Genomic DNA, 114,492 nt, shown 5'->3' with positions numbered 1-114,492 from the left:
TATATCTTCTTCTTGGACTGAACCCTTGATCATTATGTTGTGTCCTTCCTTGTGTCTTTTAAGAATTTTTATTTTAAAGTCTATTTTGTCTACGCATTGCTACTCCAGCTTTCTTTTGATTTCCATTTGAATGTAATATCTTTTTCCATTCCCTCACTTTTAGTATGTATGTGTCCCTAGGCCTGAAGTGGGTCTCTTGTAGACAGCATATATACAGGTCTTGTTTTTGTACCCATTCAGCCAGTCTATATCTTTTGGTTGGAACATTTAATCCATTTACATTTAAGGTAATTATCTATATGTATGTTCCTATTGCCATTTTCTTGTTTTGGATTTATTTTTTTAGGTCTTTTTTCTTCCCTTCCTCCTGTTCTCCTCTCTTTTGGCTTGATGAGTATCTTTAGTGTTGTGTTTGGATTGCTTTTTCTTTTGTGTGTGTGTATCTATTGTAGTTTTTTAGTTTGCAGTTCCCATGAGGTTTTGATATAGCAGTCTATATATATATACAAGGTTGTTTTAAGTTGCTGGTCTCTTAATTTCAAATGCAATTCCCATTTCTCACATTTGTACTCTCCTCTTCTCATGGCTGCTGGTTTTGATATCATATTTGTGTGTGGATGATTTCCTACTTGACGTATTTTATTTTTTGATAGTATTATAAACTGAATTCTTTTTAATTTCCTTTGAGTTATTGATAGTGTACAGAAGTAAAATTGATTTCTGTGTGTTGATTTTGTCACCTGCAACTTTACTGAATTGATTAGTTCTAAGGGTGTTTGTGTGTAGATTCTTTAGGGTGTTATAGATATAAGATCACGTCATTTCCAAGTAAAGATAGTTTTACTTCCTTTCCAGTTTAGGTGTCTTTTATTTCTTTTTCTTGCCTACTTGCTCTGGCTAGAAATTCCAGTATACTGAATAGAAATTCCTGATCTTAAATAGAAGGGGGAAAAATGCAGTCAGTCTTGTCTTTGCCCGATCCAAGGGGGAAAGTTTTCTGTTTTATAACCATCGAGAATGATGCAAGCTGTGTTTCTCATATATGGCCTTTGTTGAGAAAGTTCCATTCCATTCCTAGTTTGAGTGTTTTTATCATGAAAGGGTGTTGGATTTTTCCAAATGTTCTTTTTTTTCCTGCATCAATTGAGATGATCATGTGGTTTTTCCACCTTCATTCTATTAATGTGGTATATTACCTTGATTTTTATATTGAACCACCTTTGCATTCCTGAGGTAAATCCCACTTGATACTGGCATATAATCCTTCTAGTTAGCTGCTGAGTTTTGTTTATTATTATTTTGTTAAGAATTTTTTGCATATGTTTTGATAAGGGATGTTGTAGTTTTATTTTCTTGTAGAGTCTGTGTCTAGTTCAGTATCAGGGTAATGCTAGACTTACAGAATGAGTTAGGAAGTGTTCCCACCACTTCAGTTTTTTTGGAAAGAGTTTGAGAAGGATTGTTGTTAATTCCCCTTTAAATACATGGTTAAATTAATCAGCAAGGCCATTTGATCCTAGGCTTTTCTTTGCTGGGAGTTTTTTGATTAGTGATTCAATCTCCTGACTTGTTGTAGGTCTATTCAGATTTTCTATTTCTTCTTGAGTCACTTTTGTTAGTCACTTTTGTTTGTATTTCTAGGAATTTGCCCATTTCATCTAAGTTATCCTATTTGTTGACATGCAGTTCATAGTGGTCTTTGATGATCCTTTGTATTTCTGTGAAGTTGGTAGTTGTATATTTTGAGGGGTCATTCTCAGTGTCCTAGATCACCTAACCAATTTGATTTCAAGGGTCCCAGAAAGAACAGTCATATGCGATGAGTTTCCACTTTGGGTGTGCCTCTTGGCCCTTCAGCCCCATCTTCATCAGCCTCAGGACAAAGGTGGCAGTGCCACCCCCAGGCTGAGTCATGGGAGCTGCATGAGTCTGATGACAAGAACTGAATCAGGCTTTACTGAGCGCTCAGCATGAAGCAGGTTCAGGTGAGGGCTTTCCAAGCACTGGAAAAGTAAGGCACCCCTTACTCTTCACAATAGCCCTGGCACCTGCCACCCATTACTATTCCCATTTCACCAATGAGAAGACAGCCTCAGAGACATGAGGTACTTGCTCAAGATCAGATAACCAATATGAACCTATTTGACATCAGGTCTGCCTGTCTGTGCATATTTCGACAACTATGCTATGCAGCCTCCTCCCTTCCCGAGGGACAACACCCTAGAATGGGGCAAAGGCTAGAGAATTTAAGCTCCAGCCTGTCCCTCCCTCCCTCCCTAAAGGTTTGACAGAGTGGAGCCTCCCCAGGTACCTCTAGCGGAGGAGAACCTCCATCTGTTACTACACAAAGCAGCAAATACCCCTCTACCCAGTCCCCAGTACCAGTGAAGAAGGGAAGTGCAGAATAGCATGAGGAGTACGAGCCAGCAGAGGATGTATGTGTACTTAGCTACTCATATTTGTAAAAAAAAAAAACTTCTGGAAAGATCCACAGAAACTGGTGGTAGTGGTTTCCCCTGAAGAGGTGAGAGGGGGGTGGGTTAGAGGTGAGGGTTGGGGGTGGGGTGAGCTGTTTAGAGGGAGACTTAGATCTCACTGTAGGCAGTGTTTGCTTTATCTTTGTGGATATATATACACACACATACACACACACACATACATACATACATACATACTTTTAAATGTCCAGCCTGGAGAGGGACAGGGTCAGGCTCAGTGAGTTCTCCCCACTTTGCCTCATGACAGGAGGCAGGACTACCCAGGGGGCTTAAGGCGGTGGAGTCTCACAGACCAAGGACTCGCAGCTCTGTGACCCTGGCAGAATCACTTAACCTCTCTGAATCTCAGACTCCTCATCTACATAATGGGAATGATGACAATCCCTACCTCAGAGTTGTGGCAAGGATGAAGAGAGACAGCACTTGACAAGCAGAAGGCCTTCCCGACAGTGAGAAATAGTTTTTATTATTCATGTCATTGAATTCTTTATGATATCATCACCTCAACACCATTAACTACCAGCCCAGTCTTTCCCGGGGAGGCTCAGGCCGACTCTAGCCCGTCAGAGCCTGGGATGACAGTGTCCCCTGGTGGACATGTTGTGAACTGCACCAGATAAGTCTGACCCATTGGAAAAAGAACATCAGTTAAAATTCAGCTTTATTTTTCCCTTTTACCCATCAATATTTCAGCATGTACGACTTAAGAGCAATGACATACTCTAACAGAACAGTAATCAAAATCACGTAACTTAACATTGATAAAGTACTATTACCCAGTGTACACAGTCCATATTCACATTTTGCCGGTTGTCAATATGGTGCTCTTTATAGTAACTCTTTCCTGGTCTAGGACCCCTCCAGGATCATAAGTGACATTTGATTGCCAGGTCTCTTCAGTATCCTTTAATCTTGAACCATTTCTCCGCCTTTCTTTATCCTCCATGACCCTGACAATTTTAGAATTCAGGCCAGTTATTTTGCATAATGTCCCTCAACGTGGATGTGCCAGTGTTTCTCCTTGGGTAGATTCATGTTGATGTGTTTGTCAGGAATTTCACAGGCGTTAGGCTGTGTCCTTCTCAGGCAAGCAATGTCGGTTTGTCCCAACACTGGTGTTCACTCTAACTCCCCCATTTGTGAGCATGTGGGAGCTGAGTCACCTATAGTCACACAGCGAGTCGGAATCCTCAGCTCAGAGGCTTGACAAGTGCTCAGGGTACCTGCAGCAAGGCAAGAACTTCCCCCCAACAGCCAGGGCCTCCTCAGGCCCCACACTTTGGGTGCCTGTGGGCTGGGGGAACAGCAGGGCTGCTTTCACGGTAGCATCCCACAACAGTCCAGCTGCCTGGACCCCCTTTCTGCTTCACCCATTTCTAATTACTTTCAAGACTTTTTCATTCCACAACTGATACATGCATTTTCATTGTGTTTAGTAAAGTATTTCAGCCAAAGCTAAAGTCCCCTTTGAAATCTTCTCCCCTTTCCCTGCGCCCTCTTCCAGAACTAACCAGTTAACAGTTTGGCGTGAGAGAGAGAGAGATAGCTACATTGCCAGGAAAAAAAATGCAGAATAGCATAAGCAGTACGAGCCAGCAGAGTATGTATGTGTACTTAGTTAGGGAGCATTCTCTTTCCACAAATGGTCACACTTAGGTCAGTCTCAAAGATATTTCCTGGTGGGACCTGGAGACTGAGCTGATTATTCTCTCCTCCATCGTCATGTTTCAGCATGTGGCCACACGAGTGGCTACTTAGCTGATCCCCTCTAGATGGACATCTAAGTTGTTTCTTGGGCTTTGCTATGACGGAACACACTGCCCTGTGCACCTGACCCAGGGCTTCTCTGAGGGAAATGCCCACTTCCAGGATCCAGCACTGCTCCTGGGGCACCATGTCCCCTGAGTGGTCTCCTCACTTAGGGGGTGAGGAGGGTTCGATGTGTCTTTGTTCACTCAACCTATTAGAATTGCAGGACTCTTGGGACCTCTGAGAGCACCTGGGCTGGGCTTTCATAGTGTGTTTCAAGGATTTCTAGAGTTCCAAGATAGTATGGTGACAGAGAGCAGTTGAACTGATGACAGTCCAGATACTCACCCCAAATCCAACCAGAAACACCCTTCCTGCCTCTACCTGGTTTTAATTAAGTTTCTCTTTAAAAAACAAAAGGCTGTTTTAAAATTCAAAAATCTCTGATGTAGCCTGACCACCTACCCAGCACCGAAGCGCACCTGTATCATGCAGATCCACTGCTCCCATTAATGCAGCCTCCACCCATGTTCTTGTTGCCCCACGACCCATACCAAGCTCCCAGCTGACAAACCCCAAACAGGTGTCTGCAAGTGCTGCCCTTGTACCATTGGGGTTGGTGTTTTGATGTGCTCCCAGCTGTGTCCCAGCATGCCCCAGGGCAGCCGTCCACAATTCTGTGGAGTTTCTCTGGCTCATCCTTTGTGGCCTGATTCAGTGTTCCCACACTTTCCTGTGCGGCAGGGAGTTTGTTTAAAAGCCACATTTCTGGGTCTCCCTGCCAGAGGTTCTGACTGAGTGGACGGGACTGGGGGAGCCTGGGAATGTGCATTTCGTAAAGTTCCACAGAGGCTCCTGCCTCTCTGCTCCCTGCCTCTGCCCCTCCCCCGCAAATCTCAAACTCAACCAGGCTGGGAGGGCTAGGAAGTCATTGGTTTTTACCCAAAGTTTTCATTCCTCGGGCAGTGGGACTGAATTAATTAGAACCCGTAGAAGCCCTCTATCTGAGCCAGGGTTTCCCAGAGTGCTGGAGAGGTTGTTAAAATGCAGGTGCTCGGGCCGCACCCCACATCTGCCAGAGAGGAATCTCTAGGGGCACAGCCGGAGAATCTGCATTTTAAGCAAGTTCGCCAGAGTAGCCACTGAGTCCAACTCCTTCCACACCCCTAAGGGATGAGGGAAACCGAGGATCAAAGCATAAGAGTGACTTGGCCCGGTCACTTCACACACTGATAGCAGAACTAATTCTAGACTGAGGCTCTTCTCAGTGCAGTGCTCCAGCCCCAGCACTTCTCAACCATCTAGCGTGGCTGAGGGCTCTTTGTCACCTGAGACACCCCACTGGCTGTCCTGGGACAGGCCTCTGCTATCTAGAAAAGCTTCAGTTTACAATCCATTGAACTGATCTTTCACAGTCGCCTTGTGTGTACGGGGGTGGCCAGACTGGCCGTGCATGTGAACATCCTTCTTTCCACCCTCCCCTGCGGGCCTTGCAAAAACGTCAGACAGACGGACAGACAGGACCAATGTGTACAAACAGAACCCCACTTTATTAGCAGTTAGTTCAAGATTGTACATTAATGGAGGGAAGGTTCCCACTTTTAACACAACCCAAAACGGCTGGTTTGAGAGCCCTGACCAGGTGAGCGGGGTAGCGCCCCCCTCTCTACTCCTCTCCGCACTCCCACGAGGGAAGGAAACCTCTGCCTGCTCCCCTAATGTGCCCCGCACCCTCTCCAGTCAGCCCTCTCCTCTCCCCAGGAAATGACATGAATTTCATGCACAAATTACAAAAGGAGCCCTCTTGCTGATAACAAAAGCTAGCACAGTCATAGAAAACCCTCTCGGCCCTCATTCTCCTCAAGGGCCACAGAGAGGAAGGAGAGAGGGAGGGGTGAACTTATTAGGATAAAACACAGCCAGAGTCCCCCCATAGGCCCTTGACATTGACCCCACACAAAGCCCATGCCTCTCCCTTGTGGGAACTAAAAAATGTCTCTGGCTGTCTGAGCTGGCGAGGGAAAGCCTCTGGGGGCAGGCAGCCCTGGGGACCCAGCAGTGCCTCGTGGGCAGCGGTGCGGGGGGCCTGGGACCTCCGTCCTCACTTCAACTACAGCAGACCTGCTTCCTTCTTTGAGGTCTGAAAATCCATGCTGTAGGCCCATCTGCTCATTCTAGATGGGGAAATTGAGTCCCTGGGAGGAAAACTGTCACTCAGCTACTCAGTGTACTCAACTGGGACAAAATTTCACATCTCCTGCCTCCAGCCCAGTGCTCTTCTCTGCAACCGCAGTTTGGGCGGGGCAGCGCCCCCCGCGGAGCCCTTCGTTGGTGCATCCCAGGGGCTGGCTCTGCTCCAGTGCACACAGACCATGGGCCTCCAGGAAATGAAAACCCAGAGACCACAAAACAGAGAGAAAGAGAGATGCTCTTTGGTGCCCTGTGCTCCATCACCAGGAGCAAAGGGGGCAGCACAGGATCTTCTGAGTCCGGATGTCTCATTCCCGACAGGCCCACACTGCGTGGTCCAGCCTCTTCTTTCTAGACCCTCCCAGGCGCGGCTGTGATGCCTCCTCCCTTGCCCTCTCCAGCTCTGGCAGGCCCCTCTGCTGACTTGGCACTTGGTACAGGTGACAGCAGAGGGGCATCTTAGGATGGACTGAAGTTTTCAAGTCAGCACAAAAGGTACCAATCCCCATAGCCTAAATCACCCTTGCCAATACAGGGGTTAGAGGAACTTGTTCTGTGACACCGTGAAGAAACAGACAAATCCAGCATGTGGGACTTCTATAGGACAGCAGCCTGCTAGCCTCCGAAATAATGTCACTCAAACAACCAGAGTGAGCAGAAGGGAAAGTTTACTGACTTGAAAGAGATTTTAGGAAACACAGTTCGATGCAACATGTGTACCTTAACTAGTTCCCGATTCCAAAACCAGGTGTAAGTTATTTGGGAGAACTGTGAATATGGGCTGATTAGCAGATGTTGCTGGGAAATACTGTTGTGATACTGGGTGTGATACTGGGCCAATTGTAGGAGAATGTCCTAGCTCTTAGGAGATGCAGGCTGAAGCATTTGGGGTGGAGTCTCCTTCTGTTCGCAACTTTTAAACTAGTTCAGAGAAAATATGCTTGTACGGAAGGAAAGATTAAAATGTGGCAAAACGCTAATTTTAAGTCTGAATGGTGGGCAGTGGGAGCTCATGATAAAATATTTGGTACAACACTTACTTATTTACTTGCTCTTTCTCCTAACAAACCTGTGGGGACGGCTCGATGTTGGGACCAGCAATCTCTGCGAGTCAACCTAGTAGTATTCTTCTACTGGGAACAGACCACTGCTCCCTCAGCTGGGCCCCAGAGGCACCGGCTGCTCCTACGTAGGGGCTCGAAAGAGACCAGTCTTTAAACCTCAGACTCCTTCTCCAGGTGCAAGATGCCCGCACTGTGGGTAGCTCTAGAGCCCCGAGTGACGGAGGCAGCTGCACATCCCACCTGCACCGAGCTTGAGGCACAGGTGTGTGGAGGAGATGGCAGAAGGGATGGTAGAGGTTTTTTTCTTGTTTTTGGCCAGTGACTTAGTAAACATGGAAGATGCTGAGGATACTGCACCCACTGACCTCTGGTTTTCTCCTCTCGTGGTGGTGGTGGGGAATCTGTGTGCTCAGCAGCTGAGAGAACCTAGAGGGACTTCTCTCCTCTCCCCAGTACCTACCGGTCCTGGAAGTGGGTTCTCGAGAGAGATTCGTTAGTGGGAAGGGAAAAAGTAGCAGTGACAAGACAGACTGAGAACATGTGACAGGTCAAGTCCCCAGCCTCCCAGAAGGGCCTGGACAAGTCTCCAGCACTTCCTCTGCTACCACAGGGCCTCAAACCTGCCTGTTTCTTCCTCAGGCCAGAGGACGAGGGGAGCGGACCTGCCCGCCCCACGAGGACAGGCTCTGGGCAGCCTGCCCAGGTGTCCAGGCCCAGAGGGAAGATCTCAGATGGTGGGAGCTGTGACATCCTCACGGGTCATGCAGCAGAGCCCCGCGCTGACAGACGGGAAGTGAGGCCCAGGTTTTGCACTATGGAAGCTGCTGCCCGCTCTGGGAGTCTGGTTCCTGGTGCAGGTAAGTCTTCACAAGCGTACACGCAGACATGCCACCCTGTCCTCAGACACTCTGCTTCTCATCCCCTGCAGGGTTAGCAGCAACCAGGGTTCCCGGGTTCTAAGGCCCCAATGAGAAGCATGATGGAAACGCTTCACTCGGGAGGCAGTAGAGCCAGATGCAGCTGGCCCCGTAGGACATTCCACTTCTCCATCCCAGTGGAGACCCTGGGAACTAAGATCCAGGCTCCCAGGCTGGGAAAGAACCTTTTGAGGTGGGGAGAGCACGACAGGGATGCAAATGCAGATCTGGAACTGAGAAGGCTCAAAGGCACCCTGGCTGGGAAGGAGTGGTTTGTCCCCATATCCTGGAATGACCAAGGGCGTGACTAAAGGAGGGACAGCAACCTGGCACAGAGTAGGGTCCCAAGGACGGGCTCAGAGGCAGTGTGGCACTGGAAGAAGAGCACTGGGCGCGGCATTGGGAGCCTCGAGTTCAATTCTTGGCCCTGCTCTCAATCGGTTCTGTGACATCAGCCCCGGAGGCCACCTCCCATTTCTGGACCTGTGTCCACACCCATTGAAGGACCCTTCAGCCCCAACATGGTAGAGTCTTCTGAACAAGACAAGGCTCTCCAGAAAGGATTTCCCAGGTGTCAGTTCAAAGCTGAACTGGCAGTGGGAGGGGCTGGGGAAAGGCACCCCAGCCTTAGTCACTTCACATTGTTAAAAGATGGGGGCGGGAGGGGTGGGTAGGAGCAGGCCCCAACCAGAAAATAGCCCAGAGACCCCCCCCCTTGTCGGCAGGGGGCCTGGAGACAGTTCTGTGGCTCCCAGGGCAGCTCCCAACCTAGCACCATGTGAGGGGAAGGGGAACAGGCCAGCCTTTAAGCCCCGGGGTCTCCTACCCCAGCCTGGCTGTTTCCTTTGGCCAAAAGTGCCCCAGGGTCACCGCGCTTCATGAAGCCAGATCTCCTGGAAAGAGTAGGTCTTCCTTATGCATCCCGCCACCTGTTCACCTGGGGCAGCCCCGGGGCGGCCATGGCACTTGTCCTCTCCCAGGGCACTTCCATGCTGTGTCCTTGAGGCCTCCGCACATGAACACGCCCCCCCCCTTCCATCCCATTCTCTAGCACTGAGATACGACGCCCTTTGGGACTGGGGCCTGCCACCATTTTGTACGACTGAATTAAAAACAAACCCAACCAAAAAAAATATAATATATATATATATATATATATATATATATACACACATGTTATATATATATATGTAACACAGTGCGACCCCAGCACCCAGGGTATAAACTCTGGCACCAAGAAAAAAAAATATTAAAATACTTTAGCTTCTTAGTATTTGGGAGGTTAAGGGGCTCTCTAGAAACCCTTGGCCACAGGCAGCTGGCGCAGAGCAGGGATGGCAGTCTCATCAAGTCTGCCCAGCATCTGCCAGGGGCCAAGGCCAGGGGGGCTTAGGGACAACATATGTACACTGGGACATGTATACGGCCGACTCCACGACCGCCTCAGTCCTTTACCACAGGAAACACCACACATGTCGCATCCCAGGGGGAAGGACGGGGTAGGGTTGAGGCCTGGGTCTCTGGGTCCAAAAGCATGGCAGTGCCCCAGGGCCCTGAAGGAGGCCTTTGGGACCGGGTGGGTACTGTAGGGACCAGCGATTCTCTCTCTAAAGAGGGAAGGTGAGATGGGAAGGTATGAAGCAGAATGGGTGTGGAGGTCCAGCGTTCTCTCGAGCTGGACACGCTCACACCCAGCCTAGGGACCACCTCTGGGTTCCCAGCTGACCCCTCTGAAGAGCCTGGCTTGAACCATCACGGAAACGTCCAATCTCTCTCCCCGGTTTGGCAAAAGCCCCAGCTGGGCTCTTCTCCTCGTTGTCTGGAGGACAGGGAAAATACTACTGAGTGGACACCCTACTGGAGCAGGGAGTGATGGGATGGAGAGGGTAGGGTGGGTGGAACACAGGGACGGAAAACAGAGTCCTGTGGACTGCTTCCTACCAGCTTGTGGTCTTCCACCAACAGGAAGTGGCCTCCCCATGAAAAACTATGAGCAGAATGGACCCTGGTTGGCGAAGGAGGTCCTAGAGGCCACCAACCCAGCACTGGACGCTCTGAGGTGCGTGTGGACCTGCCTGGGCTCTTCTCCTGGCCCTACCTGGGCTGCAGCAGAGTATTGCTTGTAAGTACTTGGCCAGCCCGGGCCCAGCTCCCCACTCTGCAGGTCAGTCTGGCTCAGCGTGTGGCGGGACGTCCCTGCCGTCACATTCAGTCTGGCTGTGGTGGCCGTGGCTACCTGGTGTTCTGGAGCTCCTCCCGTAGCCAGGTGGGCAGTGTCTGGCCCATCTTGTACAGCAGCTTGGAAAGCTCGATGTTGTGGTCCCGGTAATAGTCCTTCAGGAAGGCACGGGACTGTAACAGGAAGGAAAGCTCAGATCTTGGTCATGTGCTGACTCAAGAGTGACCCCCCCCTCTTCTTTAAAAACCACCATTCTGTTGGCATCATCCCACACTCCCATTATTTATTCACAATCTTCTTCAAAATCACAACCTTCAAAAGAAAACTCATATAGTAGGAGCACCAAAATACAGCACACAAGGTCAAAATTCTTGTGATTGACAGGGAGAAGAGAGAGAATTAAAACCAGGGGCAAACAAGAAAAGGGAAACATAGTATTTTGTTGAGGATTTTTGCATCTATGTTCACTAGTGATACTGGCCTGTAATTTCCTTTTTTTGTGGTATCTTTGTCTGGTTTTGGTATCAGAGTGATGGTGGCCTCGTAGAATGAGTTTGGGAGTGTTCCTTCCTGTGTAATTTTTGGGAAGAGTTTCAGAAGGATAGGTGTTAACTCTTCTCTAAATGTTTGATAGAATTCACCTGTGAAGACATCTGGTCATGGACTTTGGTTGGGAGTTTTTTAATCACTGTTTCAATTTCAGTACTTGTGATTGGTATGTTCATATTTTCTATTCCTTTCTGGTTCAGTCTTGGAAGATTGTACCTTGCTAAGAATTTGTCCGTTTTTTCTAGGTTGTCCATTTTATTGGCATATAGGTGCTTGTCATAGTCTCTTAGGATCCTTTGTATTTCTGTGGTGTCAGTTGTTACGTCTCCTTTTTCATTTCTAATTTCATTGATTTGAGTCCTCTCTTTTTTAAAAAAACTTTTATTTTTGGCTGTGTTGGGTCTTCGTTGCTGTGCGTGGGGCTGTCTCTAGTTGCGGCGAGCCGGGGCTACTCTTCATGGTGTTGCGCAGGCTTCTCACTGCGGTGGCTTCTCTTGTTGCGGAGCACTAGCTCTAGGTGCCTGGGCTTCAGTAGTTGCAGAGCACAGGCTTCGTTGGTCCGCAGCATGTGGGATCTTCCCGGACCAGGGCTTGAACCCATGTCCCCTGCATTGGCAGGTGGATTCTTAACCACTGCGCCACCAGGGAAGCCCTCCTTTTTTTCTTGGTGAGTCTAGCTAAAGGTTTATCAATTTTGTGTATCTTCTCAAAGAACCAGCTTTTAGTTTTATTGATCTTTGCTATTGTTTTCATCTCTATTTCTGCTCTGATCTTTATCCTCAACAAAATACTAGCAAACTGAATCCAACAATACATTTAAAGGAGCATGATCAAGTGGGATTTATCCCAGGGATGCAAGGATTTTTCAATATCTGCAAATCAATCAATGTGATACACCATATTAACAACTTGAAGAATAAAAACCATATGATCATCTCAATAGATGCAGAAAAAGCTTTTGACAAAATGCAACACCCATTTATGATTAAAAACTCTCCAGAAAGTAGGCATAGAAGGAACCTACCTTAACATAATAAAGTCCATATATGAAAAACCTACAGCTAACATCATTCTCAATGGTGAAAAGCTGAAAGCATTTCCTCTAAGATCAGGAACAAGACAGTGATGTCCACTCTCACCATTTTTATTCAACATAGTTTTTAGAAGTCCTAGCCACGGCAATTAGAGAAAAAGAAGAAATAAAAGGAATCCAAATTGGAAAAGAAGAAGTAAAACTGTCACTGTTTGCAGATGACATGATACTATACACAGAAAATGCTAAAGATGCTACCAGAAAACTACTAGACCTCATCAATGAATTCGATAAAGTTGCAGGATACAAAATTAATACACAGAAATCTCTTGCATTCCTATACACTAACAAACAATGAAAGATCAGAAAGAGAAATTAAGGAAACAATCCCATTTACCATCGCATCAAAAAGAATGAAATACCTAGATGTAAGGCCGGATACTATAAAACTCTTAGAGGAAAACATAGGCAGAACACTCTCTGACATAAATCGCGGCAAGATCTTTTTTGACCCACCTCCTAGAGTAATGAAGATAAAACCAAAAATAAACAAATGGGAACTAATTAAAAGCTTTTGCACAGCAAATGAAACCATGAACAAAACAAAAAGACAACCCTCAGAATGGGAGAAAATATTTGCAAATGAAGCAACCAACAAAGGATTAATCTCCAAAATATATAAACAGCCCATGCGGCTCAATATCAAAACAACCCAATCAAAAACTGGGCAGAAGCCATAAATAGACGTTTCTCCAAAGAAGACATACAGATGGCCAGAGGCACATGAAAAGATGCTCAACATTGCTAATTATTAGAGAAATGCAAATCAAAACTACAATGAGACAGCCCCTCACACCAGTCAAAATGGCCATCATTAAAATATCTACAAATGACAAATGCTGGAGAGGGTGTGGAGAAAAGGGAACCTTCCTACACTGTTGGTGGGAATATAAATTGGTGCAGCCACTACGGAGAACAGTATGGAAGTTCCTTAAAAAACTAAAACTAGATCTATACAATATGATCCAACAATCCCCTCCTGGGCATATATCCAGAAAAGACAAAAACTCTAATTTGAAAAGATACATGCACCCCAATTTAATAGCAGCACTATTTACAATAGTCAAGATGTGGAAGCAACCTAAGTGTCCATCAACAGATGAACGGATAAAGAAGATGTGGTGTATATATATATATATATATATATATATATACACACACACACACACTATAAAATACTCAGCCATTAAAAAGAATGAAATATTGCCATTTGCAGCAATGTGGATGGACCTAGAGAATATCATACTAAGTGAAGTAAGTCAGACAGAAAGACAAATACCGTATGATATCACTTATATGTGGAATCTAAAGAATAAATCTATTTACAAAACAGACTCAGAAAACAAACTTATGGTTACCAAAGGGGAAAGGGAAGGGGGAGGGACAAATTAGGAGTATGGGATTAACAGGTATACTGCTATATATAAAACAGATAAGCAACAAGAATTTACTGTATACCACAGGGAACAAGAAACTACCACAATATTATAAATCAACTATACTTCAGTTTTTAAAAAATTATCAAGGGGTAATGGAAAAAAAAGGGAAATGTAACCAGAGTCACAGTGTGTGCCCTTTCCCCTATATCCTTATACATGCCATCCCCTCCTACAAGAATGCCTTATCCTTCCATGCCATAGGTCCAAATACCACCCCATCCTTCCAGACCCAACTCGAGAGACACCCCCCCACCTCATCTGAGAAGCCTTCTTACCCATCCAACTTCAAGTGGCATGTCCTTGTTCTGAAGTCTCACAGCACTTGTTCATACCTAACTACACAAAACACTTCCTCCCTTGTATTCTACTTATTGGCACATGTGACTCATTTCCCTCCTAGACTAGGAGCTCCTTGAAGGCAAAGAGCAGGTCTGATTCATTCTCAAAGCCCCATTGCATTCAGCCCTTGTAGAAGAAATACTCATTTGACTAAATCAATTCTGATCCACTATATCCCCTAGCCCACATTTCCTCCTGTTAAGAACACCACCCAAGAAATGCCAAGACCATTGAGTGCTGGGTGTCAGGTAAAGAGAAGACTCCCTCCAGTACAGGGACCCCCAACATTTATTCCCCTGCCGCAGGCAGCAGGTCTGCTACTTACATCCAAGTCCATCTCTGGGTATTTCCGGCCCTTGCTTTTGCCTAGACACTTGGTTTTTCCTCCTTCGAGCAGCTGGCACCAAAATCCTTTCTTTGGATCAAACCTGTGAAGGTGGGGAAAGCCTGTGGGTGGGAGCTGGCCCGGCCGAGCCCAGCCCCTTCCCACTTCAGGCAATGTTCACAGACCTCAGGAATGGCAGAGCCTCCTAGAAAATCACAGGATCCACTCCCATAGGCAAACTCTGGTCTGTGGGACTGATACTTGCATCTGTTTGCCCAAGCTCTGGCTCTGGGCTCCACTAAACACACCTGCCCCCTCTTCTCAGCAGAAGGCAGGCTGCACGCTCTGAGATCTCTCTTCTCCTGACTGGGCAGGCTCAGTTGCTGCAGCAAGTCCCTAACATGAACACTTCCCATCCTTCCTTATTCTGGGGGTCCTCTTAGCACTCTCCAGCTCAGGGGTGAGAACCCAGTAGGGGGAAAAAAGTTTAGTGGAGGTTCTTTTGCTTTTTAATAAATTCAATCTTTATCAAGAAATGCTGTATCTGCCATAAAAAGAGACGAAATTGAGCTGAGGTGGATAGACCTAGAGTCTGTCATACAGAGTGAAGTAAGTCAGAAAGAGAGAGACAAATACCGTATGCTAACACATATATATGGAATTTAAGAAAAAAATAATGTCATGAAAAACCTAGGGGTGAAACAGGAATAAAGACACAGACTTACTAGAGAATGGACTTGAGGCTATGGGGAGGGGGAAGGGTAAACGGTGACAAAGCAATAAAGAGGCATGGACATGTATACACTACCAAACGTAAGGTAGATAGCTAGTGGGAAGCAGCTGCATAGCACAGGGAGATCAGCTCGGTGCTGTGTGACCGCCTGGAGGGGTGGGATAGGGAGGGTGGGAGGGAGGGTGACGCAAGCGGGAAGAGATATGGGAACATATGTATATATATAACTGATTCATTTTGTTGTGAAGCTGAAACTAACATACCATTGTAAAGCAATTATGCTCCAATAAAGATGTTTAAAAACAATAAAAAAAAAAAAAAAGAAATGCTGTATCTACAGTTGCCTTTAAGCATGTGCATCACTGGAAAGTTGTGGTTTTTTTCTAATGAATTTCAGAAATGATAGAGCAAGACTGCCTTCAGAATTGAAGTCATGCTGGACCTTCAAAGGTATTTTGGGGAGAGGAGATCTGATGCTGTCATGGGGAGGAGAGGCATAATGGCATCAGAATTCAGTCCCAGATCAGGAACCATTAGGAGGTTCTTGGGCATGAGGACAGAAGGAAAACACAGTTCACATTTGGCAGGAGAGGGAGATAGGGATTTTTGAATGGGTCCCAGGGTAGGCACATGTGATGGTAATGGTGGTGATGATGATGATGAGAGTAGCTATCATTTACTGAGATTAGTACATCCCGGGCACTGAGCCAAGAGCCCCACCCACATGCTTTCATTCAAGACAGTGACCCTCCGGAGGTGGGAATTATTACCTTTATCCCCAACTTACGGAGAAGGAAAGTGAGGCTTGAAGGAACTACGACACATGTCCGAGGCCCACAGTTAACGAAGAGGTCTGGGATCCTAACCCAGGCATCTCTACTGCCACAGCCATACCCGCAGCTGCTGCTCCTTTCTACCCTCAAAGGGAAGGACTGACTACCGTTTTCCACCTTCCGTTTTCAACTTCCAAAGTAAGGAGAAGGGAATATTCTTGCTGAAGGGCTTTCCTAAGAAGGTAGCTGGGGAAGGTGACTGTTTCTCCTTCTCTTGAGACTCCCTCATTCAGATGAGTGTGTCACCTGTCTGTGATATACCCTAGGAGACAGCCTCTCCCCAGCCCTGAGCCCCCTCAACACAGGCTGGCACTTATCCATCTTGGGACAGCGTTCTCAGTGCACTTGCACTGGGTTTTGAGTGATGGGAATGATTAGTCAATGACAATATTTATAGTATCTTTTTCCTTAAATTATATTGAAGTCATAATCTAATGATAAGAAACCCTTGTGGGAACTGGAATTGCTCATTGCTGGTCTAACTTACTTAGGCAAAACACTGAAAATGTTCAGCCCAGAGTGAAAAGAACACCCCAGGTGTAGGACTGACCAGAGTAGAACAGAGTCATCACCTCCCTTTTTCCTGAGTCAATATCTTTATTAATATGACTCAAGTCACGTTAACTTTCCTGCTAGACTGCCATCAGGGACATGCGTACTTCCTCACATTTGCTGACTAATCTGTGTTTTTCTCCTAATCATTCAAGCCTTTGGCTTTTGGGCCCAGGTGCCTGCTCAGGACATCCCCCCGTTGAAAGGCCAGGGTAACACTCACGCCAAGGTTTTGTGGTAGTCAATGGTGTTCGTCACCCCAAGGAACTTTTGCACTGTGTCCATCACTTTGGCAGGTTCCGTTCGCAGCAGTTTGCCATCCAAGACCAGAATCTGGAAAAAAAGCAAAAGGAGAGTGTGATCTGAACCTGTTTTCACTCCAGTGGCAAACAGGCCCCCAGTCTTCTGGGTCAGCAGCCATGGTTATAAATTGGGGACCCCACACTCTGTAGACTGCTTCTTCCTCCACCTGTGGACGGGAGGTGCCCCCATGCCTCAGTCCTGGGCAGTCTAACTAACTCCCTGCTTTCTGCCAGCTTCCTCTGACCAATGCCATCCTCTCCTAGGGTTTAGGCTATCGGCAAAACCCTGCCTGCCCCTCATATCCCTATGACACCCCCTCTCTGCCTCTCTCCAAGTTTTTGGACCACATGTCACTCTCCTGCCTAAATCCTCCAAGGGTTTCCCTAAAATGCCTCAGCAATCTGGCCCCATCTACCTCTGCAACCAGGCTCTCCCTCCGTCACACACGCCTGTCTCCCTCACTCCCAGGGGCCTATCCCAGAGCTTTTTGGGTCCCCTTAGGGATAAAGAGCCTGTTGTGATGGGACAAGGGCTTGGGATAAACAAGACTGAAACCTTTGAAGGCCCCAAAGATCTAACTCTCCAATGACACCATGTCTGGCCCTGTAACTGGTAAAAGAGATTTTGAGGCGCTCTGCTAACCGCCCAGAGCCAGGGCCGTGATTGCCCTCCCGAGGGTCAGGGACAGGCAGCTACCTGGTTGGCGTGAAAGGCGCTGAGCCAGCGCTCAATGTGGGTGGCATACCAGCCGGGGACCAGGCAGCGGTTCTGGAGGGCGCGCAGTTTCAAGGATGCATCGGGCGCAGCTGTGATCACCTCGTGAAAGGTGTACTTCAGGGCTACTGGGTCATCATGGGCTCGCTGGTGCTGCAGACAAGGGGAGAGAGAGGGTCAGCATGTCACGTGGAGGGACCAAGGGAAGAGGCTTTTGTGGGACAGAAACCAGGAGGCAGCCAGAAGACCCTGAGCTGGAACCAGGAGCCCTGGGTTCAAGTTCTGGTTCTACCTGTCATTACCCTGTGACTTCAGGGAAGTCATAGCCCCTGGGAGCCCTAGTTTCCCCATCTTTGAGAGATGGGAGTTGGACTAGATCAGAGCTTCCAAATGCTGGTTGCTTCACACCACCTCTGTGATTTCTGCCATATCCATAAACCACCTGTACGTGACAAGTCAACGTAAGTTTCTTTGCATTGAATCATCTTTCTTATTCACGTAAATGTATTTCAAAATAAAACTCAATACTGTCTCCATAAATAGAAAATTAGAATCAGTTGTCATATATAAAGGTAATCATTCATAAATACAATAAAAATAAAGCAATGTTCTGAAACACCAGGCAGATACAAATGTCTGCTACAGGTCCTGATACAGTCATGAGGGTGGGGCCCCTGTGATGGGATTGGTGCCCTTGTAAGAAGAGGCACCAAAGTTTGCTTGCTTGCTCTGCCATGTGAGGACACAGAAGGTGGCTGTCTAAAAGCCAGAAAGAGAGCTCTCACCAGGAACCAAATCGACTGTCACCTTGATCTTGGATTTAGACTTCTAGGCTCCAGGACCGTGAGAAAAAAATTCTGTTGTTTAATCCACCCAACCTATAATATTTTGCTATGGCAACCCAAGCAGTCTAAGACAGAAGGATTGGGAAAGAATTGGAAAGGGGAAAACACCAGGTTTGAACCACCTAAAATAATGCCACGGGCAGTCGGCATCTGCATAATTCCCAAGTCCAGAGATCAGGAACCTGTCCACCAGGGGTAACCCTCAAGAGCCCCTACACCTCCACTGAGGATCACAGAGCTCTGGTGGGGGAGGTGCAATAATGGTGCATAACAGCTCCCCCTCCTGACCTCCCCTCTGAGGCAGGCCACTGTCCTACCTCTCCCTCCAGCACCTTCCTGGATCCTCCTGGTAGGAATTAGTCCCCCTTCTCCTTATCCCACCTCGACCATGGACAGAAGAAAGAACAGGGTCTTAGACCTCGAGGAGCTGGGTTCAAAATGGCAGCACATGAACTTGAGCTAGTCACCTGGCTTGCTGAACCTTGGTCTTCTCATCTATGCGAGGGGACATGCACAAAGCCCTCTGCCCTCTAGAAAACTGCCGTGACGTTCCAATGAGGTGAAGAGGTAGAGCAGGAGCATTAGAACAGAATGGGGACGGACTTCAGCCAGGGCCACTTTCCCTCTACAGCCTTCTCCTTCCTCTTTCCTTCCCCCGATAAGAGCAGACAGCCAATCTCTGCTCATTGCCAGGAGGTGGGGAACACTCGGCAGAGCAGAAAAGAGAAGTGGCCTTTATTCCCCCAAAGACAAAGCCCAGAGGGAAGGAGAATACTGAGGTATAGACAGAAAGTCCTAGAGAAGCAAGTGGAGGAGAGAGATTGCCCACCAGACGAGGAGGGTCCCCAGGCTTGGGGAGTGAGAAGAGAGAGAGAGGTCTGTGGGAACAGGGAGCAAAGAGGGTCTGCACCTGCCTCCTACCAGCCTGTGGCCACAATGAGGCCCCAGAGAGGAGGCTCAGAGGGTGGCCAGACCTAGAGGGGCCTTCCTTTATCGGCTCTAGACGAGGAAGCCCCACACCCTGGCACTGTGGCATAATCCTAGGAAGACTGGCAGGCAGGGGAGGAAAACCCCCAAACGGCCAGAGCCTAAGCTTTCCTGTAAGCCCAGTGGAATGATGTTCAGAAAAAATTAAGTCAGGTCATTGAAATTAAAGAAAATTCTAGTTCTTACATAGTCAAGTAGGAACTAGGAGTCACACTCGCTAGCACAAACCGCATTCCACGTAACTTCCTTACCTGATCGAGCATTTGCATTCTCCACTAAGAATGGCAGGTCCTGTGTCTTGTCCTTCTCTGATGTCCCACCCCCCTTCCACCCCGTGCCCAGCAAGGAGGCCACAGTTAGTATGAGCCCAGATCACTGTTCACCGAATCTAGGCTTCATCAAGATGGAATCAGCCTCCACCTCTTGTTGGTGTCAGAGTCAGAGGCAGGTCCCCAGACGAAGCTGGGAGGGTGAGCAGGTAACTCGGCTGGTATTCAACATGGATTTCTGCCTGGCTTCTCCTCCGGGCTAGAAGTGCAGTGGAGGCGGGACCATTCTTACCCACCACGGCATTCCAGGAGCCTACTGAGGGCTGGCACAAAGGAGGCGCAAAATAAATATTTGCTGAGGGACTTCCCTGGTGGCCCAGGGGTTAAGAATCCGCCTGCCAGTGCAGGGGACACGGGTTCGAGCCCTGGTCCAGGAAGATCCCACATGCCGCGGAGCAACTAAGCCCGTGCGACACAACTACTGAGCCTGTGCTCTAGACCCCGTGAGCCACAACTACTGAAGCCCAAGCGCCTAGAGCCCGTGCTCCGCAACGAGAGAAGCCACTGCAATGAGAAGCCCATGCACCACAATGAAGACCCAACACAGCCAAAAATAAATAAATAAAATTTAAATAAATAAAATTTAAATAAATAAATAAATTTTAAATAAATATTTGCTGGTATTTATTGGTGGCTGAGCGGTAGACAGAGCCCGTACCCCCACCCAGGGCCCCACCCCGGCTCACCTGGTACCAGGAATAGGCTCGGTCTGCTGGGTTGATGAGGATGGTCAAGACCTTGGCCTTGGGTAACAGGGCAGCCGCCCGCCGGGGAGCCACTTCCGAATCAAAGTAGTTGGCGCTTTTCTCAAAGTAGAAGTCAGAGGTGGTGTTGGAGGGGATAGGGAAGAACTCCATGTACCTAGAGGAAGCCCAGAGAGCAGGGCTCGCAGGCAAGACCCAGGATGAAGGGGCCTGAGGGATGCAGCTGGGAGGGCCGCGGTGGCTGGGGGTGGAACTTGAGAAAGCAAGCAGGCACATGGCTCTCAGTCAAACAAGGACTCACTTCTGGCAGGGGTCCTAGACGGAGTGGTCACTTGGCAGTCTCCCTTTTATGAATTCATTCCTTTTTCGGGGAGACTCTGGGGTCAGGAGGATGTGAAGACTTGTGGGTGTGGTATGGGTGGCAGGGTATGGGAAGAGGGCTGCATCTTTCCATCCTAAATGGGATGGTCCCAGAGTGAAACTGGCAGGGCCCTAACTCTCACTGCCGCTAGGGGGCAAGCGGGGATGCCTCTGAGCTGGGGACGCCAGCACTGAGGGGAGGGACGCCCTCTGCTGCCTCCAGACTGACCTCTGATGGTGCTTTCTAAGCTGCTACTGTGGACCAGGAGACAAGGCGGGGACGGGGTTCACCTCCTGCCACCCATACCCCCTCCCCGGCCTCATACGGGTGAACCTGATAGCTTCCCAGATGAACCTCCCACATTACACCCAGAGTGACTGTCCACACCAGTCCTTTGAGATCACCTGTAGGTTGAGGGGCCCTCAGAAAACTAACTGAACACTCCAGACCCTCCCAGGAGCACCTACTGAGGCAAAATAGAGGTACAACTTCAGGGGTTTGAGGGAGCCAAACCCCACAAAGCCTACCCCAGTTAAGGACGTAGGATCCCTACTCTATCCTGTGAGATAGGGTTTCTCTTAGGTGGTCCCAGGGACCCCTTTATCAGAAATCAGAATCACCTGGGGGCTTGTGAGATTTCTGCACCCCTACAAACAAAATCAAAATCTTGAGAATGGAGCCGAGAAACTGCTAGCTCTCTCACATTTCTGAATTTTCTCTACAAAATAGCATTTTTACGTCCACGATCCATCGTTTGTTATATCTAAATGGAGAAAGCTCTGAGAAAGAAGCTTTTTTCCTAAGTTTGTAGCAAAGACATTTGGCAGCAAAACCGGACTTATGAATCTTACTTGGCATAAATATTGACATACTTTGCTACAGATATATTAATGTATTTGCTAATGGGCATTGCCCCAGACCTTGGTGAAGGTGCTGTTAAATATACTGTGTCTCTCTAAATCCGGAAAGAGATGACTTTCAATAATGCATCTGGCTACAGTGGGTTTTAGATAAGAGATTGTGGCAATATTGGAGCGAGAAATAGACAGGTAGATTGACAGACAGATGATTGGTTAATTGAAAGACAGCTAGAAAGAGACGGATGGAAATACACACAGAAAAATATCACAACACAAACAGAAGAATGCCCATGATCTCTCTACTCAGGTAAACCACTGACATAAAAATAATAAACAAGAGTAATACATGTGTTACAACCGCTGGTGACAGGTTCTGGTGAGAATCTGCAATTTCAACCACCTCCCCAGGAGACTCCCTGAAGGCTAGAAAGCCACCTCGGAAGGGCTCACAAGAACACCTCCTGCTCCACAGTCAGCCATCCACAGTGGGAAGGGCCAGCCTTCGGGTCAGAACCCTTGGATTTCAGCCCCAGCTCTCGGGACCTCGGGCATGTTCCTCTTCTCCTCTGGGACTCAGGGTGTTTCTGTGCAGGCAAGGGAGGGGCTGGACTTTGATTTCTAGTATTCTCAGAGCCCAGGCAATAATGTAAAGGGGCAAAGGGCTTCCTCATCAACTATCCCATCTGTGACCAGGCTCCAGCATCATGACTCAAGGGTCACCGTGTTTTGTCCCTGTTTACAGGAACTAGCTGTGTGTAAGCGAGCGCCAGCTGCTTCCTGCTGTGGCCACAGCAGACCTCCTCCTGGGCAAACTCCATGGTGACCATCCCATCCCCCTGTTGACAGAAAGGCCCACTCACCAGTCGATGCCTTTGTGATAGTTGTGGCCATTAAAAAACTGGATCTCCTCAAAGGTCTCAGAGCTGGGGTAGTTGCTGCTGAGGTCGGGGTGCATGCCCAGGAACAGGTAGAGGGCCGTGGTGCCTGCGGGGAGGGAAGGTAGGTGAGACCTGGGCCCAGCACGCCAACACAAAGATGGAGTCTGAAATTCTGGGTTCTGGTCCTGGCTCTCCATTACTCACTGGGAGATACTGGAAAAGTCCCTTCCCTTCTCTGGGTTTAGTTTCCTCATCTCTACCATGAAGGAATCATACTAAACTCAGGATGGACAAATACATGGCTTGAACGTGGGCACGCCAACGCCTGCATCCACTGCAGACATCACTAAACCATCACAGCATTCTTCATCACTAAACAAAGACTTGGCCTCAGAATCCTCTCACCACTGTACTCCAGCAGTCATGTCCACTGGATTACTGTCTCCTCATAATCCAGGAATTAGACGGTTTCTGCTGGTCCCTCTGGCTCTGGGCCTCTGTGCTCTCTGGCACTTGGGAGGAACTCAAGGACAAGGGAGTTCCAGACTCTCCAGTGTGCTGATATGAAATTCTTGAAGGGCTAAGAAATCTGGCTCAGATGCCTCCTCTTTGGGTACCCTTCCTTCACTCATACTCCCTCCCCTAATTGACAGTACAGGACCGACCCCCTCCTTTAGAGAGTTCATTCCTTTCCTACATGTGAGTCTACAGTTAATATGCTATAATGAGAGGTTCCAGAAGAGATGGAGACTACAGAGTTTGGTGATCAAGAGTATAAGTTTTGGGGTCACAGAGACCAGGGTTCCAGACCTGGATCTGCCATTTCCTAACTAAATGTGTTAGGGAAATCACTTAACTTCTCTGAGCCTTGAGTGTTTTGTCTGTAACATGGGAGTACCCGTCCATGCCATATAGTGCACATGGTAAATACTTAGCAACCATCTCTTCTCTGCTCCCTCCTGTACCTCTGGCAGACGTGACTAATTGATCACAGTCTTCTTTGCTCTGAACCAGTTTTGCCTGGCACTGCTCCAACATGCAGAGTAGCCGATCTGGGCTTCTCTGATTTTACTCTGAGACTCCCAGCAGGACACAGGGAGAGCTCCCTGAGGCTGTGGTTCAGGACAGATAGGAGAATCCAATGCCCATCCTCTATCCTCTTCCCACCTCCACACTGATGGGCAATTCATGTTCACCCCAGCTTCACTCTCACTTCCTGGGAAAGAGGGGGCAGATTACTGGGGAGTGAGACTAGGGCATGGTGGCCCCCAGAATCCTGTGGCTGAGAGAGCAGGCACTGGGGGAGGCTGGTCAAGAATGGAGAGACCTGCCTGTTTTCTGGGGGCCAATGATGAGGAGCTTTGGGAAGCGGTCACACGTCTTCTCCTTGGACCAGATGTCTTTATGGCGTTTGTCTTCACAGGGATCCTAAAACAACAGGGGAAGAGATGTCAGGGGTGCCCAAGAATGGACACTGGACTCCCACTGCACATGGATATGTGGCTCTTACAGCCCTGAATGACAAGTGTAACTGCATGTGCCCTTGTCACATCCCCATCTCGGGACACTGAACGGCTGGCAGGCAGCGACCATTTCTAGTCAGTCTCACGCTCCCAGACATAGCCTAGTAAAATGCTCAGCACAACACTTGGCTCACGAGCTCCTATTGTTGAATTTAAAAGTTCAGCAAGAGGTCAGCGAACTTTCTCTATAAAGTTTAGTAAATCTTTTGAAATGTTTAGTAAATATTGTATTTTAGGCTTGGGTACTATCCGGTCTGTTGCAACTACTCAGCTCTGCTGTTGTAGCTTGAAAGCAGCCACAGATGGTACGTACAAGAATGAGTGTGGCCATGTTCCAATAAAACTTTCTTTACAAAAACAGACTGCAGGCCAGACTGGCTCACAAGCCATGGTTTGTGGACCCCTGAGACCATCAATTCCAGCTTCTGCTTCCAGTTTTTTACAGCGCCCTGGGGCAACTTCCCCAAGAACTGTCCCCCAAGCCGTCTGATCAGTCCCCTTTCCCATGCTCAGAGCCTGCTGGAGTGAGAAGGTACATGCCAGGCAGGGCAGCTGCTTTCCACACTTGTGTACACTGTGTTCACCTACAGTTCTGTGGTGCTGTTTTTCAGAGGTGAGTATGCATGCACACAGGTCTGCATGGAAGGTCTAGTGTGCACAAGAACAAGCAAGCATGCCCACGCTGGTGAGCAAGTGTGCCCCTGAGTTTACACTTGAGAGAGCATGAGGGCCTGAGGACTGAGTCCCTGAGACCATACCTGGAATGCATGCCCGTGGGTGGTAGGCCTTCCATCCCTGCAATGAGGCACCCAGGCCACCCATCCCACCCACCTGCCAGAGCGGGTCCTTCTCCTCAGAGAAGATCTGGAAGTACTTCTGGGCCAGCTGCACCGGGGGCAGTGTCTGCAGCCGGAGGTTGGTCCAAGAGTGCAGGAAACGCACCAGGTGCTTGAAGGTGTACAGGCCCAGGCGGTCGTTCCCGTAGTTGGACAGGTGCGTCATGAAGATGCTAATCTGCTCCGGGGAGGGAAGATGCGAGGCGGGGCCAGTCAGCCTCTGAGCCCCTTTCACTACCTTCACCCCCACTTCTGACCCTCTGGTCTTGCTTGAGCTTGTAGGGCCGCGCTCAATGACCAGTCCAAGGTTCACCGGGGCCATCAATAAACTCACCGTGTGAGCTTGGGCTAGGTACAGCCAGGTGAATCTGGTCTGACACCTGAAGGGGGAAGCTGACCTCCTGTGCAGTCATATGGGTGCTCTTTTCTACTTTTTTGGCAGGAGGGTGAGGGGGTGCATGGAAGATAAGGGGTACACGGTTACCCCATAAAGCTGATAACACCACCACTTGATATCTATCTAATATTATTAAAGCATGGATGATTATTTCCATTTTACAGATAAGGAAAGAGAGACCCAGAAAGTTCAGCTGAACTTTCAGCTGAGCTATATATATAGTGCATTTTAAACTATCTATCTATGTAGATATGTAGTTTGATATATAGCTTAACAGATTCAGTTTACTATGTATATTTATACAATATTTATATATTTATACACAAACACAGAGATTGGAAAAAGAACAGACAAAAATGCCAACACTAATGGACTTCCCTGGTGGTGCAGACTAATAAGAACCTGCTGTATAAAAAAAAATCAATTAATTAAATTCAAAAATTAAAAAAAAAAAATAACAAGTTAAAAAAAAAGGGGGGCTTCCCTGGTGGCACAGTGGTTCAGAGTCCGCCTGCCGATGCAGGGGACACAGGTTCGATCCCTGGTCCGGGAAGATCCCACATGCCGCGGAGCAACTAAGCCCGTGTGCCACAACTACCGAACCTGCGCTCTAGAGCCCGTGAGCCACAACTACTGAGCCTGCATGCTGCAACTACTGAAGCCCGTGTGCCTAGAGCCCGTGCTCCGCAACGAAGAGTAGCCCCCGCTCACTGCAATCAGAGAAAACCTGTGTGCAACAACGAAGACCCAACGCAGCCAAAAATAAATAAACAAATAAATAAATGTATTTTTTAAAAAGTGCCAACACTATTGTATGGAAGTGCAAGATTATAAAAGGGACAAAAAGACTGCTCAGATTCTCCACCAAGGTCATGCAGAGGAGCGGGGACACAGCCAGGGCTAGAGTGCAGGTTTCCCAACTCCTGGCTGCACACTTGCTCCTGCCCCTCCCCCCAGGCCAGGGAAGGCCTGCCTCGGCTGCAGCCGACTGTCCGACTGTCCGGCAGCCCCTCCTCACCGCCAGCCAAGGGCTGTGGAGCACTCACAGGGTTGAGGAGCACTGTAAGGAAGAGCTCGCCCCCGTTGATGATCTTGTCCAGCTCGCTGGAGCCGCCTGGGTACTCGTTGTAGAAGATCGTGTGTGTGAAGAGGCCGCAGGTCTGCCGCGGGAGGACCTGAGGATGGGGCGGGAGAGAGGAGCTATGGCTTCTCCAGGCACGGATGGTGACGAGCAGGGTCACCAGAAAGGGGACCTCAGAAAGGCAGCCTCTTGTGTGACCACACACACCCCAACCCTTGGGGGTCTTCTCCACCAAAGACCTGCAGCCTGTGACACTCCCCCACGTAAGCCCAGGGGCCCTTGCCATTTTACATATGTAAACACTTTTCATATTTCTCTGTACAAAATGAGCAGACTCCAAAGTAACAGGGACAGGCAAGTGAGAATGTTTCTGGAAACTTGGACTGTGCGCCCAGCGAGGGTCCCTGCCCCTCTCTAGAGCAGCTCTCCCAGGCACACTCGGTGACTTCTCTCCTGGCTTTACAACCTGCCTCGTAGCACTCTTGGTTGTACATTAGTTTAGCTGTTTAGTATGCGATCCAGGAGGGCAGAGAACTCACCCGTCTCGTCACCGCCTCATCCCCAGAGTCAGTAGGAACGCCTGGGAGGTCAGAGGATAGATGGATGCAGGCATGAATCTGGCCTTCCCATGACTGCCCATCTGGACTGATGAGAACCGTCTAGCCACTCCAGTGGCTGAGGCCAAAAACCTGGAGTCATCCTTGCCTTACCTCTCTCTCCCATACTCTATATCCAAGTCATCAGCAATTCCTGTTGGCTGTAACTTCTAAGTATGTCCAGAATGTGATCACGATCCAGCATTGCACCCTGGTCCAAGCCACTATGCCTCAATGGGAAGACTGCAGCAGCCTCCTAACTGGTCTCCCTGCTCCCCACTTGGCCCCCTACAGGCTTTGCAACTCATAGCAGCCAGAATGATGGAAATCCTCTTAAAATATGAGTTAGATCATAAGAGCACTCCATTCAAAACCCTCCCATCACAGACTAAAAGCTAAAGTCCATCCAGTGGCCTTATGTTGCCCTGCATGATCTGGTCCATCAATCACCCCTCTGACCTCATCTCCTACCACCTCCTCCCAATTTGCTCCCTTCCAGCCATACTTGTCTCTTAGTTGGTCCTCAAAACCACGCAGCACAAGCCTGCCTCAGGGCCTTTGCACTTGTTTTCTCTGCCACGCATGCTCTTCCTCATGTAGCAGCATGGCTCATTCCCAGGAAGGCTCTCCCTAACCATCCTGTTTAAGCTTCTCCTCTCCTCAGTACTCCCTGTCTCCATTCCCTGTTTGATTTTTCTCCACAGCATTTATGCCATCTGACCATTGCATACTTTACACAGTTATGAATGCACTGTCTCCTGCCACTAGAATGTCAGGTCTACAAAGGTGAGGACTTTTGATTTTGTGCACTTCAGTATTCCCAGTGTGTAGAAAAGCGACAAACACACATTTTACATAAGCCAACAAACGGATGAGACAGAGGCCTTTCCAGGGCCTCACTAGAGGCCCATTAAAGAATGCTCATCTCCTGATCCCCTGTCACAAAAGCATAGGAGTAGCTCACGAAAGAGGCAGACTGGTAGTCCTCCTTCCCTGGGATAGAGAGCCTCAGGTGACAGAGGGGACAGTACAAAGTGGCCTGAAACCCCTAACCAGCTCCCCAGACTCATGCTTCCCAGGATAGCATGTGCATACCCGCCTCCCAGGCTCTGGGCCACACTCACCATGATGCCGTTGTGGATGAAGCCGCGGCGGTAGCGGGCTGGCTTCAGGTGGGGGTACTCCTCCGTGCTGGTCACGCGGATGTTCCACACCTGCTTCCAGGCCTCGTACAGCTGCACGTGCACAGGGTACACGCCCGAGTGGTGGGGCGCCACTGCGTACCCCATGTCTGTGGGAATGCCGTGCTCCTGGGGAGAGGAGGGCCAGGGCAGGGTGAGCAGAGGATTTCTTCCCCTCTGGGCTTTATCTCCCCTTTGCAGAGAAAAATCAGAGGCTAGAACGGCAGAGCAGCGGGTCTGAGCCCTTGAGGTGCAGATGGGGAAGCTGAGGCTCAGGGCCCAGAGTCTCGGAAAGAGGCACCAGCCGAGCCGGGACTCCAGTTCGGCCCAGCATTCACTTCCTCCAGCACCAGGAGTGAGGAACAAGGACGGGTGCTGTTCCTGCCTCTCTTGGCCTCTGACTGGCTGGTGGCTCAGGCTGAGCCAGCAAGCAGGCTTCATCCCCTCCTTGCTGGGCATCTCCTCCAGCCTTCTGGGGTACCCACTCTAGCCTGAAGATGAGAGCTTGGGCTCAGGAAGCAAACAGGCCTGGGTTTAAGTCCTGCACGGACCTCTTATTAGCTGGTATGGCCTCCCAGAGCTCCAGTTTCTTGTTTAAAATGAGGCTATTGAGATACCAGCCTCTTGGGATCCCTGTGAGGCTTCAACGAGACAGCAGCTATAAAGATGTTAATAAACAGCTGTCAGACGAACTGCAGAAGCAGCACAAGGCCAGTAGTTCTGACCCCCAGCCCCGCCCCGAGCCCTCCCGGCTCTGCCCTGTAGGGAATCTTACTCACGACAGCGAACTTCTTGTTCAGGGCCATCTGCTCAGCCAGTACGGACTGGTTGTGGAAAAGGTGCGGCTGCATGTGGCTCCACATGTGGGGGAACCACCAAAACTCCTTCACGTACGACAGCAGCAGGTCGTCCCCCGCGTCCTCAGCATCAGTACCTACAGCCCGAGCACAGGCAGCTCAGCCTGGCCCACCTGCCATGAGGCCCGGTGATGGGTGTGCACGGCCACAGCCCACCTGAGAGCTGCTTAGAGCGGTTCCGTGAGCTACAGTGTGGGGCAGATAGAGCCCCAGTCCAGGGCCCTGGATTTGAGTATGGCCTTGACTCAGTGGGTGACTTTGGCTAAGTACTCCCCATCTCTGGCCCTTGGGGCCTGTCTATGCAATATGCAGTTCAGAGGCAATGATTCTAATGGTTTCTTCTAGCTCTGACTTGCCTGCTGTGATCCTATTCCTATTTTTCTACTGGGTCATTTGTCTTTTACTTATTGACTTGTAGATGCTCTTTGTATATGTACAAGATGTTTAACCCTGTCTTGTGTATATCACTACAACTACATTTGATACGCTAAGGGTTAAGAATATAAAAATACACACAGACAACCAAGTGTTGCTCTTATTTGGCTTTGGAGCTATGCTGCAGACTTTCCTCCCAGAACTGCAGACTAATAGGGTTTGCCTAGAACTCAAGAGAGGCTGTCCTCACTGTGGCCCACGCAAAAGGCAGCTCGAGGGAATGCTCACTACAGATGACTACTCAGAGGCTGTTCCCTTCTGCCCAGTCCCAAGGGGCAGCTTGTGAGGACCTTGGGAAAGCCCCCAAGAGGAGGGCAAGTATGAACCAGGCAACCCTGAGCCTTCAACCTCAACCCTTAAGGCTCAAAAATAAAAAATAAACTCATTCCAGATGAAGGAACAAGATAAAAACCCACAAGAACAATTAAATGAAATGAAGACAGGCAACCTACCTGAAGAAGAATTTAGAGTAATGATAGTAAAGATGATCCAAGATCTCGGAAAAAGAATAGAAGCACAGATTGTGAAGATACACAAGATGTTTAACAAAGAGCTAGAGATTTAAAGAACAAGCAGAGATGAAGAATACAATAACTGGAATGAAAAATACACTAGAAGGAATCAACAGCAGAATAACTGAAGCAGAAGAATGAATCAGTGAGCTGGAAGACAGAATGGTGGAAATCACTGCCACAGAAAAGAATAAAGAAAAAAGAATGAAAAGAAATGAGGACAGTCTCAGAGACTTCTGGAACAACATTAAATGCACCAACATTTGCATTATAGGGGTCCCAGAAGGAGAAGAGAGAGAGAAAGGGCCTGAGGAAATATATGAAGATATTATAGCAGAAAACTTCCCTAACAGGAGAAGGAAACAGTCACTCAAGTCCAGGAAATGCAGAGTCCAATACAAGATAAACCCAAGGAGGAGCATGCCGAGACACATATTAATCAAACTGACAAAAATTAAAGACAAAGAAAAATTACTAAAAGCAACAAATAACATACAAGGGAATCCCCAAAAGGTCATCAGCTGATTTTTCAGCAGAAACTCTGCAGGCCAGAAGGGAGTGGCACGATATATTTAAAGTGATAAAAGGGAAAAACCTACAACCAAGAATACCCAGCAAGGCTCTCGTTCAGATTTGATGGAGAAATCAAAGCTTTACAGACAAGTAAAAGCAAAGTGAATTCAGCACCACCAAACCAGCCTTAGAACAAATCCTAAAGGAACTTCTCTAGGCAGAAAAGAAAAGGCCACAACTAGAATCAAGAGAATTACAAATAGGAAAGCTCACCAGTAAAGGCAACATAATGTAAAGGTAGGAAATCATCCACACACAAATATATCAAAACCAGCAATCATGAGAAGAGAGTACAAATGCAGGATATTGGAAATGCACTGGAAATTAAGAGACCAGCAACTTAAAACAATCTTGTACATATATAGTCTGCTATATCAAAACCTCATGGGAACTGCAAACCAAAAGTCTACAACAGACACACACACAAAAAAAGAAAAAGCAATCCAAACACAACACTAAAGATAGACATCAAATCACAAGAGAAGAGGACAAAAGAGGAAGGGAAGAAAAAAGACCTCCCAAAACAAGTCCAAAACAATTAACAAAATGGCAATAGGAACATACATTTCAATAATTACCTTAAATTAAATGGATTAAATGCTTCAACCAAAGGACATGGGCTCGCTGAATGGATACAAAAACAAGACCCATATATATGTTGTCTACAAGAGACCCACTTCAGACACAGGGACACAGACAGACTGAAAGTGAGGGGACAGAAAAAGATACTCCATGCAAATGAAAATCAAAAGAAAGCTGGAGTAGCAATACTCATATCAAACAAAATAGACTTTAAAATAAAGACTCTTACAAGAGACAAGGAAGGACACTACATAATGATCAAGGGATCAATCCAAGAAGAAGATACAACAATTGTAAATATATATGCACCCAACATAGGAGCACCTCAATACATAAGGCAAATGCTAACAGCCATAAAAGGGGAAATGAACAGTAACACAATAATAGTAGGGGACTTTACAACCCACACCAATGGACAGATGATCCAGACAGAAAATCTACAAGGAAACACAAGCCTTAGACCAGATGAACTTAACTGATATTTATAGGACATTCCATCTGAAAGCAGCAGAATACACTTTCTTCTCAAGTGCACATGGAACATTCTCCAGGATAGATCACATGTTGGGCCACAGATCAAGCCTTGGTAAATTTAAGAAAATTGAAATCACATCAAGCATCTTTTCTGACCACAACACTATGAGAGTAGAAATTCATAACAGGAAAAAAAACTTTAAAAAACACAAACACATGGAGGCTAAACAATATGTTACTAAACAACCAACGGATCTCTGAAGAAGTCAAAGAGGAAATCAAAAAATACCTAGAGACAAGTGACAATGAAAATACAACAGTCCAAAACCTATGGGATGCAGCAAAAGCTGTTCTAAGAGGGACGTTTTCAGCAATACAATCTTACCTCGGGAAACAAGAAAAATCTCTGAATAAAGGTTATTCAGAGATTAATAGGCTAATAAACAACCTAACCTTACACCTAGGGCAACTAGAGAAAGAAGAACAAAGAAAACCCAAAATTAGTAGAAGAAAAGAAACCATAAAGATCAGAGCAGAAATAAATGAAATAGAGACAAAGAAAACAATAGAAAAGATCAATGAAACTAAAAGCTGGTTCTTTAAAAAGATAAACAAAATTGATAAACATTTTGCCATACTCATCAGGAAAAAAAGGGAGAATTCAAATCAATAAAATTAGAAATGAAAAAGGAGAAGTTACAGTGGACACGACAGAAATACAAAGGATCATTGACAATGCTACAGGTAACTATGGGCCAATAAAATGGACAACCTAGAAGAAATGGAAAAATTCTTAAAAAGCTACAACTTTCCAAGACTGAACCAGGAAGAAATAGAAAATATGAACATACCAATCACAAGTACTGAAATTGAAACAGTGATTAAAAAACTCCCAACCAAAGTCCATGACCAGATGGCTTCACAGGTGAATTCTATCAAACATTTAGAGAAGAGTTAACACCTATCCTTCTGAAACTCTTCCAAAAAATTACACAGGAAGGAATACTCCCAAGCTCATTCTATGAGGTCACCATCACCCTGATACCAACACCTGGCAAAGATACCACAAAAAAAGAAAATTAAAGGCCAATATCACTGATGAACATAGATGCAAAAATACTCAACAGAATACTAGCAAATCGAATCTGGCAACAGATTAAAAGGATCACACACCATGATCAAGGGGATTTATCCCAAGGATGCAAGGATTCTTCAGTATCTGCAAATCAATCAGTGTGATACACCACATTAATAAACTGAAGAATAAACTGAAAATCATACGATCATCTCAATAGATGCAGAAAAAGCTTTTGACAAAATTCAACACCTATTTATGATAAAAACTCTCAAGAAAGTAGGCATAGAGGGAACTTACCCCAACATAATAAAGGCCATATACGACAAACCCACAGCTAACATCATTCTCAATGGTGGAAAGCTGAAAGCATTCCCTGTAAGATCAGGAACAAGGCAAGGATGTCCACCATCACCACTTTTATTCAACATGCTTTTGAAGTCCTAGCTATGGCAATCAGAGAAGAAAAAGAAATAAAAGGAATCCAAATTGGAAAAGAAGAAGTAAACCTGTCACTGTTTGAAGATGACATTATACTATACATAGAATATCCTAAAGATGATACAAGAAAACTACTAGAGCTCATCAATGAATTTGGTAAAGTTGCAGGATACAAAATGAATACAGAGAAATCTCTTACATTACTACACACTAACAACAAAAGATGAGAAAGAGAAATTAATGGGACTTCCCTGGCAGTGCAGTGGTTAAGACTCCATGCTTCCAATGCAGGGGGCACAGGTTCGATCACTGGTCGGGGAACTAAGATCCCACATGCCGCATGGCGCGGCCAAAAAGAAAGAGATATTAAGGAAACAATCCCATTTACCATTGCATCAAAAAGAATAAAATACCTAGGAATAAAAGTACCTAACGAGGCAAAAGACCTGTACTCTGAAAACTATAAGATGCTGATGAAAGAAACTGAAAATGACACAAACAGATGGAAAGATATACCATGTTCTTGGATTGGAAGAATCAATATTGTCAAAAGGACTATACTACCCAAGGCAATCTACAGATTCAATGCAATCCCTATCAAACTACCAATGGCATTTTTCACAGAACTACAACAAAAATATTTTAAAATTTGTATGGAAAAACAGAAGACCCTAAATAGCCAAAGCAATCCTCAGAAAGAAAAACGGAGCTGGAGGCATCAAGCTCCCTGACTTCAGGCTATACTACAAAGCTACAGTAATCAAAACAGTATGCTACTGGTGCAAAAACAGAAATATAGATCAATGGAACAGGACAGAAAGCCCAGAAGTAAACTCATGCACCTATGGTCAATTAATCTATAACAAAAGAGACAAGAATATACAATGGAGAAAAGACAGTCTCTTCGATAAGTGGTGCTGGGAAAACTGGACAGCTACATGTTAAAGAATGAAATTAGAACATTCCTTAACACCATACACAAAAATAAACTCAAAATGGATCAAATAATGTAAGGCCAGACACTATAGAACTCTTAGAGGAAAACAAAGGCAGAACACTCTTTGACATAAATCACAGCAATATCTTTTCTGATCCACCTCCTAGAGTAATGAAAATAAAAACAAAAATAAACAAATGTGACCTAATTAAACTTAAAAGCTCTGCACAGCAAAAGAAACCATAAACAAAATGAAAAGAAAACCCACAGAATGGGAGAAAATATTTGCAAAGGAAGTGATTGACAAGGGTTAATCTCCAAAATATACAAAACAGCTCAGGCAGCTCTATGTCAAAAAAACAAACCACTCAATCAAAAAATGGACAGAGGGCTTCCCTGGTGGCACAGTGGTTAAGAGTCTGCCTGCCGATGCAGGGGACGCGGGTTCATGTCCCGGTCCGGGAAGATACCACATGCCGCGGAGCGGCTGGGCCCGTAAGCCATGGCCGCTGAGCCTGCGCGTCCAGAGCCTGTGCTCCGCTACGGGAGAGGCCACAACAGTGAGAGGCCCGTGTACCGGAAAAAAAAAAAAAAGGGCAGAAGATTTAAATAGACATTTTTCCAAAGAAGATATACAGAAAGCCAAAAAGCACTTGAAAAGATGCTCAACATCACTAATTAGTGGAGAAATGCAAATCAAAACTACAATGAGGTATCACCTCACACTGGTCAATATGGCTATCATCAAAAAGTCTACAAACAGGGACTTCCCTGGGGGTCCAGTGGTTAAGACTCCGTGCTTCCAATGCAGGGGATGTGGATTCAATCTCTGATCAGGGAACTAAGGTCCCACATGCCACGCAGTGCAACCAAAAAAAGTCTACAAATAATAAATGCTGGAGAGGGTGCAGAGAAAAGGGAACCCTCCTGTACTGTTGGTGGGAATGTAAATTAGTACAACCACTATGGAAATCAGTATGTAGGTTCCTTAAAAAACTAAAAATAGAACTACCATATGATCCAGCAATCCCAGTCCTGGGCATATATCCAGAGAAAACCATAATTTGAAAAGATACACGCACCCCAATGTTCGCTGCAGCACTATTTACAATAGCCAAGACACGGAAGCCACCTAAATGTCCATCAACAGACAAATGGATTAAAAAGATGTGGTACATATATACAATGGAATATTACACAGCCATAAAAAAGAATGAAATAATGCCATTTGCAGCAACATGGATGGACCTAGAGATTATCATACTAACTAAGCCATACAGAGAAAGGCAAATATCATATCACTCATATGTGGAAGCTAATTTTTTAAAAAATGATACAAATGAACTTATTTACAAAACAGAAACAGACTTACAGATATCAAAAATGGTTACCTTACTTATGGTTACCTAAGGGGAAACATGGTGGGGAAGGATAAATCAGGAGCTTGGGATTAACATACACTACCATGTATAAAATAGATAACCAACAAGGACCTACTGAATAGCACAGGGAACTATACTCAATAGTCTGTGATGAGGGAATTCCCTGGTGGTGCAGTGTTTAGGACTCCACACTTTCACTGCTGAGGGCCTGGGTTCAATCCCTGGTCAGGGAACTAAGATCCCACAAGCCAGGCAGCACAGCCAAAAAACAAAAAAAATTCTGTGATAACCTATGTGAAGAAAGAATCTAAAAAAGAATAAATATATGTATAACTGAATGACTCTGCTGTACACCTGAAACTAACACAACACTGTAAATTAACTATACTCCAATAAAATTAAGAAAAAAGAAAAACTCGTGACAGTGCTCATCTCTGGGGTGGGTACAGTTATAGGGCATTTTCATTTTCTCTGCTACATATTTCTGTAAAATTCTTAAAATTCAACTAATTCCTTTCTAAGGCTGAAGTAGTACAAAGAATATTAAAAGGTGGTGGTGAGAGGGAGACAGGAGGGAGAGGATGCCCACCCCCCGAACAGCAGAGCCTGAGGCCCAGGGACAGATGAGTGGGGGCCGTCGTGTGTTACCGCTGTCTCCAAATGCCCTCTGCCTGGGGCTGCGACTGCTCTGTGGGCTGTCTGGCTCTGGGAGAGGCCACAGAGGTCAAATGTGGCCCTAAGTGGGCCCATCCGCCCACCTGCTGACCCCATGGCATAGCACTCCGAGGGTCTGGATGTTGAGGGCCCCTGGAAGTTGCTAGTGGGGGCAGAGCCAGGCCCACTTACCTGTGTGGAAGAATTTCCCTGAGTAGCCCAGGTTGAAAGTGAAGTTTGGGATGTGTGTCCGTAGTTCGTTCTGCGTATCAAATAGGGCCTAGGATAGGCAGAGTGGGGAGAAAGGGGTGAGGGGAAGCCAGAAGTTCCCTGCTCCTCCCAGAAGGGTTCAGCTCCTGCAGGACCAACTATAAAGTTGGCAGGGCCCATATAAAAATGAAAATAGGGACCCTTGCTCAAAGATTGTTGAAAATGTCAAGAAGGAAATAGCAGAGCATTATCTTGAATATGGGCCCCTTCCAAGCATGGGGCCCTGTGTGACTATACAGGTCCCATACCCACGAAGCCAGCCCTGTGCTGCCACCTCCACCAGGCCTCTGGCAAGACAAGACATAGACTCTAGCCTGGTTCTGCCATGCCCTTGAGAAAGCTATGCAAATTCTCCAGGCCCCAGTTTCCCCAGGTGTGAAATAGGGATAATAATAGCTCCCTTATGGGGCTCCTGGGAGGATTAAATGAGATACTACATGTAAAACAGCCTGGCATTTTGGTAAGTGATGAAAAACAGTGCCATTATCATGTCTGTGGTCACTGCCACTGTGAGCCTCACGTCTTCATCTGTCAAATGTGGGGGATTTCACCTCGTTGGTGACTGCAAGGCTGATGTCAAAGGACCACGACTTTTCCAGAGACGTACTGTGTGCCCAGCAATGCAGTGTTTCCAGGCACAGCTCACCCACTGCTTTGCAAGTCAATGAAGGGATGCTGACACTTGTGAAACAAACATACAGTTGTCCTCTGGAGTCAGGACTCAAAAAAATCCCTACCAGGTATGATGCACAAGCCTGCTAGGAAACCTGTAAGAAGAGCCCGCTATCAGAACACTTTGCAAACAAAAAGTCCTGGCCCTCCTTGGGGCCACCACCGGCATCTTACCAAGGCCATGCACTACCTGGTGGACGCCCATGCTCTAGCTGTGTGGCCTTGGGCCAGTTACTTCACCTCTCTGAGTCTTAGTGTCTGTAAAATGGGCTTTAAAACAATACCCACCTCACAGAGCTGCTGTGAGGATCAGATGATGCAACGCACAGAAAGGGCTGAGCACAGAGCCTGGCACTTGCCAAGCCTTGAATAAGCACTGCTGTTGGTATCATTTAAGTTGCACTGTACAGCCCGTACTGGACAAGTTAATGAGGCAACATTCATGTCTCTGCAAGGAAAGCTCAGTTGTAGCCAGTCCTTGGGATTAAAGAAAAAAAAAACCCGCCCTTTCTGACTCAAAAGGATGTTTAAAGCAAATGGGACCTGGTTGGCACAGAGCTCTACAGTTTGCACTGAGCTGAGTACACTGAAGAGGGCATCTCTTTTGGTATTCTTCTACAGAAAAGGCTCCAAACTGCTAGCATTCCTCTCATTCCAATAATGGGGAAAATAAGAACGAAGAAGGGCAAGCCCAGGGTTCACAGGAGACACAGTGAGCCTGGCAGCCTGATTTCCTCATGGGGTTGACCCTGGACCAGTCTCAAGGACTCATCCTGGACACGAAGCAAAGACCTAGGTTACAGCAGGAGACAGCAAGGTTGGGCCACCTGAAGAACGTCCTAAGGAGAAAACAGAGTAATCTACTTTGCTAGAGGTGGGTCGGGGCATTGCATGACGCCTCAGAGCTGGAAGGCTCAACAGGAGTCATCTCAAAACTTTCTTTCAGTGGGGGAGCCCCTGAGGAAGTGAAATCTCAGGAGCAAACCCAATGGGTAAAGCAGATCAAAGCAACACTGCTGTGTCCCAGAGGTAGATCCGGAAGGGCGCAGAGCCTGGCATCTGCACATGCCCCCTCACCCCAGCCAGCCAGGTCCTTCCCATCCACCCCATCTTGTCATTTCACCGCTGAAGCTCAGACAGTGGAAGGGACTTGCCCAAGTCACCCAGTCAGGGGCAGATTGGGACTGGAACCCAGGTCTTGACTCCCCAGACAGTGCCTGCTCCTCAGCAGCATCTACTCTGCTCTCCCCTGCAGGTGTACGGAGGAGCAGAGAGTTCACTCCAGACCAAGGCAGGAGGACGATGGACCCCGCCCCCTGCCCCAGCCCAGGGCCTTCCTTCCAGGACCCACGGCCAGTCCCAACACAGCACCCACACGGAGGAAAGCATTCCTCTTAATTAAGTTCCCTTTTCCATCCTCGTCCTGTCGTCAAAAAGAAGTCTTGGTTTGGTGCTAATACGTTTCTAACCCTCACTAATCTCGTATAAGAGAGGACAGGTCATCGGTAGGCAGCAGTACTTTGCTAGAATTTAATCCTCTGTTTCGTTTTCATTGGATCTATTGTTGCGGTTGCCCTCTATTTATGGCAACTAATACCGATTTCCCCATTTACACTAGTGATGTTGTTCCTTTTGCATCCAACTCTGAGTAAAGTAGTGAGTAGATGAAAATGGTCTTAATTTGCAGGCTTCTCTTTTATAGTGATACATGTGTAAAATTTCATGGTTTGCAAAATGCTTTTACATACAGGTAGTTTAGTTTGGTAAACATTTTTTGAATTAAACACATGCCTTTCACTATCTATACAGACCGCAGTTAAAGTATGCCTTGTGTATGATTCACACTCTAATTCTTGTTTTATGAGTTTTGTAGGAGCTTTGGTACTGACACAAACATTTTTGAGAGTTAAAAATCATGTCTGGATTAAGAGGTAGGTACTCTCCGCACAGCTACCATCTCTCCGTAGTTACATTCTTGAGCTCCATATAACCAGATGCAAAATTCCTGTATATTCAATACTTCAAATAATTTTAAATGGCACTTACTCCTAATAAGACAATAAAACCAAGTGGCCAAGGGAGGGGGACTGACAGCACAGAGGAGGTGCAGACAGCAAAGTCACGATGGGGACTGTAAGGTCTGAAGGTGGCGAAGCCCACCCTACACGGTCTGGCGCCCCCAGCCATACCTTCACGTCCTCCACCTTCATGCGCGTGCCCTCCTTGCCCACAAAGATGTCGTCAATATCCACCAGGATGTAGCGGTCCAGAGGCAGCGAGAGGCGCTTGCCTGTGAGGAAGGCCACGGCGTCGACGAAGACGAGCTTGTGCAGCCAGAAGTTGAGGTTGTTGCCGAACAGCACGCGCTGGATTCCGTCGTGGAGGCCCAGGTCCTGGACCACAGTGGCATGCAGTGCGGCGTGAAGGCCGGCATCCGCGCCCAGGTGCGGGATGGACTCGGACGACCGCGTCTTGGCCAGGAGCACAGGTTCGTAGGTGGAGTGGTTTGACTGGAATACAGTCCAGTCCTCGCCGGGCAGCACGCCCTTCTCCACCTCGCTGGGCCGCGTCACGTACAGCAGCGGGGACTTGGGGTTGATGCTGCAGTCCTTCAGGCCCAGGTTGGAGTGCAGGAACAGGGGGAAACCTTTGAGCTGCGCGCTCAGCAGGCTGTTCTCATTGGCCTGCAGCCGGGTGGGGTGGGGCAGGGCGGGGGAGGGGGGGGAAGAGAGCCGTCAGAACCACAGCCCCAAGGGACCACGGAGTATCAGTTGTGGACTCATAACAGTCATGTCAACAGTACTCACTAACATTCACAGAGGGCTCGTCACATTCCTGATCCTGTGCTGACCTAGCGGTGCAAACCCCGCTCTGCCTGTCATCGTAATATACCAGCTAACACACATGCCGTGCTCACCAAAGCCAGGAACCAAGCTCGTGCACTTTACATGAAGGGGTGCCGTAATCCTCACAGTGACCCCACGATGGAGGCATCACTGCCATTCCCATTATACAGACAAGGAGACTGGGCCCAGAAAGGCTAAGTAACTTGTCCAAAATCACACACAGGAAAGTCTAGCAGTGGAGAGCATGGATTCTGCCACCAGACTGCGTGGCCTTGGGCAAGTCAGGTAACCTCCCCGCGCCTCAGTTTCCTCTGCTGTAAAACATGGCCAAGAATGGTAACTCCCTCAAGGGGTGATGGAGGAGGCTGAGCGTTGACTCCCGCAAAGTGCTTAGAACAGGGCCAGCGGCATCGCCCATTGCTCGTTCAGTCCTCACATCAGCCTCAGGAGGAGGGTTCCTCTGTCATCCCCGCTTCACAGACGAGGATACCCAGGCTCTGAGGGCGGTGCTGCCCTGAGTTGCACCGTGGTCAGGACGAGCCACACCTCACAGCCAGATGGCTGACCCCTGAGCCCACACACCTGACCACCAGGCTCCCCTGCCTGGGGTTTCCAAGCTGGCTTTTATCACAATCTTTTCTTCAGGAGAAATCCTGGGCGGATGCCAACAGAGAAGAGATCAAAGACGAGGTATCTTCTGGGAGTGCAGGAGCAGACACTCTGCCCACTGTGCTCCCAACCCCCATGTGCCCCCAGCACTCCCAAGGCTATGTCCCAGAGGAGCCCAGCTCCCTGTGCCTCCCTCTCCTCCCAGGACCCGCTGCTGTCAGCTCCCTGGGAACCTGCAGGCAGTACCCACAGCACCCCCTTTTCCTCTTCCCTAGACTCACAGCCCCTGCTCCTTATCCCTCACCCTCCCAGCCACCTGCCTCTGGATACAGTACAATTTGTCCTTGTCCCTGTGCCAACTCCTTTTGGTCTTCTTGGCCTGACAAACTGCTCATCCTTCAAAACCCCATGCATCAGGACCTCCCTGGTGGCGCAGTGGTTAAGAATCCACCTGCCAATGCAGGGGACACAGGTTTGAGCCCTGGTCTGGGAAGATCTCACATGCCACGGAGCAACTAAGCCCGTGCGCCACAACTACCGAGCCTGCGCTCTAGAGCCCGCATGCCACAACTACTGAAGCTCGAGCACCTAGAGCCTGTGCTCTGCAAAAAGAGAAGCCACGGCAATGAGAAGCCCGCACATCGCAATGCAGATTAGCCCCCGCCCAAGCCCACATGCAGCAACGAAGACCCAACGCAGCAAGAAAGGAAGGAAGGAAGGAAGGAAGAAGGGAGGGAGGGAGGGGAGGAGGGAGGGAAGGAAGGAAGGGAGGGAGGGAGGGAGGGAGGGAGGGAGGGAGGGAGGAAGGAAGGAAGGAAGGAAGGAAGGAAGGAAGGAAGGAAGGAAGGAAGGAAGGAAGGAAGGAAGGAAGGGAGGAAGGAAGGGGCCTCCCTGGGGCATTAAAGCCTCAGCTGTAGCACTTCTCACCTTGGCTGCTGCATTATCTGTTCAGAGTCTCCCCCACCAGTCTGCACCCTCTCAAGGGCAAGTACTATGTCACTTCCACCTTGGATCCCTGGTGCCAGCACAGGCTTGACACCCAGTGGGAGCAAACGCATATCGGATGAGTAACTGGATTTTTAAAAAGAAAGAAGAACAGACAGATCCCAAATACCTGGCACATGACAGCTTTTCATTACGGGTTTCATTTGTTTATCCCACAATTGTTCACTATGCCAGGCACTATGTTAAGTAACAGGGATACAGTGAGAAAAACAGACATGGCTCCTGCCCTCGTGAACTGTAAAGGCGAGCAGAGAAGAGAGAGAGTAGTCAATATAGCAGAAATATACGTAAACTTCAGTGTGACACATGCTACACAGAGGAGGTTCATAGTCCTAGAAGAGTAGATAACTGGGCATAGTCAGCTGGCTCAAGAGAGGCTTCCTGGAGAAAGGGATTGAGTAAGCATCAACTAGGGGAGAGGTGGGAGCCAAGTTCAAAGAACAGCAAGTGCAAAGGCCCTGAGGTTGGCGAGAGCTCAGCACAGTCAAGGAATATCAAGAGGCCAGCAGAGTGATCAAGAGGGAGGAGAGGAGATGAGGCAGAAAGGTCAGCTGGGACCAGACCTGCAGGACCCTCGAGGCTTGAAGTGGCAGTGGGAAGCCATCAAAGACTCCATCAAAGGGTTGTGAACAGAGGGATGACAGGTTCCAATTTGCATGTTAAAAAGGTCCATCTGGCCACTGTGTGAAGAACGAGTGGGGTGGGATGAATCAAGAGTGGACAAAGGGCAGCAAATGAGGTTGGAGAGGCAGGCACAGTGGTCCACAGGGCCACCCTGGAGAGCTCACCACGTGAGCACTGAACAAGGACACTCAGCTGAGGGCTGAGCCCTGGGCCTCAAGTAGAGCGACATCTGCCCAGGGTGCCTTTTAGTAATAACCTTCATGCAGAAGTGCTTTTTTCTAATTCCCACGAAGGCTCTGCAGGGCCCTTGCCTCGTAAACTGAGATAAAGGGCCTGCATTTGACTCTCCACACACCAGGAGTACCTGCCAACTCCCACCCTGTCCTGAGCCAGCCTCTGTCTGGTGTTGACAGCCCCAAACTGAGAGGCCCCTCCCTCAGCCCCCGGCTCCCCAAGACCACTAAGCCAGCACTGGGGACAAAGGCAGGGGGGGCCAGTGACATTTCAGGCCCTGTCCATCACCTGCTGTGGCCTGGGAGGCCACACTGGATCACAGGCACTGAGGGATCCCATTTCAAAGCCCCGACTCTGAGCTGACTGCCAGGCGCTGGCAGCTCAGCCAGCTGCCCAGCTGGGAGGCATGAAGGAAGGGAGGAAGCCAAGTTGCCGACTGTCCACCCCAGTCCGCAGCGAAAGCAACCATCTGGGGAAGGGAATGGAGAGTAAGCCTAAGCATCGCAGAGACTGACCCCCACTGCGGGCCTCGTCCCACGGGAGGGGAATCCCTCCTGTTGTTCGGCGCTGGGGACCCACGCAGGAGACACCAAATCTTCCAGTGGGGTCATCAGGCAGAGGAAGGAAGAGCCCTGATCAGGGAATGGGAGACCTAGTACAGACTTAGGTAGTAACTGGCTGCGTGACCTTGGGAACCTCGGGGTCCCCAAGGTGCTACCTCTCAGGGCCTCACGTCCCACATCCGTCGGTCAGTTTGCTCCGACGCGCTCACCCGTGGTTGGCTTAGAAGGGCTGAGCGTGGTGGTCGAGTCCTGGCTCTGACTGATGAGCTGTGTCGGTCTAGAGGGCCATGTAACTTTCTGAGCCTTGAGTCCTCACCTGAAGATAAAGCGCCCACTTCACAGGGTAGCTGTGAGAATTACATACGATAAGGTCTGCAAAGCCATGAGCTCAGGGTCTGGCATGTAGCACGTGTGCAGTCAAGCGTCAGTGGCCCTTGTCAGGCCTCCACCGGGATGTGCTCAACCCCGGGGCACCTGGAGCTGCAAGGCTGAGCCAGGAAGTGGGGCTACTGATGAAGAGCCGCTCCCACCCTCAGGGTCCTCAGGGGCACATGCTGGCCAAGCCACAAGACAGAGAAAGAGCTACCACCAGCTGTGTGTGCCGAGGTGAGATGACAAGGCATGCCAGCTGCCATTTATTGGGTGGCTCTGGGTACCAGGCACCGGGCTAATGCTTCCCATCCACTGTCCCGTCTTCAACATGGCACAGTGAGGTGGTGCTGGGATTGGCCCCCACTTCACAGATGGGTGGAATATCCTGCCCAAGGTCACTCTGCCTATAAGTGACAGAACGAGTTGAACCAGAGTCTGGACTTTTCAGCCCCTGCTCTCCCACTGACCTGGGAATCCAGTGCCAGCGGGCATTGGAAAGTGAGTGTCTCCAGATCCCTGGAGTCCCAAGCCCGATGCACAGCACTGAAGCAGGCCTTGCGGAAGAGCAGAAGGATGCAGCTTGACCACCAGATGGCTCCCGTTAGAGCAGAAAGTCACAGGCCCCTGATCAAAACCAAGGAGGGGTCTCGTCTTACACAGCAGGGTAGGAAGAGCACGGAGACCTGGAATTGCCACTGACCCCACAGGGAGACTCTGAGCACCTCCCTGCCCTTCCTTGGGCCTCGTGTTCACCTTCTGTAGAGCAAGGAACTGGGGCCTGATAGGATCCAAGCTATGTTGTACCGACCGTGCCCAATGACCACAGCCCACTGCTTGGTCCCCACAGACTGTGGGAGCTCTGTGCACCAGTTGTGGCCTCTGATGCAAATTCTACTAAATAGAATAAATGGTATTTGAAGTTCCTGGACTCATCCCACAGTGTAGGAATAAGCCTCTGGAGCCAGACCACCTGGGTTCAAATCCTAGGTCTGTGCTTACTAGAGGTGTGAGTGTGGCCACATTGCTTCACCCCTCTTTGCCTCAGTTTCCTTCTCTCAAATCAGATGCCATCCACCTGGCTTGGAGGATGGTTTATGAGGGTCAAACGTGTTAATTCACATAAAGCATGTAGGACGTGCGTGGCACTGGGTGAGCACTCGGCAAGTGTCGGCCATTGTGATGTTTTTCAGGCCTGGGGCTCTGAATCAAGCCTAATGAAGTTCATGGCAGGGAAGGGAACAGAGTCCAGGAGCAAAGGGAAGCAGACAATGAAGCTGTCTGACGCTATGCCACTACCCAGCCATAAACCGGGCCAGCGTTTCCCAGACAGTGAGCCATGAAATAAAGGGTTTGTCATTAAGCCAGCCGGGGAACAAATCTCACCAGGTTGCTCTACTGCAGGACTTCTAAGGGCCTTCAATTTCTTGGCCCACAAAACCTGTTTTAGTGGCAGAGCAACCCGATCCATTAGTGCATGAAAGAACACAGCCGTGAGAAACCCTCAGCGAGACCAGGCTCCTCCCAGCACGGAGCACGGGTCCAGGGCGAGGCTGTGCCGCCAACGCCTGGGGACGAACGAGCAGCCATCGGTGGACACGGCCCACTTCTGACCCATCTCCTGCTCCTCTCCCCACTCACACCAAGCAAGAGCCGGCCTTGGGACCCGTGTGTTTACTGTCCCCTCTGCCTGGAAGGCCCTTTGCACAGAGAGCCGCGGGCTCCTCTCACTCCCTTCTGGTCACTTTATCAAAGATGACATCACTGGTAATGCATTCTATCAAAACCAGCACCAACTGCCCATATCCATCACCCAGTGCCCTTCCCCGCTTTCTTTTTTTTTTTGTACTTATCACCACCTGTCACATGGTATGTTTATCTGTTCACTGTCTAGTCACCCACTGCACTGAAATGTCCGCAGCACCACAGCCGGGACTTTGCACACTTCGATAACCACTGTGTCCCCAGTGCCTAGCAAAGGACCTGGAACATGGCAAGCACTCAGTGTTTGCTGAATGATGGAACAAACACCCCCGAGCACCCAACTACAGTCCCAACCACCCAGCTTGCGCGTCAGAGTTCTCTGACCAGAGCCTCTGGATCCCCCATCCAGCTGTTCACAACCTCCTCCCCAAGGACAGCTCCTCCACGACACTTTCAGCAAGGGCTGTGGTCCTAGCAGTTGCTCTGGGTACCCCGCGGAGCCCAGAGCAGCTCACCGGTCCACTGGGATTTCTTTCTTCCAACGCAAAATGGCTCTGGTTCAAGAGGTACATAAACTCCACACCCCTCCACAGCCAAGAGGAAAGGGTGCGGGACCCAGAGCCCCCAACTGTCTAAGTCTGGGTTCAGACCCTGGCTCTCCCACTTACTGGCTACATGGCCTCCTGTGACCTAACTTAATCCTCCTGAGCCTTGGTTTGCCCATCTGCAAAACAGGGACACACCTCATCCACTGGGAGGACCGACATGAAAGGTTTTGAGGGACCCAGCAGGGCATATGCTCTCCTCCCTTGCACCCATCCCTGGGGCCTCCCTTAGGCACGAGCCTGCTGTGTGCCGGGCCCCATGCATGGAAGGCAATGCCCCTGTCGTGTGCTCCCAATGAAAGCTAATACTTAAAAAGTACCTACTAGACGCCAGGCACCAGGCGCTCCAAGTGCCTTACCTACACTCACCCACTTACCTTTCATGACAACCTAGGAGGAGGCGTTACCATTACACCCATTTTTCAGGTGAGGAGAGTCAGACACCCAGTTAGCAAGTGTGGGGATAAGAATCAAACTCAGCTGGAGCTCTCCACAGCTCGGGGACCCGCTCCCCACATACCTTGAAGAAGCCGATGATGCCCACGCCGTAGGCCACGCAATACTTGTCCAGCAGCTCCCTGTTCCAGGCATCCAGGTTGACGTACTTGAGGATGTTCTCATAGATGATGAGGGAGAAGCGGCCGCGGCCCTTGTCGGTGAGTGTGGGCATGTCACCCTTGCCCGGTGCAATCTCTGTGCGGTACTTGAAGCGGCTAGACTCCAGGATGGCCACCACCTCCTGGCCCAGCTGGGAGTAGAGGCTCTCCACGAACACCAGCACCAACGGGTCCGTGCGGGAAGGGGCAGCCACCTGTATGGGCTTGAGTGGCAGCAGGCGGCTGGGGGCCACGGGCGGCGAGTCCCCACAGTCAGGCTCGGGGGCGTCCACCGAGGGCTCCAGGCCCCGCTTCCAGCCATATAGGTAGTAGGCCGAGACAAAAACGCTGAACAGGCAGAAGGCGAACAGCAGGAAAAGTACAGCCTGCGGGGACATGTGCCGACACAGCCTGCGGAGGCGCGCCAGGGCGGGCATCCTGGCCCCCGAGACCTCGGCCACCGGGGGCCCGGCCGCCCCGGCTGCCCCAAGGCCCCACGCAGGAGAAGACTCCCAAGTTGTCCACCGACCAACAAGTTCACAGAGACTCAGCGAGCAAGGCCCGAAGTGGGCAGTGGCAGTGGAGGATCCGGGCCCCAGCCCTTCCTCCCAGCCAGGGGTGCAGTCCGCGGCTGGTTGCGCTCCTTCCTTCCTCCGCGCCCCTTTATGTCACCATGGCAAACCCCCACGTGGTCCTGTGCACAGCAGAAGTGCCCCAGGGCGTTAGGGCCTCCTGGGGCGGCTGGGCAGTGGGCTGAAGGATGCTGGGCATGCCTGGGGGTGCCGCATGCCGCTCGCTCGGTGGGGCCCCTGGGGCTAAGGCTGTGGAGAGAGGAGGAGAGTCAGAAGGCGGAAAGTCAGAGTGTGGGCTCCGGGGGTCCGCTGACTGTGGACCCACACAGGTCCTGACCTCGCGGTGGGCCCAGATTCAATGACCGCTACCCAACCTGAGTTCATGATTTGGGGCAAGCTTGTCAATCTCTCTGAGCCTCAGCCTCCCCGTTTGTTGACAACAGTACCTGCCTCACAAGAGGCTGGGAGATTACATCCACTAATGTGTATAAATCACACTGGGCAGTACCTAGCATATGATGTCTACAATGATAGTTGCTATTTACCATAATGATCAGTCCAAGACTAAACCAAGAAAACTCCAGAAGCAGGAAGGACAAAGTGAGACAATAAACATTTGCAAGGCCTAGGAGCTAGAGGTGGAATTCTAAATCACGACCCAACACCGCGTTCTCACCATCTTACCATCTTCCCCTCACTTCCCCACGTGCTTCCCCACCCATTTCTCTGAATGCACCCAGCAGCCCCATCTGACAGACGAAAAGACTAAGGCTCAGGCTAGGATTCAAACTCAGGGCTGTCCTCAGAATGGCAGAAAATATTTGCAAATGAAGCAACTGACAAAGGATTAATCTCCGAAGTTTATAAGCAGCTCATGCAGCTTAATAACAAAAAAACAAACAACCCAATCCAAAAATGGGCAGAAGACCTAAATAGACATTTCTCCAAAGAAGATATACAGAGTGCCAACAAACATATGAAAGAATGCTCAACATCACTAATCATTAGAGAAATGCAAATCAAAACTACAATGAGATCTCATCTCACACCAGTCAGAATGGCCATCATCAAAAAATCTAGAAACAATAAATACTGGGGAGGGTGTGGAGAAAAGGGAACACTCTTGCACTGTTGGTGGGAATGTAAATTGATACAGCCACTGTGGAGAACAGTATGGAGGTTCCTTAAAAAACTACAAATAGAACTACCATATGACCCAGCAATCCCACTACTGGGCATATACCCTGAGAAAACCATAATTCAAAAAGAGTCATGTACCAAAATGTTCATTGCAGCTCTATCTACAATAGCCCAGAGATGGAAACAACCTACGTGTCCATCATCGGATGAATGGATAAAGAAGATGTGGCACATATATACAATGGAATATTACTCAGCCATAAAAAGAAACGAAATTGAGCTATTTGTAATGAGGTGGATGGACCTAGAGTCTGTCATACAGAGTGAAGTAAGTCAGAAAGAAAAAGACAAATACCGTATGCTAACACATATATATGGAATTTAAGAAAAAAAAAATGTCATGAAAAACCTAGGGGTGAAACAGGAATAAAGACACAGACTTACTAGAGAATGGACTTGAGGCTATGGGGAGGGGGAAGGGTAAACGGTGACAAAGCGAGAGAGAGGCATGGACATATATACACTACCAAACGTAAGGTAGATAGCTAGTGGGAAGCAGCCACATAGCACAGGGAGATCAGCTTGGTGCTTTGTGACCGCCTGGAGGGGTGGGATAGGGAAGGTGGGAGGGAGGGAGACGCAAGCGGGAAGAGATATGGGAACATATGTATATATATAACTGATTCATTTTGTTGTGAAGCTGAAACCAACATACCATTGTAAAGCAATTATACTCCAATAAAGATGTTAAAAAAAAAAAAAAAAAACTCAGGGCTGTGAGGCATCAGCAGCTTGGCTGTGCTAGGAGCCCCTCTCAAACACCAGTGGTCTCATCTGGAAAGCACCACCCCTGCAGCATCGGGGTGGGGCCAAGGGACAAGTGAGTGAACCTGTCAGAGGAGCCCGGCATAAGCAACACTCAAGAAATCGCAGCTGTCGCTATCTGCCCCTTAACGCAACAGGCATCTCTCATCCTCAGGGTACGTGCCCACAGTGGCACAAGGACAGCAGGCGACTGAGCCCCCCAACCTGAGGATCCCAAGTTGCCCAACATCCTCACCCAAACAGCGCCCCCCCATACCACGGTCCTCCAGTCTCCCTTTAACATGAGTGGAGGCAGCTGCTGAAAGCTGGCAGAAGAGCTCCCCTGGAGATGGGAGACGGGGACAAGGACAGAAGGTGTGAGGGACTGGGCTGCTGCCAGGGAGGGAATGTGAGCCTCAGACCCAGAATCGGGGTTGCAGGGAAGATCTTCAAAATCCCTCCCAGCCCAAGACTATATGGTATGCTTAGCGTGGATACAGTATACTAGAGACCCTACAATTGTACTTCTAGGAATTTATCCTACAGGGAGTAATTGCAGAAGTGTGTCAAGATTTCCCCACAAGAATACGACTCCCAGTGCTGTTTATAACAGCAACGTATGTTTATAATAGCAAATGCCCAACCATAGGGGATTGTCTTTAGCAATTATAATGCAAGCATGTGATGAAATCCCAGGCAGCCATTTACAATATGTTGAAGGAGGACATTTACTGACATAGAAATATAATTACCAGGACTTCCCTGGTGGCGCAGTGGTTAAGAAGCTGCCTGCCAATGCAGGGGACATGGGTTCGAGCCCTGGTCCAGGAAGATCCCACATGCCGCGCAAAGCAACTAAGCCCGTGAGCCACAGCTACCGAGCCCATGCGCCACAACTACTGAAGCCTGCGCGCCTAGAGCCCATGCTCCGCAACGAGAAGTCACTGCAATGAGAAGCCCGCGCACCGCAAAGAAGAGTAGCCCCCACTCATCGCAACCAGAGGAAGCCTGCACGGAGCAACGAAGACCCAATGCAGCCAAAAATTTTTAAAAAAAAAAAAAAAGAAAGAAAGAAATATAATTACCATATATATTGTTAAAGTGGAAAACATTTATAAGACCGTATGCATGGTCATATTTTTGTGAAAAATTTTATGCATAAGCCAGAAACTGGTATGAATCCAAAAAACAAAACAAAAATGGTAACAATTATCTCTGGTTTTTATTTGCCTTTGTTTCCTAAATTTTCTACAATAATCATTTATTATTTTTGTGAATATAAGAAAACAAATGTTTTTAAAAGATGTGCTCAGAAGCAAGAGGCAGGGGTGTGAAATGAGGACATGTCTTGGACATTGGGTCTGCTCCCAGTTCTGCCATAACGTGCTGTGTGACCCCAGGCACACCCTGCCCCTTTCTGGGCTTCTTGCCTGTTAGAGAGGGGCCTGGGCCAGATGGCGTCTGGGGGCTCTTCCACCTCTGATATTCTACAGTTCAGTCTCTACTATGTGCCAGCGTCACAGGGAAGCTGGGGCAGCCAAGAAAGCAAGCACCTACAATGCAGGGAGTGTGACAGGGGAAGGGAGGGTATTTGAGAGAACTGAGGGGCACTTAATCCCCCTGCAGGAGGAAGGAGGAGGACAACGGAAGGCTTCTTGGAGGAAGTGGTAGCTGAACTGGCCAGAAGACCAAGAAAGGGTTGACCAGGGGTAGGAACAGTGAGGGACACATACACAGCTTGGAGCTAAGGCAGTAGGCAGAGCTTTCCAGGGAGTCCCTGCAATTCCACCTGAGAGCAGGACCAGAAGGGGCAGGCTTCCTGGGTGGAGCCACAAGAGCTGAGGTGACTGGCCCTGCAATTATTCCCAAAGGGCACCCATGTCCCACTTCCCATTGATAAGGGCAGCCCTCTGCCCTGCAGCCACAGCGAGCCCCACCCCTTGGCCCGGGGCCAGGGCAGGAACACAGTGGGTGGGGAGGCAGAGCTGCCTCCAAGGTGCCCTGCCTGCTGCCTGGGGGCACCTGCCTACTCGGGCCAACTAGCCCCACATCCCCTGCAGGCCTGGGCACTGCGGGTCTCCGGCCTTTGGTCTATTGCATTAACAGCCTTTCCACATGTGTGCTAATCATGACACAACCAGCAGTCTCAGGCGTCTCGGGGGCACAGACCCCTGTGTGAATCTGACAACACTTCTCCATAAAAAATATGCACACATGCTAGAAAATGTTTTAACAATTTCAGAGTCCAAACCCCGTGTCCCCTACCCCATCCATGGACCTAAAGCCCTAGTTAGTAGAGCCTAAGGATTACGTGGGCAGACTAGAGCCAGGCAGCTTCGTTCAAACCCAAGCCCTACCACCCAGTAATTTTGTAATCTTGGGCAAGTTATTTAACTTCTCAGTGCCCCCAGCTTCCTAATCTGTAAAATGGGAAAACTTGACATACTTCCCAAAGTTGTGAAAATTAAATGAGTGGATACCTAGGAGGTGCCGTGCCTGGCACACAGTGCTGAGCAAGGGTCAGCCGCTGTTTTCATGCACTCCTGTTGCCTATTTAACATACTCACGATGTGGGTAACACCTGAGCGCACAAAGCACCATCAAGTTCCGTGCTCTCTCTCTCTCTCAAGTCTCTAACAGCCCTTGGAATCCCAAATCCCCATTCTGAGAAGCCGTGTCTTGCTCGGGAGCTGGATGGACGAGCAGAGGCCAGAGAGAGGCCAGCAGGCTAGGGAGAAGGCCATGCAAAGCCCAGGCCCGAGAGAGGGTAAAGGGAGAAAGAGAGTGGGCCAACTAGCCCCCGTCCCCAGAGAAGGCCGAATACCCTGGCAAAGTGCTGACCACCAGTGAGCTGGCAACGGGGGCCTCCAGCACCGGCCCCACTGCGACCCCTCAAAGGCCGGGCACCAGCCATTCAAGGCCCTCCGTGCCCGCCTGAATTCCTGTACCCCTGTAGCTCAAGGGATGGCAAACTGGGGGTTTCTAACCCCTCTGCAGCCACCCAGGCCTCAAGGACAGCTGGGGGGCTGAGGCCTCAACACCTCCCTCCCGCCCTGGGCCTGCCTGGGCCTTGCCGACATCACCAGCCGTTTTCCTCAACTCCAGCCTCGCCCAACCAGTCACCAATCTTGGTCATGCATCTAAGCCTTTGCTAATGAAGTTCCCATTGCTTGGAACGCCTCCCCCTACCCCTTGGGACACTTACTCATCCTTCAAGACCCTAGTTCCAATGTCATCACCTCTCTGAAGTCATCTCCACCCATCACCCCATTTCCCGCCCCCATGTCCCATTCCTTAGGCTCCCACCCCATCCCTAAGCTATAGCATGGAAGCTGAAAACCAGGACCCTCAAGCTAAAACAGGATGCAGCATTCTTGTTCCTTGACAGCATTTTTCTTGGAGATTAGCTATCAACATCTTAAAATCAGGAGATTTCATATAAAAGTCAGAACTTCTGACTTCTTTAAAAAGAGTACATTTTAGGGACTTCCCTGGCAGTCCAGTGGTTAAGACTCCGAGCTTCCACTGCAGGGGCACGGGTTCGATCCCCGTTCAGGGAACAGAGCTCCCGCATGCAGCACAGCATGGCCAAAAAAATAAAAATAAAATAAATACATAAAATTAAAAAAAGAAATATAAAAAGCACATTTTGGTAACACGCGCCCACTGGCCACCATCAGCTGACACTATAAAGCGCCCACCTCAGATGGGTTAACACAGTCCCATAACCAACCTCCCTCTCTCATGTGGCTTCCTGCCCAGCCCGAGCACATCTGAGTGTGTGGTCCATGCAGAGCAGACTTGGGGCATTTCTACACATGGCTCTGTGCCCTGGAACCTGCAGATCACGGGGCAGAACCAGGATATACTGACCTGTGCATGGGCAGGCCCTGCCTGGTACCTGGCACACAGAGGGCTTCCCCACATGCCTGGGTGCCCCAAAGGGCAGGGACAAGTCTGATTCATTGTGGAAGCTCCCATCACTTTTCCCAGCAATGGTCCTTACTGAATACTCAGGATATAAATGATGAGCAGCTGTTATTATTCCCAGTTTACAGATAAGGAGACTGAGGCCCAAGGTGAAGTGACTTTCAGTCCTCCATGAAGCCCAGGTGTTTCTATAATAAAAATAATAGCAATAATACCATTATAATTATCATCATTGTTATTTTTAACTGCATTTACCCTGAGCCAGGCACTGTGCTAAGCACTTTTACATACTTTCTCTCAATTAATCCTTACAACTAGTACTGTCATTATTCACATTTACAGTGGCAGAAAATAAGGCTCAGAGATGCTAAGTCACTTGCCCAAAACCATATAGCTAGTCAGTGACAGAGCTGAAATTTGAACCCAGACCCCAAGAAATGGTGATGGATCCAGAGCCCATAGGGGAATCTTGGCAGGGACAGGGGAGAGCATGAAGGGGCCTCAGCTACCAAGGCCTCCAGCCCTCGGCCAGGCTTCCACTGTGCTCTCCCAGCCCTAGGCCTAGCTTTCCCTGCCAAGGTGCTGGGGATAATGAATGAGATGCTCTGGTTGTCATGGAGATGCCATGGCAACACTGCACTTTCGGGAAATACCACGGTAACTGTGGCCACTGCTCTGGAGTTGAAAGTCATTCACAACCCCACCCGTCACTCCAAAATGCTCTGGTGCCCCCACAATCCTCTCTAGGACCCAAAGGAAAAGGAGGCAGAGGTACAAGGGACTTCGCGGAGACCAAGCTGTCTAGAGAGCAGGACTGGGGAGGAGGTCCAGCTCTGCCATGGATAGACAGGTGGGCTCCAGGAATGAGACCAAGAGCTCCCTGTGCCTTTTATGGTAAAATGCACTTAACAACCCAACTCCCATGTACTTGCTGCCTGCCATGTGCAGCAGGCCTCTTGTGACGGGCCGAATGCATCATGCTGTTTCACCCCAACCGTCTGAGGGGCAGTGAGGCAATGGCTGCTAGCATCTCTGTTAAAGGCTCAGACTGGAGCCAGCTTACGTGGTCTTGAACCTTGCCTCCATTATTTACCAGCCTGTGACCTTTGCACAAATCTCTCAACCTCTCTGAGTCTCCATTTCCCCAAGTATAAAATAGGGTTTATACTAATCTATCTTGCAGGGCTGTTGCCAAGAGTAAGAGAGATGATATGTGTAAAGCTGCTCAGTGCCTGGCACATAGTGATACAGGCTAACAAAATGATTATCCATTTAATGGAGTTGGAAACTGAGGCTCAGGAAGGAACTGACCCAAGGCCCCATATCAAATTGATAGTGGATCCAGAAAGAGGAAGAGACGTCAGGCTTGGGAGCACACTGGAAGTTGGGGACAAGCAGAGGATCCATTCCCTGCTCCCTCATTCTGTACCTGAGCACCACCAGGTACCAAGCCTGGCACTGGGCACTGAAGATGCAGGCCTTTGGGTTCCAAGGTTTTATCTGGTGTGATGCTGTTGCCGGGTGAATGGAGCAGGTCCCCAGAGCCCCGCATGCTCACCCAGCTCATGCTCACCCTGCCTGGGTCACTCCTGACCATGCCCCCTACTCCCTCCCCTCTCACAGGCACACGAATGGACAGGCAAACTCACATGGTGCCGAGATGTTCCAATGGTGTCATCACGGGCATCTGGGTCACAGGCACGAGTATGGGGCGGGGAGCTGAGAGGAGTTCAGGGAGAGCCCCACAAGGAGGCTCAAAATTATTTGAATGGGCACCTGGCCTCGGGGAGGAGGAGTGGCTGCCAGCCAGGCACTGGTAGCCCCACATGCAATCCCAGGGCCACTCCCCAGAGCTGACTGGGCCCCTCCCATCCTGTCACACCCCCAGCACAGTCACGCCACCACCCATTACCCAGCCATACCCCACAGCCATGCTGCTCCACCAGCTACCCCGCCCTAGCCTGCCCCACCCACCACGTACAGCAAAGAAAATCCTCCACATTTGCTTCCCAGCTGTGCAGGAGTTTCTCCAGCGCAATTACACCCTTGGGAGGCGGAGACCAGAAGCAAATCCCTTCCTCTGCTGTAATCTGCTGCACACACCATCCCCCATAGCCCCGCAGTACCGCCTGGCTGGGGGCTAAGGTGCCGCCCATCAGTCACCCCGGAGTCCACGGTTGCCACCAAGGGACTGGCAGGAGTCTGGCTCAAGGGTCTCAGGGTGACAGAGTGTACAGTCCATCTTGCAGTGAACACATGGGGACACTGAGGTCCAGAGAGAGAAAAGGACCCCCCCCCCGGGTGGCGTTGCCAGGCCTGCCCCACCCCCACCTGCCTTGGCCCATTTTCTTACCCACTAAAACCCTGCACGTCCTCCTCCGAGGCCAGCCTCAGCCGCGAGCTGGACTCTGCCAGCTGTGGATGTCAGAAGTCCTAGATGAGCTCTCCGGCTCCACACCCCACCATGCAGTGGATTTATGCTGCCAGATGTCGGCCGCAATTATAACTAGAACACTGGTCCCCAACTTTACCTAAAGCCTTCCAAGGCAGAAGCGGTCTCCCACCCACAGCAGGTACTTAAGAGCAAAGTGCCCTTGCCGACGACCTTTCCCTTTTTGAATGTGCTATGAGGAATCGCCAAGCTAAATGCATTAAAACATGAACTTCCATTTATTAGACATGATATGCCTGCACTACATGCCACTATTAATCCTTACAAGAGCACCATGACCTACGTTCCCTTCGTTTTACAGATGAGGAAACCGAGGCCCAGAGGGGGCCCATGACTTGCCCAGTCACAGAGCTAACAAGCGGGTAACTGGGAGTCTCAGCACAGAGGCGCCAGCTCATCATCCTTCAGCAACACACGCCCTCCGTGTTCACCTAGGACAGCTGACATAAGCCAGCGCCCATACACCCCATGCTCCACTCCCTTTGAATACCACTTTCCGTTTTCATTTTCATGCATTTTACGTGTGTTTTAACATCAAAAGCAGCCTCTAACGATCCTTCTTGGAAGCAGACCCACAAATCACGCATCAGTTGACAGGCAAACAAAGCATAAAGCGCCGGTTCACTCCCCAGTTCTCAACCTGGCGTTTGTTCTGGGTTCCCCGGAGGGGGATGCCCAACAAAAACCTCAAGAACTTATACCTGCCACTTGTTGAGAATTTGTGTTTCTTCCAACAAGCCCTGAGTTGAGAGTTTATCTTTGCACCAGCTCTGAAGAAAAGAGTTTACTGAGCAAACAAACAAGACAGCTGGGGGCAAGGGGGTTTGCAGAGTGGGGAACAAGACAGGTCAGGACCAGCTGCCCTCTGGTGCCACTGACGCTCTAGGGCAGACCAAGGTGGGCAGGACCCTCACAAGGCAAGCTCTTCGTTAGCCCACGGAACTCCCCAAAATAGGACTCTCTCCACCCAACCCCCAAATCCATCTACGCAGAGTCAAATCCATTCCTAGCTATTTTTCTTAGGCTCAGATCACAGGCACTTGAAAAAAACAAAGATATTTCTTTGCAAATATCATAACCTCCCTCGCTGACAGCAGCCAGCACTGACTGAGCTCCTGGTAACCTGCCAGCCCCACACCAGCTTTCCCTGATTTATCACACCCAATCCTCACGCTGAGAGCTGGTGTCGCCGATATACGTGCTCTCACAGGCAGGAAACCTAGGCTCAGAGAGGGTACGAAGCAACTGACTCAAGGTCACACAGCTGGGCAGGGGGAGAACCAGGACAACCCCAAGCCGGCCCACCTCGGAGCCCCTGCTTGTAACCTCCGGGCAGCTGCCCAGCATTCCACACCATTCCTGAACCAGGTCGGCGGCCCAGAACGTACCCAGAGACAGGCTTCCTGCAGGTAACCAGCCCCAGCTGCCTCAGCGCAGGCTGATTGGCTCCTCTGGCAATGGGAAAGCCTTCCTTCACGGGCAGACAGGGGCACCACAGATCCCCAGAGGCAGGACCTCAGCCACAGGGTCTTCACCTTCCCCCGCCCCGGGGGCCTGTGTCATCCCCAGATAGGCAGAGACCCCACATGAGAAAGGGAGGCTGCCTCTATGCCCCAGGCAGAGGCCTCATGCTGAGGAATGGGAGAGAGAAGTGGTGAGGCTCAGACGCAGGAGATCTCAGCTAAAAGGGCCACAACTCAAAGGACAATGGTGACTGGACAGCCTCACAGGTCTGCTGCACGCCAGGTACAAGCACTCCCCAATCACGACCTCAGTTATTTGTCATCTTCTCTCAAAGAAGTACAGACAAGTTTACCATTATTCATTCCCCCATCTGCCACCCCTGCAGAGGAGCCGGGAAATGCTGGTCAGCCCCGGCCCCTGCCCTCCCACTTGCCCACTCCAGGTTGCCATATGATCCCTGACAGAGAAACAGGTGTATGGGGGGTGGGGGAGCCCTCCATCTCTAGGATGTGGAAGCAAACTCCGCGTGGGCCTGGAGTCCACATCAGCATTCCAGTGCTTCCATTGGCTCCCTCTGGGCAATACCCTTCCCTTCTCTGAGCCCGTTTCCTTACCTGGACAGCAAGGGGTAGAGATTAGATCAGAAGTTTGTGACCTCCTGCGGTTACAGAACCCTTTGAGAGGACTTCCCTAACCAGTGCAGTGGTTAAGAATCCGCCTGCCAATGCAGGGGACGTGGGTTCAAGCCCTGGTCCGGGAAGATCTCACATGCCGCGGAGCAAGTAAGCCTGTGCGCCAAAACTACTGAGCCTGCGCTCTAGAGCCCACGAGCCACAACTACTGAAGTCCACGCGCCAAGAGTCCGTGCTCCGGAACAAGAGAAGCCACCGCAATGAGAAACCCGCACACCACAACGAAGAGTAGCCCCCACTTGCCACAACTAAAGCCCATGCGCAGCAAAGAAGACCCAACGCAAAAAAACCAAAGAAATAAAAAATAAATTAAATTAAATTAAAAACAAGAACCCTTTGAGAGTATCATGAAGGCTGTTAGTGGACTCTCCCCAGACAGATGCCATACTCCATACAAATTCAGGGAGGTTGTGACCGCCCCCCTCTCCAAAAGCCAAGTGGAAAAAGCCAAATGGAAACTCTGTAGCAGCCCCTCTGACTTAAACAAGCCATAGCCTCACCGTCAAGATAGGACTGAAGCCATGAATGTAACATCTGAGCCCCGGGGACCTCGTCATTCCAGCTCCCCCCATGGCCTTGCAGTAAATCTTTAACTCGCAGACCTGCTGGCTTCAGGTGGATTTGTGAACTTGCTGAGCTGTCAGGAGAAGCTCAAAGAGAAGCTAAGCCCTTCCTTCCCACCCCTCAGCCATGGTCTCCTTTTCCATCAGGAATCTGCCAGGTCAGCCCTGGCCCATCTCCCTGGTGCAGTACTGGGGGCTGGGACACTTGAGGAACCCACTTCTGGTCCTGAATGCAGACAGGACCCGGTGCCAGGCTTAGGGGCCAGCTCGCCCTAACCCCTGCACCCCCTGGCCCCCTCCTGCATTGGTATGAACACGTACACACTGTGGGTACACACACATCAGACAGACCTGGGAGGACTGGACGGGAGGGAGGGGACACGGGGCTGTGGTCAGAGGGTACAGGGAGGCTGGGGAGAAAATGACAGGACCCACCCGAGCTCCAGGCAGTAGCCGCTCAGCTCCACTCCACTTCGCATCACCGCATCCTCTTAATGGCTCCACGCTCCTCACGTAACACAGTCACAACTAATCCCAGAGCCAGGACAAATAGCATGACTGTCCACCCAATTCCCTCTCTGGGAGGGAGCGGGTGGCCCTAGGGCACCCTGAGCCACCAACCACGTTCCCAGAAGCCTCCAGGCCTCCTCACCACCATGTCCCTTACCAGAGGCCACCGACCCCTACCTCCTGAACCTCAGGAAGAGGATGTCTTGTCTGACTCTGCCCCATGCCCAGGGGACCCCTCAGCAGGCAGGGATCCCGCTCGCTCACTCCTGCCCTGCCAGAGGTGCCTTCCATGGAAGAGGAGAAAGCATGTCCCTGACCCTGATGCCAATGGGCCCTAGGCTTCCTCTCAAGAAAGGTGGCAGCCAGGAGCAGCTGAGCCCTCACTGTCAGCAAGGGTAACCGGGCTCTGGCTGCAGCCCTGACTGACTGCCTATGCGATCCAAGCAGGGCCCTTCCCCCACCCCAGGCCTCAGTTTCCCTGCCTGTCCTGAGAAGAGGAAGAAGGACTGATATCTCCTATCAGGCCAGCAGGTGGTCAAAGCGCCTGTGATGTTGGCTTTTGGTCCCTGACCCAACCCCACTCAGTGGCCAGGCCCTTCCATTGTCCTCCCTGCCCCGTCCCCTAACCCCCGCAAAGAAAGAAGGGTAACTGCCAGAGTGCGGAGGTGCTAGGGCTGAAGAGGGCCTTACAAAGCCCAGAGAGGAGAAGCAACTCGGCCATGATCACACAGTTGTGGTGTGTGGGCTTCTCATTGCGGTGGCTTCTCTTGTTGCGGAGCACGGGCTCTAGGCGCGTGGGCTTCAGTAGTTGTGGCTCACGGACTCAGCAGTTGTGGCTCACGGCCTCTAGAGCGCAGGCTCAGTAGTTGTGGAACACGGGCTTAGTTGCTCTGCCGCATGTGGGATCTTCCTGGACCAGGGCTCGAACCCATGTCCCTTGCATTGGCAGGTGGATTCTTAACCACTGCATCACCAGGGAAGCCCTGGTATTTGCCTTTTTAGAGGACACCAAGGAGAGTACCAGGAAACTTGCTAAGTAGCAGAATTTCAGGTCCCAAGAGCAGCAGTGGGGAAAATAATGGCATGTCTGTACATGTAGGACCTGGGGATGGAAACTGCTGACTGTCCAAGGCCCCTGACATCAAACCACAAGGGTGGCCTAGGCTCCTGCCAGTGCAGGGTGATCCCAGGAACCCCTGCAGGGATTAGCAGCTGTGGCCACCTCTTCACAGGTCACCTGAGGCCCAGCCTGCAGGCCTGGAGGTGGTGACGGGGAGATTGGCCCAGATGGACACCCCAAGAGCAAGGTTCCCAGAAGCCTTGGGGAAACTGAAAAGGCTCCAGGCCCTGTGGCCAGAGTGGAGGGAAGCCAGGTGCACTGGGGGCAACAAAGACGAAGGGAAAGCCTTGAGGCACTTGGAGCCACAGAAGCCCCCTAATCTCCTGGAGGCCTGGTGGGCACAAACCAGGCCTGCTAAGACCAGGGAAGCTTCATCAGGGCCCGCATGAAAGCAGCCTCGTCCCTCCAGACTCGCTGGGGCTTGTCCCGTGACAGAAGCCCGCCGCTAACATGCCTCCCCTCCAGGGTGAGGGGCTCAAATGCTTACATGGAGGCGCAGCTGGCACGGGAAGGGGCAGCAGGTTGGGAGAGGGGGCGGGAGGACCTCGCTTTCTCTGCATCACAGACCGCTAGAGAGCAGAGACAGAGTAAAAAGCACCGGGCAGGTGACCTATTTATCGAAGGTCCTTTTTAAAGGGGCCAGGGGACCTTGGTGAGCCTCTACAAGGTAGCTGACAGGTGTCCCCAGACCCCCAAGGTTCGGGGACCAGTTCCTGGGGTCAGGAGACTGGCGCTCTAGTCCTAGACTGGGCTAGGGTGAGGCATCCAGGCAGCAGGCACAAACATGAAGGAGGCGCCCACTCCCAGGCGCTGGCATGCACCTGCATGACACTGGTCAGAGTCGCACTGCGGCCCCTGAGTCCCCCTCACAGTCTGACTCTAAGGGCCTCCCTCGCCTCGCCCTAGGCCCAGCCTTGCACTAACCTGCCAGTGACCCCACCAAGTACCTGTTCCTGTCAGGCCTCGCTCTGTTCACCAGTAAAGTGGAATGGTGCCAGATGACTCCAGGGGCCCTTCTAACTCGAAGCTGGGCAATTCTGGAGTGTAAGTGACCTCCACTGCTCATCCCCAGAAATGGGCACAATGACCCCCACTCCCGCCACCCGTAAGCCCATCAGGCACCATGCTCCACCACGATACAACCTCTCCCTATAACCGTGTGCTCTGCCCTTTGCTAAACGCTTGGCCTCTGCTTCATCAAGGCCTCATTTTACAAATGTGGAAACAGGCTCATGGAAGTTAAGCAGCTGGCTCGAGCTTCCAGTTGGGAAGTGCGGAGCTGAGATTTGAACCAGTGCCTGGCTGTAATCCTACATTCCATGGGATCTGCCACAGATAACCCAAAACTCACTATGGCTCAGAAGATGCCATCGGGTCTTTGCACCTCCTACATCTTCGAGTGCGCGATGCTGAGGCTAATGCTAAAGGCGGGCTGCTGGAGGCGGGAGCAGGCAGGCAGGAACGGGAAGCCTGTGTGGGTGCTGAGCATTTGCAGACTGACCAGCCTCCACCCCAGCCAGTTGTCCACTGCTGTGGCTACAACGTCCTCGTCACCATCGGCACACCACAGCCACCACGGTGCCATTTTTAAATCACTGCACAGATGCAAAGCTTTTTCACAGATGCTGCTCTGGCATCACATGACAAGCTTCTAAGATCATGGCAGGGATTTCTTCCCTCCTTCTCAAATGAGGAAAGTGGGGCTCCTGGAGGAAGAGTGACTTCCCAAAAGTACACGGTGAGGCAACGTTTGGCAATGAACTTGGAGCCCACATCTCCTTCCTCCAGGTCCAGGGCTTTGCCTACTCTACCATGCCCTCCTTGACTTTTCAGTTCAACCAGCACTGATGGGTCTTTGTAACAATGACCTTTTTTTTTTTTTTTTTGGCTGCGTGATCTCAGTTCCCCGACCAGGGATTGAACCCAGGCCACGGCAGTGAAAGTGTCAAATCCTAACCACTAGACCACCAGGGAACTCCCAACAATGACCATTTTTGAGAGCTCATTCTGGGCAGGTATTATACCCAGCACTTCACGTATTATCTCATTTAGTCATGAAGACAACCTCATAAACTACGTACTGCTACTGTTTTCATTTCGTAGACAGAGACACTGAGGCTCAGAAATGTGGAGTATCTTGCCCCAGTTCGCCGTGTTAGGAAGGGGCAGAGCTGGGATTCAAACTGAGGTCGGTCTGGCTCTGGGGCCTGCGCTCAGGGCCTCCGTGCTTTGTCTGGGACCAGAGGGGAAAGGAAGGCAGACACACTCGAACAGCATGTGTGCCTGGCAGGTTATGGCAAGATTAGGATAATAGGAAGACAAACAAAGCTCTTAGAGAGCCCAGAAGATGGAGGTTGTTTCAAACGTCCGGGCAGGAGGCCAGGAGTCTGAGCAAGGGACACGGGAACAGAGGGAGGTGACAGATAGGAGGGAGGCGGCCTTGTGAGACCTTGGTCAAGTGCCTTGCTCTCTCTGGATCTCAATTTACCCAGCTGTTAAGAAAAGTTCCTGGAATATCTCCAGAGCCCTCTCCATCCCGAAAAGCCCTTGGATCCTGGGAAAACAAGCAATGCCTGGTGACAGCCTGGCTGCCAGCCCTGGCGGAATCTGAAATGTCCTTGGCCGTCCGGACACGATTCAACTGCTGGGTAACAGGCTTGCAAAAGCACAGGGCTCGGCCAGCATGCCTGGGCACCACTGAAGTGTGGGTCCTAAGGGGGCCACATTCCGCCCATTGTCAACCTCTCCATGGTCCCAGTGGAGCAAGCACCACCCAGCCGGGACCCAGACCAGCAACCGAGGTCACATCCAAGTGCCCAGTGGAATGTCACTCCAGGCCTGCCCTGCCCCCGCTGATCCTGTCCAGACAACTCGAGTACATTCAACATCACCCACCCTCAGAGCCCCACACTCACATTCCCTAAGGTCAGCCATTGGGACGTAGAGACAAAGGGTTCTGTAGGAGATCTTCGGGAAAATGACCACCCCCATCCCCAAGGGACCTGTTCAAGACAGAGGTTGCCAGGGCTTCCCTGGTGGCGCAGTGGTTGAGAGTCCGCCTGCCGATGCAGCGGACACGGGTTCTTGCCCCGGTCCGGGAAGATCCCACATGCCACGGAGCGGCTGGGCCCGTGAGCCATGGCCGCTGAGCCTGCGCGTCCGGAGCCTGTGCTCCGCAACGGGAGAGGCCACAACAGTGAGAGGCCCGCGTACCGCAAAAAAAAAAAAAAAAAAAGACAGAGGTTGCCCATGCCAAGTCAGTGAAGACCCACAATTAAAGGAAGGGCAGGAGAGTCCATCAGGGCTGGCCCTCAGTTCTCACTCCGGCAGGTGGAAGGGGCTCAGCCCAAGTCTCCAAACTCACAGCAGCCTCCTCAGACCACATGAGTACCAGGTTTCTACTCAATAGCCTTCCATGGCCCCCACCACCTACCAGGCAAAACCCCTTCACCTGACCGACTGCACAGTCACTAACAGCCCCTGATAACTGGGTGTGGTGTATACCAGGGCCTTGGCTAAGTGCTTCGTGTGCATTTTCTCATTTAACCCTCACAGCAACTCTGGGATGCACGTACTATGGTTGGCCCATTTTCACAGATGAGAAAACTGAGGCTCGGAGAGGTTATGTCACTGGCCCAGAGTCTCACAGCCAGGCGGCCAAGCAAGGATTCGCACCCACACTGGACTTCAAGCCAGGTTCTTCACCTCTGCGCATCCAGCCTCCTCAAGGCTCCCTGCCACCCTCAGAACCCGGGGGGCCAGCTTAGCACGTCAGTGTGCAGGAGAGGAAACCAAGGCACAGAGAGAAACCTCTCTCTGTTGGCAGCCGAGCCAGGGCAAGGCCTGAGGCCTCTGGCCTCCCCTTCCAGGGCTCCCCCAGCCCCCCACCCAAGAAGCACGGCAGGCAGAAAGGCCAGGGCCACCACCAAGACAGTAAGTCCTCAGAATCGGCCTTTTTCCTCTGTCCAGGAGGAAGGGAAAAGCAGGGGGAGGTTTACAAAGAAAGAAAAAGAACACGAGAGGCCCAGGAAATACTTATTCTTACAGACAGATTCTCAGAGTTCGGGAGGTCCTACAGGGCACCCCTCACACCCCTTCAACGACAGGAACGTGCAGGCCCAGGACCAACCTCTACCCATGTGTCTCCCCTCCCACCAGGTATGCTCCAACCTAAAACATCTGACCTGAAATCTCCATTTCTCTCCCCAAACCTGCTGCCCTGCAGCCTTCCAGTCCCTCAGGCCAGAAACCTTGCCATTGACACCTTCTTCCTCTCACAGCCCACACCTAATCCATCGGCACATCCAGTGATACCAATTCAGAATCTGACCCCGGGCCGCCTCCCACTCTCCACGCTGAGCCGTCCTCCCTCACCTGTGGCACCCACTGGCTGGCGGGCATCCCGCTTCCAGCCTCCAGGCTTCTCTCCACGCAGCAGCCCACAGGATCCCTCTCAAACATGTGTCAAAACAAGGCAGCCCTCAGCCCCAGCCGCTCAGCAGCTTTTCTTTACTTTACCCTTTACTCAGACCAAATGGCGAAGTCCTCTCGAAGGGCAGGAGGCCCTAGGCAATCCCCTCCGCCCCTGGGCAGACTCCCTATGGCCACATCTCCTCCCAGGACGGTTCTTATTCTTCCGCCCCTGCCACACCAGCCTCCTTGCTGCTGCTCCTCGAGCACACCCTGCACCCTCTTGCCTCAAAGCCTTGCGTTGCTGTTCCCTCTGCCTGGAATGCTCTTCCCCACATACCCCGTGGCTCCCTAGCTCCCCTCCTGGAGTCTCCTGTCCCCTTACCAGAGACTTTCCATGATCCCCAACACAGCAGCGCCACTCCCTTAAGTCACACTGTCCACCCCCAACCCAGCTTTATTTTTGTGGCAGGTACTTCTTGCCAGTTGACAGGTAGCTAGTATTCTTTGGTTTGTTGACTCTCTCCCACTGCCAGAGTGTCACCCCCAAGTCCAAAACAGGGACTGGGCTGTTTTGTTCACTGCTGTGTCCCAGTGCCCAGAAAAGTGCCTGGAACAAAGTAGATGCTCAATAAAAATGTGTTGGATGAGGGACTATGGCTGCCCTCATCTGAGCACCTTTTAGTTTCTGCAGTCCCCTAGGAGACCAGGGTTGCCTGGAGGCGGAAATGAAACTCCACCTGTGCCAGCTGGAATCTTGATGGCTGTCACATGAACAGCCCTGGGACAAGTAACTGCTTGGACCAGAACAGGACTTACGTCGGTCCCTGTCCGATACCTTTGCCCACCACTTTGGCCACTTTTGGGTCTGACAGCTGGGCCCACAGGGCGGCTCCAGCCCCAGCGGGAACATGGACTGGGCTGCAGCTGGGCTCCCTCCCAGCCCACCAGTGCTGCTGGGGTCCAGCATCTGACAAAGCCTGCCCCATGCTCCCAGCTAGAGGAGGCGGAGGAGGGAGGCCCCGTGCCATGCCTGCCCTTTTCCCGTTGTCAGCAGGAGGACTGTCAGAAGGAAGCTTTGTTCTCAGAATAAAGAGCGTGAAGCCCAGTGCCAGGCGGAAACGGGCACAGAGGCAGCCGGCCCATCAGAGACAGTTTAAGGAAAAAAAAAAAAAAAAAGGGATGGAGGATGTTTGAGAGGTAATTTGCACACCCAACCGGTTTCATGCCTCCAGGGTGGCTGTGACGATGGTGGCTTTACTTTTCCAGGCCCAAGCCTCAAGGCTGTCACAGACAAGCAGACTGTCCCAGCTGGGAGATCTGGCAGCGACCCTGCAGAGTGAGGTGAGGACAGAGGAGTGGGTTCTTGCCCAGGAGTCAGAAGATCTGGGGTTCAAGCCCGGCTTTCCACACACTCACGTGTGACACGGGGGCAGTCCCTCCCTCCATGTACCTTAGTTTACCCTTCTGTAAATGGCTTGTATAGGCTTGTGCTTGAAGCCTCAGCCTGCCTGACACAGGATCACACATCAAGGTGCCCCTCAGCCTGTGGCCAGGTCACTGGGCAGCCCAGGCCAGTCCTCCAACCTCGTTGGGCACAGACCCTGCCCACTCAGACCGGGGCTTCCAGTCTGCCTCCTGCCCTGACATCAGGGCATTCCTCTTCTGAGCTGTTAGCTGAACAATGTGAAATCTCTGTGGGCCCTGCCCAGACACTGGCACCTGCCCGGATCCCCCGTCATCCCGTCCAAGGATGGCTCACCAGACGCTTTCAGCCACAACCAACAGGAGGAGCCCAGCGTATGAGTGCACCCAGGGTAAGAGAGAAGCCCGCAGAGGGAAAGGGGTAGGCGATGTCACACAGCTGCCATTCAGGGGTCCTCCCTACCAGCCCTGGCCTCCCTGAGCTAAGGCAGGGTCCTCAAAGCGTGTCCACAGACCCTTGCGTCTGAATCTTCTAGGGAGGGGGACACTGTACCCTGAAGGAATCAAAGATGGGGGCCAGAAACCTGCATGCTTTTTTTCTTTCTACAAGCTTCCCAGGTTTTTCTTGTCCCCAGCACAATTGTGACCTCTCAGCTAAGACCTCTTCAAAGAGGAGATAGCTTAGCCGGCCTCTAGGGAAGGTTCGGATTTCAATTAAAAGAGTGAAATACGCCTTGGACAGACAGATAGCTGGACAAAGAAGCTGGTGGCTAAAGCGCACACTCTAGGAGCAGAATACAGCAGAGAAAGGCCTGAAGGAGGGGAAGCCTAGTCCACGAAACACCTGAACTGATCCTTCCCCCCATCCCGCTGTCTCCCCAGGATGCCGAGGTCTGCACTCGATGCCACCTGAAGGCTGCTGATCCCAGCCTCCCTCTCCCCGCAAGCTCCTCCAAGCCCCCTGGGAGAGTGAAACGTGGGGACAGCTTCAGGAGAAACGTCTCTCTCCTTGCTTATACCGCACCATGGGGACAACCCTCTGAGTGACGGTTTATCCGCAGCTTAAGAAGCTGCCTGGGTCAGTGGCTAAGCAGCCACAGCTTATCTGGGAGGAGGATTCTCTGGCCATGGGACAGGCTGATCCAGAGGCTTCCATTAAATGGAATCTTCACAGCTGGTGAGGAGTAGCAATGCCCCGCCTTCATTCATAAAGGAAGCACTTATTATGCTCCTGCTGTGTACACAGTCCCGAGCCTGAGGGACACAGAGATGAGTCAGACCCCCACCCACCACCACCACCAACGAGCCCACAGAGCAGACAGACGGGGGACCACACCACGGCGCAGGAGAGAAAGCTGGCCGTGCCTACAGGACGGGGTCAAAATTCAGACACCTGGGGGCTAGAAAGACTGTATAAGTGGGCGAAGTGGGCGGGGGAGTGGGGCAAAGAGGAGCTTACGTGCTTCATCTCCAGTAGTGGCCACTGGAGCACTACACTCAAAGTTGTATGATCTTCTCATTTTTGAAGCCAGAAGTTGGGATTCTTACGTAAAATCTCCCGTTAGCAACTAGCTCAAGATTGGGCATGGGTCAAGTAAAAGCTGCCCGTGGGGCGGACGTGGCCTGCCAGTTTGTGGCCTTTGTTTTCTTAAAGAGAAGAGAATGCAAAGCTCAGTAGATGAGACTTCCCTGCAGCCAGGGTACCAGGGAAGGCTTTCTGGGAGAGGAGGCTTGGCGCTGGGCTGCAAGGATGGGTAGGTCACTCGTGGGGAGGGAGTCATGGTGGGGGAGGGTACCCGTTCAAGCCATAGGGGCCATGGGTCAAGGGTGCCACCCCCCAGCTTATAGCCTGCCTATCCCCCTAAAAAGGGGTTCCGGTCTCCACCCCCAAAGCAGGCACAGAGGCATCAGCTCTGTCTGTCCCCAGGTAGCCAGGGGAGGGGCCGCTTGCCCAGCAAACCTCCAGACTAAATCAATTGGTGGCAGAATAGCACGGGTTCGATTTCATCCCTGGAGCCTGGGGAACAGGTCAGCTAATGCAATAGCCCTGTGGGGGGAAGGGAGAGGAAGAGACAATGGAGGACAAAACGAGGTTGAGAATCATGTCCTGCCTGGCCGGGCCCCACTGGTTACATAATCTTGCCTTAGGACAAAGCTATGTTCAAGGCACCAGTGAGGGCCTGGGCTGGGGAGCCGGGGGATGAGGAAGGTTCCTCCTCCCTCCCCTATTCTCCAACCTCGCCCTGCAGCTCCTGAAAAGCCCAACAGAGCTGCAGGTGGAGACTAAGACCCCAAGATAAGGCACTTAACAGGATCACACAGCAAATTAGCAGCCAAGCTGAAACTGATAATAATAGCAAACTTTAACCAACTGGTTACTTTGTACCAGGCACCAGGATAAATTCTTTAAACACATTATCTTATTTGAAAGCCTATAACACTGTGAGATAACTATTCTTATTTTTCCCATTTTACAGATGGGGAAATTGATGCACAGACACAGTAACTTATCCAAGGTCACACAGGAGCTGGCTTAGAGGAAGAGCCAGTTTAGCGAAGCAAACAGTGGCCTCCAAGACCATACTCTGAACCAGGACACTACACTGCCACCACGCTACTTTCGACTAGAACCATACTGCCTCTCCAGCAGCCTTCTCTCAAGGCTGTAGAGCATGCATTCGGCCCCCTGCCCTCCCATCAGCACTTTGGGTGACACCCAGCCCTCCGACAACCTGATGAGACCTACAGATTTTCTCTGCAGAAAAAGAATCCACGGAAATGCCCACAAAATGTTGCAGAAGATTTTAGGGGCTTACATACCCCTGCACTAGTGAGAACAGATGGGTCCAGATCGTGGAATACTCCAGAGATAGGAGGTAGCAGAGGAAGAGCACTCCCCCAGGTTCTCTGGTCTCCTCATGTCTGAACTTGGAGCCCAAACGGTTGGCCACTTTAGTCCACAGGCGTGGGCACTTATCAGGGCTCAGGGCCTAGTCATCCCCTCAGGGCTAGGAGAACAGAATGAACCACGATATACAATAGTCCCTGCCTCCGCACCCACTGGGTGTGACTCTCAGCTCCCAGCTGCTGGGCAGACAGTGCACAGCTGGGCCCCAGCATCTGGACGGGGGTGGCATCACCAAGCATACCACCACGCTTCCCCACCATGCAGGTCACCATCCAATGGGCACACCTCACCACAGACTGGACCTGGCCTTGTCCTGACTCTAGCAGCTCTGAGTGTTTCCAAGAGGGGACCCTTCACAGTCCCCGCGAGCCTCCAGGCCAGCCAAGGCCACGGGAACAGTAAGTCGAGACAACCGCCCCTTAAAAGGCGCCACAAGACCCAGGCTCCCATCCCAAGTCTTCTGTGCCTCACTGTGCAGCCTAAGGCAGCAGCCTCCTCACCGCACCTCTCAGAGCCTCAGTTTCACCAACTGTAAAGTGGGAAGACTACCCTATCAAGTCTTTCCCAGCTCCACAGCCCTGAGTCTATAAACAACAGCATCTGAGAAACTTCACAGAGCCCTGGGATCCTGCTTTCAGGAAGTTACATAAACATCCTTCAGAGAAACAAAAGTCAAACCTAAAGACTCTACTTTCTTTTTTTGTAAGGATATCAAGAAGCCCTTTTTATAGTCTGACTTCCCCCATTTTACTTCCATTGTTCCAGATATCCTCTCAGGACCTAGAAAATACATTTGGTTTCCGTCTGGGGTCTGGGCTTCTTGGTGTTCTTTCTCCTGGATGCTGCCCCACCCTCCTCGGCAGCTCTCTCCCCCGGACACACCCATCTCTACCCCCAGCACTGGTCTGGGCCACTCTGAGGGCTACAGCTACCCAGCCTGCCAAAGGAGGGGTGGGGGACAGGGACAGTTTTCAGGAAACAAACCCTTCCCTGGTCAGAACAGAGACAGCTCTGTGTCTGGTCCCAATCGTGACGCGGTGTGTGGCCCTGTGTGAGTCCCTGCTCCTCTCTGGGCCTCTGTTCCCCGCTGAGAGATGAAGGGGCTCCTGCACTGTGTCAGGAAAGCCCTTGGGCTCCTGGACCGTACCCTGGAGACACTGAGGCAGAAGAGGAGTGCAGGGTGGACACTGGGCACTGATCTTGACACCCCACCTCTCCTGCGAGAACCAGAGAAGACCCTGGTTTTTTCTCTCCGATTCCATCTCTTGCCCTGTGGGACCTTGAAGTCAGCACTGTGCCTCTTTGTGCCTCAAATGGTCCATCCATAAGAGGAGAATGACAGTGTCTGCAGTGGAGGCCCCAACTTGGAGGCTTGAGCCCTAACCATCCCAACACAATCCCATCACCCCCCCATGGTAAAGCCCAATTTACTCATTTGATAGAATATATATTTCTGCAGCTTTATAAAGCCTGCTACCCAAACACTCCAAGACAACCGTCCACCGCCCTTCTTCCAATGGGATCATGTTTCCAAGCACCCCTCAAGGATTCCTAGATTCTACCTCCTTATGCCTGTGTGCCCTCAGTATTTTCACCTATAAAATGGGGCCAATAATGATGTTGACCTCATAAGATTACTTTGGGGATTACTCCAGATAAGATTACATGGAAGTGCTTATCCAGCACAGACAAGCTCTCCACAAATTGAGCAGCAATTATATGATCACCATTATTAAATTACTGAGATGCTTAAAACCACTGGGCTGGTGACAGCTAAGGCCCCTTGGCCCTCTTGGACCACATCTGGACACTGTAATCACACATGCATGCACATCCCCCCGGCCCCAGCACACACCCTTCTCTGAGGCAGGACCCACTCTCTGACCCCAGCCCTGGCCCCAACCCTAGAACACAGCCAGCTTGTTCCCAGCACCCATCCTTGCCACCCACAAAGCCTCCCACCTTCGAGTCCCCCAATCCCACCTTCTTTAAGTGGCCCCAGCACTGTCTCCTGTAACCATGTTGGGGTTCTGTTCAACGGAACCCCATCACTGTGGCACAAGATCGTTTCCTGGGCAGGAGAAGCTGTTATAAGATGGTGGCTCTTTGAAGACAGGGTAGAGAGAAACTGGGCTTTCCTTTGGGTCCCCGACCTTTGCTGGTGTCTGAATACGTTAAGAGCCCAAAGAAAGAAGCATCAATTTTTTTTTTTTATTACCTAACCAAGTGTTTGTGGATGTTTAGCATGCACTGGAATCACCTGAAGAACTTCAACAGCTTGTTGGGTCCTCCTCCTCACCCCCGCCACCCCGCCCAGTTTCTGATTTAGTAGGTCTGGGGTGGGGCTAGATAATCTGCGTTTCTAATAAGTTCCCAGGTAATGCCGACGTTACTAATCCAGAGACCAACCTTGAGAACCACTGACTTAACCTGCAGGTGAATCAGGGAGCGCTTCTGTGAACAGGTGATGCTAACAGTCCTGTAAACGCACAAGCAGGAGCTGCCAGGTGTGAGGAGAGGAGGGCGGGGACCCGGGCAGAGGGTGCAGCCTGAGTGAAGGCCCTGCAATGACACTCATTTCTCCTCACCTGGCCTCTGCCTGGGCACGCAGCATAAACCAGCAGTGGCTGAGCAATAACCACAGCAAACCTCCAGCGACCGACAGCCCGGACCTGCCCGGACAGGCCGGTCCTCGGTCAGCCCACAGGTGAGGAGAATCCAAGCTACGCCTCGCGGACCAGACCTCGGCTCCCCACCACTGCTCAACCGCGTGAGCACCAGGATTCCGCCCCACACCTCCAGACACAATCCCTTCCATCCTGGCCAGCTCTGTTTCCTCGTTCCCAGTGCCTCACACAAGTCAGTTTCATCCGACCAGAGCAGACCCTCGAAATCACCAGACCCCGATGGCAGTCCCCCGAGTCTGAACCTCTCCAGGCCGAGCCGTCCGCCTTGCCGGGACTTAGTCACCGTATCTGCTAAAAGGGGGTGGTAACACTGCCCGTCTCCCTACTGCTGTTGGGAGGATTAAAATAAGCTTCTTAGTCATTAACTACATCATCAACTACAACAATAACCATAACTAACATGGACTGGGCTTGTAGTTAAGCACCTTCCCTGCATTTTCTTTCTAAATGCTGTGAGATGGGGACAATTATTATCCCCCTTGTACAGATGAAGAAACTAAAAACAGCTTGCCCAAGGTCCCATAAGTACGAAGTGGCCCATCAGAGATTTGAACCCAGATCATCCAGCCCCAGAGCCTAGTTCCCAGCCTCTTCTCTATCTGTGTCCTAGTCACCCACCTTGAGTGAGATCTAGCCCAGGGCACCTCTCCCTGCCACCGTCCTCTCCCCCTTCCTGGGGCCCAGGGAGGCTGAGCAGGAGGTCTCTGGAGGCTGCAGCCTCCACAGTGTCCACAGTCTAGGGTATGGGTCCCTGGTCTCGAGGGCAGTCACAAGGCCTGCCAGCCAGGCCAACTTAACTGGCCCAAGTTTTAGACACCACTCAACGTGGCCACCAGGGAGGAGGCTGGCACTACAGAACTTGAGCACCTTAACCTTGATGAAAGAAGAGGAAAAACAGGTGTAACCGAGAGAGGAAATCCTGCCAGGCTTCCAGGATAAGACGGGCAGGTCCCACACCCTAGGCAAATTGCCCTTTCTCTCCAGGCCTCAGTTTCCTCATCCATACAAGCCTCAAGTCATTAGACAGAAAGTTTAGAAACTCAGACTCCAGAGATTCTTCCCTCTATCTCTAAAAGGATAGATCATCTCCTAGGTATAAATAGTAATTATGACAACCATTGTTAGCTTTGAAAAGCTCCCACTTACTGGGTTCTTACAGTGGGTCAGGCACTGATCTGCTCAATCTCCCCAGCAAAACAGGACTGTTACTATCCTCACTCTGCAGCTGAGGAAAACGATGCCCAGAGAGATTTAGGTACTTTGATCAGGATCCCACAGTTAATGGTGGCAGAGCTGGGATGTGAAGCCAGGACTTCTGACTCCGCTCTGCAATGCTGCCCACACCCAGTGGGGCAGGAATGGGCTGCCCACAGCCACTGCCTCCAGAGCACAGAGCCTGGAGGAGATGAGAACCGGAATTCAAGACCAGGTGTGTGAAGGGCCCTGAAGAGGCCCAGATAACAGACTGTGCACATGGAAAGCAGGGAGCAGGCAGCGCGAGCTCTGCGGAATTAGGAAGAGGTCACACTGGAGCTGGGCTGGGGGGGGATTTTGGGGTGGGTGAGGGGAAGTGACTGGGGGGCAGCACCCTCACTGTGAGCAGAAATGTGGAGGCAGGAGGGGGTAGGCGCACACAGGGAGGGAAAAGTGGCAGTGGGTGAGGGGCACTGGGAGGTGAGGCACTGTGGTCACAGAGCAGGCCACCTCCCACGCCTTGGCCTCAAATAAATAAATGCTCATTTGCAATGCACATTTTAAAATTAGACTAATCCAATCTGTATCAACAAATAAACAGGTAGGAATAAAAAGGGCCAGGAGGCAACTTGACACAAACCCTCCATCAAGACAAGAGCTTCAGGCCCCTCTGTAACTCCTTGGGTGACAGACTGGCTTTAGCCCTGAGGCCACACAGTCCAAGACATCCACATCCAGCCCTTCCTCGAAGTTCCCAACCTCCAAGCTGAAGCTGATGGACAGAGCTTTGTGCCAGCCCCACACGCAGGAGAAAGCACCTTGGCTTGTGACCCCTCAGGCCGGGAGGCCCGGCTTTACCCTCTAATGAGGGGAAGGAGGGGGACAGCCCTGCCCCCCAGCCCATGCACCCCACCCCTCCCACTCCTCACTTTCAAATCCATCAGCCCTTTCCTCCAGCCCCTACTGATTCATCCTGACCCGTGATTCAGCCTTGTTTCCTCACATTTGAGGAACGAGAGACTGAACCCATTTCACAGACTGAGAAACGAAAGCAGAAGGTTCCAGTCCTCTGTGAAACCACAGTCCCTGGCAACCCAGACTTTGGTGGCTGATCCAGAAATTCTGAGGGGCCCCTCAAAGGTCAGCTGGGCTGAGTGTTTTCCATGGGGCAAGGGCTCTCCCAGGCAGAGCGCTGCAGGGGAACTTCTAGAAGGGGCAGCTATGAAAAGCTATGAGAAAAACGGAGTAGAAGTGGGCCGAGCACCACCCTAAGATTCTCGGGTGAAAAGGGAACTGAGAGAGGTCACCCAGCCATGACCCTCCGGTACATGCCTCCGGCACCCTAACTCTCTGGCCTCTTTGCATATACTGTCAGCAATGGGGACCTTGCTGCCTCCCCAGGCACTTAATTCCCGTTAGCTTCATTGTCACCCTTGGTGCTGTCTCTGCCCTTGAGAGCCACACAGGACAAGACTATGCCCTCTGCCAGTAGACAGCCCTGCAGGGAATTGAAAGCAGTGACACTGCCACTTAAGGGTCCTTCCCCAAACCCTAGACCACCTGTGATGACCCTATCCCCAAGATACCTACAAAGTCCTGCAGCCTCCCTCTCCTTCCTTCTCAGTCCCATGGCCTGAGTCAGACCTTTGGTCAACTTTCTGCAAGACCACAATTAGCATCATCTCTGAACTGGTCTCAACCCTGCCAGTCTTGGCACCACCTTTGGCCAAATGACCCCTGAGAGGAGCAGCACGACAGGGCAGAAACTGTTCAAGCCTGTTCACTTACAGTTCTGTAAGTGACTCGACCCCTCGGAGCCTCCACTTCCTCATCTGAAAATGGGGTGGGGCTGGGGGTGGCCAGCAGCAGCTACTTTGCGGGGTATTGTGAGATCTCAATGGAGCGTCTGTAAGGAGCCTGGCACAAGACACAGTAACAGGCATCGACTCAACGAGCTGCTTACAACCCTCTGTCCTCTCCACCAGCCACAGACTGAAATCCAAACCCCCGAGGACACTGCAAGCTCCCCACGACCCCATCTTGCCTCCCACAGCCCCCTTTCCCACTGCCTGCACCCTCACAAACACTTCCTCCCCCAGGAAGCCCTGTCGACATAAACTACCAGAAGAGCTTTTCCCCTCCACTGACCTTCCAAAGCCCGTCTATCACTGATCACATCCTGCCTCTTCGCCATCACTTGATCCTTGCCTTCCCTCACCTGTCAGATTAGCGGCCTCTCCAGCCAGAAAGCAGGAGCATCTCACCTCATTTCATTTCCCAGTCACCCCCGTCCACAGACATTTTCCATACATATTTAACAAATTACCCTAACGTTCCAAGTAAAGAATGTCCAAGTCCTCCAAACAGTCCAGATATTTCAAGCCATACCCAAAACCAAATTCCAAGCCAGCAGAAGTCTGCCCAGTCTCTAGGGACTCGCAGGCCTGGCTTTGACACCAAAGTGCAGAAGATGGGTCAAGCAGGCCCAAAGCCCAGGGCAGAGAAAGCTCTGGGCTGCTAAGACCAGAGTCCATTTCTAAGTGTCTCACGTGCAGGTCTCTCAGTTGGCCCCTAGGTCTACCCCCAGCCTATGATTTCATATTCTTAACCACATTCTCAACTTGTGATTGTAAAACTGTTCTTTGTATACCCCTTGTGATAGGAGACTCACTACCCATCTTTTCATTCTTGCTGGCTCCTCCTCCCTTCACCTGTTGATTCTCTTGCTCTGATCTCAAGGAGAGTCTGACCACACGCCTAGGGTCATCCCCATCCCTCAGGAATCTTTTCAGCCCCTCCACTCAATCCCCCACACTTCTGGGCCCCCTTAAAGTCTAGCTAAGTAGTGGAATTTCCACTCTTGTTCCTACCAGCTGGCAGTGAACCGTCAGCCCAGGAGGACCCCCTATCCTCAGGGCCCAGGAAAAGCCTACGGACACTGCAAATTCCAGAAGCAGTGCTGGCACAGCCCTCGGAGAAGTTAGAAGAGTAATGCACAAACTTTCCTCTCCCCAGGACTTTTTTTCGCTATCTGCTCCCACTCCATTGTTTTAAGATATCATTCACTAACTAGCAATTTGTTTTCCATTTTTTTAGAAATTACTCAAGGCCCCCGCTCAGAGCCTGACCCACAGTCATGGGATGGTACCCCCACCAAAAGGCTAGGCCAGCACAGGGCACTAAGGTGAGTGAAAGTCTGGGCCACTCCACATTCACTCCTGGGCTATTTACATGGAAAATGCATGCCCTAGGCTCAGAAACCCACACACGTATGCATTTTCCATAAGGATTCTGCAATTGAGACATGTGCTCAGAGTCCACCCTTCATTACTGCTCTCAAGGACCCTTGGGGCTGGGGCATTACTTTCGCAATGAGGACCCTGCTGATGAGTCAAACAAGAGGACACCTGCAATATAAATCCCATCACCCCACGGGCTCCACTCCTGGCCCTACCTCTGCCCCCTGCTGATCTGAAAGTGACCTGGTCTGGATGGAGTAGAAAGGCTCTTCGGTCCCCTGGGTGCTGAGGAGAGGCCTGTTGACAAAGCCACCAGCTGTCCCCAGCCAGAGCCAGGGAGCACTCCTCCCTGCACCACCCCATACTATGAAAGCGTTCCTACCACGGACCCAGCCAGCAACAGAACTTGGACCCTTAACGGAGCTCCAGGCCTGGGCTCCAGCTGCCCACAATAACAAGAGCCAAGGCACAAGACCTCAGCCCACACCAGTACCAGACAGAAGGAGCATCACCTGAGGGTAAGGGTAAAGGGAAGAGCGGCCTGTGTCCTCATGATTTCAATGGAAAATGAGCTCGGTCACAGCAGGATCTTATAAAGCCTTGTAGTTGAGACTCAGGCTGGGGGAGGGGAGTCAAATCCAAGTTCCACCACATCACAGCTGTGCGACCTTTAGGATTCTGTGCCTCTGCCCCGCTGTAAAATGCTGCTAATAGTAACATGGGAGAATTAAATGAGATAATGTATCTAAAGCAATTGGCCCAGGGCCTGACATATAGTACACATGCAACAAATACTTGTTGAATATAAACATGCCACCATTTACTAAGGTACCACAGGTTCTCATTTCATCCTTATTCTGGCTGATTCTATACTTTGCCCATTTTACAGGTGAGGAAACTGAGGCTAGGGGAAGGTAAGGAACCAGCCCAAGGCTACAGAGCTGGGAAGTGACAGACATCCAGGTCAGTCTGAACCTCAAACCAGGGACAGTAATGCCGCAGGCCATTCCAAACGCTCTGGGGCAGGGGTTGGGGGTGGGGGCGGTTTTACAGCACCCGGGTGTGATGGTGGGATTCTGTATCCCCTGGGCCTGGCACGGCTCCTAGCTGACCTGCGTGCTTAAATCTGGGAAAGAGCCAATTTCCCAGTCTGTCCCAGAGCCCACGCGTCCACATACGCCCCCTCCTACCCCGTCCCAGGGTGTTAAAGGGCAGCGTTCAAAGCAGGGGTACAGTTGCTCCCGAGAACCTGAGGGAGAAGGGAAGTTAGAGACCAGGCCGATCACAGCCCACAGAAAACCGGTCCGGCTGCCTTACCCTTTCCGAAGCGGGGACCTAGCCTCTAACCCCGTCCCTCGCCAGACAAAAGTTTCCCCTGTTCGGGAGTAGAGGAGGGGGAGGGGGCATTCCTCGTGAGTGACATTATCCGTGACCTACAGCTGCCGCGCTGCCCTCACCGGCACCCCGGCCTACCCCCGGCCCCCGCCCGCTCCCCCACCCCTTTGTCCTCCCACCCGGTTGCGCGGGGCCCGGCAGACTCTCCGAGCCCGCCCGGCGCCCGCCCGCACCAAACTTGCGCCGGCGGCCGCTTGGGCCCCGCGCGGCCTGCACGCCCAGCTCGGCTCGGGCCCCGCAGGCTCGGCGACAGGGGACTGGCCCGCCCCGGCCCTCTCAGCCTCTTACCTGCCACGGCTGGGGCGCCACCCGGGGCAGTGGGCACTCCCGGCGAGCTGCCGGACGCCTGGGTCCCCTGGGCTGTGTGTGCGCTGCCAGGCAGTGGCCCGGGCCGGGCTTAACCCCTTCGCGTCCGCCTCCCGCAGCTCCCACCCACGCTCCACGCCGCAGCCGGCGTTGCCGCCGCCCGCCCCGCCTCCCGCCCGCTCTCCTCCCCCTCCCCCTCCCCCTCCCTCTCGGTGCCCAGCCCCCAGTCCCGGTCCCCGGCACTGCGCTGAGGCAGCGCGCACCCTCCCCCCTCATCCCGCGGTGGGAGGTGGGGGTCTCCCTTTAGACTGCAAGTTGGGGCGCGCCGCCTCGCTCACCGCGGGCCCGCGGAGCACAGAGGGGCGAACCCGCGCGCCAAGGGGCCCCCAGCCTGTCTCCCCTTACCCACTCCGTCCCTGGCGCCTACCTCCCCGAATGTCGGCGGAGGGAGCGGGGTTCGATCCCGTGATGGAGCGTGGGTGCCGGCCGGAGATCTGCTCCACAGGCCCGAGCGGCCGGCTGGCGTGCGGCGCGCACCCCGGGGCGGGGGCCGGGGCGGGACCGGGCGCTGCTATCGGAGCTGGATTTCTCGGCTTCCACCCGGATTCTCCCTCGGCTCTCCCGGCCGATTCGGTGCTGCTCGGCGACCACGTGACGCAGGCTGCCTTTGACCCCAGTCTCAGAGCGGGTAGGGGGTGGGGGCCGGAGGGGGTGTCAGATGCGGGACCCACGAGGGCCCGAGGCGGCTGCCGGGAGTCCGGGAGGCGGTGACCCTGGGGAAACAAAGCCCGGGGGAAGCCAACAAGTTATTCGGGGGTCAAAGAGGGAACAGCACTGGGGGTCGGAGAGGCTGCAGAGAGACCGAGAGAGACAAAGACCCGCACCCGCCGGGAGCGCCCTGGCTGGCCCGAGGGGGCCTCCTGGCTCTACCAACACTGGGCCGATGACAACCCTCCAGGGCCTCCTCAGACGGCTCCCCAACAGCCAGGTCTCTGCTGGAGTGACCCCTTCTGGGCAGTCCTTCCCAGCCCCACCTACCCCTTTGCCCTTACTCTCGAAAACCCCTTTATTTCTTTTTTCGTGATTATCTGGTTCACTTACTGGTTGCATTGTTTACTAGAATGTCATCTCCCCCAACAAGTTGTTCCCAGCTGAATTCCCAGCGCCTGGCACATAACAGGCAAATGAAGAGGTTGATGACATTGTGCAAATCTCTTCTCCCACTGCGCCTCAGTTTCCCACCCCCAGTGCAACCATCTCAAGGACCCTGCAAATTAGGCAAGATTACACTGGTCATCGTCATTACACAGATGAGAACAGCGAGGCCCAGAAACACAAAATGATTTCTGGGAGTCTCTGAAGTGGCTGAGAGCCCCAGCCTGCACTCAGATCTGACTGTTCCAGGTGGGGCTTTTTACCATCCATGAGCTTGCCTGTAATGAGGGACTGGGTCATTAGTTGATTGGTTGATTAGTGAGCCATAAGGAGCTTGCTAATGATGTAGATCACCAGGCCACCCTAGAGATCCCGACTCTGTGGGCCTGGGGTGAGACTAGCAAATTTGGAAAACAATGGATCGGTGGTTTCCGAAGGACCTTCAGAGGCTCGAGATTACCTAATTGTAGGAGCAAAGCTTAAAAAAAAATATGAGCAACCAAAGCAGAGCCAAGAGAGGTAGAAAAGCCAAGCTTGACATGCGAAAATAGGACAGAATCATCCCAATTCCCCTAACGGGTAACCTCCTGTGCTGGGGGGAGGGGGGGAAGGGGTTTCAGCCAGCCCATTCATGTCTCGGAGGAGGAAAGACGCTGAGGCCTGAGCAAGGTTGATGCTGGGGAATGGGACCAGGCTCTGGACTCCCAGTCATGCCCATGTGACAGCTTTGCATGGAGTGTAGTCAGTAGGACTAAGCCTAAGGGTGGTGATCACAGGCCCACACTGATGTTCAAAGATAGGCTTGTGACTTCCTAGTGCACACTCCAGCCATGCCACCAATTTAGCCAGGGAAAGCAACATCCACTAGCAAATTCTCTTTTATAATCTACGTTCCTGTGGTCAATGATCTAAAGTTCTTGAATACTGTCTGGGTCTTGGGCAGGTTAAACAAGCCCCTAGAATCTTATTTTCATCCACATGAGGTCCTGTAGCATCTTCCCTGTGCCAGGCACTGTGTTCTTGGTAACAGGGTTGAAAGAGACATGGGTCTGCACTCTCAAGAAGTGTCGGGGTGTGTTTGGAGGTGATCTGCATGTCCCTCCCTGTGTCCGGAGGCTGGCTGAGCTGAGGGCCTGCTGGGGAGACCCAGGGCAAGTGCTATGGCCTACAATAAGAGGGGAGCAGAACAAGGGAACTTTGGGGGGAGGCAGCCTCTGAGCAGGATCTGGAGGGACCGGAGGGGATCAGGGCGGGGATACGGACATTCCTGGTACAAGGAACAACCTGTTACAGGCCACATGGAAAGCGTTCAGGAAAAGCTGAGTGTTGCATGGAGGGGGGTGGGGGGAAGGGTAGAGGAAGCAGGAAGGAAAGAATGAGCAAGAAAACTGGAGAGGTGGGTTAGGAGCAGTTTATGGGTGACCTTCTCTGAGGGGCCCAAAGGAAAGGACATTATCCTGAGGGCCAGGTGGAGTGAGAAGGCTATAAGTAGGTGAGGGAGGTAATAAGAGCGATGCTATGGGAGGGTAGAGAGGGATGGAGGCCAGTCAGGTCACGGAGCTATTCTCCTGCCCAAGCTGAGCGAAAGCCAGTATCTCACCAATGGAGTTGCAGGTCCCGAGCATTGGCAGGGGGGAGGGGGGACAGCTGTGAGCTGGGGTGACTCCCCATCACCGACAGCTCTTCCTACTCTTTTCAAATCTTCAGTTACCGTTCACCAAGTTGGGCCCAAGGCCCTCCAGCTCACTGTTACCCAGAAAGCCTGCAAAAAGGCAAGGCCCAGGCTCCACCCTGGGCATTGGCCTCCATGGGTCTAGGTGAAGCTGAGGACTCGCATTTCTAACCATACCCTGGGAGGTTCTGAGGAAGATTGTCGAGGTGCCCTGCTCCTCCACCCCCTCAGGACCCACCCACACCTCCCAGAGCTTTGGGGCCCTTCTTTGTGCTGGTAACTTCCCCTGCCCACACCCCCTCCTCAGTCCAGTGTCCTCCCCACTGGCCACTTGACATGCTCCTTGGCTGCCCCAAGGTCCCCTTTATCCAACTCTGTAAACCAAAGGCTGAACTTCCAAACCTGCATCCACCCAAACCTGCTTCTTTCCCTCCTCCTATGTGTCCAGTTCACGTGTCCAGTCCAGAAATCTGTCACCAGCCCCTGTCCCCACATCCCATCCATGAGCCAGGGCCACTGGTTCCGCCTCCAGTTTTCTGCTCTAACCCAACCCCATCCCTTCCTCTTCATCACTACCACCCTAGTCCAATCCAACATCTTGTCTCTGCCTCAGCCCGTGTTAACAGCCCCTTCACTGCTCTCCCTCCCCCCCCACTTTGCCTCTTCTAATGCAACCTAATCATGCCCATTTCTTACTTAAAGCCACCAATGCCTTCCCATTGCTCTCAGGATAAATTCCCCACCTTGTTGTCCAGCCTTACCTCTTGTCCTAAGTGGTATGCCTGGCCTTCCCCTTTACCTGACTAATTCCTCGTTCAGAGTGTGGACTACCTGGGTTTGAATGCTGGCTCTGCCACTTACAAGCTGTGTGACCGTGGGCCAGTTTTTATTTTTTTTTAAATAAATTTATTTATCTTTTTTTTTTGGCTCGTTGGGTCTTCGTTGCTGCAGGCAGGCTTTCTCTAGTTGTGGCGAGTGGGGACTACTCTTTGTTGCGGTGCGTGGGCCTCTCATTGAGGTGGCTTCCCTTGTTGCAGAGCACGGGCTCTAGGTGTGCAGGCTTCATTAGTTGTGGCATGGGGGCTCAGTAGTCGTGGCTTGCAGGCTCTAGAGCGCAGGCTCAATAGTTGTGGCGCACGGGCTTTGTTGCCCCGCGGCATATGGGATCTTCCTGGACCAGGGCTTGAACCCATGTCCCCTGCACTGGCAGGCGGATTCTTTGCCACCAGGGAAGTCCCGGTGGGCCAGTTTTTCAAACTTTCTATGTTCATCTCTAAAATGGGATAACAGTCTGTACTTCCTAGGACAATCGTGAGAATTAAATGAGTTAAACATGTAAAGCCCTCAGAGTGGTGTCTGTCACATGATAAGCACTATTAAAATGTTAGCTAAATGGTTAATTTTTATTTTGGGGGTATCAGGTTAAATTTCCTTTCCTCCTGGGGCTTTTCCTCTGTCCCTAACCCAGACCACTTCCTGGTCTACATGTCACAATCCCTCTTCATCATCCTTGTAGTTACTTGTCGGCTGCCTCTCTCTAGAGTGTAAGCTGTGTGTGAGCAGGACCACATTTGTCTCAGACACAGCTGAGCTCTGGAACCCCACACAGAGCTATAGTCACAGGGCAGGCAACCAGCACATATTTGCTAACTAAACAGATAAAATGAAAGTCAACAGATTCATCACAAAACAAAGAACACTGCCTCCCTACAACATGCCCATCCATGGTACTTCATTCATTTAGTCATTTGACATTGATTAGTACCTCTCCTATAGTCTTCCTCACACCATCCTGGTGGGGGAGGAAAAGTAGAGGGACATAGAGATGAACATGACAGATGTGGGCCCTGTCCTCAAGGAATGTATGGTCTACTGCAGAGACAAACATGTAAATGCACCAGAAGATATGACGCAATGTAACCATGTTGTTATACTGGCCTGAAACAATTCTGCTTCCCAGGAGGTCTTTGGGACAGGAAAGTGAAAAGTAAATGAAAACAGACACTGTTGCCTACTTTAGCCCCTACCGCCAGGTCCTAGCAGGGTTGTCTATAACAGAGCAGGAAGGGTAGGTCCTGTCCCAAGGGCATTAAGATCACCCCCTCTTTCCCTGCCTGGAGACCTCCTATTCAGCCTTCAAGGCCCCACTTAAGCAGCACCTCCTCTGGGAAGTCTTCCGGTTCCTGCCAGGGCTCTCTATGGGACTTCGTCACGGCTCTAGTGATTTTCTGGGACTATGGTGGCATTTGTCACAGAGAACCCAAATTTCATGTCATTTGCTTCTTAAAAAAGTAAAAGGTGATTCAATGAATGTGTAACTACATGTGATTTCACGGTTTGGACTTCAGTGGAGGCAGAAAATAGCCTCTGTCAGACCATGTGACCTGATTTGTGGTTTGGAGAACATGGTCACCGTAATTACAGCATTGACCACATGGTGTAACAGTTTCCTCTCTCCTCTCTCCTCTCTCTCTCTCTCTCTCTCTCTCTCTCTCTCTCTCTCACACACACACACACACACACACACACACACACACACGCACGCACACACACGCAGTTCTTCAAGGACAGGGACTATTTGCTTTCTGGCAGACCTTGATATCTGTTAAGCAAATGAAGGAGAAAAATCTGTGAAATGGGCAGGTTATCCATGCTTCAGATGGACAATGGATATAAACTGTTCTGAAAAGCAACCAAAGACTGTCTGAGGTGGGGGATGGGAGTAATTAACAGCAATTAATTGCTTACTCTGGTGCATACTACCTGCTTTCCGCCATTTGTTATTGAGCAGCCCAGAGAGTTGTAGCTCAGAGTGGTGAAGCAACTTTCCCAAGGTCACCCAGACAGGCGTGGCAGAGGAGGTTTCGAATCCAGCCCCACCTAACTCGAAGGTTAAGTTCTTAGCACTATTACCGCACCTCCCAGTGCCCGGGGTCAGTGAGCCTCCAAACTGTGCAGGACCACCTGGGTTCTGTGCCCTAGTCCCCCGCTTCCACAGGGTTCGCCCACCCTTCCCTGTTGCACCCCCACTTTCATCTACGCTGCTGCTGTCTGAAGAGCACTTGCAGCTGGTTTCCAAAGCAGTCCCGTCTCTGGGGCCAGGTTTCCTGTTTCAGGCAGAACCCACCCAAGGATGTGTGTCCCGCCTTCCCCAGCCCATTCCTCACTCCCAGGAGCTGCCTGGGCCAAGGACTCAGCTAGCACAATCCCTTGCACGTGCAGCACTCTTCCTGTGTTTTCTAAAGCATTTCCCAATTCTGTAAACCAATTCCCGGGGACTCCACAGCAGTCCTGAGGATTTTTCACAGTGGAGGCTTTTTCACCCCCATTTGATGATGATTTTCCACCCCCAAAGGTGAGAAAATGGAGGTTTGGCCAAACTGTGGGAGATCCCCTCAGCTGATCAGAGAGCCGAGCTGCAGCTAAACACCATTTCAGACCACCGCCTCCTTCTTCCAAGTCCCTGGAAGGTTCAACTTGACCAAGAGAACGGAGATGAAGGGTGAAAGATCTTTGGAATCCTCACACAGAGAAGATAATAGCTTCTGCAAACAAATGTAAATCGGTTAATTTCCCTTTTTACTGTGTTGATTGTGATGCACTAATTACAACCTGGCGAAAGAAAAATACAAGCGTGTGTGGTCTCTAAATGATGCTACCACAATAGGCTCAAAGTCCTCTGAGGGCAAGCCAGGGTCCGGGGCTCAGTTCCAGCCTGCTAATCTGGGAGCAGAACCCTCTTCATGTGAGGGCAGAAGCTAAGGGCGGCGGCGGAACTGTTCCTTCCCAAACCTCTCCAGAGGAGCTCAGCACTGGCCTTGCCCTCACCCCCAGGCCATTTCTCATCCACTCCTCCACTATCTGGCCTCCTCATTCTTCAATTTCTTCACTTGACCACCAGGAGCTAACTCCTTTTTTAAAAAATTGAAGTAAAGTTGATTTACAATATTGTGTTAGTTTCAGGTGTATAGCAAAGTGATTCCGTTATATATTATTTTTCAGATTATATTCCATTGTAGGTTATTATAAGAATAATATTGAATATGGTTCCCTGAGCTATACAGTAAATTCTTGTTGCTTATATATTTTATGTATAGTAGCGTGTATGTGTTAATCCTATACTCCTAATTTATCCTTCCCCCACCTTCTCCTTTGGTAACCATAAATTTGTTTTCTATGTCTGTGAGTCTATTTCTGTTTTGTATACAGATTCATTTGTATTATTCTTTTAGATTCCACATATAAGTGATATCATATGGCATTTGTCTTTCTCTTTCTGACTTCTCTTAGTATGATAATCTCTAGGTCCATCCATGTTGCTGCAAATGGCATTATTTCATTCTTTTTTATGGCTGAGTAATATTCCATTGTGCATATATACCACACTTTCTTTATCCAGTCATCTGTTGATGGACACTTAGGTTGCTTCCATGTCTTGGCTATTGTAAATAGTGCTGCTATGAACATTGGTGTGCATGTATCTTTTTTAATTTAGAGTTTTCATTGTTTCCAGATATATACCCAGGAGTGAGATTGCTGGATTATATGGTAACTTTTTTTTTAGTTTTTTAAGGAACCTCTATACTGTTTTCCATAGTGGCTTCACCAATTTACATTCCCACCAACAGTGTAGGAGTGTTCCCTTTTCTCCACACCCTCTGCAGCATTTATTATTTGTAGACTTTTTGATGATGGCCATTCTGACTGGTGTGAGGTGATCCCTCACTGTGGCTTTGATTTGCATTTCTCTAATAATTAGTGATGATGAGCATCTTTTCATGTGCCTGTCGACCATCTGTATGTCATCTTTGGAGAAATGCCTATTTAGGTCTTCTGCCCATTTTTAAATTGGATTGTTTGTTTTTTTGATATTGAGCTGTATGAGCTTGGAGCTAAATCCTTTTAACATGACTCAGATCAAAAGATTACATTCATCAAAGGCAGGGGGGGACATTTCTTCTCAAGATTCCCATCAATTATTCCAGTTAATTCTCACCACTCCCATGGGGTAGGGGGTGGGCACCACAACCCCCACTTTCTAGTTAAAGAAAATGTGGCTCAGGGTCCCAGCACCTCTGGCAAGTGAAGCAGGGAGGCTGGGCCAGGCCACCTGGTCTGGAGGTTGCTGTCCAGTTCTCCTGGGTCCCTGCACTCCTTACACATACCCAGCCTCCCTCATTCGTTTGCATTCTCCTCCTGGGCTACCTTGTCATCTTCGTTTATGATTCCTGAACTAATCCAAACTGCCTTTTTACAGATATGGAGACACTGAGGCCCAGAGAGGAACAGGGGACTGCCCCCATCACCAGTGAGGCAGCCGAGCTACGACGACCCTTCCCCATTGCCCAGCTGTGTGTGCATCAGAAGCTGAGAAGAAGGGGGCACCAGTAAGGCAAGGATGCCCAGGGTCAAGTCTAGACATCATTCCTGGGCCCTTGGAGATGTGCCAGCGTATGGGGGGAAGGGCAGTGTTGACCCCAGTGGGAAGTTGGCTCTGGAACTGGCATGGTGGCCAGACTCTTGTCTGGGGCTATCTGCTCCAACAGGCATGGAAATTCTTATCATTCCAAGGCCTCCTCTTCACACAGACCTGTCTGGGCTGGGTCTGTCCTGAGATGGAGCTGGGGTTGCGGGAGGGGGCAGGAGGGAAATGGCAGGGATACCGCCCCCCATTCACACACAACATGGTCACACGCATTCACCCATCCACTGCACACACCACTCACCCCACCCACCTCCCTTTCCCCCAACCTGCCCTCCTTCCAGTGCTTAAGAGCTCTGGAGCCAGACTATTCTGTGTGGAAATCCAAGGTCAGCCTTCACTTACTGTCACTTAACGTGGCTTCAATTGTTTATTTGTAGAATGGGGATAATAGTACTTACATCGTAGGGTTATTGAGAAGATTAAAGGAAATATTAGGAAACCACTTAGCACCATGCCTGGCATAGCTATAGTTGTTACTGTTGTTTTATCCAGCACTCCCCTATAGCTCACTGGAGTTCCCCCTCTATTGTACATACACACCCCTCCCCAGAGGCCAACTCCCAGGCTGCCCTCAGCCAGCTGAGCCCACCCTCACAGCCCTACCGCCCGCCCTCTTACCCCTCTACTCCAGGCAGCCTGGGACCCTCAAGGCCTGGGTACCGGCCACGTGTGCCCAGCATTCCTTCTGCCCAGAATACCCTCCTCTCCACCTCTTCACAACTCTAACTACCCTCTCCTTTCCTTCAAGTCCCAGCTCCAGTCCCACTTCCTCTAGGACGCCTTCCCTGACTGACCTCTGATCTTCCTCCTCTGAATTGCTGAGGTGCTCTGAGTGAGTCATTGCCACTTAGTACTGCCTTGGAATTCCTGACTCTGTCAGTAGCAAAGCCTCTTCCTTCTTCCTCCCCACAATCTCTTAAAATTGAAAACAGCATTCTACAGGCAGATTTGAAGCACCCTAAATCAACCTGCTGATTCCTGTGTCACCCCACATCCTAGCACCTGGAGTCACCCATCACACATCTTCCTAGAGCTGGGAACAGGGTGGGGCTCAGAGACCACGCAGTGCAGGCCAGTTACCCAGACAGACAAACAGAATACTCTACAAACTGGGAGAGGCTGGAAGGATCCTCACTCTGTCACTGGGGTCCGTCCCAGGAACAGTTCTGCTGAGGAATGGGGAAGCAGAGAGGGCCATCTGGAGCAGAGGCTCCCTGAAACTCACCTGTAGGAACAGGTGTCGAGGTAGACCCTGCAGCCTGTAGAACAGTGGCCTGGGGGGAGAGGAGGGAGGGGCAGGACTCAGACTCCACACCTTTCATGGGGAGAAGGATGCAGACCTGTTCTGGGAGGCCCTGGAAGATGCTCTGGGAACCAACCATGAGGGTGGAAGAAGCTGCAGGAAGCAGATCCCACTCGACACCCAGGAACTCTAACCATTCCAAAAGCCCAGCAGCCACGGCGGCAGTGAGTTCTCCACGGGGAAGGTGGGGGGAAGGGGTAGGCAGAGGCTGGTCAGTGCTGGTCAGGGTGGGCTAGAGGATCCTTGCACTGGGTGGGAGAAGGATCAGGATTCTTCTCAGATTCTTTTAGGCTCTGAGAGTTAGTGTCTAAGACTCAAAGTCAGCTAGCAATATAAAGATCTGGAAATCTGGTTCTAAAATTCTATTTAAAATTCTGAAATGAAATACATGAAATTAAAAATTTTCCAGTAGCCATGTTTTAAAAGCAAAAAAAAAAAAAAAAGGTGAGATTCATTTTAGTAATACATTGTATTGAACCCAATATATGTAAAATATTATCATTTTGACATGTAATTAATATAAAGAAATTATTAATGAGATGTTTAAAATTCTTTCTTTTATACCAGGTCTTCAAAATCCACTGTCCACTTTGTATTTTACACTGTCCACTGTGTAATTAATATAAAGAAATTATTAATGAGATGTTTAAAATTCTTTCTTTTGTACCAAGTCTTCAAAATCCACTGTCCACTGTGTATTTTACATGTACGGCCCATCCCATTCAGAGTAGTCACATATCAAAGGCTCAATAACCACATGTGGTTAGTGGCTACAGTGTTGGATGGCACCGTTTGGAAACCTAAAATCTATGACTCACTTGTCTGAAATTCTGGGATGCTGTGCCTCTGAGATTCTAGAATTCTGCAGCGTACTCACATTCTATAATGCTACAACTGCGATTCCACCAGATTAAAATGTTGCCCCAAGTCTGCGTATGGAGAAGGCTTCTCCCCACATGTCTTTTGTGTGGAAAGAAATCTAGGCCCCTTCAAAGCCCCTGGGTCGGGGGAGAGGGGAGCAAGGAACCCTCCCCTCAGCTGCCTCCACCATCTGGCCCAGCCGGTGTTAGAGGGGTGGGCGTGCCCGTGTGACCAGGGCACTGGCCTCTCCACGTGGAGCTGCCTCTCCCACCATCCCTCCGGCTCGTCATTTCTCCATCCGTGCACACAAGCCTGGCAGTGGGACTCCTGCCTTTGAGTCCTCCTGGGGAGGGGGCATGACCCGGCCCCCCAGCCTTGGTTTCTGTCCACTCTGGAGAGCAACTGGGGAGGCTGCTGGAGCAGATGGAGCTGGGGAGTGTGGTTCAAATCCCAGATGGAAGCCCCTGAGGATGGATCTAGTCTCCATCTGCTCGAGCCTAGGGCCCAGAGACCCACCCATTGCACCTCAGAAGGTTCAGAGTGGTCCTGTGATATAGCCTCAACAATGCAGATGGGGAAAGTGAGGCCCAAAAGCAGAGGAGATTTCCCCCCCAGGCATAAGTCGAGTGTTGTGATCTGCCAGAAGGATGCCTCCTGCTTAGCCATGGGCCTCCTCTTCCTACTCTCAAACTCCCGGTTCCACCTCTGCCTGTGGGGAAAGTCAAGACGCAAACCTGGAATGGCAGGGTGTTAGCGAGGCTGCTGGAAGGCCCCACAGGGGTTTATCCAGGCGGGTGACTTCTTGGCTTCGGGATGCTTGTGCAAGGCCCGGAGTGTCCTGCTTCCAACCAGGCTCTTCCCAGGCTCCCGCTGCAGCAGGCCCGTAGGCCCTACAAAGGGTCCCGAGTATGGGCACTGGGGCACAGGCAGGAGTCTGGGTGAGGCAGAAGCTGGAGCTGGGTGGGGAGGGTCTCGGTTGACATCAATCAGCTTCTGCATCTGCTGGTATCCAGTTCTGTCCTCTATTTCAAAGTCCTTTCACAGCCACAGTCCCATTTAACCTCATGAGAGCCCAAGAGGAAAGGTGGGAGGGAGGGTGTGCCGTCAGCCCATCAACTCCCAGCACGAAGGCCATGCAGAGGACCTGGTGCTGGAGTTTTGTTACTGTCCCACATTTCACAGGTGGGGAAACTGAGGCCCAGAGTGGGGCTATGACCTGTCTCGGACTATAGAGCCAGAGGGAGGCTGGGTCTAGGCCCCTGGGGAATCATTGGCTCAGCACCCATTCAGGGAGTACACCCACCCCACCCCCGCCCCCCCATCCTGCTCCACTCCCAGGCACCCAGACGCTCTGCAGCTGAGGAGACAAAGGTCAGCAGTTACCCGTAGCCATATTTTCCAGGCTGGGCTGCTTCCAGGCTGGGTTTCCCCTCGGAGGAAAGCCCCAAGGTTGTTCTGCGTGGTCAGGAGAACCAGAGAGGAAATGACAAAAATCCTGCTACAACGGGCCGCAGAAAACAGTCCGACCTTTGGCCTCTAGGGATCTGGTTCTGCCAACGTGGAGGCGCGGAGGTGGGGGGTAGGGGCGTGCCGCAGGAAGGTAGCCCTGGAATCCTGATTTGGAAAGGCATCAGCTTTGGAGTGAGGTGGACCTGGGTTGAGTCCCAGCACTGCTACGTAGTAGCTCTGTGATCTCGTGTCTGTGACTTCAGCTGGGCTCTCTCCGGGGGAACTGGCTGATACCCATCTCCAGGGCAGTGGGCGTCTGAGTGTACATCAACTAAGCCCATAGTTAGTTCTTGCTCAAATGCCCTTCCAAGAACTGATCAGTTTTGGGGGCCCCCATCTGCCATACTTCGCTGTCATAAAAATGCTCCATAAATATTTTTTGAGTAAGGAAATGAATGAATGATTTTTGCCAGCCAAGAATATAGCAAAATATAGGGGAAGGCTTTGAACTAGTCTCTCCGGAGATCTGACAGATTCTGTCACAGCTCACAGGGTAGCCTCATTTTTTAAAGCCCTTAATAATAACTAACCTTTCTGAAGCATTCACTATGTCACGCTTTGTTAAGAACCTTAAGAGCACCTAGTTCTCCCAGCAACACTCTGAGGTGTGACTATTATCGCCATGTTTCAGATGAGGAAACTGAGGCACAGAGAGGCTAAGTAACCCCGTGGTCACATTGCTGGTTTGCCGTAGCACCTAGACGTGGAGCCAGCCTTCCTGCCCCCAGACCCCATGGTTTTCACTTGCGGATGGCCGAGGACCCCTTTAGCTCTCCCTTCCAGGCTCCTCTGGCCAGGACTCCCGTCACGGAGGGCGCTCCCCTTCCCGGGCTAGTGCTGGTGCTGTTCAGGGCTTCCCATGGGTTTCGGAGGCTCCCGCAAATCAGCCTTTGGGGGTGTATGTGGGAGATGAAGTGGGAGCTCTACCCACTCCAAGACTGTCACCCTGGTCCTTTGTCAGAGATTAATTCTCACAGCTTTCTGGCTACTTCCTGCCCAGAGGGAGGCAGGAAGTAAGGCCACCTGGTACTTGGGCTCCAACTCCTTTGTTTTCCTTTAGCTTATCCTCCCCCTCCCCTGCCCCAGCTGTGGACCTTCCTCTTCCTTGCCCAACCTCAGACCTTGACCCTGAGGTTCACTCCCAGGCAGACTTTCCAGTGTGAGGACAAGAACTCAGGGCTGGGAATCCAGGGACTGGGTTCTATGTGCTGCCAAGAATGGGGGAGGCGGAGCCTATTTTCTCTCTGTGGAGGGGGCATATTTGGAGAAAGCCTGCCCCGAGATGGGGGAGGTGGGGGTCGGGAAAGTGCCAACAACTCACATGGGCACATCAGTTCTCAAAGAAGCTCCACAGTGAATGTGTGGGATCACCCTGACCACCCTGGTTAGAGATGAGTTGGTTTATTATCACCCCAATTTAACAGAAGAGGAAGCTGTGGCCCAGGAGGATTTAAGGGACTTGTTCATGATTATGCAGACATTTAGGGGCAGGAGCAAATGTTTACCCAAGTCTCCAGAGAGTGTATGATTATAATAACTATTATTATTATTGCAAATATTTACCAAGCTCTGACTCTGCCAAGAACTTTCCTCTCATTACCTCTTTTAATCCTCTCAGGAATTCTAAGTAGTGATCCCCATTTTACAGATGAGGAAACTTGAGGATCAGAGAAGCAAATCACACGCCCAAAGTCCAGTTATTTGCATCCACTAGTCAGGATGTGAACGAGATCTGAACTCAAATCTGTCCGGCTTCAAAGTCTCAGGTCTTACAGGAAAGACAGGGCCACCTCCACCTGGGGTAGAGGAGTCATCTTATTTCCCAAAACAGGGCCTGGAGCAAGCCTGGACTCACCATCCCCTGTTTAGGGTGCTGCTTTGGGCCTGGTGCACATAGCCCCTGGGAGCCCCTCCGGCAACGGGCCCTGGGAAATGTAGCAGGTACTGCAGGACTCTGGGACATGTTGGGGCCATGTCTGTGTGTGAGCAGCATACCTGGTCTAGGCCTACGTGACCCTGTGACACCCTCACAGATGAGGTTGCACATGTGTGCACACAAATTCCTTCCTTCCTTCCTTCATTTACCAAATGCTAGCGCACCAGCCTTCATACCTTCATATTTCTACAGACATTCCTGTTTTTTTTAGACATTCACGTCGTTTGCTGACCTCCCCAAGTAGGGACAGCTACATAATTGATGGGGCCCAGTACAAAATGGAAATGCAGAACCCCTTGCTCAAAACTTAAGAATTCAAAGACAGGGACAACAGAGCATTCAATGATGCATGAGGCCCGGGTGAGTGCACAGGGGGCCTGCATACCTCAGCTCACCTTGGCCTCTTCCTCTGGGCCTCCCTTCCTGCCACCTCATCCTCCTTTCACATCCTCACAAGGTCCATGATCTTCTCCACCTCAGGGCTTTTGCAAAGGCTGTTCTCCCTGCCCTGAACACTTTTCTCAATCATTCTCTCATGAGGTCCTTCTCATTATTCAGCTCTCAGCCCAAACACCACCTCCTCAGGGATGCCCCCCTGGTCCTCCAGCCTCAAGTGGCCACCCACTTAGCTCTTCATCATATCTGCTGTTTATCCCTTCCAAGTGGGCATCAATCTGTGACCTCAAGTGTACTTGTCAGTTTACTGTCTATTATCCATCTTCCCCGGTAGAATGTCAGCTCCCCAGCGCAGGGTCGTGTCTGTCCTGGTCGGCACTGAATCCCAGAGGCCCAAGCCAGTGCTTGGCACACAGTAGATGTTCAATAACTATTTGTAAAACAGTGAATGAATGAATGGACATAGACATCCTTCCACCCCCCTCTCCCCACAACATTGCCCCACACCCTCCCTGTGCACCCCAGATAAGCACAGGGGTTCTCCCTGAATGTCCTGGTGCTCCAGACATCCCAACACAGAAAGCTGATGAGATCCAGATGGGCAGGCGGATCCTGAGGCCTTGAAATGAGGACAGACAGAAGAGGCAAGGCCTGGAGAAAAAGAAAAGAAGATAGAGGGAGGGAGGAGAGGGGAAGAAGGAGGAAAAGTGGAAAGAGAAAGGAAATGGAGCCAGAGGAAGGACAGAAGAGGTAGACAAAGAGGGGAGAATGCGTTGGGCTTGGTGATAATCCCGTTTCTCCTCTTTATTAGTGAAACTAATAATTACTATTAATACCTGGCCCCTCCCTCGTCCCTTCATCCAGGCTGGTGGGGAAGTTTTGAAGATGAAAGTCTGGGGGCGCCTCTCAGATGCAGGTTTCAGGGCTTCACAACCACTAATTAAACTTGGCAGCCCCTTCCAATTACCACCCCACACCCCCTCCCCTGGGATGCTCTGTTACCTGACTCAATGTCGGTCCAGGTGGAATGCTACCTGGGCCTTGAGGAAGGCTCAGTAGCTGCAGCTGGGGAGTGCAGGGTGGGGATGTCGGCAGAGACAGTCATGGGGGAGGTGCTAGAAAGAGGAACCTCACACCAGGTGGCACTGAAACTCAGGAGCCCTGCTCCCAGCTGAAATTACAGCCCCATCCCAGAGGCTGCCCTCCCCCCAGTCCCACCCCAGGGTCTGTGTCTCTGGGCCCTGCCAGATGGCAGTGGGGGAAGTGCTACTGGGAAGGAAGATCTCACCAGGCAAAGAGGCAGAGTCGGCATGTCCAGCTCCTCCACGCGGCCTCAGGGCCACCCGGAGTCCTGGTCTCTCGTATCTTCAGAGGCCATTTCATTGCACCTCCCTCAGAGAGGCCCCCCCTGCTCTCTAGCAGTCATGAGAGACATCAGCCCGGCTCCCCTGCACACCTGCAGCAATGGGACCCTCACTACCTCCCGTTACTGAGCTGCCTGGACTTTGGGCTCAGTGAGCTCATCCAATCCCTTGGTATTAAATACAATCTAGAGGCTCCTGAAGTTACATCAGCAGCTTTCGACCTTTCCAACGAGCCCCAACTGCCTGCCCCATCTTTCTACTAGGATGTCACATTGGTGGCTTCGAAGATAACAGGGCCTGAGCTTGGTTCCCTCCCTCCACCCACGTCACGACCTCCCCAGGCTCTCCCACCTTGGGAAATGGACCCCCTGTCCACCCATTGCTCAAGCTTGGTACCTCGAATCATCCTCATCCCTGCATCCAATCCATCTGAAAATCCTACCAATTCTACTTCCAAAGTCACTCTCAGATCTAGATACCGTCCTTCACCTTCACAGCTGCCATCGTGCTCCGAGCCATCAACGTCTCTCACCTGCGTGATCATCTTCACCTGAATCTCTAAACAAAGTCAGTGGACTTTGAAATACACAAATCACAACATGCCTGCCACGCCCTGCTTAAAGCTCCTCTCCCTTCTCACAGTATGTAGGTTATAACACACGCTCCTCATTCGCCAGGCTCCCGGCCTCCTGGATGATTCCTCGCCAGCCCCCCACCTCCATGCGGTCCGTCAGCTCTTTTCCACCTTGGCTGCTTTTGCACTGGCTTTCGCCTCTGCCCGAATGCTGTTTCTTCTGCCGGCCTCATGTCTGCACTCAAAGTCCTGTCCCTGCCCCTCTAAGTGTGAGCCCACCCTGTGACCTTCTCGGGTCTGCCTGTTTCCACAGCACTTACCATAATCTGTAATGTTGTCAGCTGGCTTACTGGTATGATGTCTGGCTGTCTCCCCTACTAGACTGTACCTTCATGTCTACGCTACTCATTGCTTTATCACTCACCAATGCCCAGCACAGTGCCTGGCACATAGCAGGTACTCAACAAATATGCTAAATGGATAAATGTCCAGGATCCGTAACCTGGTACCACCAACCCATTGGGTCCTGTTCTTCCATTTGGGGTGACTCAGAACAGGTCCTGCCACGTGGCAAAGAGCACAGGGGCCCAGATCCGTCCTAGGAGGCCTGGTGGCGATCTCTGTCCACTTACTCCACTCTGCACCAGCCGAGCGACCTTGGGCTCATCCCCAACCTTCTTCTGCCCCAGCTTCCCACTCTGGAAAATGAGTATAATAATCTGAGCTCCTGGGGGTGTGATGAGGCACTAAGGGAGAATGTACACCAAGGCCACATCACAACCACGTCCCAGGTGGACGTCCTGAAAGAAGCGAAGATTTACACACACACACTCACTCACTTACACTTACATTCCCTAACCAACCTTGGGGCTCAGAAACTACAAAGCTAACTCCCCGGCCCTCCTCTCCCCAGTATACCAGCCCCAGCCAAGGCCTGTCCTTCCCCCAGGAGCGTGGTGATCGGGCGCCATCTAGCGGGCACCTAGGCGAGAGCCGGCATTCCAGCCCTCCCTTCCACTCCTCAGGGTGGGTGGGTGGGGCAGCTCCCTGGGACCCTGCCCTGACCGTCCTCACCAGGCAGAAGCAGGCCTAGGAACAGAGGCGCTGCCCATCAGGGCTCTCGGCCTCTCCCCAGCTGCATAAAGTCCTAACCCTGAACCGCTGAAGGCCCACCTCCCCAGTCTTCGAGCTCACCTCCCACCATTCCTTCCCCTCCAGCCATACAGAACCTTCCCACAAAAGATCCTGAATAATCCAAGTTTTCCTCTTATCTCAGCCTGGGAGTTCTCCCCACCCTCTTCTCCCTGTCCTGGCTGACCCCTACTACCACTCTGCACCTCTACTCGAATGGCACCTGCCTAGAGGCCCCTGACCAAGCTAAATCTGCCCTCGGTTGCCCCATGGGCCTCCTCACCCCATGTTGCTAAACTAGATCCACACACTGTGTTTCTTGCCCCCATTCCTCCTTAGACAAAGACATTGATTGCAGACCCTGTAACGCTCCCCTCTGCATGCTAAGTGCTGAGAGAGTCTGGGGCCCATAAGCTCAGACTGCGGGTGAGTTCTGTAAAAATCCGAAGCAGGGGAATCCCCTGGTGGTCCAGTGGTTAGGACTCTGGGCTCTCACTGCAGAAGGCCTGGGTTCAATCCCTGATTGGGGAACTAAAATTCCACAAGCTCTGCAGCGTGGCAAAAAAAAAAAAAAAAAAAAAAAAAAAATCTGAAGCAGGCGGGTCACAGCCTGTGGAAGATGGAAACTGAGGGGTTTCAGGAAGGATTCAGGGTGCTGCTTCAGGCTGGGCCCCATCTTCAAGCCCCAGAAACCCACTAAGCTGCCGTTAGTCTCTGACCTCTGGCTGTGTTTCTCTGGTGACCTAACTCACCCTCTCTGGGCCACAGCTTCTTCTCCCCACTCTCCCCTTGCGCGCTCATGCAGAACTTCCTTCCAAGGGATGAAGCCCATGGGCAAATTAAAATATGAGTTGTTGCTAAGAATGGGAAGTATGGGGCCTTCCAGGCTGTCCTTGAGGGTGCAGGAAAAGGTCTGGATTTCTCAAAGCCAATTCTCTGTTCTCCCTTCATCCACTCAACAAATACGTAAAAAATGCCTGGATCCGAGATTAAAAGTACTGGGGCTCTGGAGTCAGATTGTCTGGGCTCCGATCCTGGCACCACTGCTGATGGCTGTTGGCTGCTTGTTTCCTTAGCTGTAAAATGAGGGGGATAAAAATTTCTGTCTTACAGGGTTATCGAGAGGATTCAATGAGAGGATATATGCAACTCAGTACGGGCTCTGGTCTGTCGTAAGGGTTCAATGTGAGGGCTATTGTTGCTACCACTATTCACGGAGCAACTTCGGTGTCAGGTCACTGATCTCACACTGCATCTCTCCTCCACACCACACCTAGGGCCTCCCTTGTCTCCTGCACTCCGGTCCCTAGGGGCTCTGGGCAGCCCCTCCCCAGTTCCCCGTCGGACTCCTCCTCAACGCCCGCCTTAAGGCCTTCGGATGCCCTCAGGAATTCCAGAACACCTGCAGTGGAACCTCCTCTCTCCCCGTCTTTTCTCTGAACGCTTCCGTCTTGCCGTAGGAAACCCGCTCTCCCCTGAGGATGCTGCGTTCCCCTGCAGACCTCCCAGTGGCTTCTCCTTTCTCTTCCATAGCCCATGGACAGGAGAAAAAATGGGGAGAGTGGAGGGAGAAACCACAGGCATGTTGTCCTCCTTGCCCCTCACTGTCCCTTTCAGGCTGTCTGTGTTCCCACCTCCCTAAAGGATGCCCGTTTTGAATCTCGTCTCCACCCTGCAGCACCCACACCTTCCCCTGGGAGCAGATGTCTACCAGCCTCTGGGGCACAGCCTCCCGTCTTTGAGGGCTTGCCCCTGGCCTCAGTGTCACTCTCAATCAGCTTGTTCCTGTTGTAGCTCTTGGTCATTCCAATATTCACAGAGATGCTGCTGCCATCACCTTGGCCTCTGGTACATTGACCTGTTCCTATTGATCTTGTCCCCCCCTCCCCCCGCCCATGTCAGCCACTCACTGCCATGGTCTGAAACTCCTCCCCAATCCATTATCTCAATCTCACGCCCCCTGTCCCTGATCGCCAGCTCAAAGTATCAGCTGGTACCTGGACTTCAGCCATCCCTTACCCCAATGGGACCTCGAATCCATTGTTCCCACCACCTTTCTGCTCCCCCTCACCCCCTTGATGCTCTCACTACCCCAATTACCCCAGCTTCAGTGCCTGCTCAGTGGCGAAAATCATTCCTGTACATTCAGCCTCCAATCCCCTGTTCTTCTCTCAAGTTGTCTTCTCTTGGCAAAAACCACAACCCTGGTTAAATCCAGCCCTCTGCCTACTCCATGCCTGCGTCCATGCAGCAGAACATGGCTGGAGAAAACGTCCAGTGGACCCTTAATGCTGCCCTGGAATCACCCCCTAGTCCCCTAGCTCTTGGTGAGGTTTCAAACCTTCTCTCCACCTTCAATCTTCAATATCCACCCACCCCCAGCCTCACAGCTGTTCGCCTCCTACTTCCCTGACGAGAACGTTCTCAAGCTCCCACTCCCAAGTGTGCTTACCCTCCAGCATCTCCCTACTCCCCGTTTGCACAGATGTGCTATCCACACTCCTATCTAAAGCTGCTACCTCCATCTGTGCACTAGAGTGGGTCACCTCTTCCTGCTCAAGGACACGGCACCATCATCAACTTTTTTCAGTCTCTACTAGACCATTCCCATTGGTATACAAATATCTGTTACTGATGCAATCTTAAAACAGAAAACAGAAAAGAGCCTCTTGATCCTGCTTCCTCATTCTTCTGCCCTTCCTTCGCAGCAAAACTCAAGTGCTGTCTATACCTCCCTTCCTCTCTTGAATCGGCTCCATTCAAGCTTTTGCACTCCCCTCCCCCGACCCCTGCCACACACATCTTGACCTCTTGCCAAGGTCCCCAGTGGCCTCCAAGCTGCTACGTAAGTGGTCATTCTCAGCCCTCATCTTATTTTACCTCTCAGCAGGCGGACACAGCTGCCTGCTCCCTTCTCCTTGATTCCCTTTCTTCACCTGGCTTCCTGGACACCCCCTCTCTGGGTTTTCCTCCCATCTCACTGCTCCCCACTGCTTTCTCCTTGGCTATCTCCTTCTTGTCCCCACACTTTAAAGGTCCATCCTTGTACCTCTTCTCTATCTGCACTCAGCCCCTGGGTGGTCACAAGCAGTCTCATACCATCTAGATGCTGAAGACTCCCAAATTTACACCTCCAGCCGAGACCCTCTCCTCAATTCCAAACTCACCTACCCCCAAAACCTTAGATATACAATAGACATCTCAAACTCAGGCCTAAGACTGAACACCTAATCTCCACCCCACCCTCCCCAAATTTACTCCACCCTTGGCCTCCCCACCCCAGCTCATGGTGACTCTGGAGTTAATTTTTTTTTAAAATGTATGTTGAAACTTATGTCTTCATTGGGCACTTACTCAGTGCCAAGCTCTGAGATACAATAATAATGGCACAAAGCTAGGACTTGAAAACTGGGTAGGAATTACCTAAACAAAGGCAAAACGAATGGTCTGGGTGGGGAACATGTATACACAAAGGTCCTGGGGTGGGAAGGCACTTGGAGAGCTGAAGGAATTAAAAACAGCTGGGGGGGCTTCCCTGGTGGTGCAGTGGTTGAGAGTCCGCCTGCCGATGCAGGGGACGCGGGTTCGTGTCCCGGTCCGGGAGGATCCCACATGCCGCGGAGCGGCTGGGCCCGTGAGCCACGGCCGCTGAGCCTGCGCGTCGGAGCCTGTGCTCCGCAACGGGAGAGGCCCGAGTACTGCAAAAACAAACAAACAAACAAATAAACAAACAAAAAAACAGCTGAGGCGTTGTATGTGAGGGAGGAGGGATGGGAGATCAGGCTGGAGGAATTGCAGGAACCACTTTCTGCGGGCTCTTACTTCGCAGTTGCCTTGTCTGTTTTTCCCATCCCACCCAACCCCACGCGCTATCAGTACTGTGAGCACAGGAAACATATCTACCATCACCGCTCATAGGTGATTCATTCATTTAGTAAATACTTACTGATCACCTAGTAGGTACCTGGCACTGTTCTAGATACTTGGGATACATCGATGACCAGAACAGATAAAGATCCCGACCAACTTGGAGTTTACATTCTGGCAGGAAAGGCAGGCGTAGTACCTAAGTAAATGTCCTATTATGTTAGAAGATGACCAGTACTATGAAAGAAGAAGTCAAGCAAGGTAAAGGGTATAGGGGTGTGAGGAAAGGGGTGGGGCAGGTGCAGAATTAAATAGAGAGGGCAGGGTAGCCTTGTTGAGGAGAGATTTGAGCAGAGGCATGAAGGAGGAAAGGGAGCAAGCCTTTCCATTATTAGCGATAATCTAAGGGAAGATTATTACTGGAAGAGGGAACAGCATGTGCAAAGGCCCAAAGGTGGAAACACCACTGACATATTCTAGGAAGAGCAAGGAGGCTGGTATGACTGGAGTAGAGTTAGTGAGGGGAGACAGGTGGGTGACAAGGGGATGTAATGATGAGAGAAAATGGGTGGTGGGGGCAGATTATATAGGCCTTTAGGTCATTGTGAGGATTTTGGCTTTTGCTTTGACTGAAGCCATTTGGAGGGTTTGAGCAGAGGACTGACAGAATCTGACTCATGTTTTAATAGGATCGGTACGGATGCTCTGTGGAGGATAGTCCCTCAGGCATGAGGGACTAAAGTAGAAGCAGGGGTCACAGTTAAGAGGTGAAAGATAACTGGTACCTGAGACCAAGGTGGCATTAGTTGGGAGAGAAGGAAGTGCTCAAAATTTGGTTATATTTTGCAAGTAGATCCAACAGGATTTCCTGGTAGATTAAACATGGGACATGAGAGAAAGGGCTGTCAAAGAAGACTCCTCTCATCCAAAGCAGGAACTTACACCACACTGCTCCAGACTCAGCCAACAAACCTCCTTTACTGGGGAACTCAGTGTTCGAGAACAAAAAAGGTTTTTCTTTCAAAGAATATAAACAGACAATTCACAAGAGAGACGCAAATGCGCAAAGCAATCCACAAAGAGGTGTCTGACCTTATTAATTATGGAATAAATACAATACAGCAAGGAGACAGATTTAGTTTCTCAGTTTAGCAGAAGTGAAAATTGATATCAACTTTCTGGAGGGCAGTTTAGCAACAAATATCAAAACTTAAAATATATGTTCCTTCTGACTGCTGGTAGTTTACCCAAGGAAGGACTATCACAAGTGTGTTGCTGACACTTTTGTTTATATTTGAAAATTCCGGAAATAAATGTCCTACAATAGAGAACTGACTAAATAAACAATGGTATAGCTATAGAGAGGAATATCATATAGTAATAAAAAGTAACGCAATACAGGTATTCCTGGTTGCTTGCAAAGAAGAGGATTGAGTTGCTGGGGACAGAAATGACAGGAGTAGGGTTTTTGGGGTTTTTCTTGTTTTTTTGGAGTAGGGTTTTTTAAAACATACTTTTTGATAACTGCAATTTTTAATTTGTGTGAATACATGTAATATTCAAAATAATAAATGAAAATTTAAATATCTGTAAAAAAAGTATTGTAGATCTCTATTAGTTGTTACGGGAGGATGTCCACAATGTTGAGTGAGAAAAAAAGTTACCAAATGGCATATAGAATACAATTCATTTACATGAGATTGTATATTATATACTAAAAATATAGGTATAGATATAAGTATAGAAAGTTATTTCTGGAATGATGCTCCAATTTAATAATAGTGGTATCTCTAGAAGAAAAAATTTAGAGATGATTTTTACTTTTTTGCTATACACTTTTCTGTATTGTGTGGATTGTTTATAATGAGCATGGATTTTTTTTATATTATCAGGGGAAAATATTGTAAGGTTATTTTCTTTTAAAAAGGAAGTGCAAAAAAAAAAAAAAAAAGGAAGTGCCTCGGACTTCCCTGGTGGTGCAGTGGTTAAGAATCTGCCTGCCAATGCAGGGGACACGGGTTCGAGCCCTGGTCAGGGAAGATCCCACATGCTGCGGAGCAACTAGGCCCGTGTGCCACAACTACTGAGCCCACAGGCCACAACTACTGAAGCCCGTGAGCCTAGAGCCCATGCTCCACAATGAGAGAAGCCACCACAATGAGAAGCCTGCGTACTGCAACGAAGACCCAACACAGCCAAAAATAAATAAATAAAATAAATAAATTTATTAAAAAAAAAAAAAACTAGAAACAGAACTACCATATGATCCAGCAATCCCACTCCTGGGCATATATATCTGGAGAAAACCATAATTTGAAAAGATACCTGAACCCCTATGTTCATAGCAGCACTATTTACAATAACCAAGACATGGAAGCCACCTTCGACAGAGGAATGGATAAAGAAGAAGTGGTACGTGCATACAATGGAGTGTTACTCAGCCATAAAAAAAGAACGAAATAATTCCATTTGCATCAACGTGGATGACCTAGAGATTATCATCCTAAGTGAAGTAAGTCATACAGAGAAAGACAAATATCATATGCTATCACTCATATGTGGAAACTATTTTTTTTTTAAATGATACAAATGAACTTATTTACAAAACAGAAACAGACTTACAGACATCGAAAACAAACTTATGGTTACCAAAGGGGAAACGTGGTGGTGTAGGGATAAATCAGGAGTTTGGGATTAACATACACACACTACTATATATAAGATGGATAAGCAACACAGGTCTACTGTATAGCACAGGGAGCTCAGTGTTCTGTGATAACCTATATGAGAAAAGAATCTGAAAAAGAATGAGTATATGTATATGTATAACTGAATGACTTTGCTGTACACCTGAAACTAACACAACATTGTAAATCAACTATACTCCAATAAAACTTTAAAAAATAAAATAAAATCGCTTTCTTTAAAAGGGAAGTCAAAACAGTATCTATTTGATAATGTGGTGAGGACTAAATGAGGCAATGCATATGAATCGCTTATCCCAGGCTGGTATACAATGCTAAGTATTGAATAATTTTGCCAAGTACACAGAAGTTGAAAGTCTACGATCACCGTGGTTTTGTTGTTGTTGTTCACCTCCACACCACGAGGGGCGCTGCCGCCCCCAGGCTGACCAGGCTCAGGGTCAGGGAAGTCTGTCTAGCCGCGGTCGCCGCCATCTTAGGACACAGGCCTTCCACACCCACCGTGTGCGGCTGCCTCATGCAGTCTTAGAAGCAGACCCGCTCGCCAAGACACCCAGCCTCTTACCTCTTTAGGCGCTCCTTTAAGTAAGCTGTATTCTCGAGGGCGTTTTAATCTCCTTGGAAACGCTAAAATCGGCGTCTTCCGGGAGCCTGCCTCGCCCCGTGACCGCAGACGTACACTTCCGGGGACACGTGCGTGACCCGTCGCCCCGCCCCCTTCTTCTCTTTCTTTCTGGTGGCTGATTCTGGATAAGACGAGTAGGTAGGAACCCTGGGCGAGGAAAATCGGGTGGCATCCTGCGGCACGGGGACCCGCCGGGGCCGGGGGCGCGGGGCTGGGGTCTTTCCGTGGAAGACAAACCAAGTGCTGGGCGAGAGGAGCTCGGCGGGCCGACCCAGACTCTGGTTCGCGCCCCGTCTCGGGAGGCGGCGGTCTTGCTTCAGGGAAAAGCCGGTAAAGCAGGGGTGAGTTCAGGTCTAGCCTCGAAGGCATAGGCCCTGCGCCACGACCACACCTGCGCTGAAAAGGCAGCACAGCATGGTTGGTTGGGAAAGGAGCGGAAAATTTAGTCCTTTGTGACCTCCCACCTTTACCCCACCAGCTTTTTCGTGAGCGGTCGGAGGCCGGTCCCCTGATTTCTAGTTTATTTTCGATCTGGAAAGTAAGAGTAGTCGTAGGAATTCCGTGGGGATGTAGTGAGGATTCCAGATGGGAATGCAGAAAAAATGGCCCTTCGTTAGGTGTTTCCTAAATCTCAGTGACTGCTAAGTCGGGCACGTTTTAATTTCTGGGCGCTCAGGGCAGGTTTCTCAAAGCCAGAAATTAGGAGAAGGCTTAATTTCTCTTAACATCAGTGTTTGTTGAGCATCTACCGTGCGCCTATTGCCGCTGAAGGCCGAGACGAGGGACGTTCAAGTCTTGCCACGGTGGGCTGGGAGGTGCAGGGCAGGGTTAGCCTCCAGCAAGCGACACCTGGAAATCCTGAGCGCTGGCGTGTTCGCGGCGTGGAGCGGGAGCGCAAGTGCCCGCGTGTCCCGCGCACCTTTCTCGGGGGAGCAGTTATTCCCAGAGAAGTAAACCTTGGGGTTTTCTGTCGTTAACACTGGGATTCTTTTTTCTTTCCTTAAGAAATGGCACCTCGCAAGGGGAAAGAAAAGAAGGAAGAACAGGTCATCAGCCTTGGTCCTCAGGTGGCCGAAGGAGAAAATGTATTTGGTGTGTGCCACATTTTTGCATCCTTCAATGACACTTTCGTCCATGTCACCGATCTTTCTGGCAAGTGAGTACCTAGGTGGAGAGGCCCAGGACCCAATTAACAAGGGTTGGGGTTAGAAACGACCCTGGAACTGGGTGGCAGTTTAAGGGAATCTCTTGAAATAAATGTTGTAAAATGTTCAAATAAGGATATGTGCTTGGTTGATGAATCCACAGATGGTGTGATCTCCTAGGTACTGGAGTTCTGAGAGAGAAGGAGACATTTTGTGCTCTTATGGGCTTACAGCATGGGGACCTCGTATGTAACATGAGGAGGAATTACTCATGGAGTAATAGGAGGATTAAATGTAAAAGTACATGTAAATCGTCGATACAGAGCTTAGTTATCTAGGATCTGAACCCCATCAAGGCAGAGCCCATGGCAGTCTTGTTAGATCAGGATGCATGTTCAATTGACCTTCATTCTCTGCCCTACCTGAGTAGTAGTGCTTTTTATTCATTAGGATGTGGTATGCACTCTGAATCCTTGTTGGGTAGGAAAGAAAGGACCCTGTGCATTTGTCCCCAGGGAAACCATCTGCCGTGTAACTGGTGGGATGAAGGTGAAGGCTGACCGAGATGAGTCATCTCCATATGCTGCCATGTTGGCTGCCCAGGATGTAGCCCAGAGGTGCAAGGAGCTGGGCATCACTGCCCTCCACATCAAACTCCGGGCCACAGGAGGAAATAGGTAAGGCTGGGACTGGGCAGTGAGGTCACTGGGCTTGGGCAAGACATCCTAGGTGTGTACATAATTAATACAGGCATACCTCAAAGATGCTGTGGGTTTGGTTCCAGACCACTGTGTTAAAGCAAATATATCAGTAAAGCAAATCATGTGAATTTTTTGTTATCCCAGCATGTATAAAAGTTACGTTTACACTGTACTGTATGTAGCCTACTGAGTGTGCAGTAGCATCATGTCTTTAAAAAAAAAAAAAAACCAGTGTACATAACCGTAAGTTAAAAATAATTTGCAACTAAAAAAAATTTCTAACTATCTGACAATGAAGGGTTGCCATAAGCCTTCAATTTGTTTTTTTAAAAAAGGCATTATCTGTGAAGTGCAGTAAAATGAGATATGCCTGTAACTGGTTCCTGCACCCTCCCCTGCGCTAACTTACTGTGTTAATTGAGCACTCAGCATACGAGGTACTGTGTTCTAAGTACTAGAAGAGAGTGATGGGGGAAAATAGATATGGTCTCCATCCTCTTACGTGGCTCTTAGGCTGGTGGAGAGACAGGCTTTAAGCAGTATAGAGAAGGGGAGCATGTGGTTTCTTTTTGCAGCAAGTGCTGGGAAGCAAAAATGTGTCAAGGATAGGTTGGTAATAAAGTTTAAACTAAGACCTAATGTTGTGGTTAGAAGTCAGTCCAGTGAAGGAAGGACAGGGGAGAGTATTCCAGCCAGGAACAACTGGAAGGAAAAGGTCTTGGGGTGGAAATGAGCTTGGCACATCTGTGGAAAAGTGGCATGAGGTGTGATAAGATAGGAGCAGGTGAGGTCCTGCTGGGTCTTGAAGAACCTGGTTAAGATTTGGACTTGGGCTGGGGGCGGGGGGGCATGAAAACTTGTTAACAGTAATGACCTGTTGAGGTTGGGTTGTATGATATTTATTTTATTGTTGTTATTTGTCTTTTTTTTTTTTTTTTTTTTTTTTTTGGTGGTACGCGGGCCTCTCCCGTTGCGGAGCACAGGCTCTGGACGCACAGGCTCAGCGGCCATGGCTTACGGGCCCAGCCGCTGCGCGGCATGTGGGATCTTCCCGGACCGGGGCACGAACCTGTGTCCCCTGCATCGGCAGGTGGACTCTCAACCACTGCGCCACCCGGGAAGCTCTGTTATTTGTCTTTTAAGATGACTGCTGTGTTGGGAACAGACCAGATAGGAAGTTGTTAAAGTGGTCCAGTGGACCGTTGATAGTGTTGTGGTCTTGGGAGGATGGAAAAGGACAGATCACCAGAAACACTTAGAATCACAGCATGTGACCAAAAGGGGCACTTCTTTAAACAGGGTGCAGGCAGAGCAGGATACAAACTGTGACCCATGGTGCTGGGGGGAGTGTGTGACAAAAAGTAAGTGGCATACTAAGCCTGAAGTATTTACGGTCTGGCCCTTTGCAGAAAGAAAGTTTGTAGAGCCCTGAACTAGAGGGTTGTGGGATCTTCTCATGACTTGGCCAAAAGCTTTTCTTAATTTAGATACTCATATCCTAGGACCAAGACTCCTGGACCAGGGGCCCAGTCAGCCCTTAGAGCCCTCGCCCGCTCAGGAATGAAGATTGGGCGGATTGGTGAGTGCCCCTCTTTGGCTTATGCTTGGATTTGCTTTGAAGCACTGACCCCGGAAAGCATGTGGTCTGCTCAGTGGATACAGGGCCTAGTCTGGTAACTTTTGGCAGTTAGGTTTGTTAATAGGGAGTGCAAGAGGCACCATGTGACATAAACTCTCTCCCTGAACACCCTTGTTGCCTTGATGTGAATGTCCTGCATTGGGACAGCGCCGTCTCATTTCTGAACTTCTGTGCCTGATGGTGACTGGTGGAACTGACAGGAGATGAATTGTCCTTTCCAGTGTTCTCATGGGGGTTGCTGTTGGTACTTGGGGGGGGGTGTCTCCTGTGTGATCATTGACTACTCAATATCAGTAGGGCAGGCCAGGCATTGTGACAAGAGTGTATGGAGGGGGCAGTAGCTCCCATGGTTGAGAATCACAGCAGTTCTCTACACTTGTGTAGTATTTATACCCTCACGTCTGATCTGGCCACTTATAGCTCTTAGGAGGGAGATGTTAGCCCTTCCCTATTGTTTCTGTGGCAACGTGTACTGATCCCTCAGTCGAATGGTCTAGCCCTCTCAAGATTTTTTCAGAACATTTTCAGCCTCCTAGCTATTAAAAAGGAGATATTCTTCAGTTTATGAGGATTTTTCCACTAGAGTCAGTGCGCTAGGTGTCAGAAACCTGGATTTATCACCTGCCTCTGACATCCTGTGCAAGTGACCCACTCTGAGCCTCAGTTTCCCCTTCTGGTAAGTTGAGTTCAAACCACATCAGAAATTTTGAGGAAGCAGTAGATGGGGCAGCTCCACATCTATCTGTTAAATACTGAGGACTTAACTTGTGAAGCAGCAGGATCCACTGCTGATCCATTAGACCAATTGGCCTAGGGAGGCCTGAACCCCTTCCCATCCAGCTCCAGGCAATGATGTTTTCTCTTCCTCCCCACAGAGGATGTCACCCCCATCCCCTCCGACAGCACCCGCAGGAAGGGGGGTCGCCGTGGTCGCCGTCTGTGAACAGGACTCCTCAAATTATTGTTTTCTGTTAATAAATTGCCTTGATGTAAGTTCTTTTCGACTCTAGTCTTTTCTCCTTTGTGTAGGGGCCACCCTTGGGGATATTTTGATTCCTTCCTTCTGTATTTAACCAGGGTGTGGGACTGTCTTGAGGTCATGGGTGCGTTGATAAACCAGCAGCCATTTAATAGATACACTGCTTCAGAGAATGTATCTAGCCTGTCAAAGAGGAGCACAAGAGGTACTGATTCAGCCCCTACCATGGGACAGGGTGAGCCTGTGTTCTGGGAACTGGTTTCCTGGGAGGAGGAGCCTAAGGAAAGGTGAGATAATGGTGGCTGCGGTTGGGTCTTTTCTACACTGCTTGTTGTGGTGTTAAGTTACCTCAGTCATCTAAAGCCGACCAAGGCCTTGGAGACCTTGTTTTGAAAGTGAAGGTGTTGATTCCAAAAGTGGACCAGTTCTTAAAGAGCGGGAGTGGAGTGGAAACTGTTGAGCTAAGTGTATGTAGCCTGAGCAGAAGAGCCTTCCAGACAGCCATATATAAACACGTGTGGGTGTGTACTCGCCCCCCACACCTTCTGTGCAAAAAAGGGATCGCACTCTTGCATCTTGCTTTTTCTCACTTGGCAGATCTTGGAGGTTGTTCCACATCAGTACATAAAGTACATAAAGATTTGGTCACCCACAAATACACACCAAGCCCTATTTTCGTCGGTGATGAAAAAGAAAGTTTCTGCTTTCCGGAAGCATGCATCCAGCTCCAAGGACCCAGTGGCACCAGATGGTACTGAGTGTTCTACAGAGGCTTAGCATAGCGCTGTGTGATAGTGACTGCTGCCCCAAGGCAAGACAATGGCATAATGTTTTCAGGGTTCATCACAGCATGTTTCAGGACTTCATTCCTTTTTATTGCTGATTAACGTTCCATTACCTTGATACACAGATCTCTTCACAGTTCTCTTCCAACTTGGAAGAACCTTGGAGAGGTGGGTCTTGCCATGGCTCCTACCAACTTACCCTGTGTGATGGACAAGCCATCTTTTTTGAGTCTCTTTGTTTCTTCATCTTAAAAATGAGTGATTACAACCCAAAGTATAAAATGAGTCCATGCTGCTGCAGGTGATTTGAATAAATTAAGCCATAAATCTTAAAAAGGATTCTAAATAAAAGTAGATGCTCCCCCTTCCAGTAAGTGGGACTTACTGTGGGCTAGACTTAGTGACTCACGAACATGGAAGAGGGAAAATGTTAACTTTGTTCTGGAGAGACCTTAACCAAACTATTAAGGTTGCTTAACACTTCTGATATATCATGTTGATAGTACTCTGATTTGACAAGATGAGCACTTCACCTCTGAATTCTCTCTGAAAACCCATAGTCCAGTTAGAGGACATTCTACTGCGTTATCAACATTTAAATGGTCAAAAGTTACGAAAAACAAGGACTTAAGACCAGAGGAGGGACTTCCCTGGCGGCACAGTGGTTAAGAATCCACCTGCCAATGCAGGAGACAGGGGTTCGAGCCCTGGTCCAGGAAGATCCCACATTCCAAGGAGCAGCTAAGCCCGTGCGCCACAACTACTGAGCCTGCGCTCTAGAGCCCACGAGCCACAACTACTGAAGCCTGCGCACCTAGAGCCCGTGGTCCACGACAAGGGAAGCCACTGCAATGAGAAGCCCGTGCACCACAACGAAGAGTAGCCCCCGCTCTTCGCAATTAGACAGGCCGCACGCAGCAACGAAGACCCAATGCAGCCAAAAATAAGTAAATAAATTTATTTAAAAAAAAAAAGACCAAAGGAGCTGAAGGAGATGTGATATAATGCATTGGATCCTGGACCAGAAGAGGCATTAGTATAAAAGCTAATATCTAATCTGGAGTCCAATTAGTAGTAATGTACCTATGCTCATTAGTTTTGACAAATGTATTGTTATAATGTAAGATGTTAACATGAGGAAACCAAATGAGTGTTATACAGAAACACCATACCTTTGCAACTTTTTGGTAAATCTTAAAGGATTCCAAAATAAACATTAGGGGAAAAAATGAGGGTACTTTTCTACTGTCATTCTGGTTTCTAAGGCAGCACGTGGTGCACAGACCCTCAGGTATGCATTCCAGGATGAAAATCCCAGTTCCCCAGATTTAGGCTCTAACCTCAGGCAAATTATTTAACCCCTCAGCCCTTCAGTGAAAATTCCTGTGATAAGGGCAGCCTCATAGGGCATCACAAAAATAAGATTGAAGCGTTTAGCACAGTGCCTGGCGCTGAAGAAGCTGCTGCTATTCTTATGCCTGTTCAGTTCTTCTGCCAAGCAGCATGAATGACAGCTGGCTGGAATCCTGGTGGGAAAATGCTGGCGCTTGCTGGAGCGTTCTTTTTATTTCCTGTAATGGGACTTTGCAACCTGTCCTGCTGTTTCCTGGTAACAAGGGATGCAGTCAGCCAGGTCTTTGAAAGCAGTTCATTTCTAGGTTTTGTTTGCAAGTTACAAGGAGAGCTAATTGGTGCAGCCCAGGTTGGAACGTAAGCAGCCTCCTGGCCACTGAGGTGGACAGGGCAGGACTCGAGATGTTGCCCCCCCCCGAGACTGCAGACCATGGAAGCCCAGCTGCTGGCTGTAAGTGCAGCCTCAACCAGGGCCATGGAGATGGTCCCTACTTCTCGATCCTTTCTCTTACCTGAGCTCCTGCAACAGTCTCTCCAAGTCTCCCTGTCTTCCCCCAAGCCCCTGCCTATCCCTAGGCCACACTGCAGCTGTGTGATCTAAAATTAATTGGATTCTGTCACTATCCTGCTATTTTATCCCTGCCCCACTCTTCAGTCTAGAAGCCAGTCTCCACGAATCTCCAGTGTTTTATCTAACCCTGCCATACCCTTCACCCTCTCTGCCCAAGCCAAACCTAGTTCCTTTCAGTTTTCCAATTCTCCATGCCTTCAGTCTTTTGCTCATGCTTCCCCCTCCCAGCCTGGCTCCTTCAGTATCTCCTCTCCCCAGCTTGGCCTCACTACCTTCTGTTCACCTGTTGGAATCAGCTTTTCATCACTCGCAAAGTTATCTTCCTGGATGCCCCTCAAGATGCTTCTCCACTCAGTTCCCCCAACACCCTTACTCTCCTCGTGGTACCACTAGTCTCCCTCTGTTCTAATAGCCTATTTCCCCACTAATCTGTGAGCTCTGAGAGGGCAGAGAGTATGTCTTGTTCAGTATCTGCCAGCCCAGTCTGCAAAAGTAGGGGCTCTATGAAGATTTGTTTGCTGAATCATTGAAAGAATGGGCTTCGCCTTCTGTAGTCAATTAGATAGTTGAAGGACTTCTCTAGATCCTGGATACATTAAAACAAACATGCATTCTTGGGCTCTATTCTCAGGGGAGTTAAAGAAATGAGAAAGAAAAGGACATTAAGATGAAATGCGTTAGGGAGCAGAGAGCTGTAGGCAAAGAAAGTTGGGGTAGCCCTCTGGGCACATACTGGAGTTAGTGCCCAAAGATTAAGTTTAGGCTCTGCCCTCAGCCCCACCCATAGCCCCAAGGTGAGGGAACTGAACTTGACCTTCAATTTAAGCCAGAAATCCTCAGATTTCAGAGCTAATGTGGTCCCAGGTGGGAGTGTCTGGGCTCTTTGTAGAAAAGCAAGTCCTCTGGAGAAAACCATCTATATTTGAGGTCTTGCCAGTTGTTTCTTCTTCCGGTTCGCTTCATTGACCTGGGTGATGGTGTCATGGCTCCCTTTTGCCCAGGAGAATACTATCAAGGCCATTCTCAGTCTCTTAATGAAGGATCTGGAAAACCTTTCCCCAAACGTGGTCTCAGGGGAGCATTGCTGACCTTAAGTGGGCCAAAGAGAAGATGTATAAGGGACTTTAAGTTCTGTCTTGGGGAAGAGGGAGCAAGCAGTCTTGTTGCTTGTAGTTCTTAAGTGGTAGAACTTGGCCAGTGGGTGGGTAGGAGTTGTAGAGAGATTTAAGCATCAGATAAAGAAGAGTTTTCTACAAGAGAGCTGCTAAGAGGAAATAAAACTGCTTCATGAAGAGTGGATCTCCTAATCATTGGAGGCATACACGTGTAAGCCAGACCCCCAAAGGCTAGTTACATCAGAATCACTTAGTGTGGCAGAGACAGTTCCCTAAAGTGCTGCTTTTTTCATTATGAATAGCAGTCTCAATTTTTAGCTGGATGTATAGTTGATCAGAATAGAGATTACAGTTCCTAACTATAGTCACCATGCTGTATATTACATGGACTTATTTTATAAATAAAGGAAACATCTAAAAGGGAACATTCCCTTTCCTCTAGATAATTGCTTTCAGATCTTTGCTGGAACTTGTCACCTTATCAAACAGCCCTTCCTTGATCATCACAGATCAGTTAATGTTTCTGCCCGCTGCCCCACCTCTAGCCATCATTCTTAAGCTGTTTACCTGCCACATTCATAACACTTAACCCCAACTGATAGTCCGGAGCCTGTGCCTCTTGAGTCCAGTGGTTCTCAACCTTGAGCGTGCATCAGATTCAGTAGATCTGGGATGGAGGACTGAGAATTTCTATTTCTAACAAGTCCCCAGGTAGTGCTGATGTCAGTGGTCTGGAGACCACACTTTGAGAACCACTGGACTTGTCTGTTTAGGTCACTGCTGTATCCCAGCACCAGGAACAGTGCGTTAAGTTGTGTTCTCTAAATATTTGTTGACTCAAATTGCAGATATTATCTCATTCAGTAGCTTTAAGGCAAGTACTGTTATCCACATTTTACATATGGGGAAACTGAGGGTCAGAGTAAGTGAGTTGTCCAGGGCCACATAGCTAGAAAGGATCAGAGTAGAGATTCAAACCTGCGCTTGTCTGTAACCGGGGAGCGTGCCTTCCTCAGTCATTGTGCTGTCATACCTTTGTCAGGCTGGGGCTCAGTACAGTCTGGTTGAGGAGCAGGAAGAGGAGGACCCTCCCTGTCCTTGCAGAGGATTGGGGAGTAGATGGCAGCAGAGTGCCCCTCCTGAAGGGAGCCCAGTGGCTGTTGAGTTTGTAGCCGTCATATATGGATGGCCACCAGGTGGCAGCATCGTACAGATAGGAAGCCACCTGCTGGGATGGGGGGAGGTGTCTGGGTTCTGCCACCATTAACTTCTGTGGCCCTAGGCATATCCCATTTCTTATGGGCTTTAATTTCCCCATCTTCACAGACAGAAGACTGGATCTCTATAATACATAAAGAAAACTTGCAGCTCAAATACCACCTATAAGAGACAGGTGCAGCTACTGAAAATCAAATGCCCCCAAACCAAATATACTGTTTCTCTTCTCCTACACTGAAAAAAAACCCCCAAACCCAAAAAACCCACCACCAACAAACCCCCCGACATAACACTCCACTGTACTATCACTGTCCAAAACAAATATGCAAACCACAAAACCGAGCCACATGTAATTTCAAATTCTCTAGTAGCTATATTAATAAACTATAGAAAGTGACATTAATTGTAATAATACATTTTATCTAACCCAATATATCCAAAATATTTTCACTTCAATGTATAATCGATATAGAAAATTATTACCAAGATATTTTACATTTTCTTTCTCTACTAAATCTTTGAAACCCGGTGTGTGTTTTACACTTAACAGCACATCTCAATTCAGACTAGCCATGTTTCAAGGCTTCAACTGCCACATGTGGCTAGTGGCTGCCCTGTTAGACAGCACAGCCCTAGGATATTAATCGCAAATGTTTATTGAGATAGGCACTGTACTGTTTTATATACATTATCTTAATCAGTCCCCATAATACCCTATAAATCAGGCAAGATTATTATCAGTCAAATTTTGCAGATAGGGACTTCCCTGGTGCTCCAGCAGCTAACCCCATGACCCTTGGGGAGTTCGTCTGGGCTGGGGCAGATGGAGAAGGCTTTGGATGGGAGAAAAGTGAGGGCGATGGTAGCTTGGGCCAGGAAAGCTGTTTGAACAAAGCAGTGGAGTGAGACTTTGTGGATGATGGGGAATTGGTGGCTGGCTTCATGAGAGGTGGGGCTGAGGGTCCTGAATCCAAGATCTCACTTTGATGTGGCAGGGACCAAGGCAGGCAGGTGAGGGTTTCTGAACAGGGGGATCAGTTGAGCCAGGATCAGGTATCTGGGATTTGGAAGGTGAATCCAACAGCCACAGGAGATCAGAGGAGAGACTTGGGCAGGGAGACGGGAAGGTAGCAGAGACTCTAGGAGACAATAGGGATTTCTGGTTTATCCTCTGGGATCAGCTCCAGGAAGTTCTATTTCTGAAATGAAAGCAATCTCAACTAGCCCAGGCATGAGGACTAAAGCTTTTTGCGTCTCTGGAGGCAAATAACTATCACTGGACCTTGGAATCCAATAGCTCTAGACATTACCACCTCCTCCAGGAAGCCTCCCCTGACTTCCCAAGGAGGAATTCCACCCCGGAGTCATGTTCTGTTACGTCAGAACCAGGCCCACCTCCGGCTCAGCCCAGCTTCCCTCAGAGCTTTGACAATACTTGCTCATTCAATTGACCCAATTCCACCAGCCCAGAGAAGGTAAGGAAAGTGTATGTGGTCCCCTTCCCCGGGGAGATCTCAATGTAGCTTAGGGGACCAGCCTCAGTGACTGAAAGCAGCCAGAGAGCAAGAGGGGAGCACTTGTAAGCGGTACCCTGCATCTCCTATGAGCTTGGGACGGGCCCACTGCACCTGAGACTGAGGCTGAAGTCTCTCCCAGGTCAGCCCGGTCACTTCAAGGCTGAGAGCCAGAGGCTCTGACTGTTCCTTCCAGGAAGGCCTTATTCCTTTCTTCTCCCTCCTGTTCGAGGTCTCCATTTCCCTGCTTCCTCACTTCCCCAGAGCACGATCCAGGGGCCTGGGCCCCCACCCCGACTCTGTAGCAGCGGGCTGTACAGACTTCTTTCCAAACCAGCTGTTTTGTGACCTTTTGTGCTTAGAGGTTATGCCAGCCTGTGGCAAAACCACTGTGTACTGTATTTATTTATTCTGTTAGTTGAAAAAACAAGACTCAAATGCCCCTCCCCTGCTCCGCCCCCTGTGTAGTACAGCATGACACTCTGTCTCGTGTATCCCTCTGTCTGTCTGTCTGACTTCCTGTGACATTGTGACCTGTTCTTTGTCCTACTTGGCTAATAAAAGAATCTGGCAGCACACACACAAAAAAATGCGTCCACTGCAGGGGACACGGGTTCTATCCCTGGTCCGGGAATATCCCACATGCCGTGAAGCAACTAAGCCCATGCGCCACAACTACTGAGTCTGCGCCCTAGAGCCTGTGAGCCACAACTACTGAGCCCGCGTGTCACAACTACTGAAGCCAGTGCGCCTAGAGCCTGTGCTCCGCAACAAGAGAAGCCACCACAATGCAAAGCCCGCACACCACAACAAAGAGTAACCCCGGCTCGCCGCCACTAGAGAAAGCCCATGCGCAGCAATGAAGACCCAGTGCTGCCAAAAATAAATAAAATTAAAAAAAAAAAAAAAATCTCAGGTGACATGCGGTGTGGCCAAAAAAAATTAACAATTTAAAAATTTAAAAATTCATTTTGCAGGTAACGAAACTGAGGTTCAGGGAGGCTTCTTGGCCAAGATCACACAGCAGGTAAGCAGAAGATTCTGGATTTGAACTTGGCTCTGTCTGGCTCTAGAGTGTGTACCCTTCACCTTGACATAATCCTGCCCTGATAGACGTTTAGGATATGCAGTCAGTTAGGCCCACTGATTGGGATTCCAAAGTCAGGGAATGCAGAAGCCCAGGAGCCAACAAGAAGGCCTGTGAGGGCAGGAGGAGAGAGACCTTGAAGCTACCATTCTCCCACCCCCCTCAATGTTTGACAGCGTTGAGCTTGCCTAGCAAACAGCCAGTGACTCTGTCAAGAAGAAATCATGATCTTAGGAAAATCATGTTAGCATGATGAGTAACTGAGCTTGCACACACAAAAAAATTGGTGTCAGGAGAAAATGAAAATTGAGAAATGCAGGACAATAGGAATAGCCTACAGGGAGTACGGAAGAGGGCAGAATTCCAAGGGACAGGGCTAGGCCCAAAGTGTAGAAGTCATAGAGAGCAAGTTGTAGCTCTACCTCAGGAAGAATAGCAATAATGACAGTGTCAGTAGCTAAAATTTATTAAGCACTTACCAAGCAACTTAAATGTAGCATCTTATTTCATCCTCATTATCATACTAGGAAGTAGGTACTATTACTACGATTTTACAGATGAGGAAACTGAGGCACAGGATGCTAGTAGGAAGCAGAGTTGCGATTCAACCAACTGGAGTCCACACTCTGGATTGCCACACTATCCTGCCTAGAATGAGCTGCTTGTGGAGGTACTGAGCTCTGTGCTCTGGAGGCATGTAAGCAGAGCGCCAGAGATGTTGGGAAATGCTCCAAAAGGACCATTCCCGAGAAGGACAGAACTAGTGAACTGATAATTAAGCTTCTCTGGAGAGTAAGGAAGGTAGACACTGCCCACAAGGATTGGGAAGGAATCCTATCTGCCTTTTGAATCCAACCCCTTGGGAATAGGGGCTGTAGGCGGCATGGCCTTCACTAAGACTGGTGAAAGTGAGTTAA

At 50.3% G+C, this 114,492-nt stretch overlaps 2 protein-coding genes and 1 long non-coding RNA gene across 9 annotated transcripts; 2 read left to right on the top strand and 1 right to left on the bottom strand.

The window, feature by feature from the left end:
- Nucleotides 1–5,778: 5,778 nt before the first annotated feature.
- On the bottom strand, nt 5,779–77,440 carry NDST1 (N-deacetylase and N-sulfotransferase 1). Of its 3 annotated transcripts, none has more exons than XM_067732281.1 (15): nt 77,313–77,440; nt 45,999–46,895; nt 39,109–39,603; nt 36,170–36,257; nt 28,835–28,989; nt 27,999–28,184; nt 26,244–26,372; nt 24,796–24,978; nt 23,773–23,869; nt 22,424–22,547; nt 20,325–20,499; nt 17,460–17,630; nt 16,684–16,793; nt 14,343–14,445; nt 5,779–10,770 (listed from the first exon to the last, which is right to left on the bottom strand). In XM_067732281.1, the coding sequence occupies exons 2-15, from the start codon at nt 46,509–46,511 to the stop codon at nt 10,651–10,653; spliced, it is 2,649 nt and encodes an 882-aa protein (XP_067588382.1). In that variant the 5' UTR covers nt 46,512–46,895; nt 77,313–77,440; the 3' UTR covers nt 5,779–10,650. The 3 variants fall into 3 exon arrangements, with proteins under 3 accessions (XP_067588382.1, XP_067588384.1, XP_067588385.1); XM_067732283.1 differs by lacking the exon at nt 77,313–77,440 and adding an exon at nt 76,868–77,017; XM_067732284.1 differs by lacking the exon at nt 24,796–24,978.
- On the top strand, nt 75,527–87,143 carry LOC137221885 (uncharacterized). 2 transcript variants are annotated; one of them, XR_010942194.1, is made up of 5 exons: nt 75,527–75,702; nt 76,074–76,147; nt 83,068–83,269; nt 84,226–84,260; nt 84,970–87,143. It is a non-coding gene; the product is annotated as an uncharacterized lncRNA (long non-coding RNA). The 2 variants fall into 2 exon arrangements; XR_010942193.1 differs by lacking the exons at nt 75,527–75,702; nt 76,074–76,147 and adding an exon at nt 77,437–77,573.
- Nucleotides 87,144–101,446: 14,303 nt separating this feature from the next.
- On the top strand, nt 101,447–107,949 carry RPS14 (ribosomal protein S14). 4 transcript variants are annotated; one of them, XM_067732277.1, is made up of 6 exons: nt 101,447–101,606; nt 102,474–102,624; nt 103,129–103,290; nt 104,817–104,893; nt 105,829–105,942; nt 106,530–107,949. In XM_067732277.1, exons 2-5 carry the CDS (start codon nt 102,476–102,478, stop codon nt 105,894–105,896), a joined length of 456 nt encoding a protein of 151 aa, XP_067588378.1. In that variant the 5' UTR covers nt 101,447–101,606; nt 102,474–102,475; the 3' UTR covers nt 105,897–105,942; nt 106,530–107,949. The 4 variants fall into 4 exon arrangements, with proteins under 4 accessions (XP_067588378.1, XP_067588379.1, XP_067588380.1 ...); XM_067732279.1 differs by having other exon boundaries at nt 101,451–101,602; XM_067732280.1 differs by lacking the exon at nt 101,447–101,606 and adding an exon at nt 101,659–101,809.
- Nucleotides 107,950–114,492: the final 6,543 nt, after the last annotated feature.

The sequence above is a fragment of the Pseudorca crassidens genome, chromosome 3 (assembly GCF_039906515.1).
Source record: "Pseudorca crassidens isolate mPseCra1 chromosome 3, mPseCra1.hap1, whole genome shotgun sequence".
NCBI lineage: Eukaryota > Metazoa > Chordata > Mammalia > Artiodactyla > Delphinidae > Pseudorca > Pseudorca crassidens.
Note: the sequence above shows the minus strand (reverse complement) of the source record. Positions and strands in the feature narration are given on the sequence as shown.

What these genes read in the sequence shown, in the direction of transcription:
- NDST1 (XM_067732281.1), bottom strand. Translation starts at nt 46,511, where the DNA reads ATGCCCGCCCTGGCGCGCCTCCGCAGGCTGTGTCGGCACATGTCCCCG. An exon ending in GCATCATCGGCTTCTTCAAG is followed by an intron (nt 39,604 to 45,998) that starts GTATGTGGGGAG and finishes ACCCGGCTGCAG; the next exon opens with GCCAATGAGAACAGCCTGCT. An exon ending in GCGCCTTTCACGCCAACCAG is followed by an intron (nt 16,794 to 17,459) that starts GTAGCTGCCTGT and finishes CTTTTTTTCCAG; the next exon opens with ATTCTGGTCTTGGATGGCAA.
- RPS14 (XM_067732277.1), top strand. Translation starts at nt 102,476, where the DNA reads ATGGCACCTCGCAAGGGGAAAGAAAAGAAGGAAGAACAGGTCATCAGC. An exon ending in CGGGCCACAGGAGGAAATAG is followed by an intron (nt 103,291 to 104,816) that starts GTAAGGCTGGGA and finishes CTCATATCCTAG; the next exon opens with GACCAAGACTCCTGGACCAG. An exon ending in AATGAAGATTGGGCGGATTG is followed by an intron (nt 104,894 to 105,828) that starts GTGAGTGCCCCT and finishes TCCTCCCCACAG; the next exon opens with AGGATGTCACCCCCATCCCC.